At 39.7% G+C, this 144179-nt stretch overlaps 4 protein-coding genes and 1 pseudogene across 8 annotated transcripts; 4 read left to right on the top strand and 1 right to left on the bottom strand.

Annotated features, from left to right (window-relative positions):
- Window positions 1–7762: 7762 nt before the first annotated feature.
- LOC148864851 (Aldolase-type TIM barrel family protein) lies at window positions 7763–24021 on the top strand. Of its 2 annotated transcripts, none has more exons than XM_088976241.1 (9): window positions 7763–8229; window positions 9274–9420; window positions 9511–9576; window positions 10013–10121; window positions 12754–12830; window positions 21564–21641; window positions 22552–22629; window positions 23567–23626; window positions 23706–24021. In XM_088976241.1, the coding sequence occupies exons 1-9, from the start codon at window positions 7972–7974 to the stop codon at window positions 23838–23840; spliced, it is 1008 nt and encodes a 335-aa protein (XP_088832367.1). In that variant the 5' UTR covers window positions 7763–7971; the 3' UTR covers window positions 23841–24021. The 2 variants fall into 2 exon arrangements, with proteins under 2 accessions (XP_088832367.1, XP_088832368.1); XM_088976242.1 differs by having other exon boundaries at window positions 7966–8229; window positions 12754–12834; window positions 21595–21641.
- A 19726-nt stretch (window positions 24022–43747) lies between these two features.
- MEF20 (mitochondrial editing factor 20) lies at window positions 43748–47496 on the top strand. 3 transcript variants are annotated; one of them, XM_088977524.1, is made up of 3 exons: window positions 43748–43948; window positions 44060–44163; window positions 45902–47496. In XM_088977524.1, the coding sequence occupies exon 3, from the start codon at window positions 45966–45968 to the stop codon at window positions 47397–47399; it is 1434 nt and encodes a 477-aa protein (XP_088833650.1). In that variant the 5' UTR covers window positions 43748–43948; window positions 44060–44163; window positions 45902–45965; the 3' UTR covers window positions 47400–47496. The 3 variants fall into 3 exon arrangements, with proteins under 3 accessions (XP_088833650.1, XP_088833652.1, XP_088833651.1); XM_088977526.1 differs by lacking the exons at window positions 43748–43948; window positions 44060–44163 and adding an exon at window positions 45248–45371; XM_088977525.1 differs by lacking the exons at window positions 43748–43948; window positions 44060–44163 and adding an exon at window positions 45262–45456.
- Window positions 47497–52388: 4892 nt separating this feature from the next.
- LOC148864849 (vacuolar ATPase subunit F family protein) lies at window positions 52389–72560 on the top strand. Its single transcript, XM_088977527.1, has 5 exons — window positions 52389–52698; window positions 54296–54378; window positions 56072–56153; window positions 60255–60337; window positions 72210–72560. Exons 2-5 carry the CDS (start codon window positions 54316–54318, stop codon window positions 72372–72374), a joined length of 393 nt encoding a protein of 130 aa, XP_088833653.1. The 5' UTR covers window positions 52389–52698; window positions 54296–54315; the 3' UTR covers window positions 72375–72560.
- Window positions 72561–88657: 16097 nt separating this feature from the next.
- On the top strand, window positions 88658–103441 carry LOC148864848 (light-inducible protein CPRF2-like). 2 transcript variants are annotated; one of them, XM_088980450.1, is made up of 6 exons: window positions 88658–89249; window positions 91224–91314; window positions 96926–97133; window positions 97751–97826; window positions 97904–98029; window positions 102741–103441. In XM_088980450.1, exons 1-6 carry the CDS (start codon window positions 88851–88853, stop codon window positions 103188–103190), a joined length of 1350 nt encoding a protein of 449 aa, XP_088836576.1. In that variant the 5' UTR covers window positions 88658–88850; the 3' UTR covers window positions 103191–103441. The 2 variants fall into 2 exon arrangements, with proteins under 2 accessions (XP_088836576.1, XP_088836575.1); XM_088980449.1 differs by having other exon boundaries at window positions 88659–89249; window positions 91224–91320.
- A 23960-nt stretch (window positions 103442–127401) lies between these two features.
- Window positions 127402–128900, bottom strand: LOC148864847 (CBL-interacting serine/threonine-protein kinase 4 pseudogene; annotated as a pseudogene).
- Window positions 128901–144179: the final 15279 nt, after the last annotated feature.

The following is a 144179-nucleotide window of genomic DNA, read 5'->3' as shown; positions in this document are numbered from 1 at the left end:
CTTGAATGGTCCATACTCTGTAGGTAGAGAGTTCAACATGAAGGCCACTAGGAAGGGTTTAGTAACAGTGACACCTAGACCATTTAGTTTGTCACTTATGTCCTTCATCTCTAATATGTGCTCTTTCATTGTCGTGGAGTTTGAGAGCTTCATATTAACCATTTTTTAAGAAGGCTTTATGACACCATTTTCTCTGAGGCCTCAAACTATTCTTCTACTTTAGCTAGGTATTTTGTTACTGCCTCTTTGTTGGGGATTGCACCTCTAATATTTTTGTTGATTTTGAATTTCATTATCATTTTGCATACCCTATTTGAGTTTTCCTAGTTTTTGAGAAATTCCTTCTCTTCTTTGGTGCTCTCATCTATAATGACTGCCTTTTCTTTGACTTGTAAGGCTAGGTCTAGGTTTACGCAGTTTAAGGCAATAAGAAGACTTTCATTCCACTCTTGAAAATTGTCTCCTTCCAATAGAGGTATAGAACTAAAGTCCAGGAAGTTAAAATTAGCTGCCACAAGGAATAAATAAATTATTAGATTAATTGTGAAATGCAATCAAGTCTACCTTTAGGCATTCAAACTACTTGTGTTTGCTCTAAGACAAAACCGATCATTTACTTGGTCCTCTACCCTAGAATGTATCTGGTCTATTATTTTGGATGAGATATAATGTTTCAAGTTAAAAGTTGAATAAAGCTCTTGCCTTATGACTTCAAAAAAAAAAAAAAAAACTATTTGCATTTGCAACAAACCGCTAGATGTGAAACTAGGTGTGAGTCAATTTGAGTATGAAGGTCCCATACCTTTGGGTATTAGGGATTTCTCCATTCCCTAAATAACTCTCATCTCTTTCCCTCCACCTAATTGTCAATGTCAATGTCCATTCTCCTGTGGGCCCTCATGGTCATCATTTTGTCAACTGACGCAATCTTTGCAGAAAATGTGGTTGCCTACTAGGATTTACACTTAGGTTGCTTTGGCCATGCCTATGTTTAAATTTAAACTAGCAAAGACCCGTGTGATGCACTGTAAGATAAAGAAGACTAAATGAAAGAAAGAGAAAAAGGTCATAGTATTACACGCAAACATCTACATATAAATAATCACTCAAAGCTAAAACTCTTCATTAAATTAACATTTCCTTAATAGAATCAATTTTTAAACCTTCTTTAAATTCAATGAAATAATGTTAAAATGATAATTTTATTCTATCTCAACCTAACAATCCTGTCAATTTGGGTGAGGAAGATTGCAATTAATGTAAATGAAATTGTAGTTTTAAAAGCTGGTTTAAACAATTAAAATGAGTGTTTTCCATGTAAGTAAAAGTCACATATGTAAATCTTTGATTCTCACTTCTATCCTCATTTTCTAACATATATTCTATTATAACATGTATTTACAAGTTTGTTAATATAAATAACCTCAAATATAATCCTTGTCCTTTTAAAAATGGAAAAGATATAAAACTTTTATTTTTAAACCAAAAAACAAAATTCATTATCCACTCAAAGCAAGATCAACTTGTAAAGCTTGTACAATGAAAAGAGGTGCACAAGACCAAGTGTAGTGGTGAGACAAAGAAAGAGCATGCCTAGCTAAGATAAGTGCAGCTCTATTGCAAGAATGTTGTACAAACTTAAGCGAGCAGGGGGAATAAAATCAAATAACACCTTACAATTGGCTACCAAGGTTTGTTCTTGACAAGGAGGAGAGGAATTCTCTCCCAACAGGTAGGGGTGTAAACGGATCGAATTCGAATCAGATTAGACAATATCCACATTTGAATCCGATATCTAAATTCGATTCGATATCTGACGGATATTGAAAATCAACATCTGAATTCGAATCTGATTAAATATTTGAATGTTTGATTCGATTCAAATTTGATTAATTAATTATTTTAGATAATTAATAAATATTTTATTGATACAAAGTATATAAATATATAAATTATTTATATAACTTAGTTATTATATATAAATTATATAAAATATTTTATATAGTATATATAAGAATTAAATAATCAGTCAAATTCAGATATTTATCGAATCAAATCAGGTCATATCCGAATTTCAGTCCAATTAACTATTCGATATGATTAGGATATCTGAATTCAACTAATTAAATATTCAAATTATTCGAATTCAATTAGATTATGTCGAATATCGAATTTGAAATTGGATTTTCGAATACCATTTACACCCCTACCAACAGGGTGTGGATGATAGTGAGCACATCCCAATCAGAGCAAGCGATCATTTATTAATGGAATTGTACTATGCCACTATTAACTAAAAATGTTGTGGCTATCTCTTCAATAAAACTTGCTTAACTTGCATACATGCTTAATAGAAAGAAAAGTTAAAGTATGCTTTTCCTCCATCTCCACCCTATCAAAATACAAAGCAATGGGACTTCTTTTTTTGTCCTAACTTTCCATTTCCCCCACAATAAAAATAAAAAAAAGAGAACCTTAATAAAAACCATTTGGTTGAGCTTTAAAAAGAAGTTCCCTAATGAAGATTAATTAGAAATACAAGGTTAATAGACAAATAGTGGAAATGGAAAATGCTAAGCAACTTTACAAATTGAATGCAGGGTATACTAACATCTTTAAAAGAAAAGTAAAACAATAATACCACCTTCACTCACATAATTTTAACTTTGAAATCTCGTGCTAGGATTGGTGTTTCACCTATGTTTGCCTCAACCTCTATCCAATATGAGTAGTTTCACCAAGAGTTTGAGACCTGTAAAAGTATTAGAAGAATGATGAATGTTGGAGACCAAAAATGGGGCATGAAAAATTTTGGTGAGATGACCATGGAGCAACTTTAAGAATCATTTTGATAATGAAGAAAAAGGTAAGTAGAATATAGGAATCAATACAATTTACCATGGAAGATTATCTTGTGCAAAAGGAAAGTGCAAAAAAAAAGTATTGTAGCAATAAGTGATCCATAGGAATATTACTATTTATTTTGATATGTAAATATAAATGAAGGAATGAAGACAAAAAACCTTAAATTACATTGGGAGAAACTATAGATTCAAACAAAAAAAAAAACCAATATACATCAGCCAAAACTGCAAAAATTATGGCTCTCTACCTATAGATACAACAAAGTCGATCTCCCTAAACATTTGAAGACAACTTAGGAATATTGTATAGGTACATGATTCCGAAACTATATAGCTGAAACAATGCTTTTTGAATTTAAGTTTATATGTTTTGGAAGTTCTACCATAAAGGAACTAATAAGTTCATATGTTTTGGAAGTTTCGAAACCAAGATTTAGTTTCTTTGTTTTTATAGAAAGGGCACCATGAAAAATGAAATAATAATATAGCATGCATGCATAAATCATTTCAAATAATGCCTACAACACCATTTTAAATACAAAATGGCTAAGGAAATGGACTTACCATCATCACTTCGCGTAATCTCCATTGTTCATGGTGATTAGAGAGAGCTCAGAAATAATAGGGTTGATGAAAGAGGTCAAAGGGAAATAAGGTCTAAAAATATTAAATCTTGGGTTAGTTAGAGTAATTGAACATACATTACTTTCTAGGGAGTGTGTGCAAGAGAGAAAATGTGTTTTTAGGAAAGAAAGGTTTGAATAGATTAAATCTTAGGTTAATTATAGCAATTGAACATACGTTAATTTTCAAGGAATGTGTGTAAGAAAGAGAATGTGTATTTAGGAAAGATCTTATGAGATTTGAAGAGGTTGAATGGGGAGAGAGAGAGATGATCAAAGCCAATTAAACATTTATTGTAGATAATAATAAACATTTAAATTAAAACCATAGAGGGGCCACAGAGGATGGAAGAGGAAATTTATTGACAAAAATGATCATTTGGGTATTTTCAAAATAGAAAACTCATTCGTGTAAGGATTGAGGAAAGCAATATGGTGAGAGGACCCTTGCCTCCTCTCTTTCTTCTTTATTATATAGACTAGTGAATGACCACGTACTTAGTACAAGGAATTAGCAATGTTAACTTTATATTATGGAATTAATACTATTAAATTTATATTTATTAATAATTTAAATAATTATTAAAATTAAAAAAAAATATATTTATTTCAAAAAATAACTTTTCAATAATTATTAGAATATGAATAATTTTATTTTATTATGATACATAGAGACTTATTATGGGCTTTAGCAACAACTTCTCATAAAATGTCACATGTCTAGGTTTTCAGAAAAATGAGAAGGGCATGTGTTTGAATGGTTGGGAGCTGTAGCCTTGTAGTGGGATGTGGATTTTAGCAGGAATTTATCAAAAATTGCCATGTGTCTACCTTTCTAGGAAATAAGAATGCCACTTGTCGTGGTAGTGGGTCGTGGGATTTAACAACAACTTCTCAAAAATTGCCATATGTCTAAATTTGAAAATGCCACAATAGTAGAGACTGTAGCCTGAAAGCCTTCATTTAATATATATATATATATATATATAAACTCATATAAAATCAATTAAGTGGATTGCCTAAACATCTTTGATTCACGTAAGGCCGCCATACGTGAGCATGCAAATAGTCCTAAAATTTCTATTATTATTTTATGAAGCACAAAATTTATCTCAAAAAATAATAATAGAACACTTAAGGCATCTCAAAAAAATATCAACAATAGTACTATGCATTCTCAACATGGTCTGTTACGTCATTGATACCTTTAAAATTTCGACATCTACAATTTAAAATAAAGTAATCAAAGAATTACATCAACAAGTAACGATACAAGGAAATGGCTTTCTCACATTAACAAATTTAAATCAAGCCATGTCTTTGGAATGAACACCACCAAAACCCATTAACTAAAATTTATAATTAAATTAAATGATACACTCAATCATTAATAAAATCATCAAGATTTTTTTTAGCTCATCGTTGGCCTTCTAATCAATCCAACCATGGTATGCAGCGTCCCGCTCTTATACCACTATTGGTTTACTGAATGTCAACAAAATAGAATAATAAAACAAATAAACTAAATGATATTTGTAGAGTCCATTGCCATGAATGTCCCTTCTTCTTCTTCTTATTGTTTTTTATTTTAAGCCAAGTAGAATGTTCCCAAAGTTAGGTTGATCACTTATTCAGTTTAATTTTTTGTTTGTATTTGTATTGTATTTTTCTCTTTATGGATTTTCGAACATGGGCCGATGGTTTGCAATATTTGACAAAAGTTTTTTGTACTTCTCAATGGTGCTTTTCACATACTCTAGTACTAGGCTAGAGAGACTAGAGTTAATTCTCCTTTTGTCAATAATGGTTCGATAGGTAAGAATAGAACGAATGGGAGTTGCTTTCTTTTAGAATATAGCTTAAAGGAGGGACCCTATCCACCTATTTAGTAAGTATTTCTCTCTATTAAGGAACTCCTAATATAACAGCCTATAAGAATCAACCACCTCCCTTATCAATTCAATTATTCTCCACTTATCCTTATCTACCTAAATTCAATTTTAAATTAAAAAATAGGATAAAAATAAGTGAATGAGAGATTTTAGGGCCTTATGGTTGCGTTTGGAATCAGTGTAAATCAAGAACAATATAAAAGTTTACAATAGTTTGGTTTTGTTGGCATTTAGAAGGAGTGTAAATGAATATCGATCTAAGACTCCACTCCAGTTTAGATTTGTTGACGTTTGGGTGAAGTGGATCGATGTAAAACCTCATCAAGAAAAAAGTTTTACATCGATAATCAATGTAGTATATCATGTAAAACTTTAAGCTTTTTTATCACAGTTTTTAAAATGAAACGGTCACCTATTATATGGTTCAATGTAAAATATCATCAGTGTACCTTTACATTGATGATGTTTTACACCAGATCCAAACGAAGCCTATGATTTTCACTTAATCAAAATGAGATTTTTCTTTATTTTTATGTAGAGAACCACTATGACCCAATGTTTAAAGTATCGAAAACGTAAGGTGTATTGGAAAGATAATTTTAAGAGACGTATCAGGATACGCTTTGGATACGTATACGAATGAAAAATCAAGATACGCATAAATATACTAAAATACTCAAATAAATCCTAAAAAAATATTAATAATGATAGCTACAAGTTTTATATGGTTGTAAATAAGTTATTTAAAAGTAAAAAAAAAAACTATAATTTAATGGTCTATATAAAATTCGAGATATCAGCACACACTTGGTAACCATTAACAAATGATGGAATAATTAAAACGTGAAAAAACAAAAAATAACACTAAAATGTATACCGATATACATTAGTTTTAAAATAATGAATATGATTTATCTTAATATTTATTAATACATAAATTTTAATAATTAATTATAACATTTATTGATAAGCATATATTAAGAAAAGGAGAGAATTTACTTAACAATAAAAATTCATAAACCTATAGCAAGCAAATGGGCATGGCTTAGTGGTGAATTTCTAGTTGTTAAAGCTTAATGGCTAGGGTTCGAATCTTGATATTGTTAAATTTGTAGTTTTATACTAACAAAATAAATTTAACGAGAAAGAGGGTTATTAATTAATGAAATTAATGAGAGGGGAATTTCAATTAGGCGCTAAAATTGAAATTCAAATTTAAAATTATGCATTAATTATAGGAGTAATTAACTAATTAATGACAAAAATTGCACTTAAATATAAGAGTAAATGTAAATCTAATGAGAGATAATTCGGCCCTAAATATAATTTAATGAAATTAATGAGAGAAAAGGGTTTCGGAATAGTCCAATACATACAAAAAGGAATCGATTGATATGGTCCAACACTTGAACGATCCCTATGTAAATTACAATGGACCCATTTTATAACATTAAAGGCTTGTAATTGTTGTTCATTTTTTCTTATCTCTGCAATCATATAACTTTTTGTTTTTCTAAAGATGTCCCTCAAAAAAAAAAAAAAAACACTCTCATATATGGGGTCAAAATGAATATTTGATAATTTTTAGAATTCAGAACAATATTCTCTACATATAAAATTGAAAAAAAAATTCAGCAATACCAATATACCTCTTAACATAATTATTGCATTTTCAAATATCAAACTTCAGAACAAACAAATAGACCCTAAATATGAATGTCCCAACACCATGATTTTTATTTCAAAATGGACCAAACATGATTAACAATCGATTCAACAGAGCAGTGGGACTTCAAGATGAAGGCATTTCTCTCGGCCAGCAAGGACTGCAGCAAACGCATTGGCCGACAAAGACTACACCCTCTCCGTTCATCCGCCTCCAATTCCTCAACTCCAACGTTTAATTTACATCAATTTACCGAAGAGTGTTAAATGGGTCTGATTCCCGTTTTACACTCTCATAAATCCATCGGTGTGTTAAACTCCATCTAAATTTGTATTTACACGGCTTTCAAACGCAGTCTAGGGTCAAATCCAGGGGTTGCCGGCCGGAGAAAAAAAAAAAAAAACCCTTATATAATGACCATTTTATTCGTATAATATCGCAACTTTTTGTACGGATAAAATTTATCAATTTATACGATAAAAAATTGTTTACCCAAGTCTCAAGACGATAATGCTTAATATTTACGTAGAGAAATGAATCTCTCTCTCGGGAAATGGGAATCATTATTTTTCGTAATGACCATATTTTCTTTTCCGTCGTACCCACCAAACTCACCTACCCCGTTTACCGGAAAACGAACGCCCCTGGTCTGTCCACAGTTTGTTCGAAGGCGGGTTTCACGGTACTAAAAAGTAAAAACATCACAAATCGTCCGATGAAACAATCATAATCATAAAAAACTCAGACCCAATACCCGGTTCACAGGTTCGACTATCCGGGTTGAACTTGAAAATACTGGCTTAAAGCACCGTTACGTCTGTTAACAGATCACACGTGTCCAATAATGCACACGAGATGAGAGTACGTTGCAAGACCGATCCGAGGAGTTTCTATCCCTCTAAATCCCTCTAAATCCCGGTCTCAATATGCCAATCACATCAGATATCACGGACGAGCACGACAGACCTGCTGCTGCTGCTTCAGGGGGTGCGATGGCCGTCGCTCTGAAATCAAGTTGCCTTCTACAACCCAAGAAATCCCTCAATCAGAGTCGTCATTTCCTCCTCTTTTCCACCAAGAAATCCATTGTTTCAGTGAAGTCTCGGTCACCTATGGCTTCTATGGTTGTGGCTCCAACTGTTGGGCTCTCTGAAACATTCACCAGACTCAAACAGAAAGGCAAAGTGAGCATATGGGTCTTTTAAACTTGGGAGTCTCTTTTCGTTGTTTATCTTTTACTGTTTTCCTTTGTATGTGTAAGCAGTTTTCTAAAATCTCCGTTCTTCAGTGTTTTTCTTTTTCATATATTCACTTTCGGTCTCAATGTTCACAACTTGACATTCAACATTGTTGTGGATACTCGTAATTCAGATGGTCTGTGCCTGCATTTTTCTGCGATGATAAACTTTACTTGGGTTTAATAGTTTGTTCGTCATCGTCCTGTAACGGAAAAGCATGTTTTAGAATTGATGGGGAAATTTTAAATTCGTTATCCAATTGTCATTCTGTAGTTTGGACTTCAACTTGCTACAATGTAGAAAAAGTTTACATATATCACCCCGTTGGTCTGTCAATCATTTGATTTGAGTACTAATTAGGGAGTTATGCTACCTGTTCTACATGCAACTCTGTAGTCCATTTCAATGTTATAGGGCTATGGGGAAGTTTCTTTGTCGTTGTTCATGTTCTTTTAAGGTTGTAGTGGAGACAATGCCCCATTTGTTGAGAAAACAGGGAATAATAATACATGAAAAATCGTTACCTCTTGTAATACACAGATCAAACCAGTTAAGTGTCCATAGCCCCACCGAAAAGAATAGCTCATTTTTAAGGTCTATATATCCAAAGGTACAGCTGTAACACGAAAATGTTATGTTTCTTAATTTGAATGTCTTAATTGCCCAAAGTCCCATATACCTGGTAGATTAATCTCCTTTCTGAAACCTCCAAATTTATAAGTTCTTATGGGTATGAGGTACCATGTTATTGCTACTTGGATGCTGCAATAAAGTTCAATTTTTTTTTTTTATCCCAGTTCTTGTTTTATATAATTTGTTGCCACCCAATATACATGCTGATATAAGTGATCTAATTCTGAATGAAGATCATTTTTAATTATATCAAATCCCATTGCTATTATATTGTATATGCAATCTGCAATTATCTTTGTAAAGAACTGCTTGTTTCTTAATATCACTCTATCTGATGAGCATGCCTTTGATGCAAAGGTTGCATTTATCCCATACATCACAGCTGGTGATCCTGATCTGTCGACTACAGCAGAAGCATTAAAGGTGCTTGATTCTTGTGGATCAGACATAATTGAATTGGGTGTTCCATACTCTGATCCTTTGGCAGATGGTCCAGTTATCCAGGTACCACTAAGTATTAATTTCTTTCCTGTTCTTCCATTTCTCTTTCTTGGTAATTTTTCTTAAGCTATTGATTTTCTATCAATATTTCAGGCTGCTGCTACACGTGCTTTAGCCAGAGGGACCAACTTTGATGCAATTGTTTCCATGTTAAAAGAGGTAGGATCTCAGATGCTTCATTAAACATGGAATATGTGTTTGCAGACGTTTGGACAAGCTCACTCACACACACAAACTCTCGTTTTAAAAACAGCTAGCTAAAAGGATATGTGTTTACCTCAACATTAAGGTTGCTTTTGGATAAGCTTTTGGATTTGTGCTTTTAAACCGCAAGGCTTCATGCTTTGGGGCTAAAAAGTGATTTGGAATTAGATTATAATAGTTTTAAAAGCAATCCTTAGCAAACACTCAAAACGACTTTTTGGCGCAATTTTGTTTTCCATGGTCTAAAGCTAAAAAGTGAGAATTTGTCCAAATGGAGCCTATGGATTTCATAATAATTTCTGTTATACCTGTGCATGAAATTTGTTTGTTTCTGTACTAGAGTAATTTGCTATAAACTTTTAATATCAGGTTTTCCACATTTGCTAAGCAGGTGGTCCCACAACTATCTTGTCCAATTGCATTATTTTCATATTACAATCCAATTCTTAAGCGCGGCATTGAGAAGTTCATGTCTACTGTAAAGGACGCTGGTGTACATGGTAATGTATCTCTCTGTCTGAAATAATCTTGCTTTGCTAATGTCTGAGGGGAAAAACTAACGAGGCCAGGTTTATCCAATGACCATACCATACCTGGATAGGGAATTAATGTAGGTCTTACTAATGAACACTGCTTGCTTAGTTTAATGGAGAGTTCAATCCTTTGGCAGCCTTTTGTTGCATCAATTTGTGAAAAAAAAGCTATATTTCTACTAGGTTCTGTTATAATTTAGGGAATCAGTCTCAAAGTGAACCCTATTGAAAAAATTGATATGACTAACTGGTTTAAGTGACTTTGGGGTATTCTTTTAACTTGCTCCATTATAAAGCAGGGTTTAAATTCATAAAAAAATTAGAAAAATCTCCTTAAATCCATCTTTCTAGAAAGGTCAAAGTCTTGTTTAGTTTGTCTCTATTCTATTTGGAGTTTCTTCCTTATTATTATTTCTATTTTGCCAGTCTTTGCTTCTTGCAGAAATAATCTTCTCATTAACCATTATTGTTGAGAAAGATCATTAAGTGTTTACCAAATTTGGAATGGAAAAAAGATTAGCTATGTGTTTGGTATAGCTTTTGTTTATTAAATAAACTTTTGTACTTGATTTGTCTTCAAAACCGAGAAAAAGTGGTTGATAAATGTTTTTCTGTGATTTATTGACAACTAGATGTGACATCAGTGGAACAGTAAATAAACGCTTAACCTTTGGGGGAGCATTAAAATGAAGCTTCCCCCAACGGTTGGCGTACATGAAAATCAAGACCAAGATTTATCAATACCTATGCGTATGAATTGGCATGATGGGACAAATGCTGATGTGGTGATGACATGACACCGTTTATCAAATAAACGGATGCCATACCAAACACCGCCTGGATATGCCTCTTACACCAATAAGAATCCAATGAGGGGAACATAGTGTACACTGACACATAAAAAACAGAATGCCCAACGGCACAACAAGGTTGTCTACAAGAATAACTTTTGAACTTAGGAGTCTGCTCTAGCTAAATGAGCTATTCCTTATGGAAAGTAGAAATCTTCTTTCTCTTATGAAGTGCTGAAGGGCCCAGGACCATCTGAACCGGAAAGCATTCATCCCACTACCAAGTATGAATTGCCTTTGACCACTAGCTAACTCATTCCTAGGAAGTAACCAAGTCTCAGTCCTTGCAATAAGCAAAGTATCTTGGCTTTAGGCCTCTAAGTGTGAACTTTTAAAATTAAAATTTTAGTTGAATTCAGAAATCACAAACTTCAGCTGCTTGCTTCAAAGGATGTTACTGAGAAAAATATGGAATACAATCCCCCTTTTTGATTATTGAAAATATATGTTATCTTATCTCAAAAAAAGTTTGTTTACTATGGATATTCTAGAACAAGGAACTAATCTTTTGTAGAGATTATTTATGTTTTTGCAAGAAGAGAAGTTTATAATCCTGTTGGTAATAGTTCTGGCACATAGTTTTCAAGGCACCAAGGCGAGGCTAGGTGACAGGGGGGTGCCTTGTTGCCTAGTCGCCTAGGCGATGGATTTTTTTAAGTGAAAAATACATATCCTAGGAAGTTCCCTAGGTTCCATAACCATGTTTCCTTAATAAGTATCCATAATTTTCATAAGAAAATTATAAAATTCATGTTTATGTCTAAAAAATCAACATATTTATGAGAAGAAAAAGAATAAAGAAAAGAGAATTCAAAAAATATGGGGACTGAACCCCTATTTTTGTTATATGAAAAGAAGAAAAGAAAAGGGTGGAAGAAGAAGAAGAAGAAGAAGAAGAAGATGTGGAGGAAGAAATGTGTTGTTTAGACAAAACTTTAAGTTTTTCCCTTACTTATTGGTTCAAATTCTGAAGTCTTTGAGGGTTCAATACATCAGTTAGCAATGTTTGTGTTGATTAAACTCTAATAAATAAGAAAATAATAAAAAGAAATTAGTTTATAAACACAAAAAATGAATATTTTTGTTTAATAATGTCTATTTTATAATTTCTCAAAAAAGTAACAATGTAAAAGTATTTTATATGACACTATACAAAACTGCTAGGCGACTGGGTGAGGCGAGCCTCCAAGGGCGCCTTGTTGCCTTGACAACTATGTTCTGGCATGTTGAAATGCAAGTGGAAGTGAACAAATGGGTCTATGCATTTCTCTGTCATTCCATGCAACAACCATAGAGTTTTAGTTCAATAGCCTTTTTCTATGTTGCAAGAATTGTTGTTCCTTTATATTCTAAAGAAAATATAAGAAACTAAAAACAAGAATTTTTGTTCCTTTATATTCTGAAGAAAATATAAGAAACTAAAAACAAGAATTTTTGTTCCTTTATATTCTGAAGAAAATATAAGAAACAAAAAGGTTTTTATTCATATGGAAGAAGTGCAATATAGAGGATATGGCATTGATGTGGACAAGGATCATTATGCACATGACTAATTTTGGGATTCTCCTAAAAGATGGATGCTTTTGGACCTTATATATGTTGTAAACTCTTTTCATCCTTAAACACAATAAATCCCAGAAAGTCCGAAAGCATCCAGAAACATACTTACCGGTTTCCCAAACTTCTTTCTTTGTTTCTATTATTCACTTATTGTGTTCTGTATAATTTTTTATTCAACTTTCTTTCAGGGCTCGTGGTCCCAGATGTGCCTCTGGAGGAGACTGGAATATTGAGAAAGGAAGCTTTTAAGAACAAAATTGAATTAGTAGGTTGCTGAATTGTTCTTCTTTTTTTTTTTTTTCAATTTTCCAATTTTCAATTCTTTATCTTTTGGCTTGCTCAGGTTGTATGCACATGCTTACAATTGTAGAATAAATATTTAAAATTATTTAGTATGACAGAAACTGCTATTTTACTTAAAAGGCCTGACATTTGTGACTAAAGTGAAGAAAGTTAATAAGCCATTCTATGAGTTGTTAGAAATGTGTATGCTGAGATGGATAAGTGGAAACACTAGAAAAGATAAGATAGGAAATGAAGTCATTTAAAGGAACTTAGGAGTAGCTCCAATAGGTGTGACAAAATAAGAGAAAGTAGATTTAGGTGGTTTGATCACATGCATAGAAGACTATCAATAGCACTTGTAAGAAGAGATGATTTGTTGTAAGTTAAAGGGGCTAGAAGGGATAGGGGTGGACCAAAAAGGACATGGATAGAACTAGTATGAAATGATTTAAGCGTAATTTAACAATGGATATGGCATTAAGCAGAACATAATGGTGAAGCAGGACTCATGTAACCAACCGCACATGGTTGGGATAAGGCTTGGATGATGATGATACATTCAATGAATTAAGTAGTCGTACAAGACTACAGATTTGAACAGTAAATAAAAGAAAATTAGAAGAGAAGAGAAGAGAAAAGAAGAGAGATGGAGAAGAGAAACTCGTGGAAGGGTTTTAGGAGAAGAGAGTGGTTGGTTGTGTTAAAACAGCCGCCCTACCCTTTGAATTTATATACATAGTTTCCTAATTGTAAAAGAACTTTAATGCTTACATGGCTAGATAAGATAATTAAAAATTAATCCTAGATAAGATAGAATAGGATTAAAACTAATCCTACTAGGAAAGCTAATCCTAATCAATGACTTAATTAAATCTAAGTATAACTCAGGCTGTCACACGAGTACACTAATGTGGGGTCCACACTTTCCTACACTCCCCCTCAAGTTGAGAGTAGATGTTTGTCATTTCAACGTGTATAGTCTTCTTCTAACTTCTTTCTTGAAACAGCCTTGGTGAGAAGGTGTGCAAGTTGCATGTCAGAGGTGATGTAGAGGAGGCATACTTCTTGAGATGTAACTCTTTCTCTAATAAAATGCCGGTCCACTTCAATATGCTTAGTTTTGTCATGCTGTACTAGATTATGGGCTATATTAATGGCAACCTAGTTATCACAGTACAACATTAGGGGTTTCTCTTAAGCAATACCCAATTCCTCAAGTAATGATCTTAACCATAGAATCTCAGCCAAACCATTTGCCATGGACCTATATTCAGCTTCAGCATTGGAACGAGAGACAACACTTTGTTTCTTACTCTTCCAGGAGACCAGATTACCCCCTACAAAGGCACAATATCCAGAGGTAGATCTTCGATCATCAATACACCAGCCCAATCAGCATCTGTGTAGACTTCTATCTTCATGTGGTTATTTTTCTTGAACAAAATGCCTCTGCCTAGGGACCCCTTCAAATATGCTAATATCCTCTCAACTGTAAGGAGATGAGTAGTTCTGGGAGAGTGCATATAGTGACTTACTACATTGACTGCATAACTGATGTCAGGTCGTGTGAGGCTAAGATAGAGAAGTTTTCCAACTAACTGTTGGAACATAACTTTATCTTCAAGAGGCTCTCCACTCTTTGCACTAATCCTGTGGTTCTGTTCAATAGGTGTGTCCACAGGATTAACTTCCAGTTTTCCTGTTTCTTCTAGCAGATCAAGGACATATTTTCGTTGAGAGACAAAAATCTCATGCTTGGATCTAGCTACCTCAATGCCCAAGAAGTATCGTAGTTCCCCCAGATCTTTCACCTCAAACTCTTGATGAAAAAGTTGCTTAAGAGACTCAATTTCACCAGTATCACTCCCTGTTATTACAACATCGTCCACATACACAGTAAATAGAGTTACAGAAGAATCCACTCTCTTAATAAACAAGGTGTGGTCTAACTGGGCCTACACATATCTGAACCTATCAAGGGCTAGTTTGAATTTGTCAAACCAAGCTTTGGGGGACTGTTTTAGTCCATATAAAGCTTTGTTCAACCGAAAAACCTTTTTTTCTGTCTTTGTACCATAAAATCCAGGAGGCAACTGCATGTAAACTTCTTCCTACAAGTCTCCATTGAGAAAGACGTTTTTAACATCCATCTGATACAACAACCAAGAGTAACTAGTTGCAAGAGATAATAGGACTTTGATATTAGTCATCTTTGCTACTAGTGCAAAAGTTTATAAGTAGTCAATACCATATGTCTGAATAAATCCTTTTGCAATTAACCGGGCCTTATACCGTACAATAGAACCATTAGCATTATGTTTCACAGTGAATACCCATCTACATCCAACCAGTTTCTTACCTTTAGGCTGATCAACTATCTCCCAAGTATTGTTTCTAATGAGGGCATCCATCTCTGCTTTTATTGCATCTTTCCATTCTGGTACTTCCAATGCTTCCTGTATTGTTCTAGGAATGGGAATATCAACAATGGATGCGAGAAAAGACTTACAGGAGGGAGACAAATGATCATAGGATAAGAACTGAGAAATGCTGTGAGTTGTGGATGTGGTACAATGACGCTTGACCTTACGAACTGCTATGGGAAAATCAAGATCATCTAATGAAGGTGAAGGCTCCATGGTGGGATGTCTCTCATCTGTAGTATCTGTGGTACCTGGATCTGGATTTGCAAAAGGAACTGGGGCTATTGTGGTATTGGGATCTAGATCTACAGAGGAGACTGTGACTAGCCTACACTGTTGATGCCCGAAATAAACCTGTCTCCGTCGTTTGTGATAGACTCTCACATCCCTGCACCTTTGACAACCTTCCCCATTACACCCTTCTTCACTTAATGGGATTGGTAAAGGAACTTCTAATGAGTTGCTTCTAGCCTCACTATTCTCCTCCTGAGGAGAAACCCTTGGATAATAGGGTTTATCCTCAAAGAAAGTGGCATCCATTGAAACAAATCTTTTTCCAGAAGTGGGTTCATAACAACAATATCCCTTTTGAGTTTGGGCATAACCAAGGAAAATACATTTGGAGGCCTTAGGATCAAATTTGGAACAATGGGGACCAAGGATTTGAGTGAAGCAAGTGCACCCAAAGGTTTTGAGTGGAATGATAAACAATTCTTTATCAGGGTATAAAAGGGTAAATGGAGGTTTCATATCAAGAACCCGTGAGGGAATCTGATTGATGAGATAAACTGCTGTAAGAAGAACATCCCCCCAAAAACGTATAGGCACATTTGAGGTAAACATAATGCCTTTGGCTACCTCTAATATGTGTCTATTCTTTCTTTTAGCAACCTCATTCTGTTGTGGTGTTTGTGGGTAGGTACTCTGATAGATAGTCCCATGTTCAAGCATGTAGGAGGCTAATGGGTTTGCAAAATATTCTTTTGCATTATCGGATTTAAAAATTTTAATTTTAACCCCAAATTGGGTTAAAATCATTTGATGAAAAATCCGGGTTAATGCAGGAACCTCATCTCGAGAACGCATGAGATAAACCCAAGAAAACCGAGTACAATCATCAACAAATAATAGGAAATATCTGTACCCTCCCATGGTTGAGGTACGATAGGATCCCCAAACATCAGTATGCACAATTTCAAAAGGAATATTGGTTCTGCTATTACTTAATAAATAAGTTTTCCTGTAATGTTTTGCAAGTTCACAACTTTCACACTTCAAACTAGACATCTGAATAGATTCAAATAAACTAGGAAACAAATTCTTCAAGGCTTGAAAGGATAAATGACTCAGCCTATTATGCCAAAGCATCACCTGATCAACAGACTAAGAAACAAAGGATTTCTTAGTTTCACTATCTTCCTGATGAGCACTTCCTCCAAGTAGGTAGATTCCATTTGTCTCACGGCCAGTCCCAATCACCTTTATTGTCTCCAGATCTTGAAAAACACATCGATCCAGAAAAAAAGTTACTGAACAATTCTGTTTTTCTGTAATGCTACTAACTGAAAGCAAGTTAATATTAAGCTTAGAACATGCAAGACGGAGGATAGGGAAATGGCATCAGTCCTTTGCCAGAAATAGGAACAAGGGATCCATCAGCAATTGACACTTTGTCTTTACCAGAAGATAAATGATAGGTAGAGAAAAGTGATGGCAAGCCATTCATATGATCAGATGCTCCTGAATCTATTATCCAAGAATTTTCTGTATTACCTAGAGCTGAAGCACGATAAGTTGAGGCCCGAGTACTTGATTGAGCAAAGGATGAGGTTGAAGGAGCTTATGGTGGCTGAGGAGATGAGACTGAGTTACTAACTTCACTTTCCAATTGTGTCAAAGCAGCTCAGACAACAGCTAGGGTGTCTAGTGCCTCTTGAGGCTGTTGAGGCTGCACTATCAGTGTTAACAGCCATATTGGCATTCCCCTTTCTGTTTTTGAGTTTTGCTGGAACCAAATGTGGATATAACTTCCAACAAGTGTCTTTAGTGTGTTTAGGTTTTTTGCAATGTTCGCACACTAGGTCTTTCTTAGCCTCTTTCTTCATATCCTTTTTCCTTATCTCCCCTAGACTTGGGTTTAACTGCTGCCAGGGCAGATTCGAAAGGCTGCTGCTGCAACATAACCTCTCTCCTAGTCTCCTCACTATGCACTAGGGAATAGGCTTGAGATAGAGTCACACCCTCTCTTGTTAACAGCTGTTGTCTTATAATATCATACTCAGAATTTAGACCAGCTAGGAACTCAAATACTCTGTTAGTTTTAACTTGTCTTCTGTAAGTCTATGCATCTCTCTGACTTTCCATTCTATTGTCTCAAAATGGTCAATTAAATGTCACTGAGATTTTAGGGTTGAAAAATAAACGGAGACCTGTTTCTCTCCTTGTTTGAGATTTCTAACTTCCAATTTCAGCTCATAAGCCCTAGCAACATTAAGGGGCTGAGAGTAGGTTTCTTTCACAACATCTCATATTTCTTTAGCTGTTTTTGTCCATAAGTAATTTCGGCTGATGTGTGGCTGCATGGACTTGTACTGCCATGTCATCACCAAATAATTTTCCTGAATCCACCTAGCATAAGTGGGATCCTCCTTAGTTGGTTCCTTCACATCCTCAACAAGTAGTTCAGTTTTCCTCTCCCCCAATGGCCATCGTGGATGATTGGGACCACTCTAAGTAGTTTGAACCATCAATCCACCTAGCATAAGTGGGATCCTCCTTAGTTGGTTCCTTCGCATCCTCAACAAGTTGTTCAGTTTTCCTCTCCCCCAGTGGCCATCATGGATGATTGGGACCACTCTAAGTAGTTTGAACCATCAAACTTTACAGTTGTAATATGGAAATAGTAGTAAAAAAAAATCTGTGACAGTCGGCCTATTGAGACTGATAGGTAAGAAATAACAGTTCTGTTGTAACAGTCCTGCTGAAACAGCTCTTCCAGCCCTGAAACTTGAAGGTTTTCTCTTAAACCCTAACAAGAACTACAGAAATCTTCTGGAGTTTTTTTCATACCTCTTATCAAGGTATTCTTACTTCCGATCTTAAGAAAGATTGAAAAACTTACCAGAAAATTCTGAAACACTCTGATCTTGAACCAGAAATCTTCTGAAATTCTGACTGCAACCTCTAGTACTGATCGAACAGAAATCCTTTGAAATTCTGATTGCCACCTCTAGTACTGATCTAGGGTTGATCTTGATCCTTTTCTCTTCCTCTGATTCTTCCTGGTTATCAGGGATACAATGCAATCTTTGGACTGTTGCTGTAGATAACCTCGAAGAATCAGCCGAAGAGAGCTTTCTCTATTCTTCCAGCCCTAGGGAACTCTCATGTGATCGGCTGGATCAAACTCACATGAGACTCGCTAATCCAAACTCTGATACCAAGTAGTCGTACAAGACTACAGATTTGAACAGTAAATAAAAGAAAATTAGAAGAGAAGAGAAGAAGAGAGATGGAGAAGAGAAACTTGTGGAAGGGTTTTAGGAGAAGAGAGTGGTTGGTTGTGTTAAAACAGCCGCCCCACCCTTTGAAATTATATACATAGTTTCCTAATTGTAAAAGAACTTTAATGCTTACATGGCAAGATGAAATAATTAAAAACTAATCCTAGATAAGATAGAATAGGATTAAAACTAATCCTACTAGGAAAGCTGATCCTAATCAATGGCTTAATTAAATCTAAATACAACTCAGGCTGTCACACGAGTACACTAATGTGGGGCCCACACTTTCCTATAAATTATTAATACTATTCTGTATTTTTTTATTGTTTTTTGGCCTATTTGTATTTTACTTTGAAGTTTAAGCATGTCATGTACATATACCATCATATGCACTGATGCCCAGAACTTTGGCAGATGATACTTTAATTAACTTTAAAACTATTAAAAGCTATATGTTATGATAAGTATGTGCTGGTAAAGTGTAGCATATTATGCATATGTTTCTGTTATTCTTTCTCTTGTAGGAAAATATCACATGGTATAATGGTGGGTGGTGGTTTCTAATTCCCTGTGAATCTAAGATAATGTATCCTGAAACATGTTAAGAATCAATATTTGTAAAATCTACATACTGTGTGCTCGTGTGCTTTTGGCAAAGCTTAGATGCACATATGGTTCTTCTTTCCCATCAGATGTTTCAAAGAGGTTAGAAAAGAGAATAGAAAAACTTTAGGAGCTGCAATAGATAATAGGAAGGGGCTGTGGTTACAGGAAATCTAGAATCACATACCGTATGTGAAGAGAAGCCATTACTGTATACTAGCAAGCAAAAGCATACAACTAATCTGGGGCACATGAAAAATGCCTAAGGTGCAATTGTGTATCTGTATGAAATGCTAGCCCAAATTTATTTTTCAATCCCACGCAAGGTACCTGAAAAAATAGAAGATATATTAGCTACCTTACAAAATTCCAACTGGCCTTAGAGCTTATTCATTTGAGAATCCTCCACCTGAAATGGGACATAGACATCTGTAGATATTTTGCTCAAACTTAACTCTTCCAGCTCATATCCATGTCAAATCATTACCAAAAACTGTTTCCATAACAATGGATTTATCGTTTTTGTGTAAAAGTGGATATAGAATACCAAAGGGAGTGTTTCATGTTCAAAGGTTTATTGCATTAAAGAAATAAAAAGTGAGCATAGAATACCAAATCGATAGAAAGTGAGCTTCTATTTGTACAAAGGACCTTTTACATCAATACAGCTATACTTTACCTTTGCTCCAAAAAAAAAAAAGGCCAACCCATCCGTACTCCAAGGTTTTATTGCTTTAAAGAAAATTCTTTGTACAATTTTGAAATGTCAGCCGTACGTCAAAGGTTTAAGAATAAGGAAAGACTTCAATTATCATAAGCTGTTGGTACTTGGTAGGGGGGGGGCTCAAAAGTCATAGTGGGGTGGCTTAAAAACAATAGTGTGGGCAATGGCTATACAGACATATCTTTGAGAGACATCAGGCATCTAGCTAGAGAGGTTTCAAGTAGATTCATGAGGGGTCAAAGATAATGTAATTGTAATGGCAGATTTACTAGCTAAGATAATAAAAACAATATAAAGGTAAAGGGGCAATGGGTCAGGTAAGCAAGGCTACCCTAAAACAGTGGGATGCTTGGATACTCCTTGTACATATCAAATATTCTTTTCTGAAAATTCCAGTTACTTATTAAAAGGTCCCAATTATCAGTATATTAAATAAAAAAATAGTTGTGAAATTATGATATTACAAATTACTTGCAGCATTTATCGATCAAGCCTATGGCTATTTATGACGTACCATGAGTTTTCTTGTTTCATGCAAGTTTACCACTCTCCCAAAGGAACTAAAAATAAACAATGAGTGGAGAAAAATATTTTCTTAGCATTTCATTATTTTTATTAATTTGGGCTATTGGCAAATGTGCAAATGCAGGCTTGTGTCTGAAAGTGGCCTCTTGATGCTAAAATTCCAGAGTTTTGGTCCATATCAAGTTCACCCTTTCCACAATCTTGGATAGTTGGACCAATGTTTTTAAAATCTTACAATTATTGTGAAGCCCAAGGGTCTTGATTTGAATCTTGGGATTCTATTCCTCAATATTACAATGTATCTGATTTACGATTAGAATCAATCTAATAATGATCTAGTTTTGTACTTTTCATTTCTTTGTTTATTTGTATGCTTTTTGGGCCCTTACTAGGAGGAGATGTACTTGGGTTATTTAAAGTTTATTCAAAAGCTTTTTTTAGGTTTATTTTTCATCATAGTAGGTTAAAAATCCCTTATGTGTGGGTTAGTTAACTTCGTAGTCAAACTTGATTAAACAATCTTACATAGTGTTCAAGTGGTAGAATTCATGACAATTACTTGAATAGTGGATCTGGATTGAAAATGCTGCAACTTTTTTTTTTTTGTATATTTAAACTTCTAGTGTATAAATACTTTTAATTTTTTGATAATTTTTAAAAAGGTCAAAGTCTGATTTATGATATGATATGATTGGTGAGCTTTATTGTAAATTTTGTTTAACACAATAATTTGCTGATATATGGTGTTGGCATTTTATGTTTATTTATGAGATAATATATAATGGTGATACCTGATCCTGGAAATAGGAACTAAACTATTTGGTGCTATCCTAGAAGTTCTATATTAAACATAGTTATATCTGACAATAGCTTTTGTTGCTTTGTTTAATTAATCTTTATGCAATTATCTTACACTACTTTATTGTGCATTTGAGATACTTCTCACAACACCTACTACTCCAACAGATCGGATGAAAGCCATTGTTGAAGCTTCAGAAGGATTTGTTTACCTTGTAAGATATTCTGCAGTAAATATGCTTTCCATGTCTTTTCTTTGAGTTTAGAAGGATAGTTCTGAATCTTCAGCATTTATTTTGAGTATTAACAGTAGAAATTATTTCATTATGTATGAAAGAATGGTAATGAGGCTAGCACCTGCTCCCTTCCCGATCATACATTCCCTTTTACAAAGTACCTCAAAACATTTATCTTTTGTTCACCCCTTGTCTGGCCATGTTGTCTGCCAATACATTTGCATATCTATATGTCCATGTAAAGCTTGCATTCAATTTTGACGATAAAATTTTCAGCTCCTATAAATCATTCTGGTCCTCATTTGTTATCTTTCAGCCATCTTATCACCACCTTCAAGTACCCTTTCGCAACAAGTTTCCTTGGTTTTAGGTCCCTTGCAAATCTTAGGCTATGCAATGCTGCCTTCAGTTCAGCCTTGATATAGTTTCCTTCCCCTATAGAGCCTAAAAACATAGCTAGAGTAATCCCCTTGTGGTACCTAAAGACTTCCCCAATACCTGATTTGCCAGGGTTTTCCAAAACGCACCACCAGAATTTAATTTTACTTCTTCATTTGGTGGAGCCCAATGTGATAAGACCACATCCCTATGGGTATTAGTAGCTGCTATCACGCTTCAGCCCTAAGCAAGTCTTCAACAGGAAATGCTTAAAAAGTTTTTAAGGTTTTGATCCAATGGGCAGTTTTTATATGTATGCTCTCCTTGATTGATTCTAGAGTCCTTGTCCTGTGTTTCAAGACTTAAAAATATTTATTGTTATTATTTGTTCTTATTGGCTTATTATCACATGTATTCTTACAAAGTAGATTAACAATCTATTCATAAATTTGTATGGCATTGAAATCGCCACAGTCTTAACATTATTTAAATGTTTTAACGAGGTGAACAGGTGAGCACAGTTGGAGTTACAGGAGCTCGTTCATCTGTAAGCTCACGGGTTCAGTCTCTTCTACAAGAAATTAAAGAGGTTTGTTGGTTTAATATGTATTTCACACTAAATATAGAAAATTGTTTTTTTCTAGATTAAAAGGACATAAAGTTTCAACCATTCCTTGCGAGCAAATCTATGAAGCAGAGGCTGCTCTCTATTGTGAACTTTTTGGACAACTCTTGTAAGATACAAAGAGAGTTTCTAAAGTGCAAGATTCAGAAGAATCGGAATGTTGTACCTACTAGAATAGTCAATTATGCACTGTAGCTAGTAAATTCATATTTGGTCCACACTTCGGAATTGATTGCAATTTTTTTATGAATAACTGCATATTTCATTAATGGAGAAAATGTAAACAGTGATTACAATAGAAGAGTACAATCATAAGAGATAAGCCTTCTTATTTCTCCCCAAAAGTATCTTCCTTTTTCTTACAACTGTGTCCAAAATAGATGCTCTCTCCCCACCCCTTGTTTGGCCGAAGCATCTGCCAGGGATTTAGCATTTCATTTGACTCGTTGTATCCTCACTTCCATGTCTTTTGTCAGCCATCTGAATTTCTTCCTCTCATTGTTGTAATTCCACATCTTTGCCTCTTCACTTTGTAACTAGCCCACTACTATTTTCGAGTCTCCTTTAGTTTTCTAAACTTCAAGATTCTTTCCCTTGACTTCCTTTCATCATTGCCATAACTTAATTGATTGCTAAAATTCCTGGGGCATGTTTATATAAACGATATGGTACCGAATCTTATTTTTTGCTTGATTTTGGAAAATTAATAAAATTATGGACATGGGCAGTTAAACCACAATTTACGTCCATCAAATTATTATTTGAATCCCATAATTTGTACCATAGGGCTATAACCAGTCAGGAACAGTGGCCATCAATTGGAAGATGCTATGCAGCTGATTAGTGGATGATGTGAAGTCCAATTCTTTGTCAATGCCTAACACTTTCCTCACACATACAGGCAACAGATAAACCAGTGGCAGTTGGGTTTGGCATATCAAAACCAGAACATGTAAAACAGGTAAGCCAAGTAGCCATGGATATTTATGCTTCCAATTTTCAAACCCCAAAACTTGATCTTAAACTCTTGTTGGTTACAGATATCAGGATGGGGAGCTGACGGTGTTATAGTTGGTAGTGCCATGGTGAAAGTCTTGGGTGATGCAAAATCTCCAGAGGAAGGATTGAAGGATCTAGAAATCTTCACCAAGTCCTTAACAGCTGCAATACTTTGAACAGTTTTGCAATTTAGCAGCTTATTACTTTTTATTTTATATATACATGGCAAGCAAATAAGATCAAGAGTATGGAGTTTATCATATTTCCAGTTTCAGCATTATGTCTATTTTTTCTAGCATTTGAGTCTCTGGTAAGAAATTCATCAACTTTCAATTGAGCTTCTCCTGAGTTTCTCAAGTACCCTCCATTTCTTTCCTTGTCTCCTATCCCCATGACCTCATCATGTCTAGCAGCTTCCTCATGCATCTTTGGACGGCATTACTTGGGTCCATGGGTCAGACATGTCTAAAACAAAACCAAATCCCACGATGTGCACTTTGAATAAACCTCTCCGTATGATGTTATTGGACCTCAGAAAATCAGGAGGCATCCCATTACTAGATAGTATTCCTCTTTTAGACATCCAATTTGACCCGGAAGATCGACCTTACAAATGTGATGCATAGTCTGGTTGGCATATATTCATGCATTCGTGGCCCACATACGATTGATGTATGTGAGGTCTATCATGCAACCATGTCAGAACTAGGGACTGGGAGTTGTGCCTTGGTCTAGGGGTGTCAATGGACCGGTTTTGAGTTGGATTCTGTCCAAATCGAAATCCATTTGGACAGATTGGACGGACCAATAAGACATTGAATTAGGCCGGATTGGACGGACCAATATGACATTGGATTGGACATGGTCCATCCATAATGAATTTATATTGGATTGGGCCAATATCTGGTCCATTGATAAAAGATAAGAACATAGGTGTCAATGGACCAGGTTTGAGTTGAAGCCAATCCAAGTTAACAGGAATTTGAACAGATTGGACAGTCTCTGGACTGGTCCAAAATGGTCCAAAATATTCATTGGACTGGATTGGACCAGGTCCATTTGTAATGGACTCACATTGGACTGGACCGGATTGGACCAAATCCAGTCCAATTGAAACCCCTACCTTGGTCTGTTTTTTCTCTATTTAGGCATGGATTCATGTATCAGTAACTAGAGCGGCAAGACTATCTCATGGACCAAATGTGAATGCTTTTCTGCAGGTTCTTAGAACAAAATTCCTGGATTGATGTGCTCCATGATAATGCATGCAAGAGACATCATCTAAAATAACTGATATGGAGTTCTAACCAATGTTTTTGATCTGCTGTTGAATTGGCCGGTCGAACCATTCGAACCGTCACCTAGTCAGGATTCTGGGTCTAGTTCAGTCAAGACTCGTCAGATGGTAAAAAAACCATTGACTTTGTCAAGAACCATTCGACCCGTGTCGTGGATTGCACATTCAATGCATGCAAAACCTTTGGAGGCCAATGACTACACTCTGATGTCTGGTTGGGGTGGTTTTTTTTTTTTTTTTTTGATAACTTTTTGAGATCTATGTGTCTCAAGGAGCTGTAGGCGCCTTGCCCCACTATTTTTGTGAAAAAATCCCCTTTTTTGGCCTCAAATTGTAATTTTTAATATTTTGAATAAATTAAAAAAATTGAATTAAAAACATATATCAAATATAAAATAATACATACAATATATCTAAAATATATTTATACATTATTTATTACTAAAATATATATTCACACACACACACACACGTACATGCTTTTTCTCGATCACAAGCGATTCGGCCTCCAAGTCGGTTTTTAAAACATTGGTTCTAACCATATTTGATATTGATGAATCATGGTTTTCCCGATCACAATTTTCTTTAGTGGCATCTAAGAAACCAATGATGTGCAACTTCTAATATTCTATTCCTCGACTATATTTCCAATCTAACCAGAGAACCATCTATTGCCTTGGGTATGCCCACTTTTCCCAAATTCCAACCTTGCCGATCCCACCGTGGCTCCGGTCAGGAATTATTGGTTCCTATGATACTATGTGTTCGACCAATTGTATTTTAAACTTAGGGCCATTTGGTTTGCAAGAATAGGGTTCTAGAATAATTGGGTTGGTTTCAACTGTTTGGTCCGACTGGAATTCCTCCATTTGAGGGTATGGCCATTCTCCCCTCTTCTGAAAATGAAATTTCATTCTAGTTTATTCTAATTTTCATTCGGATTTCTATCTGAGCCAAATAGGCTATGAGAATAGACCATTTCAGTTCTAATTCCAAAGGATTTTGATTGTGATTTTGATTACGAACCAAATGGACCTTTAAGTTTCAGTGTTTAAGGTTAGGACTTTTAAGGGTTTGGAGTTTAGGTTTTATGGTTTAAGATTGTAAAAACCAAGTGGCCGGCTCGGTATTAGACCACCTGCTTAAAAGCTTTTAAGGCTTATTTTAGATCAATTGTGCAAATGCGGACAGGCATTGCTGCAGCTCACAATATCATTCTTGATCGTCTTCTTCCCCTTAGTGATGAGTTGTGACTATTAGGCTGTGTTTGGAGACAATGCAAATGGAGTGCAAATCCTGGTTCAGGGTAAATTTGCACTCTGGTTTACTTTTGCCTATGTTTGGCAACATTACATTTATGCATTGACAAATGACAAACCAATGCATATTTACATTGATAATAAGATGTAAAAGCACATCAATAAAAAAAGAAGTAAATTTGCATTCAAGTGGGTTTTTGATTAAAAATAAATAAAAAAAGCATATGTTTTATTAGAATTCATGTTTGCATCCATTACAGTTAAAAGTCTATATGGTAAAAAGATAAATTTGTCAGTGCAAAACTAACCTAATTTTATAATTTATATGAACCGTTTTACACTCTACATATTTACATTCACACTTATTTGCATTATTTCCAAATGCAACCTTAACTGTAATACTGGTTTCAATTTTCAAGCAAACATCTGTTTGTCGACCGAAAGAGATTGAAGAGATCTGGGCGTGGGAGGTCATATAAACGTAGTCATGTACATTGAGTGCATATTAGGAGTATATTCGACTTACAGCAAAGTTATGATGATGCTTCCGAGTTCGAATTTGATGGTGTTCAGGCATTGATGATCAATTCCCAGGCAGACAAAAAGACTTGTGAAGATGCTATAATGGCTTTTTAGGCTAGAATTTTGTCTACGTGTTTTTGTTCCTATATCCTATCATAATCTTCTCCTAATCACCATCCATGTCCATGTTAACTTCGACAAGTTCTGAAGGCTCAACTTGGGAAGAATATAAATACAAATACAAAGTTTAGAAATACTGTATACATATTTATATTTGCAGTTACGTTGATAGAAGAAACAAATTAACAATCAACACAAACAATGTGTTAACTGTTGAGCCAACTCTTCTCCACTTTTTTCCTTGTCTAACAATTAAATCCAAGGTTCTTCTCAACAGTACCTAATGTTATTGGTCTCAGCTATTTGGGGTATTGGGAGCTGGGAGGTATAAACTGGAGGGGCTGCTCTCTTATTCAGACCTGATTCTCAAGCTTGGCCGGCTTGAGATTTTACCATTACATCACATACCCATGCACATTATTATACATTTAAAACCATCATAGTTTATCTTCAGAACTGAACATGCATTCAACAAAATGCTTGATTATTGACCACAGTTATGCCCTCAGCAGCTCAACCATGTACAATGTTACATATCTAAAGATATAAAAGTATGTGTAAATCTCTAGAAAATCTATACTATACTATTATGAAAAAGTATCAATGAAGGTATAGAATTTTTTTTGAAACAAATGCCCATATTTGTGTATTTAGTCTATCTCTAATTATGAGGGTCGAAAATGTAATTTTAATTAATTCTTTTCATCCCATTTAATCTTTTCTCATTAAGTCTTATATTTAAGGTATTAACTTCCATTCACTCTTATTAAATCTTACACATAATTTATTTTTTTTTACTAACAAATGCTACTAACTATATCTATGTCCAATAATTTTAACAATATAAACCCATATATTTTAAATCTTACTCAAAAACAAAACCATTCTTTATCCAAGTGATGACTAAGCAATTCAATCATCTGAATCAAATTGGTCAACCCATGAAGTCATAGTTAGATAATAAAATTTTTAAATAGAAATAAATATAGACAATTACAAAAATGTAGAAAGATTAGACACATTTATGATATTTTACTAATTAAATTAAAAAATAAGTGTAATAAATAAGATTATTTTTATTGATGATGAAACTAAAATACATAATCTAAAACTAACCAAAAATGAAATTATTTTCCTGTTTGACAAAGATCAATAATTCAACTTTTGGGTCAAATGTGCAAACATTTAATGTCATAATTAAATAATAAAAATTAATAAAATATAAAAACACAAAAATGAAAAAAATACATAAATTTTACAAAAAACATTTGGGTACATTTATAATATCATATATTTATCATATTAAACAAAAAATAACTGTACATAACAGAATTATTTTTACACACAAGAATAAAAAAATATAGAAAAATTTGAACACATCTATAATTCTATATTTACACTACTATTAAAAATATGAATAAGATTGTGAAACTTTCTTTTAACTAAAATACCCATTTTTTATTTAATCTCTATTTAATTTTGAGGTTTAAAATGCAATTAGCGGGGACCTGTGTGATGCATGGGTTTTTTTAATCAAGAATGAAACAATAAAGACTTATAAACAAATTAAAAACAAATTAAGAATAAAAAATGGTTCAATCAATTTGACAAAAAACTAAAATAAACCTAAATAACAATGGCCAAATCAAAGTAAATTGCATAGTTTATGGAAACAATCATAAACAATATAGTTCATGGAAAAGAAAGTTAATGTAGTTCATCAATGTTCACGAAGGAATCATATAATATTCTTAAAAATAAATATAGCAACAAAAGCTAAAATGACTAGAACAAGATTATTTTAATTAATGATCTATTTTTATTATTATTTGTTATTATAGTTATTACTATTATTCTTACTTTTAATGCTATTAAAGCTCATTTTTTGGATTTCCTCTTTTGTTAGCTCTTTAGAAGAACTCCCTCTATGAAAGGATTTGTATTTCCGCTCCTCGTCTTGTGGGTTATACTCTTTGGCATTTGAACCAGTTCATACCCTGAAGCAAATTCCGGTTTGTATGTTGCATATCAGCTGTTTAATTTATTTGTCTTTAAGGTTGGTTACTAGTCATTTAGTCAAGTTTGGTGTTTTGTTTGGGAGTTATAAATTTTCAAAGAAGTGATATAGAAGCTCTACAACTTCTCTAATCAATTTATGATTATCAATATCAGCATGTGATACTGGATCTCAAGGTGATTGTTTGGTGTTCGAGACAATGTCTCAATGGTGCCAAATTTCTAAATGGTTCTGCATTGTTACGATTGATACTAATTTAATCTTGTTTGTGGCTTGGTTTGATATTGGGAATATTTTGATGAATGAGGGGTCTATTATCATTGGTCAATATCTTAGGTGACATGGTATTTTGATTCATCTTTATCTAGTTGCTTTTTTTGTTGGCCAACTCCGATTCGTTATGGTTTATGGAGTTCACCATAGTTGGCTTTTTGCTAGCCAACTTTGTTTAATTGAGTGATTGTGTTTAGCATTTTGATGGCTAATTTTGATTTTTTGGCATGATATGCGTTGGCTTTCCATTGGCCAACTTTAGTTCGGTGATTATTAAATAATGACTTGACTATACTTTGGATTTTCAAAATGAGTTCATTCAGTTTTCTAGAATCCAAATTTGGTTTATAAGAGGCCCCTTCAACATCTCAAGTTTCATGGTTGCTATTTCAATAGTATACCGATTTTCATGGAAGTCTCTTCAACATCCTTGTAAAGTCAACTTGATTTTCCCACATTGAGTTTGACGGAGGGTGTAGAGAGATATATTGTATTTGGGTTTTCTTTCAGGGAGGGTGTTAGAGCTTACATGGGTATATTTATAATGTTGATAAAATTTGGGGACATGTATGTACTTATGGGAAGAAGAGGGGCTTGTATGAAATTTTGATATAATTTTGTCTTCTGTTTATTTAAGCCATTAGTTGTGTGAAATTAGGGCTGAGTGAGAGTGGACATTTTGTTGTGAGTCTAAACTAGAGGATGTTGGGTCTACATCACTTGAAAATCATTAAATTTGGATTCACCAATTTCATTCCACTCCCATGACCATTCTTTTTTTTTTTTAATTTTTTGATTATTTTACATAATTTTCAAAATATCTTTCGCTTTATTTTTTACTAGCAAAGTGGCAATAGATCACATTGCAGCTCCAATCTTTCTTTTTCCCTAAAGTTGGTTTATAAATGCTTGTCTTGAAGGTGCTATAGCTAGCTGGTTATAGCCGAGACCTAGGGTCGAGTACTGCCTTCATTCAGGATTGAGTAATATTTGCCATTTGTATTATGTGCAAAAGAAACGTTTTTAGTTAATAAGATTATTGTGGAACCTATGCTGCCTCTTGTTTTTTTATTTTTATTTTTATTTTTTTGGGTAATAGGCTACACAATAGGGGTAGCCCTCTCCTAAGCCCCTAGACCCCATTCTAGGTGAAGGCAGCTTTCGATCCCAAGTCTTTACTACAACCAACCAAAAACTTCACTAGAAGGCTAGTTGGCACCTCTTAGAAAAATTAAAACTAGGGAATTTTGTGCTCTTTTACGAGTTGAAATTCAAAGACTTTTAGTTGGATGGGTCAATGAAATTAGTTGAAATCTTCAACTTATTCTAACAAAAAGAACAATTAAAAAACCATCTAAGGAGTAAAGAAAAAGCATGAAGGGAAAGAAAAAACAAAACAGGAAAATACAATCACATACATGAATGACATGAGGCCAAATGGAGTTGGCTTATTCTAAATTCTTTGCAGCTCAACCATTGTTATCTAAGCCTTATGGGTTCGATTACATTGACCTTGCCTCGTACAAACCCAAGGTGATGGCTCAAGTTTTCCAACCTAAACTTAGCCTGAGTGATGCCCAACACATCTTGGGTAGGTGCTTGTGCACGCTTAATTTGAGATGGAGTGGGTGATTGGGTTTGAAATTCTTATTTATGTTTTCTACTTTTATCTTTCATTTGGATTTATAATCCAATTTATCTATGCTATATAAAACGAATACTTGCCTTGTTTTTGGAACTAGTCATAAAAGTTAAATTTGATTATATAGTATTAACTTATATATTGACCCTTTACTTGCACATGAAAATGTAACCATTCACTTTTCCAATGTTTCCATACAATAACAAAAAAGGGAGGTAACTGCGGGTTTTTTCAATACTATAGGGGAGGTTTTTATATAGAGATGTGATGGAGCGCGATCCGGCTGGTCTTAGCTATCCGCTGCCTTGCTTTCGAACGGGGTAGCAGGGAACCTGAAACGGAAGAGATGGGAAAGCTCCGGGGGGAACCCGGTGTAGAGACTCCGAAGCTCAAGTTAGAATCCTTCAAAAGCAAGGTAATACCAGATAGCGCAAAGTTTGCATACCTCCGTTGTCGGGGGGCAGGGGGCTCTTATAGTCACTTCGTGTACTCGTCCCGAGGCCCTTGTCAGATCGGGTATGATTACCATTGTGCTTGTCAACTCGGCCGTCGTCCTTTCTGCTGAGACAGAACCGTCACTGCCTAACCGTCTAACTGGAGATGGCGGCGCCAGTGGCGGTGGCAGGTGGCCGTTTAGAGTGCTGCTGCCAAACGTCAGATCCCAAGTCAGTCAGGCGTGACGCCCTCGGGCACGGACTTCCCTAGTGTCAGGCATGGTACGACTTGTTTGACTTTGGTGCCCAGAAGATGATGGTGGCGCCAGTGGCGGTGGCAAGTGGCCGTTTAGAGTGCTGCTGCCAAACGTCAGATCCCAAGTCAGTCAGGCGTGGCGCCCTCGGGCACGGACTTCCCTAGTGTCAGACATGGTACGACTTGTTTGGCTTTGGTGCCCAGAAGATGATGCGAAGTGCTGAGCGAGGCGGTCTTGAGCTCGGAGGTATCTCGAACTGTTACAAGGTGGGTCAGTTCAGCGAAGTGTATCCCGAGTTGTTACAAAGTCAGTTCGGCGAAGTGTATCCCGAGCTGTTACAAGGTGGCAGTTCGACGAAGTCCATCCCGAGCTGTTATAAGGTGGCATTTCGGCGAAGTCCATCCCGAGCTGTTACAAGGTGGGTCAGTTCAGCGAAGTGTATCCCGAGCTGTTACAAAGTCAGTTTGGCGAAGTGTATCCCGAGCTATTACAAGGTGGCAGTTCGGCGAAGTCCATCCCGAGCTGTTATAAGGTGGCAGTTCGGCGAAGTCCATCCCGAGCTGTTACAAGGTGGGTCAGTTCGGCGAAGTGTGTCCCCTTGTTCCCGCCTAGGCTTGGCCCCTTTTGCCGAGCTGCCGTTTCTGCCATGTGTCACATAATGAAGAGGTCGGGCCAAATCTTCCTTCATCAATTGCCCCCCACTCCTTGCGCCGAGGGTCTTGCCATGGTGCGGGGAGTTTTCGCGAGGTAGCTGGTTGATTTGTCCCGTCCTTCAAACCTTCACTGTACGAGACGCTTTTGCTAGGGTTCTTTCGGTTTCCGAGAAGGCTGGAAACGTGCTTACTCAAGAACGCTGGTGGTTGTGACCGCGCGTTTTAAATTTCAAACCAACTCGCGCCGCTGGGACATGACAGCTGGTCATTTCAAAAAGGCACGCCACTGCTGTACGTGCGCGGTTGACTGTTAGGGAGACGTGCGGCGCATCAGTTTCGAAAAGACGCATGTCGAAGCGACGTCGGTTCCAAAAAGACGTGCTGACGTTTCGCTTTTCTCGGAAAGACATGCGCCCGTCACATCTCGACCTTAAGGGTTGTGCGGTTGGTAAGAACGTGGGCCGTCGGATCGTCTTCGGTCTGCACGGTCGATTCTTGGTTACTGTAGATATAAATAGTGGGGAACCCCGGTTGTTGTCACTCCTGCAGTTTGTCTATTGAGTTCGCGTCCAACCCTTCAGCTCGCGTCCAAGTCTTTTCCAGCTCGCGTCAAGGCTGGTTATACAGTTCACGGTTCTTTGGTATTTCTTCAAACCTTCCGGTGAGTACTTTCTTGAATTCGTCTTTTCCCCAATGTCTAGCTTTGATAGCTCAGACGACTTTTCGAGTAGGGCCGATGTAGGTTCCACCAACCGAGCCGTGTCCCCAGACTGCCTCAGTGATCCTGAGGTGGAGTTTGAGGACTACGAACCAGCAGGTCGAGTCGCTTCGGGCAGTTTGGCGTCTACCTCCCGCCGAGGTCGGATGCTAGACCGGTTTGGCCCTTCGACCATGACGCCTGAGGGGCTTCAATCCATACTTCTGTCTTACAATCTTCCTGGGGAGTACACATATTTTATTCTTTCGGGTAGCTTTCCTTGGGAACACGGTCCCGACGAGATCATGATTTTTCGAGAGCAGCTTGCTGCAGGGTTGCGACTTCCTTTCCATCCCCTTCTCGTCGAAGTCATAAACCACTTTGGTGTCACCATTGGCCAGCTTCATCCGAACTCTATTCAGAACCTGGTGGGGACAATTTCCCTTTTTTGCGAGCAGAACTTTTCCTTAGACTTAGAGATATTCTCCTCTATCTTGATGCTCAAGAGACAGGCGGGTTCTCTTCCGGGGGGGAGACAGGCGTATTACCTTTCTCCTCGCCAGGGTTTCAAGCTTCTGCACGAGCTTCCTAATAAGGTCCCGGCTTGGAAGCGGGACTACTTCGGCGTGCGATTTCAGACCGGGTGGGGTGAGGCCGCTCCCGGTTTGGGTGTAACTCTTGATAAAGAGACGGTGAAGGGTCTCCGGCAATGGGCACGGCAAGGCTTAAAGTGCCACCACTACTTAACGGAGGCCAAGCTTTTTGCAGCCGGCCTGAGTTCGGGTAGGTTTCTGGCTATGCGGCTTTTTTTTTTTTTATGTCGAACTCATTTCTGTAGGTGTGATGGATGCAGAGAGAACTCGCGGGGAGCGTTTGTTCCAAGATATGAAGAGGAGGAAGCGGGTCGCCAAGCGAACTCGTAACGAGCTACCCCTGGATGAGGAGCCCCAAGCCCCAGACCATACGCCAGAGGATCTGCCTAGGGAGCCCGAAGTGACTCCACCGGTGCACGAGATTGCCGGGGCGCCTTACGCTGAAACCACTCATACGGGCGCTCCTGCGTACTCAAGTGCTTCTGCTCACTCCGGGTCTGCTCATACGCGGGCTGGGTCCTCAGGCTCGAGAGCTCAAGGGGAGTTTAGGAGCGTGTTGACGCCGAACTACGCTCTTCAGAAGAGTAGGGACACTACTTTCCTCGAGGAGGTCGCAGCGTGGACCGATCTTCCCTTGAATCAGGTCGCTTGCCGCGCCGTAACACATGCCATGGTGGTAAGTTAGATTCTGTCTTCCTTTTTTATTCTGTTGCTTCTGCTGTCATTTTGCTCACTTGTTTCTTTTGGTAGGTGAATTCTTCGATTCATGCCTTGGCGGCCCAAGTGGAGAGGAGCTCGCGACAGGCGCGAGCTGCTGAGGCTGCCGCTCATGCTGCTGAAGAAGCCTTCCGTGCTGCAGAGGCAAATGCCCGGGCTGCTGAGGCGACTGCTTATGCTGCCAAAAAGGCTGCTCGCATCGCGATGGCCAGACAGGCGAGGTCTCAGCGTGACGCCGAGGCCATGGGGGTAGTTGTCAAGCATATGGCGGACTTGAAGTTGGATTTGCAGCATCAAAGTCGAGTATCTTCAAGAGGACATTAGGGAGAGAACACAGATTTTTTCCCAAGGCATTGAAGATGCCAAGAAGAAGGCAGTTGAAGACTACATTGCCTCCCCGCGTTTTGACGATCTGATGGTGGACTCTTACAGGAGGGGGTTCAAGTTGAGACGGTGGATGATCCGGAATACATACCCCGACCTCGATGTAAGTGCCATAACCACTTCGCGTATAACTCAGAAGATGGCCAATGCTGCCGATGGCGAGCCGGACTCTGAAGGAGAGGCAGGGCCTTCGGGTGTTGTTGAAGTGCCTTCCGATGGCGAAGAAGTGGCTCCAGGCATGTAAATTTTTTTGCCAGTGTACTGTTTCTTGCAATGGAGTGTCTTTTTCCCCTTGCTCATCTTCCCTGAGCTGTTTCTTTGTCGGGTTTTTAAATTTCCGTGGTCTTTTATGCCGCGAACTGATTTTTTGCCGAGCTGATAATGCGTTGAAGTTCCTCGGCTTGCCTTGTGGCGCATGGCCTGATTTCGTCCACTTCGCTAGGTGGTTTATAGGTAGTATCGCCTCAAGTTCACGATGTTCCACGTTCGGGGTACTCGTTTGCCTTCCAAGGTTTCGAGTTTGTATGCGCCCTCGAGCGCTATTTTTACTTTATAGGGCCCTTCCCAATTAGGTCCAAGCTTGCCGACGCCGGGTTCGGGCACCATAATCTTACGGAGGACCAGGTCGCCGACTCGGAAGCTTCGTTGCTTTACTCTGCTATTGTAGTAGCGAGCTACCTGCTGCTGGTATGCCGCTGTTCAGATGTGCGCGAGGTCCCTTACCTCGTCCAGTAGGTCGAGGTTGGTGCGTAACTCGTCTCCGTTCGTCCAATCGTCGTATGTTTCTAATCGCAACGTTGGTATTTCGATTTCCGCCGGGATCACCGCTTCAATGCCGTAGGTGAGGTTGAAGGGGGTTTCTCCCGTGGCTGCTTTTTCGGTCGTTCGGTGAGCCCATAAGACACTTGGTAGCTCTTCGGCCCACAATCCCTTAGCTCGATCCAGACGTGCTTTCAGTCCGCGCAGGATGGCTCTGTTCATCACTTCCGTCTGACCGTTTGCCTTTGGGTGCGCGACTGACGTGAAATTTTGCCGAATCCCCATGTTCTGGCACCACTCTTGGAACTTGATATCCTCGAACTGTTTGCCGTTGTCGGAGATTAGAACCCGAGGTAATTCGAACCGACATACTATATTCTTCCAAAAGAAGTTCTGTATGTTTCGAGTCGTAACAGTTGCCAGAGGTTCGGCTTCTATCCACTTCGTAAAGTAATCTAATGTAACAACTAAGAATTTTCTTCCGCCTGTTGCTGGTGAGAATGGCCCTAGGAGGTCGATGCCCCATTGTGCAAAGGGCCACGGGCTGGCGAGGTATTTGAGGTCGGAGGCAGGTTGATGGTGGATGTTAGCGTGCTTCTGACACTTGTTGCATTTTCTGACGAGCTCGACAGCTTCTGCCTTCATCATTGGCCAGTAGTATCCTTGTCGAAGTGCCTTTTGGGCGAGTGCTCTGCCCCTCAAGTGTCCGCCGCACAGGCCTTCATGAGTGTCACGGAGTAAAAACTCGGCTTCGGTAGGTCGTAGGCACCGCAAATAGGGGAGCGTGTACGACCGTCAGTATAACCGTTCGTCTATTATGACGTATTTGGCCGCCTGGCGCTGCACCCTCTTGGCCGCATTGCGTTCTGCAGGGAGGGTTCCGTCTATCAGGAAGCTCGCGAGTGGATCGATCCAGCTCGGCTCTGCTTCTAAGACAGGAGCGACCTCCTCTGTCCCCCCGAGAATACTAGGCCGAGGTAAGTCCTCTATGTTCTCAGTTCTCATATTGTTGTGACTCGTGCTGGCTAACCGAGACAGGGCGTCGGCCTCAGTGTTTTTGGACCTCGGGATTTTTCTAATGATGTGTGACCGGAAGTTGAGCAGGACTTCTTTTACTTTGGCCAAATATGCGATCATGGAGTGATCGCGTGCTTCGTATTCGCCGGTAACTTGGTTTACCACGAGCTGAGAATCGCTGTAGATGACCAAGTGTTTTGCCTTAACCTTTCGCGCTAGGTCCAGCCCGGCGATCAGTGCTTCGTACTCTGCCTCGTTGTTGGATGCCGCGAACTCAAAGCGTAGTGCGTATTCTACTTTTGTGTCGCTCGGGCCGCACAAGACTATTCCAGCTCCGCTGCCTTGCCGGTTCGAGGAACCATCCACGTGAAGGATCCAAGGCTCCTCATCCCAATTTGCTCTTCGCCTGACCAGGAGAGATGCCACACTGGGTGCTACTTCACGGGGTTCGGACTCTATGGGCTCAGGAGCTCCGGGTTCGCCGCAACTGGGGACCTCGGGCTCGACCTGTGGGGTTTCGTGGCTGAAAGTGCACTCGGCGATAAAATCTGCCAAAGCTTCTCGGTTTGTACTGGAGGTCGTACTCGCTGAGTTCGATGGCCCATTTCGTCAATCGACCGGAGACTTCGGGTTTGAGTAAAACTTGTCTAAGAGGTTTGTCAGTTAGGACGATGACGGTGTGAGCCTGGAAGTACGGGCGGAGTTTACGAGCTGCTATTACTAGGGCATATGCTAGTTTTTCTATCTCTGGGTACCTTGCCTCTGCTCCTTGCAAAATTTTACTAACATAATATATGGGTCGTTGGACCCGGTCTGTTTCCTTTATTAGTACCGAACTGACCGCCTCGTCGCTCGCCGAGAGGTACAGTTGTAAGACCTCGCCCACCTCGGGCCGGGCTAAGGTTGGCACACTAGCGAGGTAACCTTTTAGTTCGTCGAACGCGAACTAGCAGTCCTGGGTCCACTCGAACCCTTTGCCTTTGACTGCCTTGAAGAAGGGTAGGCAGCGGTCTGCTGACTTAGACAAGAAGCGGCTTAGAGCGGCTATGCGGCCATTTAGCCTCTGAACCTCTTTTACTTTCCGAGGTGGTTTCATATCTAGAATGGCTTTTATTTTGTCCGGGTTGGCCTCAATACCGCGCCGATTGACAATGTAGCCTAGGAACTTGCCCGAGGTGACGCCGAAGACACACATGTTGGGATTCAACTTCATGCTAAACTGACGCAGAATTTGGAAAACAAAATCTAAGTTTTGTATTAACTCTTGTGAAAACTGAGTCTTGACGACCATGTCGTCTACATAGCACTCTATCTTCGTACCAATCAGGGGCCGAAATAGCTTATTTACAAGTCTTTGGAAAGTTGCCCTGGCATTTTTTAGTCCGAAGGGCATGACTTTGTAGCAATACAGGCTGAACTCGGTTATGAAGCTGGTTTTTTCCTCATCGGATGGGTCCATCCTAACTTGGTTGTAGCCCGAGTAGGCGTCCAGGAAGCTTAGCAACTCGTTTCTCGAGGTCGCGTCCACTAGGCGATCAATTCTGGGGAGGGGGAAGCAATCTTTCGGGCAAGCTCGGTTCAGGTCGGTATAGTCGACGCACATGCGCCACTTGCCGCTTGCCTTTTTTACCAACATTGGGTTGGCCACCCAGCTCGGGTAGTGGACTTCCCTTATGAAGTTTGCTGCGAGGAGCTTCTCGACCTCCTCGTCAACCGCTCTCCAGCATTCTGGGGCTAAGTTGCGTTTCTTCTGTCTAACGGGTCTGACTACAGGGTCAGTATTAAGTTTGTGAGTTATCAGTCCGGGGCTAATGCCGGGCATGTCGGCCGCGGACCAGGCAAAAATATCTAAATTTTGAAGTAGAAAACTCACCAGTTCGGCTCGTAGAGGGTCTTCGATGGAAGCTCCGATGCTTAGTGTGCGAGCTGGGTCCATAGCTGAAATCGGGATTGCGACTGTTTCCTCTGTGGGCGAAGCTCGCTCCTCACCTTGCTCCACCGGCCGCTCCAGTTCGAGGTCGTCGGCCGCCTTGGTTTTTCCCTTTAGGGCGGAAACATAGCACTTGCGGGACTCGAGCTGGTCGCCCCGCGCTACCCCTATACCGAAGTCCGTAGGGAACTTCATGGCCAAATAGTAGGTGGAGACCGCCGCCCGTAGGACATGCGTGATCGGCCGCCCTATTATGGCATTGTATGGGGAGGGGGTCGCGACTACCAGGAAATCATGGTTGAGTCTGACCGCACAAGGCCATGTGCCGACTTCCACAGGGACAGTTACTTTTCCGAGGGGCCTAACTTCCTCTCCGCTGAAACCTACCAGGGGAGTGCTCGCGGGCTTCAGCTCGCTCCTCTTTAACTGCAGCTGGTCAAATGCCGATTTGAAGAGAATGTCCGCTGAGCTGCCCGAATCTACGAGTACGCGCCTGACCTCGAAGTCGCTGATCCTTAGCTTAATGACAAGCGCGTCATCATGGGGGTAGTGGACTCCTCGCGCGTCATCCTCCATGAAAAAGATTGGTTCTTCGGTCTTTGGTCTCTTTGGGGGGTTCCTTTCTTCGAGGGCCGCTTCGCGAACTGAAGTCCGGGCTGCTGCCGAGGTACACCCCGCTACCACCGAACTTCCCACTATTACATGGATGGTTCCCCGAACTGGCCTCTCTTCCGGAGGCTGCTTCTGCAATGGTTCGGCAGGTCTGTTGCTAGACTCGGGGGCATCCTTTTTGTTCTCCCCTTGCCGACCTGCTTTATTGTTGTTGTTGTGCTGTACAAAGTTTCTCAAGTATCCGCGACGGATGAGTCCCTCTATCTCGTCCCGGAGGTTATTACACTGTTCGGTGCTATGACCATGGTCTCTATGGAAACTACAATACAAATTCTTGTTTCTATCATTCGGATCTCCCTTTAGGCGAGGTGGCCACTTAACGTACGGAGCGTCTTTGATCGTCATTAAGATCTCTGTCCGCCTCGTGTTTAACGGCGTGTAGTCCGTCCGAACTGCTAGGGGGGCCCGGAAGGACTGGTTCGGCTTCGGCTCCAGGGTCGGGTTTTTTCTATTCACCGGGTTGGAGAGCTCGCCTTCTCTCTTTCTTTTCTCGTTCCCGCCTTCGGTTCGTTGGTTGATTTCTTCCTCTGTCCTCATGAACTTATCCGCGAGTTTGAGGAATTCGGCCACGGTCGCGGGCTGGTTGGCCACCATGTGCCATTTAAACTCTTTGTGCGTCACCCCTCTTTTGGCCGCCGCGAGCTGCACTGCGGGGTCCAACCGCGGTATTTGCAAGCATGCTTCGTTGAACCGCTTGATGTAGCCCCGAATAGATTCTCCTTCTCTTTGGACCACTCCGAAGATGCTTTCCTCTGTTCTGGGGCACCGTCGGTTGGTGACGAAGTGTGTGGTGAAGACTTGCACGAACTAGGCCCAACACTTTATCGACCCGGGGGCCAGGTTCCTGTACCAAGTGCGGGCTACCCCTCTGAGGGTGGTGGTAAAGGCCACGCACATGCACGATTCGCTAGCCCTGGCGAGGTGCATTTGCGACTGAAAGGCGTCAACGTGGCCGTTGGGGTCGAAGGACCCGTCGTACTTGTCCAAAGGTGGGAGCTTGAAGTCTCTGGGTAAGGGGACCGCCAGGAGTTCCGATGCGAGGGGCAGCCCCTACCTCGTCCGAGCTCGTGGCTTTGCCTCTGAATTCTGACAAGGCGCGGGTGGCGGTTTGGTGACTTCGCCAGCGCCTTCGCCGTTGAGCGGGCCTTGTGCTGGCGCTGCTGGCCTCCGTGTTACTGAGCTCGATGGGCCCGGAGTGCTGGTAGTCTGCCGCCAGGGCGCTAAATCGATTTTCGGTGAGCGGGAGCTCGGGCTTGGAGCGCCGGGGTGCCGACCTCGCGGGCGAGGTTCCCTACCCACCTGCGGGTTGCGAGGCGGGGATGACATTTTTCTCTCTTCGGCCTGGGGACGAGGCCTGGCTGTTGGGGTGGTTCTGGGGCCGGGAGGCCTTCGCCTGGCGGGGGCGCCCATCCTGGGGGGAGGCCTTGACCGGCCTCGGAGCGGGGTGGCGAGGTGGAAGTAGTGGTTGGTTCAGTGGCAGTTGGGGGAACTGCTGTTGATAGTGATACTGGGAGATGTTGTGCAGCACTTGGTGCTGGTGAAGCTGGTGTTGTTGGAACTGTTGCATTTGGGCTTGCATTGCCCGCATGCACTGCATCAGGTCCTCCAATCGGTCTTGGCTAGCTGCCAGGGGGACGGCAGTTGGTTCAGTGAAGGTTGTCTCAATGGGGAGAGGAAAGGGGACGTTTGTGGTAGGAGGGTTTACGGGTGCCACTGCTTGTGGCGTGTTCAAGATGGGGATCCCATCCGCCGAAAGGGGGATGGTGAACTGTCCAACGCACACTATGGGGACCTGAAGTTGCTCCCCGGTGGCGTTTGTCTCCGTGCCACGTCCGGTTTTGCTGGAGGAGGCCATGAGTGTTGGGTTTTTTGAAGAAAAAAGGGGGTATCGAAGTTTGGAGGGAGGCTTTTTGAAGCGTTTTCCCACAGACGACGCCAATTGATGGAGCGTGATCCGGGTGGTCTTAGCTGTCCGCTGCCTTGCTTCCGAACGGGGTAGCAGGGAACCTGAAACGGAAGAGATGGGAAAGCTCCAGGGGGAACCCGGTGTAGAGACTCCGAAGCTCAAGTTAGAATCCTTCAAAAGCAAGGTAATACCAGATAGCGCAAAGTTTGCATACCTCCGTTGTCGGCGGGCAGGGGGCTCTTATAGTCACTTCGTGTGGTCTTAGCTGTCCGCTGCCTTGCTTCCGAACGGGGTAGCAGGGAACCTGAAACGGAAGAGATGGGAAAGCTCCAGGGGGAACCCGGTGTAGAGACTCCGAAGCTCAAGTTAGAATCCTTCAAAAGCAAGGTAATACCAGATAGCGCAAAGTTTGCATACCTCCGTTGTCGGGGGGCAGGGGGCTCTTATAGTCACTTCGTGTACTCGTCCCGAGGCCCTTGTCAGATCGGGTATGATTACCCTTGTGCTTGTCAACTCGGCCGTCGTCCTTTCTGCTGAGACAGAACCGTCACTGCCTAATCGTCTAACTGGAGATGGCGGCGTCAGTGGCGGTGGCAGGTGGCCGTTTAGAGTGCTGCTGCCAAACGTCAGATCCCAAGTCAGTCAGGCGTGGCGCCCTCGGGCACGGACTTCCCTAGTGTCAGACATGGTACGACTTGTTTGGCTTTGGTGCCCAGAAGATGATGCGAAGTGCTGAGCGAGGCGGTCTTGAGCTCGGAGGTATCCCGAACTGTTACAAGGTGGGTCAGTTCGGCGAAGTGTATCCCGAGTTGTTACAAAGTCAGTTCGGCGAAGTGTATCCCGAGCTGTTACAAGGTGGCAGTTCGGCGAAGTCCATCCCGAGCTGTTATAAGGTGGCAGTTCGGCGAAGTCCATCCCGAGCTGTTACAAGGTAGGTCAGTTCGGCGAAGTGTGTCCCCTTGTTCCCGCCTAGGCTTGACCCCTTTTGCCGAGCTGTCGTTTCTGCCACGTGTCACATAATGAAGAGGTCGGGCCAAATCTTCCTTCATCAAGATGGATTTTGCAATTTGCAAACAATAGTAGGGAATTAGGGATGTTTTTTAGATTTGCTAAAACTTAGGGGGAGGGTAAGGGACTTGGGCTGCATTTGGCATTCCTTATTTTAAGGCAGCAAAAAGGAGATAAGTCCTGAATGCAAAATGCCAAATGCAGCCTTATCACGCAAAGGACCTTGCAAGAACGATTAATGCACATCTCACGAGATGCCTAAAAGGAGTAAAGCGATCAAGCTTTTCTGCCCATCACTGTCTAAGTATATATTTGGTTCCGTTTATGTTTATTGAGTAAATATTTATTGACGGTACCACATAGGTGCCTCATCAGCAAATGCCTCATTAATTGCATTTGTGTGTATCAAAGTTTGCAAAAGCAAATCTCTCCCATTTCAGGAAGCTCCACTTCATTTTGGAGCTTCTTGAAACGGGCAGGTGTTTATTGGTATTTTTCTGATGTGGTGCCTAATGGCACCTATGTGTCATAAACATCCTCATTAAATGTGCTCTTCAGTTTTGCAGTCACACAAGTACAAAATGTTTATTGAACAAACGTAAACGGAACCAAACACCCTGTAAGCTGGTGTCATTCGTGGTGTTGGAAGAACAGGCTCAACTTGGGTTCCATTGCTGGGGCACTTGGGCTTGACTTGGCGACATTGAAGCTGAATGGGCACTTCATCAGCAGAGGGATCAATCTTATAGCTTCTTCCACACTTGGAAATCCCTCCTTTCCCTCTTCTCCGCTCAAGGTTTGTCCACTGGAGCTAATGACGCCGACGCCCTCATCCTCGATGGGAAGCTCTGCAAGGTCAGAACCAAGAGTAAGTTTTTCTTTTTTAAACCAAGCAAGATTATAACAAGTAGGCTCTAATGGTCTTGAAAGCTGTATTGGATTCTTAAATAGCTTTTCAATGGTGTTTATTTTTCTTATCAGCAGCTTTAATGGTGTTTTGGGTTATTGTTGAAGAAAATATCCTGGCTAAGATTGGGGATTTAGTTTTGTGCAGATTATTAGCATATTCGTTAAGGTTTTGTTATAGGATGCCAGATAGTTATGGTGTAATTCAATGTTTGGCTTTCGTCCTTTGTTATGTCCGGTTGTGAGGTTATTCTTTAAGGTTATGTTTGGTTTGAGGGGAAAGTAGAGAAACTTATACAATTTTTGTAAAGATTTCCCTATGTTTCTCTACTTTTTTCCTTCAAACCAAACACAGCCTAAGGTTTTGTGTTTAATTCTTACGTATTTCTCTATTTCCTAAATTTTATTTTGCAATGGATGTTTCCAGGATTGTAGACGGTAGTACTTTATAGATAGTTGTCGCCATTGTTGGTTTTGAATCGGGTAGTATTGTGCAACAATTCTTCCTAATTGAAATCCGTATAAACTATCAAAGTTTCTTTCAATTTCATTGAATATTAGGAATTCCGTGTAACAATGCTTATCTAATTGCATTTTAAAAAACAGAGTGCATGTTTGGTTTCGTGGGAGTTTTTTGGAAAAACGCTATCACATCTGCGTCAGATAGGCGTGGGTGTTTATTGAGCCTTGAACCAATGTCTCGTTCACCAGTTTATTGAAAAAACTGAAATGTTTTAATTTTTTAGTCTGAAGCCATTGGGGGAAACAACAAATTATCACCAGTTTATTGAAAAAACTGAAATGTTTTGATTTTTTTGCCTGGAGCCATTGGAGGAAACAACAAATTATCGCTTCCCCTAACAGCCTGGCGTTTCCCGAAACATGTGGCTGATTTGGCATCGACATGGATGCCAATGTGGCGGCCTGAGGTGGTTGATCCGATGCATTGCGAACCATGAAACTCGGTAGAATACTTGTACCTTTTTTTCTAGACATCCTAACGTGTCTAAAGAGAACCCTATGCCATCGTTTCGTCTGAAGAGAAAACTATCGCCGCTATCTACTCTGACTTCGAATCTCATGCCCATGAAAACTCTCCCACCTCTACCCACAACACACTACCCCCCACGTTAATTTAGAGCATCTCCTCTTGCATAATACTATGCAGAGGATGAGATGTTCTCAATGTATAGTTGCAATAAACGTGGGCAAAGTTTTTGGGTAAGAAATCCTGATTCATCTTACCATTATTGACCCTGAGACCCTCTACTCTTTTCCGTTTTTTTCTAGTAAGTTAGTTCATATTTAACATTTTTTTTAATTCTTTTGTAGATCTATTACTTATTCCTACAAGTCTCCCCTATTCACAAACCATTTGCAGTCTTCTTCCCGCCGTCGATCCTGAGATCTACCAGTTCTCCCGTTCGTTGGCGCCGGTAAGACCATCGTTGACCCTAAGACCCTCTACTCTTTTCGTTTTCTTCTGATTGATTTTTTTTTTTTTCAGACCTATTACTTCTTCCCGCAAATCTCCCCCGTTCACTGACCATTTGCTCTCTACTTCCCATCGTTGACCCCGAGTTGGAAAATGCCTTTATGAGACATCTCATGGCCATTTCTTAAAATGCCCATCCAAACCTTTTTGCAGATCTATATGGCCATTTCTTAAAACGTCCATCCAAACAACAAAAGATGAGGAAACGCTTGTCTTTGCTGAGTTGGAAAGTGCCGTTTGTTTCTTGAAACGCCCGCAAAAAGCCTAACCAAACAATAATAACAGAAAACATTTAAAATAGTGTTTATCTGCAGATAAACATTTATCTGATAAATGCTACTTAAGAAACGCCCATTGTACCAAATATAAGCATTTATCTGATAAATGTTTAATTAAACATTAGTCTTTTCACAATGAGAGCTTTGACAATAGAATTCGGGTGTCAGAGTCTAATAGTCCGGTCTCGTTCTCTTATGGATGTTGTTGTCATATTTAAAATTGAAAATTAAGACTGACTATCATAGCAGGTCCTCTTCAAACACAAAAAGATGTCAAAAGCCGCGAGTGTCATATTAAGCATGGTTTTTAAAACCGATTTACACATCGAACCGGTCAGGGGTTTGGTTATTGGGTCGAATGGTCCGATCGTTCGAATTGAATGTTCAGTCCATTCTGATAAAAAAAATAAAAAAATAAAAAATGGTCAAAACCGTTAAAACGGTTAATCACCTGGTTCAGCGGCTTGCTTACCAAAATCAGCGATTTTTGAAGAAAATCTAGTTTTGGGGGGAAAATGGAACCAATCGCCTGACTGATTTCTGGTTTTTTGGTCCAACCATCTAGTCCGGTCTGATTTTGAAAACCATGAACTTAAGGATGGTTACTTCGATGGTCAAGTTAACTAATGTGTGCCTTAAAAGAATGCCACTAAGTATAGATAGATAGATAAATATATAGAGAGAGAGATGGGTGCAACGCATCTTCTAATATCAGCCCCAAGCCAGGATAAGACTCCCTTTCCATTGTTTCTTAATCAATGCTTAGATCTCCTCTTTTTTTTTTTTTGTAAACTGAATGCCTTTGCGGTCTTTTACTCTATAGTAGGGTGTAAGTCGGATTGGAATGAGTCAACAATTTATACTGCTTCAGGTTCGGGCTTCCAGTTGGGTGCATTGAAACTTTGACAAAATGTTAATTAACTCTAATCCGCAAAAATTGCAACCCTTGTCTATAGGTATTAATATTATTACTGATAAAAAAACTTTATAGGTAATATTCCAAAATGAGCTTAGGTAGTAGTTTTTTTTTTTTTTTTTTGATAAAGAGGCTTTGTAGTAGATTGGTTAAAGGAAATATCAAAACTGTATTTTTCATATATTCATCATGTATTTATTATTTTGTTTTATCCATAAATGTGATGTATTTACAACTCATTGTACTAATGTTTGGATTCTAGTTGATAAGTAATTAATTTGATATAGGACAAACTACCTTATTGTTGACTCAAGTATGCTCTTAAACCTTGTCTATTATTCCAATGTTATACTCTTTAGGCATTAGAATTAAAAAAGATAAACTGCCTTACTTTTGACTCAAGAATGCTCTTGAGCCTTATCTATTCTTCCAATGTTATATTTGGCCTTCAGAAATATTAAACTCATGTTGTGTTTGGATTACAGAGGAAATAGAAAAGTTGTGGATTTCATGCTTCCTTTTCCGTCAGAGTAGAATGCTGCCTCAAGAATGCCCTCTCTCCATATGCTGTTGCTTCCAAGACTAAGATGCCTCTCGCTCTTACAGCGAGGATGGATGGGTATAGATCAACTTGAACAGATTCACGCCCAGCTAATTACTGGTGGTCTTAATTGCCGGACAGCTCCTTTTGTAATGGGGAAATTGGTAGAACGTTATTGTGCGATATCGACCCCGGACGGCCTTGACCATGCCCGTCTCATCTTAAACCACACAGAGGAACCAAATGTCTTCATATTGAATGTTGTGATCCGTTGCATGCCTCCTGAGAAAGCAATTGTTCTCTTTGCTGATGCAACTACAAATAAAGACTTAGTATTCGACAGTTTCACCTATGTATATGCACTTGGAGCATGTGCCCGCTCATCGTCTTCTGCATTGCTTGAAGGAAAGCAGATACATGCTTGGATTGTCAAGGGTGGATTCACATCAGATCTCATCGTACAAACAACTGGCATACATTTTTATGCAAGAAATGGGGATATTAGCTCAGCACGGCAAATGTTCGATGAGATGCCTCTGAGAAGCAGTGCTTCTTGGAATGCCATGATAATGGGATATTGTTGGCAAAGAACAAAATCTAAAGACCATGCAAAGGAGGCACTGGTATTATTCTGCAACCTGCTCTTGGATGGTTGTATGGTAAAACCAACAGAAACAACCATCGTCGGTGTGCTCTTGGCATGCTCTCATCTGGGTGTTCTAGAGTTGGGGAGCTGTGTTCATGGGTATATCCAAAAGACAATTTACGTGCCGGAGGATGATGTCTTCATTGGGACAGGGATGATCGACATGTACTCCAAATGTGGGTGCCTGACTAGTGCAGTGAGCGTGTTCAAGAGCATGAGTGAGAAGAATGTATTAACCTGGACAGCAATGATGGCTGGGCTAGCCATGCATGGACGAGGAAAAGAAGCCCTGGAGCTATTGGGCGCAATGGAGGTTCAGGGCACAAGACCCAATGCAGTCACCTTCACATGTCTACTGTTTGCATGCTGTCACGCAGGCCTTGTTGAAGAAGGGCTCCGCCTCTTCCATACCATGAGCAGAGATTTCGGCATTACACCCCAGATTCAACACTATAGTTGTGTTGTAGACCTCCTCGGCCGTGCTGGTCGCCTGCAAGAAGCTTATGAGTTTATAATCCAAATGCCAGTGAAACCTGATGCTATCTTGTGGAGGAGTCTGCTAGCAGCATGCCGGGTTCATGGCAATGTCGCAATGGGTGAAAAGGTTGGGAAGTTGTTGCTGCAGTTGCAGCCAGGATCATTAAACAAATCGTTTTCTGCATGTGAAGACTACATAGCTTTGTCAAACATTTATGCATTAGCAGAAAGATGGGGAGATGTGGAGATGGTGAGAGACGTGATGAAAGTTAAGGGAATAAAAACTAAACCTTCATGGGCTGTTGTCCATAGTTTGTAACTTAGAATACTTTGTGCGACTCAGTGACTACTGTGAAAGTTTAAACTCCTTTACAAAAAGAAAAAGAGAGTAACCTTTAATGCCATCATTTGAAAGCAAAGCCCCCTTGCGTATAGTGCATGCATTGACATCCAACTACACATTGAGAACATACATGTACATGAGATATTCCTCATGTGCAGTAGGTATTGGGAAATGGGGTCATCGTAACTTTGGAGGAGAAGCTTTGAGGCGCGTCTGAAGACACTGTCTTTAGAACGTTATTTACCCTCACAGGCAAATCCGTTCCTAGGATACAATACATGTACATGAGATATTCCTCATGTACAGTAGGTATTGGGAAATGGGGTCACCGTAACTTTGGAGGAGAAGCTTTGAGGCGCGTCTGAAGACACTGTCTTTAGAACGTTATTTACCCTCACTCAGTTTCACTGAGTTTGCTATTGGGTTACAGGCAAATCCGTTCCTAGGATACAATAGAGCCTTTGGCGAGAATCTGCAACCAGCAAAGTTGAAGAATCTCCGAAGAAACCTTCTATGAGACTATAGTAGGCCGGATTGAGAGAGAGAGAGAGAGAGAGAAAGTGGATTTCGAAAAATGTGTGTTTTTGAAGTCTGATTCATGCTTCTTAAATAGTTTATGAAGAGGTATGAAGAAAATGTAGGTGTTGGTTCAAAGAAGGCACCTTGAACAATCACAATTGTGACTGTTTAAAAAGTAGTTAACTTTGAATTGTACCTCTTGATCACACCCGATCGAATCGTGATCGTTGATCTCATCAACAGTGATCAACAGTCAGCATCACATCAAAACTAAAGCCATGCAAGCAAAGTGCGCCTTTAAAGCGCCTCATTGTGCCACACACACATGCACACATGCATGCGTGCACGTTGCATGATATCAAACTCCCATACTCTCCTCTACTATTTATAAGGAGTATAAATCAACTCCTATTAAAATACTGAAAACAAAGCTTATAATTTTCCAATGTGGGACAAGTTCAAAACTGGGTTTTTTAAGAGAAAAACTAATTTTCCAAACAAGTGTGTAGGTGCAATTTCTCATGTAATTGACCAATCAAACACATTGGATTTAATCTCTTATGAGATTAAAATTCAACAGTTGGATTCCATATTCTCAGAGTTTTTGCTTTCAATAGATCCTAGCTCAACTTTTATGTCCCCTGAATTATGGTCGTTTAGGATGAATTTGAAGTCCTCACAAAACCATCTTTACATCGTCTCACAGCCTTTTGCAGCAGGTTTTTATTCATAGGGAGATATTCCCAATGTACAGAAAAGGGGTTGTGAGGACTGAATTCGAATAAGATCATATGTTCAGTGTTGTACTCTCGTGGTGTCCTCCCAACTGACATCTATTCTGTTACACATGACTTATTTTCTCCATATACATAAAAATAACATTTTCAACATCACAGTTTCTCACTTTCTTTCTACCCCACTCATGCCCTCTTCAACATCCCACAACACATCCCTGCCATGTATTGGGAACATCTCCCAACGATAATATTAGGAATGATGATGTCATCATCAGGAAATATTCCCAATACATGGTGGAGATGTGGTGTGGGACGTTGTAAGGGGCTGATTTGGCTACTACCTCTTTACCTCTTTTGTTCAGAAATTGGATTCAGTAAGTGCGAAGCTAATTTGAACAGCTTTTATAGCCTTGAGAATATCTACCCATGAAATAAAGCACATAAGTACAAAGAGATTCCAAAGGTAAGGCTGTTCACAGGTCTTGCATTGCTTGAAGTCAATCTCATTTAATCATGGCACCTGACAGAACCTCCTGTGCCAACCATCGTTCCAATAATGTATTTTTTAGCCTTTCAAGTATGGCCGTATGGGACATCCTTCAAAACATTTACCATCTAATAGGTTGAGGAATATGCATGCGCCTTGGGATATTAGCAAGAATGACATGAGTTATGTAGTGATTGTGGGGATCTTATGTATCACATATAAATTAAAAAAAAAAAGACCTTTTGAAAAGTCCATTTTATGTTTTTATGACATCTTATATATAGGGTATATGGGGTGTCAATGATATTTGAAAATCCGATTTTGAATTCGAGTTTTAATATATAATCAAATAGATTCAAATATGACTTAATTCTATTTGATAAATATCTAAATTGGACCAGTTAATGTAATATATAAAATATTTAAATATTGTATAATATATATATATATATAATATGTAAAATATATAAATAATTTATATACTCTATAAAATAAAATATTTATTTTATATTTATTAATTACCTAAAATGATTAATTGGTCAAATTCGAACCAAATTGAATATTCAAATATTTAATCAAATACAAATATAAACATTGATTTTCAATATTGGTAAGATATCAAATTGAATTCAGCTATATGCATGAGAGTGCAAAGAGGCTGGGTGTAATTAAATTCTGATTTACTTTTATTTTGTGAGAAACAAAATAGAGGTGAAGTAGGAGGAAGGTGGTACAATTTTGTGGAAAAGGATTTGCTGCCCAAAATGCATGGCATGATGCCCCATCATTGTGTCGTCCCTTGTTAAATTGCTTTTCTTTATTAAAAGTTAAAATCTTAATAATGGGGGATTTGTATAAAATTTAGGGTATATTACTAAGATCCCCTTGTACTATGGGGTCAGTGACAATTGGCCCTTGAATTTTCATTTGCGACAAATATCCCTTGAATTTTCACTTTGCCATAAATAACTTCTTCATCAAATCAGATTACGGGTGCAAATGGATCAGATCTTGATCCGATTCTATTTGGTCGAATTTGGATAACTCTTGTTTGGATCTTCAGGTCGGATTCAGCTCACCCCTATCCGATCTAAGAAAATTTGATTTGATATATATTGTATATTTATAAATATAAATATAAATATATATAATACATATATGTTATTTATAAATATATTTTTATAAATTTGTTATATTATTTATTTACTATAAAAATATGTATATATATGATGAAAACAATTAAAAAATACTTATATTTTTTATTTTTACTATATTTAAATTAGTATATTTTAATTTTCTTTTAATAATTTATTAATTTTTAAAGAAAACAAGTCGGATCAGATCATATCCAAAGATCCAACTTACCAATAGGGTTCGAATTCAAATTGATTCCTATCAGATCCGGTCGGATCATTGGATCGGATCGGATCCAACATGAAGAGTGCCGGTTTGCATCCCTTAGTCAAATGACATAATGCATTAATTTACCAAAACATCCATCTGAATTTTCCTTATTTTCTATTCCTTATACCTTTTTCTCTAAAATCCTAATAGACCCAAAAATACCTCCATTTTTTTTCTAAATGAAACAAGTTAAAATAGCAATAATCATTTCACTAAAATAGAAAGCAAGTTTCTTTAAATTCTTCTTTCATTTCAATTGCATGAATGTCTCTCTTCTTCTTAAAATATAAAAGTTATCCACTCATTTCTCCAACAAATCAAGAAAAACCAAACGGGACCTTAAATTTATATCTATTAGAAATAAACCTTTACAATTTCATTTGAATATTGAATTTACCTAGAAATCTAAAAGGGTCTATTATAGCAACCAAGAGGACTTCAATATTATATTTAGAAAACTAATAGAATCATAATCGTTCAAATAAATAAGAAGATGGTAGTTTGGGGATTTAAAAAGTTTTAACAGCTGATTGTGAATCTTTTTTCGAAGTTAACTAGCAGAACTCTAACATAAGGGATATTTGTTGTAAAGTGAAAGTTTAGGGGGTCTTTGTCACAAACGAAAGTTTAGGGGTGTAAGTGTCACTAACACCATAGTACCGATGGCCTTTGTAATTTACCCACAAATTTATTTGGATTCACTTGTAAAAAAAACAAAAAAAAAAAAAGACTTGGATTTCTATTAGATGAAATACTATGTCTATACCCCCGATGCATTGTTTTGATTAGGGGTGTTCATTATATGGTCCAATTGCTAAATCTCATTAAACCATACTGAAATCGGTGGTTTGATTTGGTTTAAGAATTTTTTCAGATCATATTTTTACTCTATTATTTACTAGGGGAGCTCACGGTTTGGTTAATCGAACTGCATGCTTATTTTGGGAACTGAACTGGTGTCATCGGTTTCTGAAAACTAGTAACTGAAATCGAATCAACGCCGATTGATTAATTGGTTGACTGGTTCAATTAACCATTGGTTCGGTTTGTTATTTTTTTGGTTTTTTATATTTACAACATATATTATAAAAAATATATAAAGATATAATAAAAAATCAGAAATATATAAAAATATTATATCTTAAATAATAAATAATATTATATATATATATATGTATACCGATCGGTTTGGTTAACCACCAGCTTTCTATATTGGTTATCTGAAACCAAACTGATACCTTTGGTTTTTTAAAAATACTAAACCAGTTAACCAGATTTTTTATTTGATTTTAGTTGGTTTTCTGGTTCGGTTTGTATTTTTGATTTTCTTGCTCACTCCTATCATTTACCCTAATAGGATTTGAAACTAATCAACCATTACATACCTAATGAAACAAAACAATTGAACAAATAGAACCTTCAGCAAAAAAAAAAAAGTAAAATAAAATCCGACTAATTTGTCTATTAACTCTTTTAGACAATGTTTTAAAAAATGACTTGTAACTAGAACCTCGTTCTAGCCACCGGTTTATGGGTTGATGGTTTAACTGTCTGATTTGAATGGACGATTCCTTTTGACAAAAAAATTAAAAAATAATCAAAATAAAAAATGACCAAAAAATATTGAATGAGTCAACAATTCAACCACTCGGGTTAATGGATCATTAATCAATTTAACAGTCTTTGGCCAAGGACCGGGCTTGGGGTAAAATGGAACTGATTGCTTGGGCGGTTTCCAAGCCAAACGGTCCGACCGTCAGGGTCATTGGCGGTTAGAAAACATTGCTTTTAGATTCCCAAATTGTAATTAGAAACCCCGGCTCTCATTTTTGTACTGAAAACGGTTTGATCTAATCTGAAAATTTCTCATACACTCGTACCATAACTTTTGGGGTTGATCTGATACTTTCTCGAAACCAAACTGAACCAGACCGTGAACACCTTCCGATCCGAGTCACCCACAATAAGTCATTTCAGCCGTTATCAGACTGCCCGTTTTGCTTATTAACCGAGGGAGAGAAAGAACTAAGAAAAAGGACATCGATCTCTCTGTCCTCTCCTCTCACATACGTGATACGACGCTCGATCCAAGGGAGAAGAAACAGAAGGGAAAACAAAAGAGGCAGAGGTTCGTTGTTTCGCTTCCGCGAATTTTCTTTCATCTTGTTTTTTTTTTTTTTTTTCTTTTTCTTTTTTTTTTTCAGAAATTGTGGGATAAAGACGTAAAACTAATCTGTACAAAGAACCGATATTTGGGATTCTGCTGCAGAAATCAATCGATCGATTCGTGCACTGCTAAATTGGTGGAATTCAATTTTTATGTTTTTCAGTTTTACTTCCTAAATTGTTGATTTCAGCAGGCTTTCTTTGTTACTGTAAATCTGTAATCTGTTTCTTTTTGCGGCGTAACTGTCTGTTGTTTTGGTTTAATTGCTTTGTTTCAGCTGGTTTTCCTCACTTTCACTGCCGCAAAGGTTTAATCATATTGTAGCAATATATGTTTCTCTCTGAAACTTCTGTATAACCGTATGAACTACGTTAAATTGTTTCGGGGGTAATGGTGATCCCAGTACAACCTGTGAGAAGGATTTGGGCCAATGACTTCCAAGTCTTTTTTCAAATTTATAAGAATTCGAATTGGAATTGTTTGATTGTAGGAGAATTTTTTCCCGGTAATCGATTATAGAAGTTTGAAGTTTATGGCTAACTAGTTAAGAAAAAGAAGGGTATTGAAAAAGATTTTAGGCGTCTATCTTATGTAATGGAGCTTAATAAGTCTATCCGACTCAGGTTCCTTTTTCTATGGATTTTTTTTTTTCTAATTGCTTTGTTTCAGATTGTTTTCCTCACTTTCACTGTCACAAAGGTTTAATCATGTTGTAGCAATACGGGTTTGTCTTTGAATCTTCTGTACGATTTAGAATAACCGCATTAACTGCATTAAATTGTTTTTGAGGGGGGGGGGGGTAATGGTGATCCCAGTGTAACCTTGGGAAGAACTTGTTCTCATAACTTTGATGATTGCCAACTAGTTAAGAAAAAGAACGATACAGAAAAAAGTTTTTGGTTCCTATCTTATGCAATGGATTGTGCCGAAGTTTATCCAACTCTGGTTACTTATTTAGTGGATTTTTTTTTTTATATCATTGAAAAAGGACCACATAACTTAGCTGCCTGTCAGAGATTCGGCAAACAAGCCTCACTTTATATATGTGGGAAGAGGGGGAGAATTTAACTAGTGACTTGTTATTGGAAGGAATTTTCCTCAACCTGCAACATAATAGGTAGCGACATCTTAATAGTTTGCATGGGTTGCTAATGGGGCTTAAAGGATGGCATTAAGTGTTATGATCTTCAATTATTGATCCTTATTCCAATATACCATACGATCTGGAGTAGGGAATTTCATAAAGAAATACAACATGGCTTTCATGAAAATGTCTGGGAAAGACTGATTGGTTTTGTTCTCAGATCTATCAGATGGCATATCAATCATTGACATGGCATTTTTTTTTCAGACATTAGGATTTAACTTTCTACCTATCAGATCAAATAGATGGCATCATGAAGATACTTGAAGTATTCAGAACTGGTTCATTAGTGTTTTTCTGCAACGTTTTCATTTTAAGTTTTTCTTATTCTGAGATGCTAGTGAAGTTTTATATGGTAATAGGATCCATGGACATTTTAATTATTGATACTGTAACCACTTGCCCCTTATGCAGTTGTCTGTATTCAACTTTAGATGGCAAATAGAAGTCAGATTCCCACTTGCAACTCAGCACTAATTGCCATGATTGCTGATGAGGTATGAATGTCATAGTTACTTTATATGCTTTAATTCTCTAATTATCTGTTAGAAAGCAGTTTGTACTCACTACTCAGTATCTTTTTATTTTGAAAACTTGAAACCTTTGCTTGCTTTTCCATGTCTTCTTTTATTGGTAATTTGATCTCTAACAGCAGTGATGATACGGGATGATATGATCCTTATTCCTTACTCCATGATTATGGTAAGGAAGTTAAGTAGCACCCTGAATTCTCAATGTTTAAGAAGTTAGAATTTAGGAATTATGTGATGGTACCAGGGTATGGGCTTATTTATTTATTTATTTTTCTGGGGCTCATCAACAGTCATTTCATTAATTTATCATAGGAACCCCACACTTCAGAAAAATGAATTGAGGGAGCAAGTACAACGGAAGAGGCTGACATGTCCAGAAACTACATAAGAGCCCCTTGTCCTTGTTATCTATGCCATTGTTATTGTATCAGCAATGTTGTTGACTGATCTAGGTATCTAGCTGAACAAGCAGTTCAAATTGCAAGTCCATGTCTTTGCCTCTCTTAATAAGTATCTAATGGTTTATGGGCAGCCAGTCACCAATTCGCAATCTCCCTTTGCAATCAATCCATTCTTATCCAAGGCTGCAAGGCATATACTAACTTTAAGTATTGAACAAGAACAAGTTCTTCCCTAGCTGTTATTTTCCCCTGCTGTCCTTGAAAACTTGTGATCCCTAAAAATTCCACTTACACCTGGCTGACCTGGATTTTCAGGACAGCTGCTCTCAATGTTGAGCTTTATTTTTACCAGCCTCCACTGCAGTCCATTTTACAACTGCCTTCCACTAATGGGTATGGGATTCTATTTCCTTTTTTCACCAATTTTCTTTTTTCTGTTGGTTTAATGAGTATAGTTATTTTGTTAATTAGGAGAATAAGGAATATATACAAAGAGAAGAAAAAGAATGGTCATTGGCAAAAGAGAGTTGGTCAAAATAACCACATTGCCCAGACTATGAAGATTTAGCAAGAGAATCTTGTAAGAGAATGGAAAACACATTGTAGAGCCCTAACCTTCATATTGACAATACTAATGTTGATGGGGAAAAACTTTCGAAAATAGAAGAGCAGACATAACAAGAACCCAAATGAAACTCTGCTTGGGTAACTTTTTCGGTCTTCACCTTTATCTAAACTGTTGGCAATGTCATTGGTACCCTTCATGTCTACATGACTGGAATGTTCAATGAAGAAGCCATGGAGCAGACTTCTAATGAAGTTAGACAAATGTCATATCCCACTAGTCATTTTTTACAATCTTCTGATGACTGGGTTATGAGTCTTATGACCATCTAGTCTGATTGTTTATTTGGTTAGTAAGTCTCCTTTGTTGGGACCATTAAATGGTAAGTTATATCTCTTGCATATAATGTCATGTATGCTGAAATGTTATAGTTGACTCTTCTTGGGTTCTTAATTTGTGCTTAGATTTCCTTTTTAGCTAAGTAAACTGAATGCCTTTGCTTTGCAGGTTTTAACTCTATGGGTATTATTCCATAATGGGCTTTGGTAGACTAGTTAAGGCATTATCAGACTGTATTTTTCATATATTCATCATGTATTTCTGTCTTATCCATATATGGAAGCAGTGATGTATTTACAACTCATTGTACTAAACTCTGGATTATACCTGACAAATAATTAATCTGATATAGGACACAGTAACTGGATTCTTGCTGGCTGGTGTGGGAAATGTTGACTTGCGGAGAAAGACAAACTACCTCATTGTTGACTCAAGTATGCTATTAAACCTTTTCTATCTTTCCAATGCTATACATTGTTTAACCATCTGAGTTAAAAAGACGAACTGCCTTATTGTTGAATCAAGAATGCTCTTTGAGCCTTATATATTCTTCAAATGTTATACCCTATTTGGCCATTAGAATTCCTAAACTCATATGCTGTGTTTGGATTACAGAGGAAGTGGAAAGGTGGGATAGAAAAGGATCCCTGGATGTACTAGAAGAACACAAGAACTTGTGGATTTTATGCAGCCTTTTCTGTTGGAAAAGAATGACTGCGAGGCCTAGTTCTTCCATTATCTACCAAATCATGGAATTCTTGCTGCTTTTCCACTTCCATTTAAATTGAAACACAGCCTAATTAGTAATTAGTAACTGTTATCTATCAATGTAACTCTAGATAAACTTTCTGTCCATTTCACAAACTTTACTTTTTTAAATACTTCAATCATCTTTGTGAACCATTTATGCGGTTGAATTTATTGATGAACAGCTTAGAAACCCTGAAGACATATCTTAATAGGTTAGATGAAGCAAAATATTTTAAAAAGATTCAAAAAAGAGCCATCAAACTTCCAAGCAAGTTTATAGAAAAGAAAGGAGAAAAGTGGGGTAACATAAGAAAGAGATGAAAAAAGAAGCTTTTTTGGAGCATGTTTGATCTCCATCTCAAATTTGTTTAGGGAGAAGCTAAAAGTAAAAGAAAGAAATTTCTTGAATTTTGTTTTACGTAGGTTTTCTATCTTATTCTTATTCTTTTCTTTTGTTTCCTTAAATATTTTTACTTAGCATTTCTAACTTGGCTTCGAAATGAATGGCACATTGTGTGCAAACCATTGACTGGACCGGACCAAGTGTCATGCCAGGGGGTAAGGTTGGTTGAGTCTTTTGATCATGTAATCAGATGGGCCCTGATAGTGGGTTGACATTAAATAATACAGTTAACAAAATCAAGTAAGAAACACGTTTGGATTTATTTATTTCTGGATCTATGAAAAATAGCTTAGGAATTTTCATGAAGGGAGAATTAAATAGCTAACCTTATTTTCATGAAAAGAGAATTAAATAGGTAACTTATTGGAAAAAAAAGGTAGCCTTATTATTCTAGCAAAGAACTATGTCTGATGGCTGTTGCCAATAAATGATAATTCATATGTCTTCAAGCCCAACTATTTTGCACCAGCTAATTGATGTAAAGTTAGGATGATTTCTTCATTTACCTATTTATTCTCACCCATTAGATTCTTTACACAGAAGTTAGGTCTGCTAAATTCATCCCGATACTTCCTACCATTGGTATTTCCGTATTGCTTTTAGAATTTTAATTATTTCATGGCTACTTTTCACTCATCTAAATTGTTGATTTAACACTTAATAACAGGAACTCAACTGCTTTGGTGAAAACGTTCTCCTTCCTTTTGTCCCTGCTTTCCAGTGTGTACATTTCAACTAAGAAGAAAAAAATTATAAAACATCCACCTCTACTTGGCGTGTTTCAATTTAATGTTTCTTCTTTTTATTGTCTTGATAAAGATAGTTCTGTTTTTCTATAAAAACTATTAACCTTAGAATTAGTGGGCAGGCACTTATCATCAGGATTCAAATTTGTTTTCTGCATTAGCTTGAATGTCCTTTACTGCAGAACATTATGTTTCAAGCACTAAAGCCACTATTTCCTTTAGGTGTTAAAAAATATTATTAGGGGCAGTTAAAAAAATATGTCAAGTCTGTTCCCAACTCCTCATGCACATCAGGGGAAAAAGATCAACATAATACCTGCAAGGGTCACCCTGCAGAAATCAGAAGCCCAGGCTGCTTAGACCTAAGGCACATTATGATGTAACTTAATGGTTCCATGCATTTATATCTGTTTTATGTCTCTATTTTGATTGGATTTAGCTACTTTTATAAAGAATGAAAAGAACCATCTTTATATGCCTCAGAGATGGTGTTAATGATATAAAACTAAAAGAAAGTATGAAGGCTGCAAATTTGCAGCACAGTATATGATTTGATACAAGTACGCAACTCAATGAACTTGCTTGGATGAGCAGTTCATGTAAGTATTCCCTGGTATGGAGGCTTGTCGCATCCAAGCATCATTGCTGAAATTTGAAACCTTGTACTTTCTTTTGATAGGTAACCATAAAAATTTATTATAACCGGTAATTATATACAAGATTTACAAACAACCCTTGAGGAATGAGGCATTTCTCCTCCTCTTTAGTTTAATTTCTTTTTACAACTGAGCCCAAAATGATTGATCCTTTACTTTCCCATGCTTGACTTATGCATCAGGGATAACATTAGCCGACCTTTGGACCCATTTGATTTTCACTTAACAGTTCCTAGTCAGCCACTTAGTCTTCTTGAGTACATGCCTATTGGACCACAAGGCTTTCTCACTATTCCGCAGCCAGCCAATTACAACCTGTGAATCCCTTTCAATAACTAGCTCTCTTAACTTCATCTCACTCACACCATACTCCTTGTAATACAGCAGCCATTCTGTGTTTGGATTTGCAAAAGCTTGAGTTGCGTATCTCATCGGAAATGGCTGGTGGGGATTGAGGTGTTTTCTTCTGTGTTTTTTGGCAGGGGTTGGAAGGGTGGTGGATCTGCAGTTTCCTGTTTTTCTTTTCTCATGTTTGGTAGGAGGGGTATTCGTGATATTTGTTGGGGCTTTTGCAGATGTGGATTTGGATTTCTTAGGGTCTATTGGTTTGTTTGTTGGGCTGATTTTCTGTTTAAAGGGGTTAATTTTGTTTTAGGTGGGTTTGTTCTTGCTGGGTGATTTCTTATCACCCTGTTGTATCCTCTCTTTCTGCTCTTAGGGAGTAATACAGCAGCCATTCTTTCTGCTCTTAGGGAGTCGTCAATTCCAATGGGGCCTGAGAATATAGCCATTACGTGTTCCTTCTAATCTCTAAATACTCCTTCCACTCTTGAATCTTGATGGCACCGGGCTTCCTAGTCTGCATTTGTCAAAATTAATTTTTATGAATCCCTCCTCTGGTGGTGTCAATTCCTTTTGAACTATGGGCTTATTAAAGGAATATCCAACCACTATTCTCCAATTACTTATTATGTCTTTTGTTAAAAAGAGTGAGAAAACCTACAAAGATTCGACCCAATGAACCACCCTAACTGTTATACTAGTATGCATCAACATAATTCTTCTGATGCAGAACCACCACCTGTTACAAGAAAGTAGAAGAAAGAAGACAAGAAGAGAAGGAAGAGAGGAAGTTCGAAAGATGAAAGTTTTCTATTTCTCAAAAACATAATGTCATACAGCCCTAACATAATGTGTATTTATGAGAAACCTAGAACTGAAAATTACAATTAAGTCCCTACCAAATATGAAAGTTTCACTTAAAACCCCACCAAAATAAGTACGAACTACAATTAATCAAAGTAACTCTAAGCTAATGCCGTCTATGCCTAAAATAAGTACGAATTCTATGTGGTGCTTCTGTCTCAAAATGATCTCCATCACCTTCTCTTCTTTGGCCAAGAGAAACTTGTTGGAGCAAATAAACTATCCATATTAGAAGAAAGTGTCCACCTGCACCCAAACAAAGAAAAGAACCATTTCCAAATAAAAGTAGCAAATGGAAGGAGATTAGTAAATGACAGAAAATTTTACATCCAGCTTTGTAGAGAATACACAAATTTGGGGAAACACCAGTGACCTTTTTTGAAGGGTACCCAAAGTACTAATCCTCTCATGATTAACCGAACAGAAAACTGTTAATTTAGGTGGGATAGGCTTACACCAAATCTCTTTGGAACCTTGTATTGTTTTTAATATCTTAGACTTTTGTAGAGTTGAACCCCTTCTATATTCAGGGGGTGCTCTGGTTTGCACTTGATTTGTGGTTTTTAGCTTGCACATACATCTTCCTCTTTTTTCATGGTAACTTCATGGTTTTCAATGAAAAAGTTTTCATAAATAAGATTTGTTATGTTTGGATCCGAAATCAAGTTACACTATTTCTTATTATTGGGCATAACCCCTTTTTGTGTATTTTGAGAGTTAAATCTGTCAATTTCTTATTCTATAACTGATCATGTAGCTTCATTCATGCTTTAGAAACAACTGTAAAAGCGATTGAAGATGCATTCAAAGAGTTCACTACAAAGGAGGATATAGCTATTGTGTTGATTAGCCAATATGTAAGTTGTTTCTGATGTCTTGATATCCTATATCATTAACTGTGCTTTTTAATGTTGACTTTTGCTTTCTGGAAATGTCTTATAACTATTCTGTTTTAATTATTTGGATCTTAAGGCCAAAATTATTATTCTTTTAAGTTATTTTTGTAGACTTCCATTTCTTTGTGTGATTGGTTATAAAAACTTAAAATGAGGGAGTTAAATCATTCCACATTGAGATAACATGGATTCGATGTCTTTGCAATGTGAAATCCATTAACAACTTTCCCTCCTATTAGTTTATTGTTCTTACTTCATCTGTGTGGGTAAGTAGAAGGGGTTCTGCATCGTTTGGTTAGCTAAAAAGTATCATTTTACTAGTGATGCTTGGCAATGAACAACACAACCATTGAAGTTATGTAACCAAGATGATGGTGCATGCATGGGTGAGTAGGATGTCTAGGAAGGATAATATCAAATGGTGGTGATTCCAGTTGGTGTAACCTATGTAAGATACAGCAGTCATCACTGAGGCTACTAATAATTAATCTTTTCTGACTGTAGTGATGACCTGGTGGCAACAGGCAATTTTATCAACTAAGAAACAAAAATTGAACCACATGACATTTTTTTCTTGTCTTCATGTTATTGACTGTTCTTAGGTGTTGTTACTTCCAATGATCTTTTTGAGAAAATGGTAACTCTATGTGTATTATGCCAGCTAATGATCCTGTGCTTAGCATGGGGAAGTATTCCACTTTGCTATGAAGAAAGTCTAATAAAAATAGATTTTAAAAATAGTACTGTTTTATGTGGCAAAGCAAAATTAGCTTGATATGAATTGCAAAAGTGGTCATTCTGGATATTCCTAGTATTACTAATGTTATGAAGCCTCCTTTCCATGTGACTTTCCAATTCCTTCTTGTGACTGATGATGCTTTTAATCTTAAAGGACCTGTTCTAGATATCTTTCAATTTAGGGGCCTCGAGGGTAGGATATATCTCTTCAGACCAACAGTTCTGCTATATCTATTGAACAACAATTGTTCTAGCTTTCTTTCATTTTTGGGGCCTCAAGGGTGGGATATATCACTTTGGACCAACAGTTCTTCTATCTCTATTGAACAACAATTGAGAAGATTTAAAAGTACAATACTATGGTTCTGCTATATGTTCCTGCTGCATTTTTTCTTGCACATTTTTTGATCTGTCAGCAGAAAACATTTTATTGATCATGAATTAAAGAATGGTGAATAACGTACAGTAATGTATGCAGCCCCCCTCATATCGCTTAACATCTGTTACCAACTGTACATGCTGTTTTGACTTCCTAATAACAAGTTCCCTCCTTGGGAAGCCACCTTCCCGATAAAAGTTACTTCTGTTTACTCCTTGTCTTTCCAATCAGTCATACTGTTGTCTGATATCTGTCTCCGTACAAAAGTCACTTTTAGTTCTTTGATCATTCTTTTCACTTTCCTTATTGCATGCCTATGAATCCAAGGACCTCCACCATTGTTTTTGACCATTCCATTGCAACCCTGTAGTTTCCTTGAGATTTTCCAAATCTCAGACCATGCGCACAGCCATTGTTCTGCACCAATAGGATCTCCATATCCAATGGAGACGGAGAACAAGGTGGAAAAATGACCATTGTGATCTATATAAATGTTGCCAACTATGGAATTTCTTGGATCACCTAAGCTGCAGGGCTCTGCTAGGGAAGTGGATTTAAAAGTATAAGACTGATCAGGGTTCTCTTTGGACTTCAGTGGTTCATAGAATATATGGAAGAAACTGTCTTGAAAGGGGCAGCCCTCAATCTCTACCGAGCTACTCTCTTGCAAACCTTGGGTTTGGAAAGGTATTCTTCTTACCCAAAGTGCCTTCAAGGCCCTTCATTAGAGTTAGACTGGGTAATGACAATCAAATCAGATTTTGGACTGATCTATGGTGGGGTAATAAACCCCTATCAGAATCCTTCCCTTCTTAATTCTTACTTGTCAGAGATAAACAAGCCCTTGTCTCTCAACCATACTTAGGGCTAACCATAACCTCTCTTACAACTTCAATTTCTGTAGATCCTTAAGAGATACTGAAATCTTGGACATCTCTTGCCTTCTCTCCTCAATTTCCAAAGCCTTTTTTTGTCTCCTTCCTCAAGACAAGATAATTTGGTCCCTCACCCGAACATGCCAGTTCTCCTCCCTCTCTTATTTCCATAATCTTATAGCTGACCCCTCTCCCCCTGCTTTCCCGGACATAAGGATTTGGCTGTCTTTTTTTGGAAGGTAAATAAAAGTTTTATTAAAACAAAAAGAGGATACAAGGAAAGGTGATAAGCAATCACCTGAGGAGAAAGAAACAAAACAAGAAAATACCAAACAAAATGAAACAAACACCCATCCAGCCCAACCTACCCACACATGGCCAACCCCTTAAAACTAAAACCCTTACAACCTACACTACACATAGAAGATACAAAAAAGATCGAAGAAACCCCCATCTTCATATCACAAAAAATCAACGCCCTTACAAGCCCCAATCACCCACACCCAACACCCGGCTTAAGACCAATACAAAAACCCCACCCCTAATTGACTCTGACTCAATCAGTTTTCTCATTTGAACTTTGGATGCAAACTTCATGTTGTCTTCTGATTACATTTTTATGTTTTCTTACTACCTTGTTAGGCCCAATGCCAAATGGAGCACCTTTTAGCCTTGCAAATACATGACTTCGAAAGTGTTCCTATCTACTGTCAACTGGCTCTTCCATCCAATCTGTATGACAGAAAACATTGAACACTGCATCTTCTTCTAGGAGCACCATCGCTCTCTTCCCCTCCCTCCTTCAACGTCCAGTGGCCAGCATTCCTCCATGGCTCCATTCTTCAAAAAAGAATTTTTTTGCTTCCACTTCTACTGGTCGTCTCCAGGCCCCAACCACCCTGAGTCCTTTTTCGCCCGTAATCTTGTGCATCTTCATCCTTCGTTGTCCGTCCCTTTCTGGCTTTCATCCTGTAACCTCTTTCAAGAACTTTTCTGCAATCTCCATAACAACCTTGCAAGTATCCTCAGCCTTTGGCTGTCTTCTGTTCCCCCTAGAATTGTCTTCTTTATTTGGGAGGCAGCTTGTTGCAAATTGAACACTTGTGATGTCTTGCAAAAGAAGTTTTAGGGAAAGCGGTGCATCTCTCCCCATGTTTATGTCTTATGCTTTGTGGATAGGGAATTGATAGGATACCTCTTAATCAACTGCTGCTTTGCAAGAAACCTGTGGCAATTTTTTCTGGATTCAACTTATGAGGGCAGCTATAGTTGGACTCCCCCAAATATAATTTGTGACTTCATTGCTCAATGGCACAACTCTAGACTGGGAAAAAGAGGAAAATATTTTGGAAAGCTGTCATTCACACTGTGATGTGTAGAATTTGGGAAGAAAGAAAGAAGATTATTTGAAGACAGATGTTCCCCTTTGGAAAGTGTAAGAGAGAAGATCTTGACTTTAATTTTCTCCTGAATGCTGTCCAATAAGCTGTTCTCAGTCTTTAACAGAGGTGACTTACAAAGGAATTGGCAGGAGGTTCTCTTCAAATCCCTGGTTCCTTCCCCTGCAGTAGCTACCCTCCCTCCTAGGAGGGAGTATGACTTCTTGCAGTTTGATGGTAGCTTTAGAAGATCTCTTGTCCCCCTCCCTCCCCAGCAGCAGGAATTGGTGTCATCATCTGGAACTTAAATGGAAATTTGTGGGTTTGTAGTGGCCCAGTAACAGCTGCAGATGCTTCTGAAGCAGAGACCCACTCCCTTCTGGAGGGCTTAAGGACTGTTAATAGATTACACTTTAGCTTCTTAGCTGTTGACAGTGATTCTGGAAACACCATCAAGTGGGCTAAAGGCACGAAAGAAGGATCGTGGAGGATTGCTCACCTTTTGTCAGAGGTTCATGAACCATCATCCTCTCTGAATTGTTATTTCAGATGGATCCCCCATGAGCTTAATCATGCAGCAAATGGTTTAGCAAAGTTAGGTTTGGAAAGAAATATTTTGTGTACTTCTGATTCAATGCTTAATTTATTGTTTCAGGCCTTCTTTTTGTCTTTGAGGCCTTTCATACATCTCTTATTTACATCCTTCCCTTTTTTGAATACAATTACCTTTCTCAAAAAAGAACTTGATATAATTAGTAGCTAGGGGAAGCCAAGGACCATAACTATTTAACATTAGGGATGAGGAATCTACATTCTGCCAATTTCAAATAATGTCATTAATAGAGAAATGATGACATACGTTTAGTTGGGATAACTGGATAAGGCTTAGACGACGACGATGATAAATAGAGAAATGCTGAAACACATTAGAGTTATCACCAATAAGGCTTCTGTTGTCTAGTGTTTACCTTTAAAAGTTCTAGCATTCCTTTCTTCCTATACTTCCGATTATTATGCCTCCATGGTGTCATTCCCTTGTTATGCGGGAAGAAGAAAACTTTGTTAAACAAACTTTTCACGTCCATTGGAGGATTCCACTTGTAACCAGATAGGGAAAAGAATAAAATGCAAATTTTTGCCACAAAAGACAGGAGATTAGTAATTTTAAGTGGATTTGTAGCTTGCGTTACAAACTACAAAGAAAACATATGTACGGTATATGCACAGAAAAGTTTTTCTTTCCTATTCTCGTAAGTATTTATTTTCTTGTGAATTATCTCCCAACAGAAAGCCCTCAACTTTGGCAGAACTGGTCCACCCTATATTGCTTTCATAGGAAAAGGTGACAAATTAGGAATGAAGGATAATGTTTTAAAGAATGAGGAAAAAGTGAATAAGCCCAGGGAAGAAGAAACCCAAATCCTACAGTCCTAACACGGATTTAAACAGACAGCCTTCAAAGATTTCACAAATGAAAGAGCCTCAGGAAATTTATTTCCCTTCAATCCTCTCTTAATACCCAACTCCCAATCTAGCCTGTTTTCAATATGTTTCTGTATAATAATATGTCATATAAAGTATGAACCTGGTCCTTTATAGGTTCATCCTCCACCAAAGGTCTCCCAAAATATTATTTTGGTGCCAGAAGTTGCATCATATCTTATGTTCTGAATGAATTGAGGAAGCAATTTTGTGATAGCATTACAAGAAGTTAAAGAAGCTCTAACATTCAAACTGGCATCTCACCCATTTGGCGATAATTCATAGATGCTTTTGATAACAAAATACCATAGTTTGTCAGAATCCAGGGGTAATTTCCACAACCATTTACCCAACATTGAGGAATTTTTAAGTGGTGATCTTCGTAGAATTAGCCTTCCTTGTTACTTTTCCATGCAGTTAATTAATTAAATGGTCTTTCCGAGTTTCACCTGGTTCCCACACAAAAATCCCCTGTGAACCTTGCGAGTCTTCTAGCAAAGAGGGTATGGATTTTGAAAAAGAGAAAGGTAATAGATAGGTAATTTTGCAACTGTTGGTCTTATCAATGTGACTCTTCCCTCCAAGGGAACACAAATTTTCTTCAGGTTGCAAGTCTTTTGGAATCCAAGTACCAAATTTTTGTCTTCCCTGCCTTTTTTTTGGCCTAGATATTTCTTACCACTTTATAAGGGTGGGCTGGGAATTAGAAGGGTGATGAACTTCAATTGAGTGATGCTGTTCTCCTCTAGTACAACTGGAGTGATGCTGTTCTGATCATGAACTAGCTTCTACGGAAGCTTGGCTCCTGAAATATGATGTTCAGAGGTGGTTCGGGATTTCTAGGTAAAAAGGGAGATAGATGGGGGGTGGAGAATTCACATAGGCTGAACAAAAGAGGGTTAGGTTTGAGAAGAAACTTTTTAAAAAGGTAGTAGGTGAGGGGTTTGGCCTAGATTTGGAGAGACGATCTTACGTAGGGAGGGAGATTGGAAATTTCCGGAAATTGAAGAAAGGGGAGTGGAAGCCAAAAGAAAATTCCCTAAAGGGTTGTTTAGTGGGTTGCTTCGAGAGGAAGGTGGTGGTGGGAGAAATCGAAACCTGGGCGACAAGAAGTTGGGGGGAGGTAGTAGGGGTGAGGATCAAAAAATTAATAGATGACTGCTACTTTTTTATCTTCTCGTCAAGGGAGGAGGCGAAATGGGTGTTGTATAATGGACCTTGAAGGCTAGGACAAAATTGGTTGGCAATTGATTGGTGGATAGATTCAATAGGTTGTGTGCTCATGGAGAAGAACGAAGAGATACTCCAACCAAAGGAGACGGATTAATTTGTTTGGATTGCCGTTGCTGCTCTGGTGTCCAAACATAATAGAGGGGATAGGGAATATCTATGGGGTCTTCCTAGGGATAGACGACTCGGCGGAAGAGTTGAAAACCTATGAATGGGTACGCATCTAGGTTAGAACGGGGGAAGAGGTGCCAGAAAAGATAAAAATTGCTATAGGTGAATCCACTTTTTGGATTTGGATTTGGCAAGAGAGAAGACTTGTGGTGGATAAAAAGGAGTGGACAGAGAGGGAAGTATTTCCGCGGGGGGGGGGGGGTGAAAGCTTTCGGAGAAGCCAGAGAAGATCTAGAGCTGGAGGTGAGCAGAACAATAGCTCTAGAAGAGGAGGTGAAGGAAAGTGGAGGTCTAGGGTGATTATCAGAGGAGAGGAAGACTGAGGGAAGGGAGAGAGGCATTTTGAGATCCGTATCTGATACGGGGTCGGAGGCTACGAGGTCAACCAAGGGGGGTGGCTTGAGAAGTCAGCAACCCTTTCCCCATCGTGCAACAGAGCCGATCATCAACGGTCAGTTGGGAAAGGACGTTCAAATTTTAAACAAAAACCCAAGAGGAGTGGGCTTTTCTAAAGAGGTCGTAAAAGAAACCATTTTCGAATGCTTAAGGGAAGTGGATTGGATGCCAACTAGGTAAGAGTGACTGAGGGGGGAACCATTGAAATTAGTGGTTCCAGAAAGTAGGGTGATCATTGGTGGTGGATTAAGTGAAAGAGAACCGAGGGTGGATAGCAGGGAGGAGTACTCTACCCCAAGTGGTTCAAGCAACCCGAAAAAAACCTGGACCCAACCAACCTCGTCTCAAACCCAAAGTGGTATTCGGGAGAGGGAGCGTATTTGGCTACCGAGACCGAATTGGTTACCCTTGACAGGCCAGATCTTCTCTGTAGAAAGGGATGAATTTGCTCAGTTGCAGCAATGTGCAGAGCCAAGCTTCTCAAGAAACCCGCAAAGGCCTCCCTTCCGGTAAATGACGCCTCCAAGGGTCTCTCCTACCTCAATCTTAATGGGTGAGACTGTTCAGTCGGTTGTTGCGACGATGGAGATGATACTAGAAGAGTCAACACCAATAGAGAGGGTGGATTTCTTTTCAGTTCGAGAGGGTGGACAAAAAAGGGGAAAGGAGGTGTTTTTGGAGGGGGAGAGGGGTGAGAAAAATGGGGGAAGGAAGAAGGTTGACTCTACTTTGGCTTGGGTGACATCAAATTTATTGGGGTTGGGGAAGTTTCTAGGGGTATTGATAGAGGGCCTAGAGGAGGAGATAGTTAGCTACTTAGAGCGGATAGAGAAGAGGTTGTCGGCAGAAAAAGAAAAGCTGAACGTTAAAAAAGGGGGAAGTTCTATCAATAAAAACAAGGAAATGCTGAGACTTTCTTGGGGTTTGAATGAAGGTGGGGAAAGGGGAGGGTCAGGCAAGGGGAGGGGGGGAAAAAGAGTAGAGAAAAGTGGAAGGTCAAGGCAAGGAAGGGGGGGTTCTTATCTTTTTTTATGAAATTAAAAATTTTGTCTTGGAATGTGAGGAGTTTAGGGTCGGGGAGAAGAAGGATGGTGGTGTGTGACTTGTTGAAGAGATGGAGGTCAGAGGTGGTTTTCTTTCAAGAATCCAAATTGGAAGTTGTGCAAGCTGAAACAATCAGGAGTATCTGGGGGCAAGGAGAAGTTATATGGATCAACATGCCGTCTAGAGGAAGTGTAGGTGGCCTAATTACCATGTGGGATATAGATCGAAATGCAAGTTGATTGACTCCCATGTTGGTGATTTCTCTATCTCAGTCGAGTTAGAGTGGGAGCAAGGAGTGAGGGGTTTATTTACTAATGTTTAGGGTCCAGCTTTAAATAAAGAAAGGGAAAGGCTTTGGGAGGACTTATCAGAAGCAAGAGGGTCTTCCACAATTCCTTGGGTCGTAGGGGGAGACTTCAATGTTACTAGATTTTTGGAAGACAGAAATGGAGCTAGAGACACGAGGTGATTTGCAAACTTTGTGAATCAATTTGAACCGATAGAACTTCCTCTATCAGGGGCTCAATTTATGTGGACAAACAACCAAGATAATCCTGTCCTAGTAAAGCTTGATAGATTTTTGGTTTCATTGGGGTGGGAAGACCTATTTCAAAACCTGAAACAGTTGGCTTTTGCCAAGGCCAATTTTAGACCACTCCCCTCTTCAACTAGTTTGTGGTGGGCAAGCCTGAAGGAAGTCCATCTTTAAATCGGAGCATGACTGGTTTGAAGAAGAAGACTTTGTACCTTTTCTTAAAGAATATTTGGACTGAAACTCTGGTGGTTGGAACAATCTCTTATATCTTAGCAAAGAAATTGGGTGCAATCAAGGAGTCTTTGAAATCTTGGAAGGCAGAAAATTGGAATTAGTCAGAAAAGGAAAAGAGGAAGTGTCTTGAGGAAATCAAAGAGACAGATACAGCAGAGGAAAGAGGTCCCATTTCAGAGGAAGAAAAGAAATGAAGGATGTCAGCGAAAGTGCAAAACTGCTCCTAGATAGCCAGTAAGGATGACCTGAAATGGAGGCAAAGGGCAAAGGTGAAATGGCTCAAGGCTGGGGACAGAAATTCTAGATTTTTTCATAAAATGGTAAAGGCTAGAAATAGAGTAAATAGTATAGAAAAGTTGGAGCTTGAGGGGAAGGCTGGGGAATCTTGGCAAGACAAGAAAAGAATGGTTTCAAATTTCTTCTCGAATCTCTTTAAGGAAGATTGGAAAAAAAGACCTCTGCCAGTGGGAGTTAATTTCAAAAGAATTTCTGGGGAGCAACAAAGATGCTTGGAAGCCCCTTTTTCTGAACAGGAAGTTTGGCAGGATAAAGAATCTTGATTCAAAAAAATCCACGGGTCCGGATGGGCTTACCAATTTATTTTACAAAAGCTGTTGGGAAGTGGTTAAGTCAGATGTGATGCAGGTTTTCCAGGAGTTCCATAGGAACGCCTCATTCGAAAGGAGCTTAAATGCCACATTCATCTCTTTGATCCTGAAAGTTGAAGGTGCTACGAACTTGAAGGATTTCAGACCTATTAGCCTCCTGAAAAGCTTCTATAAAATTCTGGCTAAGGTTTTAGCAGAGAGGTTGAAAAAGGTACTGCCTAATGTGATCTCTCAAAATCAGTTTGCATTTGTCCCCGGTTGCCAAATGTTGGTCAATGTCTTGGTAGCAAATGAATTAATTGATTCAAGATTAAGGGAGGGCAATCTGGGCCTGATCTGTAAACTTGATCTTGAGAAGGCTTATGACAATGCCAATTGGAGATGTTTGGACTTCGTATTGGATAAAATGAATTTTGGGCAGAAATGGAGGAATTGGATAAAAGTCTGCATCACCTCTCCCAAATTTTCAGTCATCCTAAATGGCCAATCGGTGTGCTTTTTCAAAAACTCTAAGGGGCTTAGACAGGGAGACCCTCTCCCCTCTATTGTTCATTTGTGTGATGGAAGGGTTTTGAGGTGGTTCCAGGAGGGGAGAATGTTCAAGTGCCGCAATTTGCAGACAACACTTTATGCTTTATGGAAGATAAGGAAGACCATCTAGATTTAATTAGTGGGAGTTCTCTGTTGGTTTGAATTAGTGACAGAGCTGAAAGTTAATTGGAGCAAGAGCTGTTTGGTCCCAGTGGGAAAAGTGGAAAATGCAGAGGATTTGGCAGAGAGATTAGCTTGTCAGGTGGGGTTCCTTCCAACAAAGTATTTGGGACTCCCTCTAGGAGCAAAATGCACTTCAGTAATGATCTGGGAATCAGTCTTATAGTGGTTGGAAAAGAAATTGGCAGCTTGGAAGGCTAAATGCTTGTCCTTGGGAGCAGAATTACCCTTTTAAAAAGCTCCCTATCCAATCTGCCTGCATTCTATCTCTCCTTATTTCCAATTCCAAGTGGCCCAAAGAATTGAGAGGCTGCAAAGGGACCTTCTATGGAAAGGTTGGGAGGACAGGAAGAAAATCTACTTGGTGAAAGGAGGATTGGGCATTAGGCGAATGAGGATCTTCAATAAGGCTCTTCTTGGGAAGTGGATCTGGAGGTTCGGGTTGGAAAGAAACAACTGGTGGAGGAAGTTAATGGTAACTAAATACAACACAGATAGAGGAGACTGGATTAGCACTTCTCTCCCCTCCTTAGGCTGCGCTGTATGCAGGAAAATAATGGATATTCTCCCCATTTCCAGCAGAGGTTTAAGCCCCATTCTTGGGAAGGGTGACAGGCTGTCCTTTTGGAAAGATCCTTGGTGTGGAAACACTCCTTTATTGGAGTTATTCCCACAATTATTTCAGTTATCTGATCACCAAGATGCAGTGATTGCTGAATGTTTTGAGGTGATTGGGAATTCAGTAGCTTGGTGTCCTTTCAGAAGAAATTTTCAGGATTGAGAAATCGCAGACCTGGCTGATCTACTTGAACTACTCTCCCTTCAACCCCTGAATCTGCTCAAAGAAGACGGTCCTGGACTTGGAGCACAGATGGTCTCTTCTCAGTCAAGTCATTTGCCACTCACCTGATGGCAAGTTTTTCAGAAGATGTCGCCCTCAAAAATCAATGCTCTAGTGTGGGCCGCAGCTCTAGACAGGTGTTTAACTAAAACCCACCTATTTAAGAGAGGGGTCCAGCTTCAGGATCAGAGCTGCGTGCTGTGTGGTCAAGAAATGGAAGATAACAGTCATCTGTTTCTGCACTGCTCTATCTCTGCTAGAATTTGGAATCATTTTCTCTCTTCAGTGGATCTTGCTTGGACTATGCCAGCTTCAGTGAAGGAGAAGCTGTGGAGCTGGGGGTTACAAGTACTGTCAAAACTTGCTTCAGCTGTGTGGATGTCCATTCCGGCTGCAGTCATCAGCACCATTTGGGCATATTTTGTATCAATAAAACTTACCTTTTCTCAAAAAAAAAAAGACTGGACTCCAAAAGGATTTGGGATTTGCCCTTAATAGTAGATAGGACCTCAGTAAAATGCACAATCTTTTCTTAATAATTTAAAGCAACCCAAAATCTCAACATATCTCCTTGCAATGTAGCCATCAAAATTAATGCCCACAATACTATTCCCAGGATTAGTTTTTAAATTTGAATATTTGATATACATTCATTCTTCTCTGGGAAAAGAAGTTGACAACTGTGCACCTTCTACCTCCACATGGAACTGCTCTTCATGTTTTTGCCCATTGCAGAAAATTCCCCTCTTTGTCTCCTGTAGGAGACTGGGTCTTGTCTCAGTTCCAGTGTGACAGAGCATATTCGTGGACCAGCTACTGATCATCCCCTTCCATAGAGATTGAGGGTGTTATAAACATAGCAGTATTCTCAAAGACAATAAGCAACTTTTATGCTTATTTTTGCATTTAATGTTGGTTACTTAAGCACAATTGTCATACCCCACAAAATGCTTTCTGAATCAACTATAGTGCGCTATTAAGGTGAATAAGGCTAGATTATTAGATGTTGTTTTCTGAATTAGAAAATGTCTATTAATTTTTTCTTTCGGTCTTCAGATGTGAATTTATTTAGCTTTGTCCCTCTTATCTCCATAAGGGAGGCTCTTGATATTTGATGATTTCTGAGGCCTGGTTGTTCTCTTTTCCATGATTTTGTTAAAATTGAGAAAGCTACTTATATAAAAAATGGTTTTTTTTTTCTCTTTTTCAGGTTGCAAACATGATAAGGTTCGTAGTGGATAACTACAACAAACCAGTTCCAGCAATTCTAGAAATTCCTTCCAAGGACCATCCATATGATCCGGCACAGGATTCAGTTCTTTCGCGAGTGAAGCATCTCTTCTCTACTGAATCAGTAGCATCAGGAAGGCGTTAAATACATATATATGCTTCATACGTACAGACCATTATATTGTTCTCCAACTTTTATGCCCATTACTTGCTTGGACTATGTAGTATTTAATCTCTTTTTATTTTCTTTTGCCAATTATAAATGCAAGTTGGATGCCAGTTTTTTTATGATAAATTGAATAAATTATGTTAAAAATACTGTTTAAGTTTAGCCTTGGTTTGGAATCAATGATTTTTCCTTGTTTACTTTGCAAGCATTTAATAGTTATCACTCATCAATTTGTGATGGGTATCACCTAATAGGTCTCTAACCAGAAGCTAAAAACAGAATGAATACAACAATGAGTCAAGGATCAAAATATCGAATGAACAACTTTTTTCTAAGTAGTTCATAGGCAAACTTACCAATGAATTAATTTTACCTTGAAATTTTGTTTCTACTATCTGAGAAAGCTCTTTCAACTTTCAAGGAAATCCTTTTAATCTCTTACAATGTCACCATTTTAGAAGCTCTTTTGCAACTCTCTACCTACTCCATGTCAGCCTTATTTGTCTGGATCTTTCAGTCTGTGTTCTGTCACCAACCCTACTTTCTTCAAAACCCAAGCAAGTATTCTCACCTATCTAGATCTGATTACCGTTTTTTATCTGAGTATTGTTTATTATTTCAATCTGCAATTTTCTTTTATTGTTCTTTCGCTCCGTTTCGATACCTGTTTTTTGGCTTCTATCTATTTCGATATCTATTTTATTGTTCTTTCTCTATCTTTTTAGTGCAGGGTATGTTTTAAAAATTCAAGGCCCCATCTGGTTCGCTGGAATAGGGATCTGGAATCGGATCGGAATGACTATTACGATTCCAACTGTTTTGGTTGGGTGGAATTGGAATCCCATTCTGATTTCTGCTGGAATGTTATTCTCCCATTTGAGGGAATGGCCATTTCTTGCCCTTCCCTCCCTTGGGAATGAAATCTTATGCCTGCTGATTTCAAATCTCATTCCCATTTCTTTTGAACCAAACTGACTATGGGAATAGACCATTCCCATTCTGATTTTGAAGGATTTTGATTCCGGTTCTGATTTTAATTCCGACTGTGGACCAAGTAGACCCTAAAAGAAGATGAAAGATAAAATAATCACAAGGTACCTTTTAAGTCTTAAAAACTCAATGTACATTTAAGTCAATTTAATAAAATACCTAAAACCAGTTGTATCTCAGACCGAATGATATGAAGATTCTTTAAACCTTGGATAGAGATCTCTTATCATTAGATAATCAATGATTCACCAAAAAAAAAAAGTTCATTCATGAGATGGTTGGGAATTTGGAATAAATTTAGCAAAAGCTTCATTCTTTAGATGATCGGAATCAATTGAGCTGGTAGACTTTCGATATAGAGATATCCAAGATGTTGAACTAGGGTTGGATGATTCGTTCGTATCTTTTTGTGCACGCGCCACTTTTATTCGAAGGCGGAATTCTGGGACTCTGTTTGTTTGCAGTGCGAATCTGAACTAGATAAAAATTTTGCACCCCCTTAAGCTTGGCATTTATTTGTTTATGATCTTGATTTGTACTTGTATTTATTGCAAAGTTTAACACTTTAATCTCATTTGCATTCATTGACAAAGAAAAAAATTGCATTTATTTGCACCGTCTTCCTCCTACCTTAATTCTTTCTCATATAATGAGGACCACATTATTTTGCCTCTACCTTTCTCCTCCCTTAATTCTCTCTCATATAACATGGAGACCACATTATTTTGCCTGGTACCTATCTCCTCCCAACAAATAATCTTTCTCTTGCCTCTCTTTGATTTTTTTTTTTGATAAAACTGTTTTTTTGGGCAGAATTCAAGAGAAAATTCCTGATCAGTACCTTGTACTTTGGGGGTCTAGTGCCACTTTTGTCTCTGAATTTTAAAACGTGATAATTCAGTACCCGAGCTTTCAAAACATGCCAATCCAGTGCCCACTGTTAATTAGCCTGTTAAATAGCCGTTAAGTGGCATTTGAAAAGACACAAATGCCCTTTAAGTGTCATCTAATTTTCTTTATCAACCATCCAACCATCGAAAAAAAATGAACAGTCCCAAATCCTTGCCTCTTCTATTCAAGAAAGTTGGGGGTGGTTGGATGGTTGATAAAGAAAATTAGATGACACTTAAAGGGCATTTATGTCTTTTCAAATGCCACTTAATGGCTGGTTAACAGATTGGTTAACGAAAGACACTGGATTGACACGTTTTGAAAGTTTGAGTACTGAATTGTCACATTTTAAAGTTCAAGGACCAAAGTGGCAGTAGGCCCAAAGTATAGGGTACTAATCAAGAATTTTCCTAGAATTCAATCCCAAGTCTTCCCTCAAGCAAGGCCTTACCAACCAACTGATTGTCACCTTGCTGCCTCCCTTCCCTTTGATTTCACATAATGTAGAGATCACATCATTTTACTTCTTATTTAATTAGACAAAGTCAATATGAAGCCTGGAGTAAATCAGATTTTGTACTCGTCCTATTTTTACTCCTCGTTAATGGTATTTAGGCTGCATTTGGTTGCGATGTAGACGCAAATATGTACTCTGTAGTCTACATAATTATTTTCTTTTCAGTTCATGAATGCAAACATGGTTTACATTTTTAAACTGTTTTTGTATTCATCTTGTTTGTTCGAAATCGGTACAAATCATTAATGCTCCAATTCCTTAAAATTTGGTCAAAAAGCAAAATTATGAAAATCACAAAATTGTATCCAAAATATAGGTATAGTAATACTCTCTCTTAAGAGTATAAAAATGTCAGAAAATACATTTTTCAGCTCTTAATCATTACTTTTTTACATGTCAAACAAACGCTCGCAAATGCGAACCGGGGTACATAAATACCCCTGTCCAGCATTTGTTTTGCAAACAAATGGAGCCTTGGTTCCATTGTTGTTTGTGAAAAAATGACACCAGCTTTGTGCCACAGGCTTTTTCCCCAATGGAGCATGGAATGTTGTTTGATTAAATTGTTTATCAAATAAATAATTTTCTCTGGTTGTTTGTGAGCTACCTATCGAAAGAAAACTATTTATCAACATTTTTTCTTATTTTCAAGAGAAATGTCATACAAAACGTTTATTAAATAAATGGAAACGAAACTATGCAGCCCATGTCCAAATGAATCTCACACTGTAGCCATGCTGAGCCTGAGTAACAACTTGGCGTTGATTGCTTTCTTTTCTTACATGCTGATTCTATGATGTATTTAGGCCCCTTTCACTTTTTGGTAAGAAAACAATGATTGTTTTAGCCATGAAAATCCATTATTTAAAGTGGCATTTTTGTCCCATCCAAGTATTAGCAATTTTCCCCTAGGTGGGAAAGTTATTTACCCACTTGGGAGATCAGTATGATACCGAGGAAATTAAATTTTCCCTGGTCCCCACAAATTTGAGAATGGGTTTCTTTTGGGGTGTTTTGTAATGTGGATGAAAAATTTGTGGGTGTGGACTGGTCCATACCACACTCTGTAACAAGGACCAATCTAAACCACACTACTGTTTAAAGTTGTTTTGAACTATGGACCAAATTATGTAGATAGAAACTATCTACACCCACAAGGGCATTTTGCATGTGTAATGTGGACTACTCTGCACCACACCTATTGATTCTATACATCTCTTGTACAACTTGCGAGATAATTTTACACAATTGATCATATTGGATCAGATAGGGGTGATCCGAATCAGATCCAATCCAATCCAAAAATACGATAGATGGTTATCCAAATATGACAAAAATAGGATTGGATTTCGGATCGGATCATGCTCTAATTCATTTGCACCCATACGATCATGAATGAAAAAGAACCATAATTTAAGCCAAAAATAATTTGAAATAATAATATAAAATAATAATGGATAAAATAAAACACCAATATGTAATTACTAATAAATATATATGTCATTATAATATTATCTTTGGTAATAAATCATTTAAAAAATAATTTCTATATAAATTATAATATATTAAAAGATTAAATAAAATAAGAATAGTTAGACCAATGAAACATAGGTGTATTACATCGAATCTTTCCCACAAAATGTCCATACCACAATGTGGCCCATCCACAAGAAAATATTGTGGACAATAAATTGGGGTGTGACCCATCCTTGTCCATGTTATTTTGTGGATGGGGACCATCCGCACCCATCAGAACACCACATTCTACTGTGGACAGGACCAAAACAATTCCGTCCACGATATTTTCATACTACCAAATGCCACCTTAGTCAAAGGTCTCATTGACCAACTTCCCCCCCCCCCTCTCAAAATAATGCCCCTTAATAATATCTCTCATTACGTCTCTTTTAAATGAAATATATAAAATATAAAAAAAATAAAAAAGTAGGAAGAAAATACAAATTGAATATTGATAAAAAAACCATTACACACCTAATGCCATGTTTGGGAGTGCTTAAAAATAAGTGCTTATTTGGACCATTAAGCACTTATTGGTATTTGGGAAATAAACCCAAAATAAGTGCTTATTTTTTAAATAATGGCTTAATTTTTAAGCCCAAATTTCGAGCTTTATTTTAAGTGCTGATACAATAAGCACTTATTCAATTTTTTTTTTCTTCCAAAATTATTCCTAGTTGAATTTTAAAATACCACTAATAAAATTATCCGTAGTTGAATTTTATAAAAGTACTTTTATGAAAGCTTTTTTATGAAAGTACTTTTATAAAAGCACTTTTAGAAAAGCAATTTTATAAAAGTACTTTAAAGAAAGCACTTTTAAGAAAGTATTTTTATGAAAGCATTTTTACAAAAGCACTTTTATAAAACGCATTCATAAAAGCACTTTTATAAAATTGCATTCACAAGTGCTTTCATAAAAGTGCTTTTGTAAAAGTACTTTCATAATAGTACTTTTATAAAAGTGTTTTAATAAAAATACTTTTCATAAAAATACTTTCATAAAAGTACTTTTATAAAAGTACTTTTATATAAATAATTTATTAAAAGTGCTTTCAAAAGGTATATTTTGGAAATTTGAAAGAAAATAAAAAACAAAATAGTCACAAGTGCTTATTAGAGAAAAAAAAACTATCAAATGGCCAATATAAAATAAGTGCTTACTTTAAAATATAAGCATTTGAAAAAGTTGGATGTCAAATACAAATAAGTGCTTATTCGAATAAACAATTGTTTTTAAGCACTTATTTTTAACTTAAACACTCCCAAAATGGCCTAAAAAACTCCCAAGTTATTCTCTTTGGGAAATGTTTTGCCTTAGAGACAAAAAAGTCAATTTATCCCCATCATCAAGGTTTGAAAATGGATTTGATTGTCTCACTTTTAAGGTTTTATTTATATGTTTTTTATTAATTTTTTCCGTGAGAAAACAAATGTTTTGTATTTTATACAAGTAGGAATTTCCTTTCTGGTCACAGAAGTTCAAAATTCCTATATCAATAATGTAATTCTACTTGTACCCTTCCAGCTAATCCTTTGGATTTCAAGCCTTTATAGTTTCTACCCTTTCGCTTCCGATCCTAAATGAGCTTGCTGTTTTTGTTAACTTTTCTTTTGTCATTTTAATGTTCACACATGCATATACTGGGCGTCAACTAGGGTTGTTAATCAAACCATTGAATCAATCAATTTGATTCAAGGTGGTTGGTTTTTTACTATTTTTTATTGACTTCAATTAAACCATTGTTATAATCTTATAGGTTGGTCATGTATAATTGAACAAAATCGATCCAATTCGATCATAGATATATATTAATATTAAATTTTTTAAAGTTCTTTTTTTAATATGATAAAGTGGGAAAATTCTCATATTTCTTAATTTAAAATATTTTTATTTAATTTTTAATAATACCATTCTAATTTTTAAAATTTAAATATTTTAAATTAATCAATCAAATCAATAAATCTAAATTGGCTAATTTCCACTAATGATCAATCGATTTCAGATGACCAATTCCCCAACCCAATCAAACAGTTCAGTTGGACAAACAACTTAAAACCAAACGAAACTGACCCTTTGAACACCCCTAGCGTCAGCTGGGACACAAAATGATGTGGGTTGATATAAAAGCTGAGATCTGACCCTGTTCCATGCCCGAATTTTAAGTTTGGATTGTTACAAGATTCACATTATCGAACCATCCCAACCCGGATCTCACCACGGGCATCCTAACAAAATGTGGAGCAAGAATGATTGACAAACACAACTTCCTTTTGGTGGGATTGTGTGGAAACTGGCAAGGGTACCACTTCCCTTTCAGCCCCAAATTATTATTTTCCCTTAAAATCGTTGAATTGATCAGCAATACATTGACCTGGTGGTTGAATCATTGATTCATTTGATTTAAATAATGGTTTTCAAATTAAAATTTTTAATCATTAGTTAATCCTATTAGACCTAAGGTTCTAAATATCATACATCTGATTAGTGGTGTATCAGCCTGTATTGATATTTAGAAACTTGTTTGGTTCAGTGGGATTGGTTTAAGGTCCATCTATCTTCTAAACTAGGTCAGACTCCAAAACACCCATAATAGAGGTGTATTAGAGGGGGTGGGGTTTGCTGATACGATACATATCGGCCAATACACCCTAATATGATGTGATTTTTTATCCTTGTTCGGACCAAAGCGGTTCTGGTTCCAAGTTGTTTTTCAAAGCATTGATTTTGGATTTGGTCCCCAGCCCCAAACAAAGAACGCCCAAGGCAAAAAGAATAAAAAGAACAATAGAACCCTTGAATCAGAAATGGGTGCTCTCTACGTACAGGAAATGTGTGCTCTCTACATGCAGGAAATGGAATTCACTCGTACGAATAGATCCCACGTGAGAGCAACCCAGATCCGTAGTAAGGGCAGTATTTCCCTTTAATTACTATCATTACCGATTATAAATAATTACTGTTATTATAAATAACAGTAATTACTGATTATTACAGCAATTAACTACTGTAATTTAATAATTACTGATTATTACAGTAATTTAATAAATATATAATTAGTTATTATAAATAATAATTACTATTATTATAAATATTGTTAATAACTAGATACTCACTTTAAATTAAAATTATAAAACTATTAATAAATTTAGTAACCCGGTTTTAATAATTACTGATTACTACAATAAATTAATAAATATATAATTAGTGATTATAATTATAAGTTATTGTTATTACAAATGTTGTTAATAAACAGATATTTACTTTAATTTTACTTTAAATTAAAATTATAAATACTGTTATTAATAAATACTTTTAGTAAATTTAGTAATTATTGTTATACTAGAAATAACTAAAAATGGTATTAAAAGTATTGTTTTTGATTATTTAATAAAATATTATAATTACTGACTATTACTAATAAATAATGTTAATTTAATTTAATTTTGGTAATTATTAATTTAATGAATATTGGTAATAAATCCTATTCATAAATTTAACAATTAATGTTATATTAAAAATAACTAAACAATATTATTAAAACTATCATTAATGATTATTTAATAAAATATTATAATTACTTACTATTGTTGATAAATGTTGTTAATAACATTCTAACAAGCAACGGTTCGAACGGATGGCTCGTTCTGGCAACAAAAATTATAAGCAAAAAATTACGAACTCGTTCTGACCACTGGCTTTTGGGTCGATGGTTCGATCATCCAATTTGAACAGACGGTCCGTTCTGACAACAAAAATTATAGGTAAAAAATTGAGTGTGTGAGGTCCATTAAGTAGTATCATACATGTTATGTCATTCGAGCGTGTAACTCATACGACCCAAAAATGGAACCGTTCTGGCCGCTGATTTTTGGGTCAACAGTTCACTTGTTCTGTTCGAACGAATGGCCTATTCTGACAACAAAAATTACAAGCAAAAAATTACAGAACTGTTCTAGCCACTAGTTTTCAGGTCAATGGTTCGATCATCCAGTTCAAACGGGCAACTTATTCTGACAATAAAAATTACATGCAAAAATTTGAGTGTGAGGTCCATTAGGCAGTATCATACATGTTATGTCATTAGAGTGTGTGACTCATATGACTCGAAAATGGAACCATTCTAGCCACTAGATTTTGGGTCGATGGCTTGACTATTCAGTTCGAACGGATGACCCGTTCTAACTACAAAAATTAAAAAACTAAAAAATTATCAAAAACCATTGAACGGGTCAATGGGTTGACGATTCGACCACTCAGGCCAATGGGTCATTGACTGATTCAATGGTTTTTGGCTAGGGACCGGGATTGGGGTAAAACGGAACTGGTTGCCTAGACGGTTCCCAATTAAAAAATAAAAAATGGACGATCCATTCTGACAACACAAATTGCAGGCAAAAAATTGAGTGTGTGAGGTCCATTAATGAGTACCAAACATGTTATGTCATTCGAGCGTGTGACTCATACGACCTGAAAATGGAACCGTTTTGGCCTCACTTTTGGGGTTAACAGTTCAACTGCTCGGTTCGAACAGATGGCCCGTTCTGACAATAAAAATTTTAAAAATAAAAAAAATCAAAAATCATTGAATGGGTCAATGGTTCAACCGCCTAGGTAAATGGGTCATTGACCGATTCAATGATTTTTGGCCAAGGACCGAGATTAGGATAAAACGGAACCAGTTGCTTGGATGGTTCCCAATTAAATAAAAAAAATGGTCAAAAACCATCGAACAAGTCAGCGGGTTGACAATTCGACTGCTTGGGTCAATGAGTCGTTGACCGATTCAATGGATTTTGGCCAAGGATCAGGATTGGGGTAAAATGGAACCGGTTTCCTGAACGGCTCTTAGGCTGAAATGTCCATCCGTTCGAGTCAATGGCAGTTCGAAAACCATGGTTTTTATGTTTTCGGATTTTCACTATTCAAAGGTTTCTTCTATTGTGGGCTTTATTCGAGCTTGTGTGGTAGATTTTTTTTTCATTTTCTAGTTTTTTTTTTTTGGTGTCCGGTCTTCTTCTTCAAGATCCTCCAAAACGGTTTAGGGTCTACCACCATTTTATTTCTTCCCTTTTGTTTTTTCTTTGGGTTTTCTTGTGATTTTTTTTTTTTTTGTATTTTCTTATAAGATGATCTGCTTTGCCTCTTTCTTTGATTACATGTATGTTTAGCTCCATCTCAAAGCAGAACTTTGGACTCGATTTTCTGGTTTATTTCCTTGATTTTTCCAAATTTGTGGATTTAACGCCAAATTTTTTATGTGTTTAAGGTCACTTTGGATTTATCTTTCAAGGTTTTGGAATCCTTTGCAATGTCCACTCTTCCCATGACTATGACTACAAAATTATTTCGCCTAATTATTGACACCTAGGAAAAACAACCCGAAAACAAAACCATTCTGACCACCGGTTTTTAGGTCTACGGTTCGATCATTCGGTTCGAATGGATGGCCCATTCTGACAACCAAAATTAAAAAATAAAAAATGGCCAAAAACTATTGATTGGGTAGATGGTTAAACTGCCTGGGTCAATGGGTCGTTGATTGATTCAATGACTTTTTGCCAGAGACCAGGTTTGTGGTAAAACAAAGCCGGTTGCCTGGATGGCTCTCGAGTCGAAGAGTCCTCCCATCTAGGTTAACTGGGAGTTCTTGGTGTGAAACAAAGGACAACTATGAAGTAGAACTTAGAACTATCACTATATGATTGCGTTCTTTTATATGAGATGCTCTACTTAAGCAATATTTAAAAAAACAAGCCCATGATGATCCATTTTAAGTCTTTATATGAGTTTCAAGACTTGAGTACTTATAATTGCAAGTTTCTTATTAAGAAATCATTGTCTTTTTTAATGTAGCAAATAGCAATGTTACAATTCTATTCCAGCCTCTGCGAAGCAGGGTGCCTTCGCTAGTATATCTATTAATACGAAAGGGGTGGTCTTCCCTTTCGCCAAATGGCAGTCTTATATTTTACATTGTTTATTCTATAGGTTTAAACCACCATGTGAAAAAACTTTTTTTTTTTTTTTATAAATGAGTGAAAAACCTAGTCCATCTATATTTTCCCTTTCATATAGTACTCATCCCTCCCATCTTCCAATGCTACATTCAATAATAATAAGTAAAGAAGTAAAGATAATAAATAAAGCTTTCCTCAACCGTATGCACTAGAAAATTCAAAAAATTTGGTCTTTTTGTTTTGGCGGGAAATTCAAAAAATGTCAATGAGTTGTTGACTGTTTCAATGGTTTTTGGCCAGGGACTGGGATTGGGGTAAAACGGAACCGGTTGCCTAGATGTCGTGGACAATTCCCAATTAAAAAATAAAAAATGTCAATTCGACAACCCAGTTCGAAAGGACGGTCCGTTCCGATAACAAAAATTACAAGCAAAAAATTGAGTGTGTGAAAATCATTAAGTAGTATCATACGTGTTATGTCATTCAGGCATGTGACTCATACGACTCGAGAACGGAACCGTTTTGGCCATCGGTTTTCGGGTCGACGATTCGATCATTCGGTTTGAATGGACAACTCGTTCTGACAACAAAAATTAAAAAAAAAATAAAAAATGACCAAAAACCATTGAATGGGTCAACGGGTCAACGGTTTGACCATCCGAGTCAATGGCTCGTTGACCGATTCAACGGTTTTTTGCCAGGGATTGGGATTAGGATAAAATAGAACCAGTTGCTTGGACGGTTCCTAATTAAAAAATAAAAAAAATGGCCAAAAACCATTGAACCAGTCAATAGTTCGACCACCCAGGTTAATGTGGCATTGACCAATTCAAGGGTTTTTGGCCAGAGACCGGAATTGAGGTAAAACAGAACCGGTTGCCTGGATGGTTCTCAGACCGAAATGTCTGTCCGTTCGGGTCAACGGTGGTTCAAAAACCATGCTTTTTATGCTTTTGGATTTTCTCTATTCAAAGGTTTCTTCTACTATGGGCTTTATTCAAATGTGTGCACTATGTTCCTTTGTTTTCATTTTTTGCTTTTTTTTTGTGTTTGGTCTTCTTCTTCAAGATCCTCTAAAACGGTCTAGGGTTTACCACCATTTTATTTCTTCGCTTTTGTTTTTTCTTTGGGTTTTTTTTGTAGAATGTTTTTTTTTTAATTTTCTTACAAGACGATTTGCTTTGTCACTTTCTTTGATTGCATGTATGTTTAGCTCCGTCTCAAAGCGGAACTTTGGATTTGATTTTCTGATTTTTTTCCTTGGTTTTTCTAGTTTGGTGGATTTACCGCCATTTTTTTTTTGTGTTTATGGTCACTTTGAATTTATCTTTTCAAGGTTTTGGAATCCCTTGCAATGTCCACCCTTCCCATGACTATAACTACAAAATTATTCGTCTAATTATTGACATCTAGAAAAAAATGATCCAAAAATGAAATTGTTTTGGCCATCGTTTTCCAGGCCAATGGTTCGACCGTCTAGTTCGATCAGATGGCCCATTCTGACAACAAAAATTAAAAAAAATGGCCAAAAACCATTGAATGGGTTGACGAGTCGACCACCCAGATTAATGGGCCATTGACTAATTCAACAATTTTTTGTCAGGGACTGGGTTTAGGGTAAAATGAAACTGGTTGCCTGGATGGTTCTTAGCCGAACAATTCTATCGTTTGGGTCAACTAGGAGTTCTCGATGTGAAACAAATGACAACTATGAAGTAGAACTCAGAACTATCACAGTATATTCATGTTCTTTTATATGAGATGCTTTGCTTAAGCAATATTTAAAAAATGAGCACATGATGATATCTTTTTAAGTCATTTGAGTTTCAAAACTTGGGTACTTATAATTGCAAGTTTCTTATTAAGAAACCATTATCTTTTTTAATGTAGCAAATAGTAATGTTACAATTGGCCCCTCCACTTTTATATATATTAAAAGGAAAGGGGTGGTCTCCCCTTTCGCCACGTGTTACCTTGTGTATAGTTGACTATTTTGGTGTTTTTGGTGTTTAATCGGCCAATTTTTAAGAAATCAACAAATTGATCAAAAAATGATTATTAAAATCAGCCTTAAATATAACCTTTTAGGTAAATTATGATTATTTATCAAAAAATTATAGAACCTTTCAGCCCACCATTTTTTGGGTTGATGGTTCGACTGTCCAATTTGAATGGAGGACCCGTTTTAACAACAAAAATTACAAGCAAAAAATTGAGTGTGTGAGGTCCATTAAGCAGCATCATATGGGTTATTTCATTCAAGCGTGTGACTCATATGACCCGAAAATGGAATTGTTCTAGCCAATGATTTTTAGATGGACAGTTCAATCGCCTAGTTTCAATGGACGACTCGTTTTGACAACAAAAATTAAAAAAATAAAAAAAGCGGCCAAAAACCATTGAACGGGTCAACGGTTCGACCGCTTGAGTCAATGAGTCGTTGACCGATTCAACGGTTTTTGGCCAGGAGAGATTGGGGTAAAATGGAACCGGTTGCTTAGATGGTTCCCAATTAAAAAATAAAAATAAAATAGTGGTTTGATTGTTCGATTCGAACGCATGACCCATTTTGACAACAAGAATTACTAGCAAAAAATTGAGTGTGTGAGGTCTATTAAGCAGTATCATACGTGTTATGTCATTCAAGTGTGTGACTTATACGACCCGAAAACAGAACCGTTATGGCCACCAATTTTTTAGTCGACGATTCGATTGTCTGGTTTGAACAAACGGCCTGTTCTGACAACAAAAATTAAAAAATATAAAAAAATGGCCAAAAACCATTGAATGGGTCAACAATTCGACCGCCTAGGTTATTGGGTCGTTAACCAATTCAACGGTTTTTGGCCAGGGACTAGGATTGGAATAAAACGACACCAATTGCTTGAATGGCTCCCAATTAAAAAAATTAAAAAAACGGCCACAAACCATTAAACGAGTCAATGGTTTGACCACCCGATTCAATGGGTCATTGACCGATTCAATGGTTTTTGGCCAGGGACTTGGGTTGGGGTAAAATGGAACCGGTTGCCTATACGGTTCCTAGGCCGAAATGTTCGCCCATACGGGTCAACGACAGTTCAAAAACCATGATTTTTTATGTTTTTCGGATTTTCACTATTCAAAGGTTTCTTCTGTCATGAGCTTTATTCGAGCGTGTGCAGTATATTCCTTTTTTTTTTCATTTACTGCTTTTGTTTTTGTTTTTTTTTTTTATGTTTAGTCTTCTTCAAGATCCTCCAAAACGGTTTTTAGGGTTTATCACCATTTTATTTCTTCCCTTTTGTTTTTTCTTTGGGTTTTCTTGTGCAACTTTTTTTTTTCTTAAGAGATGATTTGCTTTGTTTCTTTCTTTGATTGCATGTATGTTTAGCTCCATATCAAAGCAGAACTTTGGACTCAATTTTTTGATTTTTTTCCTTGATTTTTCCAATTTGGTGGATTTATCGCCAATTTTCTAGTTCTACAAAAAAATGACCCGAAAATAGAACCATTCTGGCCATTGGTTTCCAAGTCGACGGTTTGATTGTCCAATTCGAACAGATGGCCCGTTCTAACAACAAAAATTAAAAATAAAAAATGGCCAAAAACGTTGAACAAGTCAACATTTCACCTGCCCAACAATGGGTCATTGACTGATTCAACGATTTTTTGCCAGGGACCAGGTTTGGGGTAAAACAGAACCAGTTGCCTGGACGGTTCCCAGGCCGAACGGTCCTACTGTCCAAGTCAATTGAGAGTTCTCAATGTGAAACAAAGGACAATTATGAAGTAGAACTCAAAACTATCATTGTATGACCGTGTTCTTTTATATGAGATGCTTTGCTGAAGCAATATTTAAAAAACGAGCACATGATGATCTTTTATAAGTCTTTATATGAATTTCAAGATTTTAGTGCTTATTATTGTAAGTTTCTTATTAAGAAACCATTTTCTTAATGTAGCAAATAGTAATTACTATTTCAATCCAGCCCTGCTGGGGGTGCTCATGGTTTGGTTAACTGAACCGTGGAGTATTTTTTTTCAAACCGAACCAACTTGATCAGTTTTTTAAATATCCAAACCAAAATCGAACCAATGCAACCAATTAACCGTGTTTCGGTTTTTTGGTTTTTTTATGCACTTAGATGAAAGAAAGAGAAAAGATAGATACAGAGATGGCGTTGGTGCTTGCGACCGGCGTTGCCGCTTGGTGCTAGTGGTTGGCGTGGGACGCACAACGGAGATGACAGGCGAGACTCTGCTATCATGAAATTCACTATTGCATTCTTTGGTATAAGATACCCATCTATGGTGACATCCTCTGTCACTACGTGCGACAGCAGGAAGTGTCCTAGTGGGTGTCTTCTCAGACCCTCCAACACCACCGCCTTAAGATATAGCAAAGCAGATCTTCTTCTTTGATTTCTTCTCCGAACCCCACTACCCCTTCAATCTCCGACAACAGCTTTGCTTGGACGTGTGAATGCTTCACCAGGTTTTCCATGATCCACTATAACACGATGAATGTTGTGTCAGCGCTGCCGTTGAGAAACTCCCCGCACAGAGAGACTATTTCCTTCTCCATGAGCATTCGTCCTCCATCAGGTAGTTGGAGATTGAGTAACGTAACCACGTAGTAGACGACTGTCTCGCCCTTCCGCCAAGGAGAGAGGTTTAGGTTTCGAACTTCGAAGAGACAAACAGAAAGGCTGAAAGGTTTAGATTTTTGAAGAGACTATTAGAGAGACTAACAATGTTCGACTTTCAATTGAAATAAAATATAATATATATAATATTATATAAATATATTACTGTATATATCAATTATTCTGGTTAATCGAAACTGAACCAAAACTGTCAGTTTTTTAAGAATATCGAACCAAAACCAAATTGATCGGTTCGATTAACCTTTTCGATTTTTTTCTCACCCCTAGCCCCTGCGAAGTAGGGCCCCTTTGCTAGTTACTTTTTAGTCCCCGTTCATTTTTTTGTTTTTTCCTGAAAAATACTTATCCGAATAAGTGCATTTATCCATGTTCTTTTATTTCTTATGTAAATAATGCAATGACCATTTTAACCATTAAAATTTCTTATTAAAAATGACATTTTTGTCTCATTCAAGTAGGAAAGTTACTTACCCACTTTGAAATCAGGAAAATAAAATTTCCCTGATTTTTACATAAATCTGAAAAAGAATATGAGATTCTTGATCAATAAAAACCAAAATCACATTGACCAATTTACTCCTCTCAAAATCTGAAAAAAAAAATGCCCCCTTAATAAAAACAAGAATTCAATAGTGAGTCTGAACCCTCGACAGGCTTGAATTAAATGGGGATCCTCCAACTGGATGAGCCATGTTCCAACAGGTTTCCATCCATTCATCCATCTTCAAACGGGTCCCACTGATGCATGATCCAAATAACTTTTGAACCATCCGATCTATTCACTTCTTTTGATCGTCCCATCACATGTTTTTGTTTGAAAATTCACAATCTCTCTCGTCTTGTGTTTAAACTCAAGTCCCAACAGGCCAACACTTTACTCGTCTTCTCCAACTTTTCTCACTTTTTTTCGGGGGTTCCTCAAAAAGCCCTCTTTAAGCACTCGCTTCTTCCATGGTCCATGGGCCCTACCTTTATAAAGGATTTTCCCAAAAGCCCATTTATTCTGTTCAATTCTGGACCATCATGTTTGCATGATGGGAAGTTGGGAATTCCTCGCCACTTCGCCAGTCGCCAACTCGCCATTCGTCAACATGAGATGGCGACCGCAGGTGAGTCAGCATTTCAGCTCTGGATCGCACCTGCAGTGGACCTACTAAAATTCCCGCAAAAATAGCAATAAATACTAATTTTGCCATTTGGATATAATAAAGAAGATAATGTTTAGAAAAGAAAAACAAATAAATTCTTTGCTGGCTGCTTTTTCTAGCTTTAGTTTAGAAATTAGCACTTTAGATTTTTTGCCACGTCGGATATTCTTCGCCCTTTATATATAGAAGCTCATTAGTTATAGAATCTTTTGAATACGCGGCAGTCATCTAGATATTGAAAACCCAACATTAACTGTGGGTTCCATCTAAGAACTCAAAACCAACCTTTGGATTTCAGGTGTTGGTATCCAACGGTTAAGATTCGATCGCGTGAAAGCTGATGACACGTGACGTCCCGTATGAGAAAAATGGTGGGCTGGGTGCTGCTGCTGAGAGACCGGATCTGCTCTTAATATCTGGCGCCTCACAAGCGCCTCACATACATCCTATCATACATTAGGAACATCTCCAGTTCTTATTTATTATTATTCACGCGAGATGCTTCTAATGCACGGTAGATGTGCATGTGAGAGCGCTGACGTGGATGTGCGGAGCATATAGTTGACAACTTGGGCCCCGAGTGAGATGAGATTAGAGAAAAAGTCGTCTCCTACTTTTCTCTAGTTCTGATACGGCCCCGAGCGAGAACAAAAAACGACACCCCAGAGAATCAAGACAGAACTCACAGAAGATCGAAGGAGCGAGCGATCGAAGCAACAGAGGAGAATTGAAGAGAGAATTTGAGGGGAGAGAGAGAGAGAGAGAGAGAGAGAGAGAGATGGATAGGGTGTTCTCGGTGGGCGATATTTCCGACCAATTTTGGCCGCCGCCGCCGCCTGCTCATTCATCGACGGCGCAACAAGGGGAGGATTTCAAGATGAACCGGAGCTCATCCGAGTGGGCTTTTCAGAGGTTTCTTCAGGAGGCTTCTTCGGTCGCCGCAACTTCTCCGCCTTCTGCTACTGCAGCTTCGTCGGTTCCTCCGCCTTTCTCTTCTGCCAAAACTTCAGAGAGACCTGCTGTTGAAGGTGATGATGAAGTGGTTGAGATCGAGAAGTCTCAACCTCCCCCGACGCTTTCCGATCCCTCTCCCAGTGTACCGATTGATTCCGAGGAGTACCAGGCATATCTTAAGAGCCGTCTTAATCTTGCCTGCGCTGCTGTGGCCTTGTCTCGGGTATCTTTTTCCCTTTGAATTTATGTGGCACTACAATATTTTGGATCATTTGGTATATTTGTGATTGTTGTGGGATTTGGATTTTTTGTTATCTTCAATGATAATTGCAGATTTGTTCCATTTTCTATGTTATTTTTTCAATTGATTGGATCATTTCTTTTGTGTTTGAAATTTATTTATGATCCATGTTGGTATATTATGTATGGCTTTGCTGGATGTAATGCGATTGCTTTCTAAGTTTTGCAATTACGTGCTTCTCTTCTTAATTTTGTTTTCTTTTCAATTCTTTAGTTATTTATTTTTTACCAATTGCAGAACTTTTCTATCCTGCAATTTAGGAGCTTATTTTTGGAATTGGAAAAATTGAATCTTGTTTGCTTGGATTGTAGATGATTTTGACTTCATCAGAAGACAGTCTCTTGTTGCGTATTGTGACATTTAGTTTTAATACATGCATTTACTTCATGTATTTTTTGTTAGTAGATATTTGTAAATCTTACTGAATTCATGGTGATTCACTTGTGTATTTAGGTACTACTTTTTGAATTAAAGTCTTGTTTCTGTTGGGGAGTGGAGCCCTCATTTTGTATTTCAAGGAGACAACTTGTTTTATCTATTCTATTACTGGCAAAGATAGGCTTTGTTCTCAAAAATATTGATTGGCTTGAGAGGAAAGTGTCAAGATAACTGAGTTGTAAAATGCTTGCCTATTGTTATCTATATCTCCATTACTCACCATGGTTAGCAAACTCATTATCACTTTATGAGATGTGAGTTGTTTGGTTCAGGTAGTAGCTCATCAGGAACAATGCATGTATCTAAATTCTAATGTGATCTACATTTAGAATGTTGAATCCAGAGAAGGAATCAATTTTAATTGCAAAATTTTAGCTTCTTTCATCAATTTTTTATGTACTATTGTTTTTGTACTGTAGTTTACTTAATTTTAGTTAAATTTATTGTAACCTGGCTGCTTGAGTCTTTTCTTTGACTGTGTGATGTTAAATTCATTTGCCTGTTTTTGTTGTTTTTACCTGGTAATTGATTCCTTGGGTAGGAATCTTATTTCATCCAAAGGATGCATGCCTTTATATTTGATTTTGTTGTACTTTTTTTTATCAGAAACACAGAAAAAATTTCATTTATTAGAAAAATCATGTTACAACAAGAAGTTGTGAAAAGAAAAAACCAGCTTTAGAAGCTTACCCAAACCAATATTACATTTGAGCCCAAAACATATGTGTTCTATGTACCCCTTGCTTGGTTAAGCTGTCTGCCAAACTGTTGGCAGTTCTCCTCACCCATCTCACTAGGATTGACATGTCCTTTGATAGCCATTCAAATCTCCCGAATTCATTCCTCAAATGCCATGTCACCCCCTCCCCCATATGCAGCCATTTTACCACAATTTTCGAGTCTCCTTCAATAATCAGTATACTAATACCCAGTTCTTTTGCCTTCTCAACCCCATATACTGCAACCAAAACTCTGGCAGTCTGGCCTTGCCACATCACCTTGCCCCACAGGACTGGAGTATGAAGCAAGTATGTTCCCATCTTCATCCCTTACTTTCTTTTATTTTAATGAATTTCATTGACTATGTGATCTTAAATTACATTTTTTGATAGTCAATGAAATTCATTAAGATAAAAGAAAGCACAAGAAAGGTGATAAGAAATCACCCTAGATGAGAAAACGTGAACAGACTACAAGACATCCCTACCACCATTCAGCCAAATAAAAAACCTTTACAAGCAACCCTGATGTTTACATTCAAACCCACACCAAAATAAAGAGATCCCGTCTTTCACAATTTAGCAACAGAACAGATCAATAACCTCACCCCACCACCCAAACAGCAGCTCTATACTTATTACCACACGAATGCTCCTTTTTTTTTTTGATAAATAAATGCTCCTTATTTTGCTATATATACTTTTGAATGACTTGCATACTTATGGCCTATGTCAACAGGCATCTTCTGCAAAACCTCAAGACTGTGCTCTTTTAGCAGAGGGTGCATCACAGGCTTCAGATGCTTCACAATTGGGATCTCAAGCCCCTGGTGTAGGTCTGCATCTCCATGTGCTTAATTTTCAGAGTGCTGGCATGTTAACCTTTTTTGTTCTTAAATGTATTGATTTCTTAATTACAACATACATGCTAATATGATTCTCTTAGTCATTCTGATTTCTGATACATGTCCAAGTTACTGCTCCACCAAACTATGATACCCGGACACCTATACATGCTTAGTATACTTTTATTTGGACATGAAATGTACCTGATACAACACTGAAGACTGCCTGGACACCTTCAAATATATACTCAATAGCATTGACACTTCAAAAATATAAGAATTGATATTTTTAACAAATCTTACTATAAAATATCTGTACTAATTAAAAGTTTAATTATTTTTTTATAAATAAAAAGTTTAATTAAATTTTGCAAGGCATAAATATTGAGAAATGACACTCAGCTTCTAAAACTAGATATAAAAGCATGATATACACATATCATATGGGATACCTTTACCTGTATCTGTGACAGGGATTTTAGGAAATGATAACAATCTTTTCTTTCTCATTAATTTTTGCTCTCTCCCCATCAACATTGTCTCATTGGCTAACTCGAAAGAGCAGTGGGAAGAAATCAAATGTAATCTGTAATATACTGGTGAGGAGAGGTAAGAAAGGTTACCTCTCCTCTGTTGTGTAATTTTCATCTAAATTAATGAAATTCTGTTATTGATAAAAAATATGATGGAAGATATGGTCTTTGTTGGAGTGGAATGGTGAAACAGGATCTCTTTGTTGCATTGAGTTGACAAGTGGCACTGTGCATATTTTGAAGTATCAATAAACTTCTCTAAAATACTGAAAAAGGAAAAAAAGCTTTATGAGAAGATATATACCTTTAGGTAAACCACCCTTTGTTTTTCATGTCTAAACTCTAAAATCAATTTCTCTTTTGCAATCTTCGACCTCTCCAGAGTGCCTTGACTTCCCAGTACAGCGTAATGATGGTGGTGATTTTTGGTTCTTCTGCCATCGAATTTTGAATGTTCTCACTCTGCTCAAAGTTTACTCTTTACCTTTTCCTTGAGAAAGAGACAATTTCACATTAGTTGAGATGGAAGATTTACAAAATCAGGGTTGACATGGTAATTCATGCTGAAATTAGTGGCAGTAGAGGAGGTAGATCATGCTGGAGGCTTCATTTCTGTTCTTTATATCCTTCCCCTTTGAAATGTCATTTTCCTCCAAAACCTCCTCTTGAGGAGCTGGCAGAAAATTATTTTTCCAAACCCCATGTTGCAACTAAATGATTATGGAACTAGTTGCTGTTTGTAATTGGGTCCCAAGATTTGCAAATAGTTTGGCAGACAATTTGGCCAAACAAAGGGTAAATAGGAAACATTTTTTTAGGGGGGGGGGGGTAAAAGCATTTTGATAATACAGCTAGTCTAGAATGGTGCATACGGAACAGATTTGTATATATCTATTCTTTTATCCATCTCAATAAAATCCTTAGTTACTAATACAAAATTATATTTTATTCCTGATTCAGTGAATGTGGCATTGGCTGTGGAGGAGATGTTATTGGAATTTGGAAGGAGTTTTCTTTGAAGCCACTGTACACATCTGGATGGGATAATATTGGGGGTTATGCAAGCTTGAATATTCACCATATTGGAATGTTCTGTCAGCCTTATGGTCTTCAACCTAATCATTGTGGTTAGTAATACAATGAAGATAAGGGGATGGGTGTTAGCTTATAGGGCATTATCAGGTTAGCAACTTCTATAGGATGGGTGTTAGTTTGGCAACAGGATCTCCTGCAAGCAAAAAACTGTGCACAGACTCTGAAAGCATGGGTATCTAACCATACATTTTTTTTTTTTATAAATGAATGATAATTTATTCATAATAATCAGAATGAAAGTACAAAACAGCCTGCCCAAGGAGAGGCATGAGCTGGTACCTCTCCTCAACAACAACAATGTACTACATCAGACTAGGAAATGAGAGCTTACAGAGCTGCCCAGAATAAATATTTCCTTGAAGCCCCTTGCTTAGCTAACTTATCCACTATGGTATTAGCTGTTCCACCCACCCACTGATAATTAACAGTCATGTTCCTTGAAAACCAATTAGCTTTTCTCATAATATCCCTGTAAGCACCAAATAACTGAAGCTGGATTTTTTAACCAACCCACAACAACTTTGGGGTCTCCTTCAATAAGCAAATTCTGAACTCGTAACTGGTCTGCAATCTGAATACCTTGTACCTCCACTAGAAGCTCAGCTCTAATAGAGTCTCCTGTACCCACGGGGCCTGAGAATAAAGCTAATATATTACTATCTTTATCTCTCAGCACCCCTCCTATCCCTGATGGACCTGGATTTCCTTGGCTACTACCATCAAAATTCAGCTTTGTTCAACCTTCAGAAGGAGGCACCCACACAGCTGGTACCCTGTTCTTCTTGTTACTGCTACTAGCCACAGCTATCCAGTTCCTCCAAATGTCATCAAAGGAATATATTTTAAAGGAATCCAATGATCTCAGCCAATGGATTGCTCTGGTCAAAATGCAATCCTTTACATTCTGAAAATTTCTCTCCTCTTGGAAAATCTTCACATTTCTTTCTTCCCAAATTGTCCACAAAGCAGCAGCTCTAATGCACCTCCACATTGTTTTACCATTTTTTGTGGGCCACACAAAGAAGGAAGGGTCAAAGAACTGATCTACGGCTGTGGTCAAATTCCATCTGCATCCAAACAAGGCAAAGATCCAACCCCAAATAGCATCAGAAAAAGAACAGGTTAAAAGTGAGAGCAATCCTCACCATTAGCCCTGCAAAGTACACACCAATTAGGAGAGAGACACATAGAAGGCCTTCTCTTCTGCAATAAGTTTGAAGTGTTGATTTTCCTATAGAACACCTCCCAGCAGAAAATAATTTTAGGAGGTATAGGTTTAGATCAAATCTCCTTAGCCGGGAAACCCAATTGTCTCGAGGGAGAGCAAAGGGACTTAAAGAAGGAGGCACACGTGAAATAACCTTTTGGACTAGGGGACCAAAGTCTCACATCAGATCTGAGAGGGTCCAGAAAAACACGTTCAAGTAGTGACAAAAGGTCTGAAACACAAGAGAGTTCATGATCCCTCAAGCCCCTACGAAACCCAAAGTCCCAATTCAGAGAGGATGGAGAAACAGATGTTGGAAGAAAGTGAGAGATTGCTTTATCCTTGTAGCAAGAAAGGGAATAGAGATAAGGGAGACTGCCCTATTAGACCTAATACTTTTAAGGGCTGCCCACTGGCTAAAATCTATGGAACTGTTTTCAGACTTTCCTATGGATGACCTGTTAAGAAATTGGAAAGATATAGCAACCTCTACTCTGCGTAAGAGGACTCTTAGTCCCTCGTGGTCCCCTCCTGCCTCTGGATTTATAAAATTGAATTTTGATGGCAGTAGTTTAAGGAATCCAGGGCCCTCTGGGATTGGGGTAGTATTCAGGAGGAAGGGTAGCAACCTCTACTCTGTGTAAGAGGACTCTTAGTCCCTCGTGGTCCCCTCCTCCCTTTGGATTTATAAAATTGAATTTTGATGGCAGTAGTTTAAGGAATCCAGGGCCCTCTAGGATTGGGGGAGTATTCAGGAATGAGGAAGGGATTGTTATTGTTTTGTTCTTAGGCCCTATTGGAGAAGGAGACTCACTTAGGGCTAAGATCCTTGCAGCTTTGGAAGGAATTCAAAGAGCAAGGGAACTAAATATCAGTCGTTTGATCTTGGAAGGTGATTAGTTGGTTGAAGAAAGAGGATAGTAGTTTGTGAAGCTATAACAATGAAAAGAAAAAATTCTTATGGCTGTGTAGGGACATTGAGATACAATACAGCTGGGTAAGAGGACCGCTAATTCATTTGCAGATGGGTTGGCCAAGCAAGGGATGAATAGGGAGTCTATCTTTTGGGCTAATTTTTAATTTCCTTTCATTGTATTTTGTTGATGGGGAGCTAAGACATTTTATCTCTGCCTTATTGTATCTAAAGCTTCATAAATCTTCACTTAATTAATAAAGTTTCTGTTATTGATAAACAAAAAGGAAAAAAAAAAAGAAAGGGAATAGAGAGAAGGGAAACTGTCCTTATGTCTTCCCAAAACAAAACAGAAGTACCAGAGTTGACATCATACCTGATACAGTTGAGGAAAATAGGGAGAATACTCTGAATTTCTTTCCAAGGAGTTGCCAACGTGGCTCAACACGATACACTAGCATCCCATACATTTCCCGAGCTTCCATGTATACTATCTATCACCTCATACCATGTCTCTCCTGTTCTAAGGGCCATCTCCACAACCATTTTCCTAGGAGTGCTTTATTCTTCAAAACTAAATTCCCCAGACCCAACCCACCCTCCTCTTTCCTCCTATACACTATTCCCCAATTTATTAAGTTATCATTTTTTCCTCCCCTGGCTCCCAAAGAAAATTCTCATTAATTTCTCCAACTTCTTGGCCTCCCTAACAGGAATCCTGAACACAGAGAAGTAATAAATCGGCAGATTTGCTAAGGAAGCTTTAAATAATGTTACTCTACCCCCTAAGGAAATATAGTTCCTTTTCCGTGAGGCTAACATTTTCTCAAACTTTTCCAGAACCGGGGCCCAAAAGGTGCTCTCCTTAGGGTTGGCTCCTAGAGGTAAACCTAGATACTGTAAGGGCCAAGAGGAAATGGGACAACCTAGACACATTGGGGAGATATTCCCAATGTGTCTAGGTTGAGCTATCAGATCATTGGAGACCACTCTCTATGAATTTAACATACATGTATGGGAGATATTTCCAATGTGCAGCTGGATGCTGTGTGCAAAGAGTTTTTACTTGCAGGAGATCCAGGCTTGTTAGCTTGTAGGGCATTGTGGTTAGTAACACAATGCAATTAAAGGGAAGGGTGTAGCTTATAGTGCACTTCACTACTTATGGGGGTCATGTTAACAACTTCTATGGGATTTGAATTGAGAGGCTTGTCATTAAGGGGTATTTCCAGATCATGATTGACTGAATGAGTAACAGACTGAGTGGTCCTTGAGGGTTGAGCTATCAGATTAGGCAATGTCATAGTTCCAAACTAAACTGCTCATTCATTTTGATTTGGAGGTACTGGAATTTCACCACTTAAGGGGATCATATTAACAACCCCTATGGGAATTGAGAGCTTAATCATTGAGGGGTATTCTCAGATCATGATTGACTGGATGAGGAACAGGCTGAGTGGTCCTTGGATGTTGAGCCACCGGATTAGAAAGGCATGGTCAGAGTTCCTAACTTAACTATTCATTCAGGTGGATTTAGAGGTACATCAATTTATTATCTGGCTAATTGTCTATAAAAGTGTTTTTTCTGGAACTTAAAAGTATGCAAACAAATCTGCACTGGCTTTGGTTTTCCTTTTTTTTTTTTCTCTTTTAAAGGTCACAGATGCTCTATCCTGAAGTTGGGAATCAAATAGATGTTTCTATGTCTTAGCCATGGTTTGTGCAATGGACTGCCATTTCCATTTTTCATGTTAAAAAAAACCAGCCCCTCGATAAATAGCAGGTCTTAATGCGTGAAAATAACAAGTACGCATCAGCTGAAAGGTTCCTCTGTTTTTGCCCATGCAGGACCTGGATATGGATTGCCCAAGGCTCAAGATAAGGCTGGTGGACCGGCTGGAATTTCAGTCTCACCTGCTATGCAAAAAAAATCGAGCGCTCAGACTATGCCAACAACAAGTGGGTCATCAAGAGAGCAGTCAGATGATGATGAGATTGAAGGGGAAACAGAAATAACTGAGAATATGGATCCTGCTGATGTGAAGCGTGTAAGGAGGTAAGCCGTAAGCATGAGTTTTTCCATTTTTGTTTCTGTGTCTTCTTGTGATGTAGGAGGTTGGTGCATGGAGCTACAGGAAGGTTCTATTCACTTAACTCTGGATTTTGAGTGCTTATATCATTTGGTATACATCATCTAAAATAACATAATGCTCCCAATGTTGTCTCATATTTGTCTTATGTGTATCATCAGAATACAAATACTTGAAATGGCGTTATGGTTCATTTGGTATACATCATTTAAAATAACATGATGCTCCCAATGTTGTCTCATATTTGTCTTATGTGTATCATCAGAATACAAATACTTGAAATGGTGTTATGGTTTATCTATGATCTATCATTTTTTGTTTCTGCAATAACAGAAAAGATGGATCTCTCCTGTTAGCTAGGAAAAATGTTATGTGAATGAAAAGACTAATCTATTCATGTTTCTGAAGTAGAGTGTGTGATAAAAGTTGTTTTCATGCTTTGATATGTCAGTTGTCTTTCAGAAATTAATCATGACATCACTACATGTATGAGCTCATTAATATGAATAAACGTATTTACACGTTAGAATATTTTTTATTGCATTCCCCTTGCCTTTGCATTGATCCACATAATACGACTCAGGATGCTATCAAATAGAGAGTCAGCTAGACGCTCCAGAAGAAGAAAACAAGCACATATGAATGAGCTTGAGACTCAGGTTTGGCCTCTATCTTGCCTATATATTCCTTCGTGTATCATTGATGGTTAATATTATTTGCTCTCATGGTACTATAGGTTTCACAATTGAGAGTTGAGAATTCTTCATTATTGAAGCGTCTCACAGACATAAGTCAGAAGTACAATGAAGCTGCTGTTGACAATAGAGTTCTTAAGGCAGATGTTGAAACACTGCGGGCAAAGGTAAGTCATTGAGACTTTCTGATTATTTCCAATAGATTTGCACAAAGTTCAATGGTTTTATAAAGAGTGTGTTGTTAAGCATTTTTTTTATCAAATTGTGTTGTTAAGCATTTTTTTGATAATTAGAGAATGTGTTATAGCAAAATAGAGAGTTTTGTTAAAATAGATTAGTGGGCTAATGGGACAACTACATTGACATGCACAGATATATAGAAAAGTAATAGAGATTTCCATGGTTTAGTTAAGAGTTTTGGTTTGCACAGCCTATATATGTTTGGTCTTCAGTTACCTTGTTTAATTGGTTGTGTACCTTGTCTTTGTTGAAGTGGCTTGCCTAATATATAGAAAAGTAATAGAGATTTCCATGGTTTAGTTAAGATTTTTGGTTTGCACAGCCTATATATGTTTGGTCTTCAGTTACCTTGTTTAATTGGTTGTGTACCTTGTCTTTGTTGAAGTGGCTTGCCTAAATAATGTATTTTCATATGTGGGAAGGGCAAACAGTGTTTCTTTTGAGGCAGTTGGGATCTGCTCCTCACAGATCGCATCTCACACCGACCTCACAGCCACATTGCACCCTATATTGGGAACATCTCCCCATGAATAATAAATACAAGTAAGGGAGATGTTCATAATATGCGGCCAGGACATGCTGTGAGGTCGGTGTGAAGCACGCTGTGTGAGGAGCAGATCCAGACTCCTTTTGAGGATGACTTAATTTGTTAAATGTCACTGGAATGTGAATCTATGTTTAATAATTTATAGCATACTGACATTCGGTGATTTAGATGCTCTATTTGTAAGGTTTGTGGTGCCAGCTTTAACATTGGACCAACTTATGTCCAAATAAGCTATACTTTCTTGCCCGCTACAAACATTTAGAGTGTAAGTGAGAAGTTTTTTAGGCATTTATTGGTGAACATGATCATTCTGGATTTAAGAAAATTCTTCTCCTTACTTTTCTTGGATCTTGTTGGCATGTAGTGAAGGGATGAGAGATCCATTATATGGATGGCCAAACCCTGCAGGTAGGGCAAATTTTCAAAAAAATTCTCTCTCCCATCTGGGAATCACATTCCTTGTTTTAGAAAATCTGCATTTTCAAGTATCAATCTTGAACCTAAACCGAATCAGATCTGAAACCAAAAGGTAGGAGAGGGATATACCTGATACAGAGTAGCAGTAACTCCCAATGAAGGTGTTCATGCCCAAAGAAATCTTCAAAGATTGCTCCCACTGAAAATGACACAGTGTAGGGTGGAGCAGAATCAACAGTGTTCTTCCCAAGAACCGAACCCTTCAGTAAGAATTCGATGGAGGCTGTGAGCACGACTTCAGATCAACCTTTCTCCAAAGACCGATATCAAGAACTATTTTTGATCGCTCCTACATGAATGGAGATCGAACTGGCAATGGTAGCAGCAGCAGGAGGACGCAGGGAGAAAATGGCGTAGTCACACTGTTGTTGTCTTCTCTCTATGACCTAGGATCTGATGATTTGATGTGATGTCTCTGGAGGTTCGCCCTCCTCCTTTTATAGCCTTAAAAGAGAGCTCCTAATCTCATTAGGAGTTTCCTAATCCAAATCTGTATTTGGATCAGGAGTTCTCTTTAAGATATAAGGATAAGCCCTTATCTTATCTATAGATTAGACCAGCCCTCCTAATCTCATTAGGAGCTTTCCAGATCCAAATCTCTATTTGGATCTAGACTCTCTGAGTGGATGGGGATAACTCCCTATCCTATCTGCTTATCCAAATCCCAGATCCGCCCTTCTCTTTAACTAATCAAATTAGACCAGTTCGAAATGGGCTTTAGGCCCAATAAGTCTATGTGCTCATTAACCTTCCAAACTGCTGCTCAGTTGGGCTTCTTTGTATGGCGTGGGACCCAAACATTGATCTACACATCAGCCACATAGGTTCAGCCTAGCCTCTGTTACAAGGCTTGGCCGAATTCACTGTTATGGGCAGTGAACCCCTGAGCCCATCACCATAGGCTCTTAATGGGCCCAGCACTTACACTAAGTGGTCTCTGGGCCAAGACACCTTATAAAAACCCAAGGACTGTGGGCAGATGCAAGATTAGCCCATCAGGTATTACCCTCAATGGTCTTACACTTAACCCCTCAGCCCATAATGATCAAACACTGCCCGACAAGAGAGGGCCTCTCTTTCAATTGCAAGGAACAGTATTGCACTCTCTACTCACATGGATCCCGGGAATTAAAACTTTTTTGCAAGCATTTTGAAACCGTATATATATATATATATATATATATATATATATATATATATATTGCAAAACAAATTTCAATGATTGAAATCGGCTGCCGGCAGACTTGGTTTCCATCAAAGAGAGTGCATCTCCGATCATTACCTTTGTCCAACAAAGGGGCTGATCCTGTCACTATGATCACCCACTCAGATGAATTCTCAGACTGTCCCAACATACCCAGGTTTTGACCCCTTCTAAGGATTTCACTGATTGACATATCAAAAATAGCCCAATCCGACACCTAGTGCAGTATCATAATCGAGTCTAGGGGTCAGGTGTAACTTTTCAGTTTTGCCCATCAATCTCCAAGGTCCAGGGCAATATTGGAAATCTGGTCCGGTTCAAGGTTTCAAGTAAACCTACACTGCATGTACCTTGGGTCTCACCCTAGTAGCTGAGACAGGCTACCCCAACCAACTTGGCGGCACATCAATGTCAGCCTTGGCAGGATAAATCTCCCCAGACTTATTCAACGGCTGTGAACATTCTAAACTAACACGAATCTCATATGTGTCCAGTTTAAGGGTATTACACAGAAACACACTACAATAACATGAATCAAATATGTACTTTATTCATTTACATTAAATGTCATAAGGTGCATCATTTCGATTGGAGCCAAGGGCATACACTGTCTAACGTGTAGAATGTAAGTTTACTCCAATTTGCCTATATGCTTGTCCTACACTGCGAGATAGGCAATAGACATGGTGTACTTGCAGATGAATTGCATCTACTATTTGTGGGTTTTTGACATAAGGATATCCTTTTTTTTTTGTAATTAGGAAATTCATTAAAAAGAAAAGTTGATAATTACATCACTGAAGAGTTCAAATTCACCCAATCAGCTAGCCATAAAGGCATAGACTCAAAGAGAAGTCCTGAATCCTTAAGCCCATATGCACTAGCAAGTGAGGCAATATATTACCCTCCCTTTTAACAAAAAGAAAAAGATAAGTCAAGACCAGCTGAAGTAGCTAGGATATCTTTACACAAAAAGAATGCATCTCTAGCTGATGCAGCCTCTGTCAACCAAAGCTTTAATCAGAGAGAGATTATCACTTTCCAGAATAAGAGTTCCATTGAAAAGATCCTTTGCTAGTTGGATGCATTTGCAAGTTGGATATCCTTATTGGAGAACAACAAAATCAAACAATCATGTGGCATTTTTTGTTGATTTTGTCTTGTAGTTACCTTATTTCTTGACAATTGATGAGAATATGTTGCAGTGCCAGGTTTCAAACAATCATGTGGCCTTATTTTGTACAACCATATTTGCTCTGTTAAGAAGTGTTTGAGGGGCTGTTTGATAATGGCTGAAGTGGGCTGAACCGAATGACTTACTGCTTCGCCTTTTGGTGAATATAAAATGTTTAAATAGTAAACTATTCTAGATGCTGTAATCGACCCAAATCTGTTTCAGCTATTAAGGAGCTCACAACCTTCTTAAGAACTTATTCACAAAAAGGCAAAGAATAAGTAGCGGCATGGCCCACTTTTGTGGGTAACCCGCATTTTAGCAGGCCATACCATGCTGACATGCAGGCCTGGGCGGGCCATGCCTGCCTGACCAGGAACCCCTCTAAAGGTAAGCTCAACACGGCCCGTGCCATGAGTCCAAGTGGGCCTGTGCTGTGTTGGGCCGGGCCAGGCCGCAGGTGGCATGATTTTTAAATAAAAACTTGAAAACAATTAATGAAAAAGCAAAAAGATAAATTTACAAGATAAACAAGAAATTGAAAAAATTACAATAAAATTGGATTGTAATAAAATAGCATAATAAAATTGAAAATAAAAATTTATACACACACACACACATATATATATATATATGTATATATATTAATATAATATTATATATATGGGCTGTGCTGTGCGGTGCCAGGCCGTGGGCCTCAAAATCCAAGCCTGGCACGATACCATAGTTTGGGCTGGGCTGGGCACAACCCGCTTGCTACAGTGGTCCACTTTACAGCTCTAAGAATAAGTAATAGGGTTGAGCCAATTCAGCTGTTATCAACTGGTCTCTAGGATGACTCAATTTATTGTTACATAAATAATTCAAAAGGTTGTGGTTGATTTCTTAAAAATAGTCAAATGCTACATAGAATTGAATGGTGGGGTGTCTTTCAAAAACCAACCAATTATAGTGAAAGTGATCACTGTAATTTAGTTTTTTTATCAATTTTTTAATGGAAAAGAAGTGTGTATATGAAAGAGGCGTACACAGAATTATACCTGTATTACAAGTGCTCATTGAACTTGCACCCAGAATTATACCCGCATTGCAAGTGATCACTGTATTTGTTATAATGCAATCCTACTCTGGTATTGATAGTTCTGCTTGAATGATTCCTAAGATAATTCCTTTAAGATCATTGCCTTATATTGAGGGAAAAATTTTGGGCTCATGTTCGTGTGATTAAATTTCCAGGTAAAGATGGCCGAAGATACAGTAAAGAGAGTAACAGGATTTAATCCATTTCTCCAGGCCATGTCTGCTGACGTAGGCAACATTGCCATGGCATTTTCTGGCAGCCCATCTGATGCATCTCCAGATGCTGCTGTCCCTGTGCAAGATGACCCTAACCAGCACTTCTATCAACCTTCTCCTGGTGCTCCTACTGGCACTCCACATGATCAGAGATTGAACAATGGCTTGCCTGATGTTCCTCCTGTTGCCCCAGGTGATGATGTGCAGAATGTCAACGGTGGCACAAAGATGGTCCGGACATCTTCCATGCAGCGGGTGGCCAGCTTAGAACATCTGCAGAAAAGGATCCGTGGGAGTACTAGTCCTTATGGACCTGTTCAGTGGGATGGGGGTTGGGACCTGGAAAACCAACATGCAGTGGAAAGCAGTAACAAACAGAATCAAATTTGATGCTTTTGCAGCTTAGAAGACATGTTGCAGTATTATTGGCAACATGCATTCAAGAATTTCCATTGTTTCTGTTGAGTTGCAATTTCATGCTGCATTTCTTACCCTCCTATATAATGTCTGTGGGATCTTTTATTTAATGCACCAGACGGTGGTGGTGTTTACAATTAACAGTGTTCTAAGGCCCAATTCCACTTTTTTGAATGTGGGTAACTTGACATTGCACCATCTTAATGAGATTGTTTATTTTTGCATATGTACTTGTTTGATTATGGTTACAAATTGGATTCTGATCTGATTCAAATTCGAATCCGATCTGATTAAGCTGGATCTGGACGTCCCATCGGAATAAGCTTGAAGCTCAGCCCTCAAGAAAGTACTTTGAAACTCATTTTTGTCATTCTCCCTTATGGCTTTACCTCCATTGCCGATTCACCATAACAATAGAGATGCTATTTCTCAGAAGTCTCTTAGAAGAGATGTTTTTGACAAATCTGAGAGCTGCCATTTCACTTGCAATATCACTGGTCTACCCTCTGATCTACTTCAGTCGCCACCGCAGGTGAGGTACACCTAGGTTCAGGTTGGACTGTTGGCATTGTTGCACTAGGGTTTTCTATTTCTTTTAGTATTAATGTATAAACGAAGTGTAAATGATTAATAATTTGCATTTTCTCTCTGGTATTTGCAGATGTTCTTTGGTCAATGTTCAACAGTCCAAGTGCTCACAGTTCACTAGTCTAACGTCCAGCCGTCCAGGTATAATGGAATCGAATTCGTCAATCACCTTTTTCTCGGAAAAAAACTGTCGGATCTGAATTGAATCTGGATATCAAGTTTTTCATATCGAATCAAATTTAGATGCACCCTTATCCAAATTCCATTCGATTTGCAACCTATGTTTGATGTGGAGATGGTACGTTCTTGTGTAGATTAAATAATTCAATGATCTGGTTGTTTTATGGTTCATAGTGTATGTTTGCAAATACATCAAAAGTCGGCTAAAACCAAGTTGTGTTTGACATGTGATTGTTAAAAGGAGACAATAAAATTTGGATATACCTTAAATCTCAATCTATGTTGCACGGCTAAGCAGACAAGTTGCATCTTTTGGGCCATGGGCGTGATTGTTGAGAATACTGGAAATGTGGGACCAAGGTTTTTAAAATCGACTTGGAAAACGAACCAGTCAGGGGTCTGGTTTGCGGGTTGAACGGTTCGACTGTTTGAACTGAATGGATGTTCTGTTCTGACAAAAAAAATTTAAGAAAATAAAAACTGGCTAAATCATTGAATGGATCGAATGGCTTGACCGCTCAAATCAACGGTTTGTTGACCAAATTAACGGTTTTGGGGGAAATAATGATTCTAGGGTAAAACGGAATTGGTCACCTGACCAGTTCTTGGTTTTTCCGGTCTAATCGTCTGGTCCAGTCTAATTTTGAAAACCATGTGCGGGACTGTGCAGCTATTACAATAGAAGCCAGGTTAGGAAATTCATGCCGGAAAATAACATTGTTGCAGTGCTTTCACAGTTGGTACGAGCAAATAGACCTTGTGAAAATGTGGTACAGTGAGCTAGTGGCATTTAAGATTTAACTGGTCAACGGTGAGCTAATGGCATTTAAGATTTAATTGGTCAACTTCGTGCCAATCCAGGATCCAATCAAATAAGGATCGCAAACTCCACTTTTCAGTTCGAAAGTGCACGGGAGATCCAAATCAGACAACCTTGGCGATTGGACAGGAGAAAAACAAGTGATTACAAGATTCGGCATTTTCTTTACAAAAAGAACACCAGGGCTCAATTGCAGTTGGAATTGGAATTGAAATCATTTGAAATTAAAATCAGAATAATTTATTTTTATAATCTATTTGGTTCAGAGAAGAATTAGAATGAGAATTGAAATCAGCTGAAATGAGATTTCATTTCCAAGAGGGGGAGGAAATGACCATTCCCTCAAATGGGGGAATGTCATTCCACCATTCCACCCAACCAAACAGTTGAAATCGAAATGGCCATGTTCACCCAGTCACACATTGAGAACATCTCTTGGGTGCTATATCACCGATATTCCCAATATGCGGTTGGATAAATGTGGCCAGCAATGTGTTGTGGTCTGCAGAACCGGATTCAAGTACAAAACTCGCCAAAGGAAGATCAGCACCCAATGAAGAAGGGAATGTCTTTGAAGCTTGCCATCAAAATAGCTATGTCATTTGAGCAGGAGGATGCCGGACTTTCAAGATCACAAAGAAATCTGTTACCATATTTATAGGTGATAGTCACCATGTAGAGTGAGAGTCCAAGTAAAGCTGATCAGTGATTGCCAAAAATCTCCTCTAAATTGATCAATTCTCCATAAGGTTGGGGTTTAGTCAAAATTTCAATGAGCCCAACCCGAAGCAGTGTAAATTATTAACTTGGGCCAACCCGAGTTGCACCCTTAATTCTCCAAGAAAACCCGCCTGTATCGATAAGGTCCCTCGCAAGAAGCATGGAATGCCTAGAATCCAAGGGTCGTTGAAAACCTAAATGCTAACTCCATCACCAACCAAGGTTCAAAGTACCGTTACATATCGGCCGATACGTATCATTCCGGGACCCTTCCGATATGCCCCTACAGTGGATGTATCGGGAGTCTGACCGGTTCAGGGGATGGAGGGGTCCTAGACCGGATCCCCTGAACCAGTTTTGTAAAAAATAAAATAAAAAAAAACAAGTAAAAAAACAAGTAAACTCCCCCCTATCGGCATATCAAACTTATCAATATTTTGAACCTTGTCACCAACCACCCATCACAAACCTTGTCTGAAGATATTTCTACAGTTAAGGATACTTCTCCACAATCTTGAACTGTTTGCAATAGGCTTGCTTCATTGATATTTCCTCTTCAAGACCCTCACCCGAAGTGCATTAGGTTCGAAAAGTGATGTAACCGTTTTCGGCCACATACCAATGTTTTGTGATGTAAAATTTTTTGGCTAAGTACCTCGTCATTTGACCCGGTGGTGGCGTGCCTTAGTGATGAGCTACTTGGTGGTGAACTACCTACTGGTGAACTACTTGGGGGCGAACTGCCTAGTGGCGAGCTCCCTGGTGGCGAACTGCTTGGTGGCGAACTGCCTGGTGGCAAACTGTCTGGTGGCTTAGAGAATGGTAGAGCTCCCTGGTGCGGCGCAATCCGACTGCCCTTAGCATGAGGTGGTCTTCTTTCCTTTGTAGGCAGTGGGAGCTGAGGTACCTGCGAGAACTCCATCTTTTCCTCCTCTTTGTAGGTGGCAGGAGCTGAGGGACTTGCGAGAACTGAATCAGAGGTCACGAGGGTATTTTCCCGGCGGGGGCTCTCCGATGCTTAAGTTAGCACTCTTATTGTAGAGAGCTTTGAAGATAATATGAGAGAGCTAGATAGCAGGGGTTACTTCCCTTTTTTCATCCTCCTCCCCTTTGGGGGGTGAGGTCTTTATATACCGGAGACCTCGCAGGTTAGGTGGGTGAAAAGCCTCCAAACGGTAAGACTCGTCACATCATGTCAGAACCGGGGTACGGTGGTGAACTCCTCGAGGTCGTCAGGCTAGCGCTTGTGTCAGGCGGCCAGGTCGGCGCCTGGGCCGGGTTGTCACGGGGGCGCCTGCGTCAGTCGACGGGTCGATATCTGGGCCAGGTCGTCAGGTTGGCGCCTGTGTCAGTCGGCGGGTCAGTGTCTAGGCCAGGTCGTCAGACAAGAGATCTTTCTACGATACGCCAAACTACTCATGTACCTAACTTCTCTACAAGTGGCGAGCTGCCTATAGCGAGCTATTTGGGGGTGAACTGCCTAGGGGCGATCTCCCTGTGGCGAGCTGCCTATGGCGAGCTGCCTGTGGTGAGCTCTGCCGAACTGTTTGTGGCGAGCTCTACCATGCTGCCTGGCTCTTTGGCGAGCTCCCTGGTGAGCTACCAAGCTCGGGGGGGATGTAACCCGCCGAGTTTGTCGGTGGGCGTCTTATGGGCGGCTTGGCCGGATCATGTGCTAGGCTGGTCCAGGTCAGCCAAGTCGCGTAGGCCGTGCGCCAGGTCACGCCAGGTTGCGCAGGCCGCGCACAGTTCGCGCAGGCGCGTGGCCTGGTCGCGCCAGGCCGACCAGACTGGTGCCCGGGTGGGTCATCAACTTCGTAAGTTTGTTGGTTGGGTGTTTACCTAGTTGTCACGAGGTGCCACATGTCACAATTTCACTAGAGGGCCAAATCTGCCCTCATCAATAGCCCCACACTCCTGAGCTGATAGTAACTCAGCGAAGGGAGTAGATTTCTTTTGGTCCGTAAGTCGATGAGCTAGTAAGTGTTCATTCAATTACTAGTGTGGCCCCAACTTCTCTACAAGTGGCGAGTTGCCTATAGCGAGCTATCTGGGGGCGAACTCCCTGTGGTGAGCAGCCTATGGCAAGCTGCTTGTGGCGAGCTCTGCCGAACTGTTTGTGGCGAGCTCTGCCAAGCTGCCTGGCTCTTTGGCGAGCTCCCTGGTGAGCTACCAAGCTCGGGGGGGATGTAAGCTGCCGAGTTTGTCGGTGGACGTCTTATGGGCGGCTTGGCCGAATCATGTGCTAGGCTGGTCCAGGTCGGCCAAGTCGCACAAGCCGCGCGCCAGGTCGCATAGGCCGTGTGCCAGGCCGCATGCAGTTCGCACAGGCCACGTGCCAGGCCGCACGTAGTTCGTGCGGGCTGCGTGCCAGGCCGCACGCAGTTCGTGCGGGCCGCGCGTCAGGCCGTACGCAGGTCACGCCAGGCCGGCCAGACTGGTGTCCGGGGGGGTCACCAACTTCGTAAGTTTGTTGGCTGGGTGTTTACCTAGTTGTCACGAGGTGCCATGTGTCACAATTTCACTAGAGGGCCAAATCTACCCTCATCAATAGCCCCTAACTCCCGAGCTGATGGTAACTCAGCGAAGGGAGTAGATTTCTTTTGGCCCGTAAGTCGATGAGCTAGTAAGTGCTGATCCAATTACTAGTGTGGCCTATAGGGTTTGGGAGCGACTCGTAGTCTACTCTTCTTTGACTTTTGCCCGTGCCGGAGAGGCAACCGGGTCTTAAGTAGTAATGTGGCCCGTAGGCTTTGGGAGTGACCAGTGGTCTACTCTTTTCTAACTTTGCCCGTGCCGGAGAGGCGACCGGGTCTTAAGTAGTAATGTGGCCCGTAGGCTTTGGGAGTGACCAGTGGTCTATTCTTTTCTAACTTTGCCCGTGCTGGAGAGGCAACCGGGTCTTAAGTAGTAATGTGGCCCGTAGGCTTTGGAGTGACTAGTGGTCTACTCTTTTCTAACTTTGCTCGTGCCGGAGAGGCGACCGGGTCTTAAGTAGTAATGTGGCCCGTAGGCTTTGGAGTGACTAGTGGTCTACTATTTTCTAACTTTGCCCGTGCCGGAGAGGGGACCGGGTCTTAAGTAGTAATGTGGCCCGTAGGCTTTGGAGTGACTAGTGGTCTACTCTTTTCTAACTTTGCCCGTGCTAGAGAGGCGACCGGGTCTTAAGTAGTAATGTGGCATGTAGGATTTGGGAGTGACCAGTGGTCTACTCTTTTCTAACTTTGCCCGTGCCGAAGAGGCGACTGGGTCGTAAGTAGTAATGTGGCCTGTAGGCTTGGCCTGCATCAGCTTCGTAATGCCAGTCACCTACTCCTACAAGAAGCTACTAGGAGCTCGACATTCGGGGGCAGCACTACTAACTTTAGGTTGCCAGCTCACACGGGAGCCTTGGAAGGCTCGACCGGTAAGGGTGCCTATGTAGTCAGTTGGCCGCCAACTCCTGCGGAAGCCACGAAGAGCTCATCTTTGTAGGGGGGACCTTGCGGAGAGGACTGATGTGGCATTATCTGAATTGAAAGTAAGGTTGGTAGAGCTACTTAGTCCGTTAGCTCCCTGCATAGTCTTTGAGTTCATAAAAAAATGTAAACTATAAAGCAATAGCTAAAAAGTGAGGACTTAGCTTTGGTAAGATGAGAACCTAGCTTTTGTAGGATGAGAACTTAGCTTTTTGTAGCGTTTTCTCACAGATGACGCCAATTGATGTAATTGTTTTTGGCCACGTACCAATGTTTTGTGATGTAAATTTTTTTGGCTAAGTACCTCGTCATTTGACCCAGTGGTGGCATGCCTTAGTGATGAGCTACTTGGTGATGAACTACCTATTGGCGAACTGCTTGGTGGAGAACTGCCTGGTGGAAAACTGCCCGGTGGTGAACTGTCTGGTGGCGAACTGCCTGGTGGCGAGCTCCCTGGTGGTGAACTACCTGGTGGCAAACTGCTTGGTGGCGAACTGCCTGGTGGCAAACTGCCTGGTGGCTTAGAGAATGGTGGAGCTCCCTGGTGCGGCGCAATCCGACTGCCCTCAGCATGAGGTGGTCTTCTTTCCTTTGTAGGCAGTGGGAGCTGAGGTACCTGCAAGAACTCCATCTTTTCCTCCTCTTTGTAGGTGGCGGGAGCTGAGGGACTTGCGAGAACTGAATCAAAGGTCCCGGGGGTATTTTCCCGGCGGGGGCTCTCCGATGCTTAAGTTAGCACTCTTATTGTAGAGAGCTTTGAAGATAATATGAGAGAGCTAGAGAGCAGGGGTTACTTCCCTTTTTTCATCCTCCTCCCCTTTGGGGGGTGAGGTCTTTATATATCGGAGTCCTCGCGGGTTAGGTGGGTGAAAAGCCTCCAAACGGTACTCATCACATCTTGTCAAAATCGGGGTACGGTGGTGAACTCCTCGAGGTCGTCAGGCTGGCGCTTGTGTCAGGCGGCCAAGTCAGCGCCTGGGCCGGGTTGTCAGGGGGCGCCTGCGTCAATCGGTGGGTCGGTGTCTAGGCCAGGTCGTCAGGTTGGCGTCTGTGTTAGTCGGCGGGTCAGTGTCTAGGCCAGGTCGTCATGCAGGAGATCTTTCTACGATACGCCAAACTACTCATGTACCGAACTTCTCTACAAGTGGCGAGCTGCCTATACCGAGCTATCTGGGGGCGAACTGCCTGGAGGCAAACTCCCTGTGGCAAGCTCTGCCAAACTGTTTGTGGCGAGCTCTGTCGAGCTGCCTAGCTCTTTGGCGAGCTCCCTGGTGAGCTACCGAGCTCGGGGGGCGGGGGTGTAAGCCGCCGAGTTTGTCGGTGGGCGTCTTATGGGCGGCTTGGCCGGATCATGTGCTAGGTTGGTCTAGGTCGGCCAGATCGCGCAAGCCGCGCGCCAGGTCTCGCAGGCCGCGTGGGCTGCGCGTCAGGCCATGCGCAGGTCATGCCAGGCCGGCTAGACTGGTGCCCGGGTGGGTCACCAACTTCGTAAGTTTGTTGGTTGGGTGTTTACCTATTGTCACGAGGTGCCATGTGTCACAATTTCACTGGAGGGCCAAATCTACCCTCATCAAAAAGCAAACACGAAAGCAGTTTGAATATGAGTGACTTATTTATTTTTTGAGCTTTATGAATACCAAGTCCACCTGCAATACCTAGTTTAGTGAAATCATCCCAAGTTTAGACAAAAATGTGCCTCCTACCTTTCTCACGAAATCTCCACCAGAAGTTGTGAGTCAACCTATTCATGTCCTCGCAAGTGTGAAACCATATAATACATTGGATTTAATTAAGATAGTGCGGCCGGCATGAGAGAGAATCCAGCTTCTAAGGTTTTAACTATAATTGCATCTTCTCAAGATATATATATATATATATATATATATATATATATATATATATATATATATATATATAGTAGTCATTACCTTTTTCTCTTCATCATGCATTTTTTCTTTGATTTTGAGTCTGAAAAGACAACTCATTACAGAAGTTACAATGAATAACTTCCCCAAACTTAACACTGTTTTGGCCTATCTCTATAGATTAACGGAGGGGATCCGATATAATAGACACAAAAATGAACACTTGATAAGTATTTTGAAAAGTATTAAAAGTGGGTTTTAATCTTTTTCAAAAGTATTTTAAGGGACAAGTGTACAAAAATTTCAAGTGCTAATTAAACATGCTTACAACATTGTGCCTATCAGATCCGAACTGCACAGAATCATGGGGATGGGGAGAATATTTTATATGGGCCTAGTAGGTTGTTGTAACAGCTGAGCCCTACATTTCTCACCCCTTCTTCCTCTCTTGGACATGAATGAAATAGTTTGAACCCTAATTTATCCTTTTCTTCCTCTAGAGCGGTGAGTGATCTCACTATTGCTTGAGGGTGACTACGAGCCTCTTCCCGCCAGTAGGAGGAGGTTGATACCACATTCGCCTTTGCAGCCAAACTCAAATTTAAGCACCTCTTATAGCTCTTAACATTATTTATTGCAAAACTCCCCAGAGGGTTAGCTCAATGCTATGATTGGATCCATCCTAAAAGATTCAGAATTCTTCTCTGAGCAAATTTCAACACTATAATCTTTCTTAGGGTAAGGACAGAGGGACTAATAAATAGATAGAAGAAGTATAGAGAGGTCTAATGCAGATTTTTGATTTCCACTGCAAAGTTTTAGACATTCGGAAGGTCAAAAACCCATACTCTATGCATTCATATCTGTTTGTAAATTGACATCAATTCCAAGCTGACACCTACCCCAAATGTACTTTGAGCCTACACATTCTGACCCTGGGCTGAACCGTCACTAGATTCTACAATACCAATTATATCTATTATAGAACTGTTTTTCTGTGTGAAATACTAGAGAAGATTGAAAATATTGCATTAATTAATTGAATTTGAGTTACAAATATATAGAATGAGAAAGGAAAAATAACTCAAAATTCTAGCTAATGTTATTCTAATCCAATCCCAAACACATAGGAATTTTAGATCTGCGCACATGTATTTTTGACAAAATTGCTGTGATGTGATGACGATATTGTCCACCTGTCTCTACGGGTTGATTATGAAAACTGTTAATGGGCCAACATGGGCTGGCCAAAACATGCCAACAAACCTCAACGAGTAAACAAAAATGCTACCATGGGCTGGCATTTTGAACTGATCCAAAACAAATTCCTTGATAGGCTAAACTAAAGATGAGCCACTCCTTGGTAAGCAAATGAGCTTTAAAGAGGCGAGAAGGAAAATGTAATGGGCCTCCATGGAGAAGAGTAGTAGGGCTAAGCTGAATGAATTGAATTGGTGTGACCAATCTAAACCCGGTTGAGTGGTCTAAACCAACCAATTCAAACTTAAGACCATTTTGAACTGGTTCACTAGATTTAAACAGTATGCACCAGCAGCGCTCGAGACTCGAGAGATGCAGCTGATTTTGTTGGAGATCGAATGGTGCTTGGAAAGTAGAGGAGATCTAGTAAGTTGTCCATTGTCTTCTATGCTGCCAGTGGTTGGGAGCAAGACAAAAGCGCCATCGAGAGAAGATGAATCCTTTAAATCAAAACTAGATTTTGATGGAAAGGGTGGAGCGGTGGAACCCTATGTTTGTGGTTGAGGGTAGAGATGGTCTAAAGTCTGAAGTCTGTTGATTTCTAAACCGAATAATGATGGTGCGATTTGCTGAATTTCTTCCCGTGTACTAATTGGTGTTAACAGAGGATGAAGTTGAAAAAGGGCAGCAGTGTAGTGAGGGGGAGATATGGCAATGAAGAGGGGAAATCTCGTCAACTAATGGTAGAGAAGGCACTGATGGGGCTGTACCCCAACCCATCTTGCTCACCACGTGGACGCTGACGTGGTTGAAAACCAAGTTACATCCTTGAGTTCACATCTCCGCCCCACAAGAGGCTGCTCCACAGCACATCCCCCCCGTGTAATGGGAACATCTACATCCTTGGAGGAGTCAACGACACAGAATGTTACAAGTCGGAGGCCACAGTTGCGTAGTTTAGTGGGGACCCCAGATCATGTGGTAGACAATGATCCACCCACGCCGAGGAGTGTGAGAACTGCGCAAGAACCTTGAACAGTAGCCACCTGGGCCAATACCACATCTCCCTAAAAGCGAAGAGCACAACAACACTCCTAGGGGTGTATTCAAAGGTATGACTCATGAGGTATTCCTCTCTTCCAAACTTTCTAAGACTTCTAGCTCTCTTTCCCTCTCGCCCTCTATTGCTCTTCAGCATAGCTTAGCTAAGACCAACTCGTCTCAAGCACCTTGGCCTAGCCGATCCGATCTTCTCAGCTCTTACTGATTTGAGTGTCGGAATGCCTCTCCCCAAGGAACTTCACTTAGTGTCTATCACCTCGTCTGATTCAGTAGGACTTATCTACTACTCGTCTACATTAGTTCAGACAGCATCGGGCATAGTCATCCAAACCCAACTTGGCATCCAAAAGTGTGTGCATTGAAATACAACTTGATTGAGATATCAAGGATAATTGGCAAGTTAATAACATCGAAGTTTGCTTGAACAACCAAATATGGAGACGAAAAGAAGATATGAAGAGGAAGATGAGATAAGCAATGAAGCCACCACACTAGGAGTTAGAAGAAACTTTTGTCTAATATTTTCAAATCCAAATAATAGATTTTTGACTTTTAAGATATTAGACTTAGGTTTATCAAAGGGAAATGTGTGGTTTACTCCCACTCAGAATTTTTTATTGCTTTTCTATATGTATTGTCCCAAACTCCCGACTATGGTACACTATCCCCCTTAATTGTAATGAATTCTCCTCTTGTCCCTATTTCCAATTATACAAATTCATAAAGATTTATGAGATGGACTGAGCAATAAAACCTCTTTACCAAACACTAATCTCGTGGATGGAAAGCATTTTGATCTTTGTTTGAAAAGGACCTAAAAAATGGAACCTAGATCGGTTGGGGACAAAGATAGAAAAAGGAATTGAATTTTATTTTAATGTCCAATCCATTAATACCTTTTTATTATCATTAGTAAATGTGTACATACTTTGCATGTGGTAATTCAGGAAAATGATAATTTTAATGTGCTTATCTAAACCTTTTATAAAAAAAATATATAGTTAAGTAATCAAAGCATGGTGTGCTTGTAGATTTAAATTATGTATTTTTATTTCTATTGTTAATAAAAATGCTATTTATTTATGAAGTCTATCTTTGTTTAATATGATAATTGCTTTTGACCGTTTTTTGTATTTATCAATTTTTAGAGTTTTTATTACATAAGTATGACATCATTGGTATCCAAGTAGTTGAATCATTAGGGGTGCAAGTTGTAGGGGTGAAAAATGGATTAGATCATGATCCGATTTGAATTCGGATCTAATACTGATTGAAAAACATATTGGATCTGTTAAAAATGGGATCGAGTATATATATATTATTGATTTTGTTTTAAAATATATGTATATATAATAAAAATGGTTAAAAAATGTTCTCTTTGCATAGGTTGTTTTATTTCTTTTTTTTTCTTTTAATAATTTATTAAACCTGACAGACTTATGGGTAATCAAATCCAATCAAATCAGATTTGGATATCCAATATCCTTAATGAAGATTTGAATTCAAATTAATCTTTGTGAGACCTATCAAATCATTGGATTGGATATAGGATTACATTATTGGATCAAATTCAGATATACCCCTATCTGAATTCGATCCAATCCAGTTGCATCCATAGCTAGTTGGGTGGGTTAGGCCTAATTTAAGCTTAACCTAAGCCTAACCCTGAGAATTGGGTCTAAGGTTCAATCCCAAGCCTAATCTGTCCAATCTAGGACTATCACACTAGAATTTGATGCACTTGGGTTGGGCTCAGGCTAAGGGTCGGGCTCATGTTATTAGATGGAAAATACTTCTCTTTACGAGTTAGTTTAACTTTCTATTATATTTTCATCATTAAGAAAAATAAGTTTATCTATTACACTTATTTTTTTGACATGATAAATACATATTTTTATTCAAAATTCCCATATTTTTATTTTATCTTTTTAAAATTTTTATTTTACCCATTTGACCTAAAAGGTTGAACCATTAATCAACCATTTGAATAGGAAAATGGTTTTGATTTTTGTTAGTTTTTAAAATTTGTATTCGTTTTGATCATTAATAAACAATTCTTCTCATTTATCATAGTTATTTTTTTATTATGATAAATATATAATATTAGAGATATGCTAAAAAATCACTTTTTTGTTTTTTTTTTATAATTTTATTTGTTTTTTAATTTTTATTTTTTAACTATGACACCATGGGCTGACCCATTTAATCTGATGATTTAACTACTTACCAGCCATCTGAATTGAGTGATGTTTTCATTTTCGTGTAAATTTTAAATACATATGTTTTGTATTGTTAAAATTATTGGATATTAATTTAATTAGTATAATTTATTAATGAGAAATCAAAACTCCTCACTTAAAGGATATGATCATAGAGAACAAGAGTTAACACCTTAAATACAAGACACGAAAAAATCCCTCACCATGAAGTCAAATTGCATTGGATTGGAACGACTTTTTAATAGTCCTTTTATTTCAATCAATAAAAGGGATGTCATGTTTCAGTGAAATTTTTCAAAAAATAAATGTTATAATGATACGCAACTTATCAAATTGAGATTTGGTTCCTTTAACCAAATCTTATCAAATGTTATAATTTTTTTTTTGTACATTTTATTCTCTTTTGAATGGGAGGGAATTGAAATTTACATTTACAATAATGTATGTGAGAGTGAGGATACGTTTCTTTTTTATTAGGTGAATTTTAATGGAAGGAAGGAAATGTTTATCCACACGCATGACTTTTACAATTCGACAATGACTATTACAATATTAATTGTCTTAATTATAGTGCTTTGTCAAAAATACACATGTTCCTAATAAATTCAATGATTAAGGGATAATTTATTTTCATTTAAAATTCCATAAAATCAGACCCTATTGGCACTTTTATATGCAACTACAAGGTTTGAGTACTTATTCATGTCAGCCACCTGTCAGAATTGATATGCAACTACAAAGTTTGTAGTGTAAGTTTGGCATTCAGAGATCCAATAATTTTGGGGGACTTTTCAATCATTTGATTTGCAAATTTAATCGCAAAATCAAAGTGATATGAAAGCATTTGGTGAAATTCATTTATCATTACTTCTCATTGAAAGCTCCATTTAACTTAGCTTGATGATAATGGGGCCATTTAGCAAATCTTTTTAGGAAGATTTTCTGATAGTTCTGTAAGTCAAAAAAATACATTAAGCATTTGCATTAAGATCTGAGCAACCTGAAGCCCATTTGGTTAAGGCATATCTTTCTATTTGGAACTTTCTAAAAATTGCCCGTTTTAGGCTTTTGGTGTCTTTTTCAACACATCGGATTTTGGCAACTAGATATATTGCGAACTAAACGGGAAAAGACCGAATCACGGTCTACTAAACTTATAAATAACTAACACACCGTGCAGAAACACACGTCAAACAGGGCCTATGTTAAGAGCTGTATAACCAATAATAATCCATTACCTTATAACTTGATAAATGCGTTAAGTGCTGTATAACCAATAATAACACTCCACATCATCCATCCACCCGATAACTGCGGGGACACAAACATTGTTAGTATTGCACAATAAAGTGGATTCAACTTGGTTTCTTTTTCCTTGTAATTGTTTCTACTAAGATCTACAAATACTATAATTATATTATATCCAATTAGACACAAACCATTTCATGAACTTACAACAGGATTTGCTACGGCCACAAGTTCAATGAGAAAAGCATTCATGGTTCAAACTTTTAAGGCATTGCAAATTGCAAGAGAGCACGTATGCTAAACAAGCAGCATTCAAATTAAAAGCCAGCAAATAACTACCTATAGCATCGGTTTGAATTTGGACTTTATATTTCAATTATCTTTTGTTAATGTGAAAATTGGAAAAGCCTCTAAACTGATTGATTGTAAAACTTGAAATTGCATGCAACCTGCAACCAAGGTTCAAAAGATTGCAACTTATCGGTGCATATGGTGCGATATCATTAATTAATTGTATTGATTTTTGAACCCACTAAGATGCCATTTAAAGATATCTAAGGGGTGTTTCAAGGTTTAATCATTAGAACGTCTCCTGTGTTACTTAGGGTTGTTCATAAGAAGGCTCAACTCGATCAAATCGAACAACTTGAGTCGGTCGGGTTTTCATCAGTACCGGTCGGTTTCGGGTTGTACAAATTCATAAATCGATGGTTCGGGTCGGTTTCGGTTTTTTTGTGTAAAAATCAAAACCGATCCAAACCGAACTGACTTAGTTCCTATTTAACTATTTAAATATATATTTTGATTTTAAATTAAATCGACCTAATCTATTTAAATATATATTTTGATTTTAATTTAAATATATTTTATATTTAAAACTATTAAATAAAGATATTTCAGTTTTACATAAAAACTGAAATATCTGACAACCCAAACTTGCACCACACAGGCACATGGGCCATGGGGGGCATGGATGAACTTAGAGCCGAAGCCGACCCAAACTGACCCAATCCAACTCAAACCGACCAGGTCGGTTTTGCTTAACACTGTGTCGGTTTCGGTTTCCATCTCAGGTAACCCGACCAGGTCGGGTCGGTTGTAAAAACCTTAGTAAACCGATCCAACCCGACTCGTGAACAACCCTAATGTTACCTAACCCTGAAAAATCATCTTAATAAAAAAAGTATTCTGAATTAGAAATGTGCCAAAAGCAATTTTTGCACTTCAATGAAGATAGAAATAATGGGATTGTTTACCAGTGAGAGAAATAGGGGAACAAGATTGGAAAAAGAACAAAGAAATTGATGGTGCATGACCTGGATGCTCGTAGCTGGAGAGTACTATCGACGTCACTTACTTAGTAGGACAATCAATATGCAAGACAAACAAATTAGAGAATCTAGGGTTGCTAACCCGGCGATGTCACTCTAATGCTTAAGTTAGTATTTGGATGTACAAGCTAGATATTGAATGTTAGAGAGTTAGAGAGCAGATAGACATGTATACCTCAATTTTGGGTGGTTGAGGCCTATATATGGGTGGGTAACCGTAGGTCCTGCGAAACACTCCAGGGATCTTCGCTCTGAGCCATTGGGATTTGTTTCTGGAGGGTGGGGCCGCTAGCCAACGAGAGTTACTACTTTATTCTGATTTGGATGGGATAGAATTAATGCATACGGTTACACAATGTGCCCCCTAGAAGCTCGAAAGCAGTCATTAGTCTTCTAGATACCCGCCACGTATCACCCTGATGAGCTTGGTCTTCTAGGATACCTAGGCTTAGGTACTAATAGGTGAAGCAACTTGCCGAGGTGGCCGGGGTGTGACCCGACCTGTCGAGGTGATCAGGTACATGAAGTTAGTATGCCAGATAGCAGGGGATATTAAGTCATGTGTCCAGTCACCTGGTCGAATCCACATGTCCGCTGCTTTCTAGGTTGGGCCAAATCACCCCTCATCAATTGCCACCACTCCTTGTGCATGGGGTTCTGACCTGGTGTCCTTTTCCTATTCATTGGAGGACCTATATTAAGGACCCCACGGACAAGCTCATCATGGAGTAGCGAGAGGAGATATATTTCTTAGTCGATCTCCAATTGTATACAAAGGAATATTTGTTTGAAAAGATGCTTATGGAGGCCAGATTGAGTCCTCTGGGTAGGTTGGCGCCTTGGCGCATAAGCTTTCTCTTGCTTGCCTTTTTGATTACTTCGACTAATCCACTGTAATTTCTGCAGAAACTATGGCTAACATTCCTGGTGCTAAGCTTTTCGGGAATATGAAGAAGAGGAAGAAGAAGATGTCGTCAAGGAGTAGCACCCCTCTTTAGGCCGTTGGCACTCACACCATTGAACCCACAACTACTAGTGCTCAGGAACCTCCGGTCATCAACCTAGTCAAGGAAGACCATGAACAAACTCCACCTCCTCTACCCGAAGCAGTTTGGACTCCATTACACTAGTTCACCACTCCTAGGGTTAACTCCTCCAGCGAGGGCCCCGAGGTGGTCCCGAGCATCCTAAACATCAAAACCATCCTTTTGAAGAGCAAGGGTGCGGTCTTCCCCTCCAAGGTCTAGAAGTTTGCCAAGCTGCCTGTCGAGCAATTGCTGTCCCGGGGTGCGAGTACCTACATGGTGATACGTCTTCGGCCTAGATTCCTTTAACTGCTTTGGTTTCCAACACTTGGCCTAATTTTTCTTGTCTCGCAGATGAATTCCATACTACACTCCCTCACCCAACGATTCGAGCTGCGTTAGCAAGAAGCTCGATCTGCTAAGGCAAAGTCTGAGAAAGTAGGTGAAAGGGCTATCTCCGCCCAAGTCGAATTATCGAAGGCCAGTGGCCAAATCCATAAGCTCGAAAATGATGTGTGGGCTTAGAAGGACTTGCTTGAGCACATGATGAAGGAAGCCGACGAGTTGAAGAAGACCATGCAAGAGCACGAGGCCACCTTTGTGAGGAGATCGAGAAAGCCAGGAAGGCCATTGTTGCAGAGTACTAGAGCTCAAAGGAATTCCGCAAGCTAAAAATAAAAATTGGTACTGGGCTTATAGAAAGGGCTTCAAGCTATGCCGATGGATGACTGGGTGCGAGTTCCCCAAGCTTGACCTTCGCGCCATCACTACCATCGGAGTCACCAAGGCCATGGCTACGGAGGGCGAGCAGGACCCAAACTTGGAGGAAGTGAGTGATGATGAGCTCGATGAGGGGGAAGAGGGGAGGACAGCACCTGACGAGGTTGTAGGGACCAATGAGGTTGCTGCTACCAAGGACGCCATGGAGATCGAGCCACCCAGAACTTGCGAGCATGTCAAAGATTATCTCTTTTTGGAATGTACTTGTACCGAGCCACCGAGCTCGGCTTATTAGATTATCTCTCTCTCTCTCTCTCTTTTTGGAATGTATTGGGACCATCCCTCCTTTCTGAAGCAATGAAGTCGATATAAGCAGAGGTGCATGGATACTATAAGGCATATGCCCAACCGGCCTGCGCACTAATGAGGTTGATCACAAACTATTTTTTCATTTTCCCTATGCCAACGAGGTGACTAGGTCTTATAGCGCTTAGGTCTTTTCCCAGCTTGGCCTATTAGCCCTTAGGTTGTAGGAGCGACTCATAGTCTACTCTCTTGCGTATAAACTAACCAGCTCGGTGGTCTTCTTGACATAGCCCTTAGGCTCTTGGGAGTCACTCGCAGTCTTCTCTCCTAAGTATGTCCGATCTATTTGCTCATACATAGTATCTTCTTAAGTTGTCAACATTCCAAGCACGGGGTACTTGCTTCCCCTCCATTGTTTCAAGCTCATATGTGCTTTCACCAAAAACTCGCTTTACCCTATAAGGACCGTCCCAGTTCAGACCGAGCTTACCGACACCGGACTCAAGTACCACACCTTCCGAAGCACCAAGTCACCAACTCAAAATTGGCGTCTCTTGACCCAGGCATTGTAGTACCGAGCTACTCACTACTGATAGGTCGTAGTTCGAATATAGGTCAAGTTGCGTACCTCCTCAATTAAGTCAAGTTGGTTTGCAATTTGTCATTGTTGGCATCATTGTCATACGCCTCAAGCCGCAAGGTGGGTACTTCGATATCAGCTGGAATCACGGCCTCTACTCCATAAGTCAAATTGAATGGCATTTCTCGAATCACAGTTTTGATAGTTGTTCGGTAGGCCTAGAGAACGTTAGGCAGCTCATCCATCCACAACCCTTTAGCTCACACAAAGCAAGCTTTTAGTCCATGAAGAATTGCCCTGTTCATTACCTCGGCTTATTTGTTCGCTTGAAGGTGTGCAACCGAAGTGAAATTCTGTTGGATCCCCATCTTCACACACTAGTTCTAGAACTTAATAATATCTTTAAACTGTTTCCCATTGTCTGATATCAGCACCTTGGGTAGATCAAAGCAGCAAACTATGTTCTTCTAGAAGAAGTTTTATAAGTTCCGGGCTGTGATTATTACTAGCGATTTGGCTTCCACCCACTTCATGAAATAGTCCACTACCATGACTAAAAATATCCTCTGCCCATTTTCTGGTGGGAATGGTCCACGGATGTCTATCTCCCACTAAGCGAAGGGCCACGGGCAAGTCAAATATTTTAGGTCGGCAGCAGGTTGATCAAAGATGTTGGTGTGCATCTGGCATTTGTCGCATTTCTTGACGAGCTCAAGTGCATCCATTTTCATTGTAGGCCAATAATATCTTTGCCTTAGCACCTTTTAAGCGAGCGACCTAGCCCCGAGGTGTCCTCCACAAATGTCTTCTTGGATCTCGTGAAGTACCCAGTCTACTTTTGAAAGTTGTAAGTAACGTAGGTAAGGGAGCATAAAAGATCTTCTATACAATTGCCCGTCGATAATGACGCATTGAACTGACTATCTCTCTACACTCGGAATTGCATTACAGTCTGTTGGTAGGATCCGGTGGAGAAGATAATCGAAGAGCAAGTTAACCCAGTTCAGTTCCGCTAGGAACACATTAGCAACCTCTTTTGCCCCCCCACCCCCGAGAATGCTGGGCCGAGGAAGGTCTTCTATGTACACCGTTCTCATGGTGTTGTCACAAGTGTTTGATAGACGTGATAAGGCATCGACTTCAGTGTTCTTGGACCTAGGTATTTGTCAAAAAAACCAAGAGAGGAAGGCTGGCAGGATTTCCCTTACTTTAGTCAAATAAGCTACCATGGTAGGGTCCTGAGCTTCGTACTCACTATTTACTTGGTTCACAAAAAGCTAGGAGTCACTGCATACTATAAGGTGCTTCATGCCCTTCAACGTGGCCATGTAGCGCTTATGTGATTCAAGCCGGTCACCTCATACTACCCCTACTCCGCAGTCCATAGGAAACTTCATGGACAGATAATAAGTCGACACCACCGCACGGAGGGCGTGCAGGATGGGTCGTCCTTAAATCACATTGTAGGGGGATGGGGTTGCAACCACCAGGAATGTGTGCTCAAGGTGGATGGAATTGGGCCAAGCTCCTGCTGAAATTGGAATTGTGATTCTGCCGAGGGGCCTTACCACTTTGTCGTTGAGCCCGACTAAGGGCGTGTCTACTGGCTTCAAGTCCTTCCAACTTAACTACAGTTTGCCAAATGCTTATAGGAACAAAATATTTGTTGAACTCTTGGAGTCTACTAGTACCTGCTTTACCTTGATGTCATTGATTACGAGCTTGACGATGAGGGCATCATCGTGGGGATATTGTACTCCACGCGCATTATCCTCGGTAAAGTAGATAGGCTCTTCTATCAAGGTCGCTTGGGCGGATTCTCTGCTTCATATTCCAATTATCGGACCAAGGTCTTCCCTACCGCTATGCCATACCCCGCAATGATGGATCCGTTGGGATCATATTGATCACCCCGTGGATCAGCCTGTCTTCTAGCGATGGCTATTGTCATGGTGGTTGATCGTTTCTTCTACTTGACTCTGGGGCTTCTCTTCTCTGGCCGGCCTGCCAGTCCACCGTTTCCCTATCCTCATGATGGATGAATTTCTTCAAGTACCCACGATGAATTAATTCTTCGATCTCATCGCGGAGGTTCCAACCATTCTCAATGTTGTGCCTAATATTATGATGAAATTGGCAATAGCCATTCGGGTTCCTGATTGCTGGATCTCCCCGCATCCTAGGTGGCCACTTGATATAGCTAGAATCCTTGATATCCATTATCAACTGGAGGGGTCCTAGATTTCCATCCTGACCTAGAACCCCGAGGTGGTGATTTACTTCTCTTGTATGGAGACTTACTTCTTCTCAATGACTTACTCTTTTTTCGCTGGTGTTTGTTGCTACTTGTCCCTTCATCTTCTCTTTTCCTCTTCTCCTCCTACTGAATCTCTACCTTGGAGACTAGGGCCTCTTCCATCTTCATGAACTTTTCGATGTCAGAAAGGAACTTCTCGATCGTCTTCAATGGGTGTACTCTGAGGTGCCACGCGAACTCAACATGCTTCACTCCTTTTTGAGCTACGGTAAGGCGTACAGTAGGGTCGAGGTCGGGTATCTGTAAACACTCTTCATTGAAATGTGCGATGTAGCTTCTAATTGACTCATTATCCTTCTGCACCACATTTAGAAGGCTCAACATGGACTTCAAGCACTTCTTACTAGTGATGAAATGAGCAGTAAAAATGTCAGCAAACTAAACCAAGCTCTAGATCGAGCCTGGTGCTATGTTTCTGTACCACGACTTGGCTAACCCTTTGAAGGTGGTGGAAAAGGCTATGCACATACTCACCTCACCTGCCCCAACAAGGAGCATTTGAGACTAGAACGCACCGACGTGGTCGTTAGGATCAGACTTCCTATCATACATCTCCAGTGCGGATGTCTTGAAGTCTTTTGTCCTCGAGGCCACAAGGATCTTTGGTGCTAGGGGGAGGACCGACTCAATAGTATAGGAGTCGGCTATGCAGTTACTGAGCTCACTTCTTCCCTCACCCTGCTTGGTTCGGGAAGGATGTTAGTCTTCAGTAGACAGTTTTTTACTGTTGTCCGGTGGACTCTGTAGTGACGTTGCTTCTTCAGTGTTTCATCATTGGTGCTATTTACTTTAGTGTTGTCAGGCACCTCGACTCTAGTGCGCTCTCATTCTCGGATACTGTCACGAGGAGGAAGTTGGTTCCTATTGCTCATATCATCCCTACCACGGATAATATGTACCCCGGGCTGGTGGTTGATGTTCTAGAGGTCATGGTTCTCAGGCTGTGAGTGTTGTTGTTGATTGGTCTTGGTTCACGTACTATTCTCAAGTCGATTCCTTGAATTTTCCCCCTAAGATGGTGGGGGCGTGCGCTGACCCTCAACTCTATTTTGAGGTGGGGTTCGGACTCATGAAGGTGTTAGGACCCGAGATGCTTCTACACCCCAGGGAGGAGATCGGCGCACGCCTTGCGGGTGCTAACTCTGATTCTGGTTGGGTTGTGGTAGCGGAGGGAACTACTGTGGGTATTGTTGCTGGTATTGTTGGTATAGGTAGTTTTGTTGGAACTGATGATATTGATGCATCTGTTGCATCTGAAGCTGCATAACTCGGACGCTCTGGACCAGCTCATCAAACTAGTGAAGCCCGACCTCAAGAGGGACAATAGAGGGCTCTAGGACAGAGAAGGTAGTGCTCACTTGGGATAGTGGGGCATGCAGTGGTTGAGTAGTAAAAGTCTGACTCACCTGACCTCTTGAGATGGTCAGGGGGATAGTGATCTGGCCAATGGTTATTGAGGGGCCCTTAGAGTAAGTGGTGGTGTGGTCTTGCCCCCTAGTAACACTCATGTCAATGGCCTTGTTGGTATTGCTTGATGATGCCATCAAGTACAGTAGAAATTGAGAGTAAGTAGGGACTTAGCTTTTATGTAGCGATTCCCACAGACAGCGCCAAGTGATGGTGTATGACTTGGATGCTCCTAGTTGGAGAGTATTGTTGATGTCACTTACTTAGTAGGACGATCAATCTGCAAGACGAACAGATCAGAGAAACCGGGGTGACTAACCCAGTGAGGTCGCTCTAATGCTTAAGTCAATATACGGATGTACGAGCCAGGGAGCAAATAGACATGTGTACCTTGATTTCGGGTGGTTGAGGCCCATATATAGGTGGGTGACTATAGGTCCCGCGAAACGCTCCCGGGATCTTTGCTCTAAGCCATTGGGATCCGTTTCCAGAAGTCGGGGATTCCACTAACTAATGAGAGTTACTACTTTCTTTCGATTCGGATGGGATAGAATTAATGCCTACGGTTATGCGATGTGCCCCCGAGAGGCTCGAAGACAGTCATTAGCCTTCTAGATATTCACCACGTGTCACCCTAATAAGCTCGATCTTCTGGGATACCTGGGCTTAGGGACTAACTGAGGTGAAGCAACCTGTTAAGGTGGTCGGGTGTGACTAGACCGATCGAGGTGATTAAGTACGCAAAGTTAATATGCCAGATAGTTGAGAATACTAAGTCATGTGTCCAATCACCTGATTGGATTGAACCCACGTGTCCAATCACCTTATTAAACCCACATGTCTGTGCTTATTAGGTCATGCCAAATCACCCCTCATTAGAAACAAATAAGTGAAGGATCAAGTGATTGTATGTATCAAGAGAGAATAGGAGAAAATGCGACCCCAAAAAAATGTGATATGTGAAATAAAAACATTGACGTGATGATGGCTTGAACTTGTTGCAGCATTGCCGTGTGCATTCTATTGAAGGGCCTCGAGAAGTCCGGATCTCCAACAACCGTACTATTTACAAGACCCCGGGAGTATTCCCATGAATATCAATTACAAATACGGGAAATGTTTTTGATGTGTGGTTGTAGTGTCTTGTGGGTGAGTTTATGGCAACCACGTTGTTTGGAGCAAACTCCAATGAGGGTGTGTTCTTAAAATGGGATTACTGCAAATTTGGAGGACGGGTGTGGGTTCAACAGATTTAAGCTCAGTGTAGATAGGGTTCTTGTGGGTGTGTAGGAAATCGAAATGTTGTCGGGTGGGAGAGAGCAAGAAAAAGAGCGGATAAAACAGAACAAGAAAAATAGAGAGGTTGTATTCCAAAGAAAGACAAAATATCACATCAATTTATCAATTTTTTGTCAAAAGATTGGCGTGTTCGCATTTCACTGGGGTTTGCTCCAAATGGACTGATGCGGGGTGCACAAGTTGTGAGCTCAGTGTGCGTAGCGCTCTAGTGGGTATGTAGGAGATCCAAAGGCTGTCAAGGGGAGAGCAAGAAAAGAAAATAGATAAAATAAAAAAGAAGGAAAATAAATAGAGAGGTTGTTATCGCGTGTGAGGCACCTGTGAGGCGCAAGGTGTGAGGAGCAGATCCAACCTCGTTATCATGGGCCTTAATTGCCATTATAAAAGATGGAAGAGTGAGGGAGAGATGGAGTAGGTGAGAGCATACTTTTCAAGGCGTTGCCTAGGCATCCTTGTTGACTGTCTTGCCCAGATGCCTTGACTTCTAGCAACTAGGCACCCACCTAAGCAATAAGAATGACAAGGCAGACACCTTATTATAATATCCTTTATATTGTTGCATCTTATTGATATTGTGAATACATTTTATTATATATTATATATCATTTATATTTTGTTTTAATTTTTTATTGTTGAAAATTAAAATATCAAAAGGTTTTGAAAAGTGAAATAGAAATAAATAAATAAATAAATAAATAAGTAGTAAGAGTATATGGGGTAAAAGACTTAAACCTCCCTTTTAAGTTCAAGTTTCTCCTAAATAGTGATACCTCTCCAGTTTTCTTAATATAGACTAGGACTTCCCCTTTGAGGTGAGTCATTGGAGAAGCACCTCCCCTCTATCAGTATTACCCATCTGTAAATAACTGTTTGCATATGACATCGTGCCTAGTGAATTTTTTAGAAACCCCAATTTGCCCCTTCAAGCTATATTGGTTTTTCTCTTTGAGTTTCTCTTTTAGGGGGTGTTCATTTTTTGGATTTTGAGAGGGGAGAAAGTTGATCAATGGGAATCAAAATCCCATTGACCAGGAATATCATGTTCATTTTTCATATTTATTGGGGACCATGGAAAGTTTATTTTTCTAGGTATTCTTAGGTGGATAAATAACTTCCCACATAAGCAACACTGGAATGGGATAAAAATATTTCTTTTAATAATGAATTTTTATGGTTAAAATGATCTCCACATAAATAAAAGAACATGAATAAATAAACTTACCTGATTAAGTGTTTCCTATAAAAAATTTACCCAAATAATTACATTTACCTGAACGGAGCCTTATTTTCTTTCTAATATGCCTGTCAACTTCCATTAAATGGGGTTGTTTTTCCTTCTATGGGATTTCTTTTTCCTCTTCGGATCGGACTGACTGTTTTTGTGCTACTACCAATAGACCAATAAGACAGCAGATTGGGTGAAGGGTAAAAAAGTGTGGTTTTCCCAAGTGGCAGCAACTGCAAATGAATGATTAATTTGATCGAATACCAGTGGCTCTCTTTGAAATTTGAAGGGTGTTGAAAGATTGGAGGGGAGGTTTACGTTTACGTCCTCTCAAAACTTTGAGGGAAGGTGTAAGTATTTAACCTAACTTTGCCCTAAAATTTAATCACACTTGGATCTTAATTGGATTGGATAGGGTTTCAGTCTTTTCGACTTTGAATTTGAGACAGATTTTTGACATGAAGATCTCATGTTTTCCCCCATGAATTTTGATGAATTTTCATGGGTTAGGGTGGCGTTAAGTGCAGGAGATTCAGACTGGTTGATTGAAGGGTTGAAGTTCAACTTATCATGAATTAAGACAGAACCAATTCCGGTCCAAGATTTCAAACGACTGAGAAACGAAAAATCAAGCTCCTTGTTCATGAATTACAATTTAATTACAACACATAAGGCGGCATGCATATTTACAAGATCAAGAAGCCCTAATTCACCACCTTCCCATTTTCCCCAAGCCTTTGAGAAACAACCGAAACCCAAATAAAATCAAAATCCATCAGATAGGAAACAGAGACACCATCGTCGTCGTTGAGCCAGTCTGAAACTATGTCTTGAATCTCTGCTTTGATGTCTTTCCACTGTGCTTCCTCTCCTTCCCCACCAATCCCTTTCACTTCTACCAAAAACAGCGACTCTGCCACCTCCCACACTTCAACTAATATAACCAACCTTCCCTTTCCCAACCCCACAACTCCGACCGCCTTCCTTCTCTGAACAACGTACCCCAATTTCTTGCCAACTTCTGTCACTCTCCCTACAATCTTCTCTGCTGATGGTGCCATCGACGTGAATCTTGTCGTTCTCTTTGTTCCCGCTTCGAATAGACCAGATAAATCCAAACAGAGGAGAGTGAAATGATATCAAAAACATTCATCACCAATCCCTCTTTAGGCAACGCCGTGATAAGATCCAACTGAAAGGGATCGACGTACCCTTTTGATCGATTAGGCGATTTGTTGAACCAAGCAACTGACATGAGAGCTTCAATACTAATCCTGGTCTCTGGGTTCGAATCCAAAAGACGACTGATTACCCATCGAACCGGTTTGGAGAACCACGGAGGGAACTGAAACTCCCTACCTTGGGTCTTACGATACATCAAAGCCAGATTACCGTCGTCAAAAGGTAGGAACCCAGCAAGGAAGACGTAGAGAATTACACCACAAGACCAAGCGTCGGCCTTGGCTCCATCGTAGGCCTTACGCCCGATCACCTCCGGTGCAGTGTAGGCCGGCGTGCCGCAGGCCGTGCGAAGAAGCCCATCTTTCAGCTGCTCGGGGAGAGCCGAGAGGCCAAAGTCGGAGACCTTGAGATTGCCGTCGTGGTCTAGCAGGAGATTCTGAGGCTTGATGTCACGGTGGGCTATGCCATTGTTGTGGCAGAAGTGGAGCGCTGAGACGACCTGCTGGAAGTATCGGCAAGCCACTGGTTCTGTTAGGCGTCCTACTCGGAGGATCTTGGAAAGAAGTTCGCCTCCTCTAGCGAACTCCATGACTAGATAGATCTTAGACTTGGTTGCCATCACTTCATGAATTCGGACTATGTTTGGGTGGCGCAGGCGACGCATTGCCGAGATTTCCCGAATGATGTTGGGCTCCACTGTAGTGATGGTTGCTCTGGTTTTGTCCATAACCTTGATGGCTACGTCGGTATTGTCAGCCAGACGCCGAGCTTAGTGGACTTTAGCGAAGCTACCACGGCCAAGAAGGCGACCGAGCTTGTACTTGCCAAGCAGAACTTCTCCAGCGCCGGCAGCGGCGGTGGGCTCGACCGCCGGTCCCATGGCTCTGGGCATCAACGTGGCCAAGAACAAACCACCCAAGGGCCAAAACTGAACTTCACAAGTCTGTCCGTCTCTTGCCTTTATTAAGAGTCCGGATCTGCTACAGCGTGCACCTTGCTTTCGGGTCAACATGATCTATGGAACAATCCGAACCTAGTTACCTACGAACAGTTTCAAGTCGTCCTCGATCGCTTGGACCGCCTCACCCTACGAATTGAAGAAGTCTACCTTCGAGCAGGAGGTCCCTCTCAAGGCAACTGTCCCGGTGGGGTGTTAGAAAATCAGGGCCAACGCAAGAACATCGAGGTACCAGCCCTCATCCACGATAATCCGCTAGCAGAACCGTCAGAATCGGGCAATAATTGCCTCCCCGACTCACCTCGAAGGAATGTCTGTCCTCCTAGCCGAATGGAGAGTGTGCCCGCTCAATCTGAAGACAGTCATCAATTTTCGGACCAGCACTACCGCCGAAATAGGGAGGCCCCCCAGGACGATGGCGGGCAGTTTGGCCACCCAAGAGTTCACTCCCGAGGTGAGAGCCAATGCCACTCCACTCCACCTCCCATCTCAGAGCTCAAGGATGTTCTAAATGACCGTCGCGCCCACAGAAGAGCGTGCGACCTTGTCTTGGAAAATTCGGGAGTCCGAGCCGAAAACCATCGAGTCCACGAAGACAGGAGCAGGGCCCATGACCGTGCCAACCCAGGGATTGCAAAGTTGCAAGCCGAGACCAGGGGCCGCTTGCCACTGGTTCTCCAGCCTTCCTCTTCGATCAATCAGCTCATGGGAGCAATTTACAACTATGTTCCTCACCCGCTTCATCAACAGCTGATGATTCTAGAAGAGCGGTCTCTCTGATGTCGATCAAATAGGAGTCGGGTGAAAGCCTACGGTCTTACATTGACCACTTCAAGAAAGAAGAGCTCAAAGTGCGAGACCTCGACCCTATGGTCTCCATGCACATGGCCATCAACGGACTCCACCTGACTTGGCTCTCAAGTGCTCGATTGCCAAGACCCTACCGAAGACTAAACTCGAATTCCTCAAAAAGGCCCAAAAATACATTGCGGCCGAAGAGGCTTCAGTCGGGGACAACAAAGAAAGGGCAACCGAGCACCATGATGGGCTCCTAGAGAAGAAGAGAAAAGGTGGAGACCAGTGCCACCCTGGCAACAATGGCGGCAAGGGCAACAAGAAGCCCGCCAGCCTAGCCTATAGGGACTACATGCCACTCAACTCCATTCGCACCCAGATTCTAATGTAGATAAGGGAAGAAAAGTTCATTAAGTGGCCAAGGAAACTGAAGTGGAACCTCAAGAGGGGAAACCCTATGAAGTATTGCAAGTACCACAGCGGCACTAGGCATGACATCAAGGACTGTTATGACCTAAAGAATGAAATAAAGTCTCTCATTCACCGAGGACACCTCAAGCAGTTTTTCGGAGGAGAGGTCGGCGCCTCGTCATCCCTACAGAAGCACCAGCAAGTGGTAGGCGTCATTGACGTCATTGTTGGGGGCATGGTCTCGGGTGGAGCCTCAGCCTTGGTTCGAAAAGCCTACGCCAGGCAACTCAACGTCCAGGAGCATGCCCCGAAGAAGTAGAAATACCTGGACACTCTACGGAGGTCGACATGTCTACATGGCCTCGTCTTCACTAACGAGGACTTAGAGGGGGTTACTGTCCCCCACGACGATGCCCTCGTGGTCGCAACCATCATCTCCAATTTTATGGTGAAAAATATCTTGGTGTATAACAGTTTGTTAGCTGATTTCATTTTCTACGACACCTATGAGAGAGGGAAGCTTGCCCAAGAGAGACTCTAGCCAACTGACGCTCCCCTCGTCGGCTTCTCTGATAGCGTCACCAGGCCAGAAGGAAAGATTACCCTGCCCATCATGGTAGGGACAACGCCACACTAGGTGACTTGGATGGACGATTTCCTAATGGTGAGGATTGCCTCTCCCTACAACGCGATAATGGGAAGACCAACCCTTCATGCACTAGGGGCAGCCATGTCCTCTTATCACCTGGCCCTTAAGTTTCCCACTAAGCACGATGTCGGAGATGTTCGTGGGAACCAACAGATCACCTGCCAATGCTACGTGCCGGCATTAAAAGGAAAGAATAAGGAGGCCTTATCACTAGAAGGCCTCAACCCCCTGGAAGAACTAGCGAGCCGAGGCCAACCAGCCAAGGAGCTCATCTCGGTTCTGGTGGACAAGTCAACCCCGAAAAAGACATTCCGAGTCAAGTCCAACCTCCCCCCTGAACGCCTATCTGAACTAGTAAGTTTCCTCAAAACTAACACCAACATCTTTGCTTGGTCCACCGCCAATATGCCTGGAATTGACCCTTCGGTCATTACTCATAGACTAAGCGTGGACCCAAGCTCTAAGCCAGTTCGGCAAAAGAAGAGGAACTTTGCATCAGAATGATGGAAAGCTATAGGAGAGAAAGTTGATAATCTACCCGACGCCAGTTTCATTCGTAATGTACATTACCCCAACTGGCTGTCTAATGTGGTTTCGGTAAGGAAAGCTAATGGGAAATGGCGGATCTGTATTGATTTCATAGACCTTAACCGAGCATGCCCGAAGGACAGTTTTCCTTTTCCGATGATAGACCACCTTGTCGACGCCACTGCAGGGTATGAACTACTTAGCTTCATGGATTCCTTTTCCAGATACAACCAGATCCAGATGCACCCCGATGACAAGGAGAAAACATCTTTCATCATCGAGCAGGGCACACATTGCTACAAGGTAATGTCGATCGGCCTTAAGAATGCAGGGGTCACTTACCAGCGCCTTGTCAACAAGATTTTCAAGAATCAGATGGGGATGAACGTTGAAGCCTATGTAGGCGACATGGTGGTGAAGAGCATGAAGGCCGAAGCACACACCTCTAACTTGGTCGAAACGTTTGATACTCGGCGCAAATTCAACATGAAGCTCAATCGCTTCATGTCGAAGTTGGTAGACCGCTGCCTTCCCTTCTTCCGCACTATCAAGAAGCTAAAAGATTTCTAGTGAACGGAGGAGTGCCAGCGTGCCTTCAATGAGCTTAAGTTGTACCTCACCTCGCTCCCACTCCTCGCTCGGTCGGCGTCATGGGAAACCCTATATTTGTACCTATCAGCCAGAGACGAGCCCGTCAGCTCCGTCCTAGTGAAAGATGACAAAGTTCATAGACATGTATACTACGTCAGCAAAATCCTTAGCAACACTGAGACCTGGTACCCCGAAGTGGAAAAGCTAGCTTACGCCCTCGCCACCTTGGCCAAAAATCTCATGTTGTATTTTCAAGCCCACTCCATAATGGTCCTGACAAATCAGCCCTTTAGGGCCATCCTCGCCAAGCCAGAGATTTTGGGACACCTAATTAAGTGGGCAATAGAACTATCAGAGTTTGACATACAGTACCAACTGAGGCCCACATCAAAGTGCAAGCCTTGGCTAACTTCGTAGCAGAAAGCATTTTCAGTAGGCCCCTCAGCCGGCCTCACGAAGATGAGCCAGAAGAAGCACGACCGGCTGAGGAGGTCCCCCCTACGTGGAGACTTTTTGTTGATGGTTCATCCAACGCCAAAGGAAGTGGAGCGGGCCCCATTCTCCTCACCCCCAACAATGTCGTCATAGGGTATGCGTTGAGATTTGAGTTACCTGCATCCAACAATGAAGCCGAGTATGAAGCCCTCTTGGTAGGGTTGCAGCTCTCCCAAGACCTCAGCTCTAAGCATGTCAAAGTCCTCAGCAACTCACAGCTAGTGGTGAATCAAGTCAACGATGAGTACGAGGCCAGAGAACAAAGCAAGGCTAAGTACCTCACTAAAGTTCAAGAGTTAGCTTGCCACTTCCAATGCTTCTCTCTGTAGCAAGTCCCGCGAGTCAAGAACTCCAGAGCTGATGCCCTCTCCAAATTGGCGAGCACCTCAGATGCGGCCCTTAGCTGCTTTGTGCGCGTGGAAAGACTAGTTTGGCCCTCCATAGAGGACACCCAAATCCTACACGTGGAGGCCAAGCCGTCTTTGATGGATCCTATCATCAACTTCCTACTGACAGAAAGGCTACCCGATGACGAGAACGAAGCCCAAAACTCTGACAGTAGGTAGCACACTACACTTTGCTAGAAAGAAAGTTGTATAGGAGGTCCTTCAATTTCCTTACCTCTGATGCCTCTGTAGGGAGGAGGGCGAGCACATTCTCTGGGAAATTCATGAAGGCATCTCTAGCAATCACCTCGGCAGCCAGACCCTAGCCCAGAAAACATTAAGGCAGGGGTACTTCTAGTTGACACTTCACAAGGACGCGACCGAGCTGGTGCAGAAATGTGATCAATGTCAAAGACATGCCAACTTCTACCATCAACCAGCCACCACCCTCTTGGCCCTCAGCAGCCCCTGACCCTTCGCCAAGTGGGGGATGGACCTCCTCGGCCCCTTCCCTCATGCAACAGGAGGCAGGAAGTACCTTGTCATTGCTGTGGATTACTTCACTAAATGAGTGGAGGCTGAACCCCTAGCCACTATTACTGTGCGGTATACTTCGGCCCTATACCTTGGCCAGGGTTCCAGGTCTCTTTGGCCTCGCATGGGATAGCAAGTGACTTGAAAGCCAGGCGAGCCCCGCCTCGGCTCCCAATATCCTTTCGGAGGGGCAAGGACCTCTTGCATAAAAAAAAAAAAGACATCATACACAAAACACAGTGTACATAAAAAATGGATTCATTCACTTCATTCACTATTCAATTTTGATCTTGTACAAGCCCTTACAAAATTTTGTACTGTGTTTAAAAAAGAAAACAACAAAACAGATGGAAACTATTACAGTAACAGAATAAAATAAGTAGGGAAGTCTACGCCTGCACCTCATCACGGGTCGAAGGGGGCACGACATCTTCAAATGAGGCATCCTCGGCAAGAGCATCGAGGATCACTTGCAGTCCCTCAACATCAAAATCTAGAAGCACCAGTAGGAGTGCCTTCTTAGTATCTTCTATGCCGTCGAGGTAAAAGGACAAAGTGTACTCTCCAACACATCCAAGTAGTTGGAAGACTTCTTGTACGTCTCCACTACCTCAACTGCTACCTTCTTTGACTCCGGTGCCTTTGGCAGCTCTCTTCTCGGCCTTGGCAGCTCGTCTCTCCACTTCCATGACAATACTCTCCAGCCGCACCTGCTCCACTTGCTCTTTGGAGATCCCTTGTCGTGCCTCATGCAACTGAACTTCGAGGCGGTCCCGAAGCGATTGTTCGCCCAAAAGTGCCTTGCGGAACTTCCGTTGCTTCTCCTCGGCAATGGTGGTTACCTTCTGGAGCTTCTCCTCTGTGGCCTTCTTCTCCTTCTCGGCCTTGTCGGCATGACCCATTGACATCCTTGTTCAGTCCCTCAACTGATGAAGTGTAGACAAATTTGTCAAAAAATTGATCAACGAAAACAAAAAATAAAAAGAAGCATATATATGGTGAAATATTGAAGAACGTCTTACCTCAGCCAAGTGGTACAGGCCCTCGTCGTAAATAGAGTTGGGATCACTTTGCAGAAGGCGGTAGTGATCCCTCGACAGATGGATCCGCTGACCAACTCCTGGCTGACCCTCTCATCGTGGATGGAGTCCCCCTCTTGGAGCTGCCTCATCACGAGCCGGAGGGGGAACAACATCTTTAGCTGGGGGAGCCTCGGCAAGAGCGTCAGGGATCACTTAAATTCCCTCAACATCAAAATCCAACAGCACCAGTAGGAGTCCCTTCTTAGTATCTTCTATGTTGTTGAGGTAAGAGGACGAAACATACTCCACCAACGCATCCAGGTAGTCAGAAGACTTATTGTACGTCTCCACTGCCTTGTTTGACTCCTCTACTAAAGCTAGAGCTTCGGCAACTTTTGCCTCTACCCCGGCAGCTCTCTTTAGGGCTTCGGCAACTCTCTTCTCGGTCTCGATAGCTCATCTCTCCGCTTCTGTGACGATACTCTCTAGCCGCACCCGCTCCACATGCTCTTGGGAGAGCCCTTGCCATGCCACCGGCAGCTAAACTTCGAGGCGGTCCTGAAGCGATTCTTCATGGCCAACCTTGTTCAGTCCCCCAAGCCAATGAAGTGTAGACAAGCTTGTCACAAAACCAATCAGCGAAAACAAAAAATAAAAAGAAACATATATATGGTGAAATATTGAAGAACGTGTTACCTCGGCCAAGTGGTACAAGCCCTTGTCGTAAATAGACTTGGGGTCGCTTTGTAGAAGGCGTTAGCAATCCCTGGTAGAATGGATCTGCTAACCAGCTCTTGGTTGACCCTCTCGTCGTAGATGGAGTCCCCCTCTCAAATCTGCCATTGGGGGCGAAAAGTCTTGCCAGCCACTTTGGTCCTCTCGAAGGCGCCTTGTACTAAGGAAGAGGTTGACGAAGGCCCGGTGGGCGTTCCCCATGCGTGGACCTCTGCATCACCTCCTCAGCCTGCCTATCTATGTTGGCAAGCTTCCGCGGGGCCTCCTCCCTCGGTGTGTTAGTGGCGGGCCTCATCTTTCCCACCTCGGGCCCCTCTGTGGAGCTCTTTGGCACCTCTTCCCAGGTGGTGGGCTTCTTTGGCACTTCCCCCCCGGTGGTGGGCTTTCTCCGCACCTCTACCGTCCACTTAGATGCCACTACCGTCAGCTTCCCCTTGGAAGGTACTTGCGAATCCCCCTTTCCCGAGGCAGGGGACAGCTTCGTCGTCGGGCCTCTTCGGCATTTGTCCATCGGCCTTCTTCCCAGCTTGCTTTGCCTGGGCCTTCGCCAACAAGCGTTCTTTAACATCCATTGGAACTTCTATGAAATAGCAAAAGAAAGCAGCTAACACATTAAAAAGAAAAAGAAAAGAACGTGGAAGATACACTAACTATAGGACTCTCCTACTAAGGGAGGTTGGGCTAATCCCAGCAAAGACTAGGGGGACCTCCTCCTCCACCAATGGCTTCACTTGGAATGTCCCATTACAAGTAGATGAGTCACTACTGCAACCACTTCGTCTTGGAGCGGTGGGGTCATCTCTCGACAATGACGTGGGCCTCCCCCTAGTCAGACCAAAAGTGCCAGCCCTCAAGACAAGAGACGTAGAACAACTTGTCCTTCCACCTGTGAATGGAAGAGGGGTTGTGCACTGGTTTCTTCTCCTCGGGTGAAAGTAATACATGTCGGCCTCAGAAGCATGCTTTCTCGGCATGAACATGGCGTAGAATAGTCTCAACGTCAACTCTACACCCCTGAGCCAAGCCCACACAATCATCACCACAATGGTCCTGAGGGCATTAGGTACGAGCTGGCTGATAATGATGTTGTACCACTCCAGCAGCTAGGAGATCAAGGTTGGGAGGGGAAACCTAAGGCCAGATTCTAAAAAATGCTAGTAGATGTAGATTTCCCCCTCCTTAGGGATCCACAGCCTATCGCCCACGTCAGGGACCCTCAGGCTGTATGATCAAGGTATATGGAACCTCTTCGCCAAGGATTTGACCTAGCACACGTCCAAGGAGCTGTCAAACTTCGAACGTGGGACGCCAGCATCAACCACCCTTCGAGCAGCACTCCCCCCTATTGGTCCGGCAATGAGCTCTACAGCATCACCCTTGGCGATGCCGAGGTAGCACTTTCGTGGGGAGAGTCATTTCCCAAGTGATTGCCCTCGGCACCCCCCAAGGCTAACCTCTCCCTCAAAATGGCCACCTCCTGTCAATGGGGAACTACAGCTAAAGAACATAGAGAAGACAAGGGAGAGGGGGTTACAGGAGAGCTCCCTCCCGAGATGCTCGGGAGTTCATGGCACTCAGGACCAGAGTCTAAAAATGACATTTTGAGATTACCTAACTAGGATGGAATGTCCCGAAGAAAGATAAAAGCAAAAGAGTTTTGGAGACTTGTGAGTTGTTTTCACTCGATAGCAAGGGCATCTATGTCCAAATGGAGAAGAAAAGCACTGCCAAGGCTCCTATTTAAAGGAAAATGAATGGCCTGAATTTCTCTAAATCCGACGGCTGAAAACAATCCGCTCCCACCATCCAACTACAATAAGCCACCTAGCGCAGACCCTCGAAAGACGAAACGACGCCCAAAGCAACGGTTCAGATCGGCGCAAATTTAGCGGATGTGGGAGCCCCCTAGCATAGGTCCTCGAAAGACGAAACGATGCCTAAAGCAACGGTTCAGATCGACACAGATCCAACAGATGCGGGAGCCCCCCGCTCCTACGAACCAGTCTCACCACACCTCCTGGTGCAAGCCTTGGAAGGCGAAATGACGTCGGGTGAACCGCAAAGAGCGCCCGTGGCAACCCACTGAGTTCACCAAAAGTCCCGCTTGTCACGAACCACCGGACGGACCATTCAACCCAACAAATGCAAGGCTCCTGCGACGGCCGTCTCCTACACATTATCCCTACCAACGCGACCTACCCGTGTGAGATACGGGACACCCCCGCCAGGCCGAGTTATCCACATCGCTCGCGCTTCCGAACCAAAGAGTGACGACGCGAACAGCGAAGACCACGCCACTGTAGGACATCCCTCAGCTGACGATTCTATAGGCATAATGACCACTACTCCCAATGACCGAAGCCGAAGCCAAAGCCTCACTTCGATTACCACCTTCATTATGGGCAAAAGCCGAGGCCTCACCTCGGTCTTGGGAGTGGGGGGCAAGTGATGTGGCTTAGCTTGGCCCAGCCCACATAGGACTAGAAGGCCCAACCCACTAACGCCTGCTAACGTCAGCCATAGTAGGTGAGAGCCCTGCTGCCTTCGTACAGAGCCAATCACATAACTATCTGGCATACCATCGGGCAGATTATTGGATATACAATCATATTCATAGGAGGGGATCTTTCTTTACCCCTTTTGTGGGTTTTGTAGAGTTGATCGAGACACTTTTGGTAGGGAGACGCACTTGCTGATTTCATCTTTGTTGGAGACATCTAGCCAAACTTTTTTTGCGTTCCTTGAATTTGTGCCGTTTGCATAGGTTTCTCAAGTTGATTTTCTCCCGGTGCTAGTGATTACATGCTTTAATCTCAACAAGCTAGTAAGCTTTCATAGTTGTTTTTTTCTCCCTTTGTTGATGTTAATTTTACCTTGTAACCTAAGCATTTAATAAACTTTTGCTTTTGGGCGTCAAAAGAAATAATGGAGAAATGAGAATTGAAAACTATAAAAATAGGTCAAATAAGCTCGGATACTATGTCAAAGAACCGTTTAATCTTCTATTCACAAGAAACCCTACCCACACTATCTTCCCACACATCATCACTACAGCCACACATTGAGAACATCTCATATATTCTCATATATTTACATGTCATCATTTATGAGGAGATGTACCTAATGTACAACTATAGTGTCGTGTGCCAAGTTTAAAATGTCAATATCGATGAAAATGTCACTCATCCAAATTTAAGAAACATGTTGAAAATGTTGAAAATATTGTAAAAATTATAAACATGGTGGAAACATTGTAAAATATACAAAATATAGAATAATACTTTATGAAATGATAAACGAAGTATAGGTACAACTTTTTAAATTATTATCTTGTTCTACATCATCAAACAAAGCAAAGAAACTAAGATTATAGACATATGAATACATTCTGAAGCCTTAACATTGAGAGCTTCATGATAGAATGAGTTAAAGAAAATGTAAGTGGTTGTAATAGATCAACCAAATAATTTATTGCACAAACAAAATCTAATATTTAACTTAATGTTTGAAATGAATATTGACATATTTAACTTCACGTTTTAAATTATTATCTTGTTCTAAATCATCACGCAAAGCTAAGAAACTAAGATAATAGAGATATGAATACGTTCTGAAGCTGTAACATTCAAAGCTTTATAATAGAATGAGTCAAAGAAAATTTTAAACTCATAGAAAATGTGAATGGTTGTAATAGATCAACCAAACAATTTATAACATAAACAATAAACAAAAACTAATATTTAACTTCATGTTTGAAATGAATATTGAAGTAGCTCGAAGTGGTAATCTTGTAAGTTAGGTGGGCAATACCATTGATACTCAACATATCTACAATATTGTCACCAACTTATGTTATAATGCTATCTCTTATAGTGTTGATAGTGTTCATTGGGGAATGCATTGATTCCGGTAAAATATCATGTAGCTACCCATTAGGGCTGTTCACGGGTCGGGTTAGATCAGTTTATTAGTGTTTTTTCAATTGACCCGACCTGGTCAGGTTACCTATAGATCAAACCGAAACCGACCCTTTATTAAGTAAAATCAGTCTGGTTGGTTTGAGTTGGTTTGGGTTTCAACCAACTCCAAGCTTGCACAATGCACATGAAGTAAAGTGCTAATATTATATATAATATTTCATAATATATTTTCTGGAAATATATATTTAAAACCAAAACATATATACAAATATAATTTAAAACTAAAATATCTATATTTAACAGATATTTTTTCAGAATATATATTTTTTACATAACTCGGTTCGGTTTCAAACTGAATTATCGGTTTCTTCAGCTTTGCAACCCAAAATCGACTGATAGTGAAGAAAAACCGGCCAACTCGGATTGAGTTGGGCCGGGTTGGTCGGTTTGGATTTATTTGTGAACAGCCCTACTACCCATGAAAGTCAAATTGGAAATATGTCGTTGAAATTATTTCTCGTACTCTATGTAGTGTTGGTAATATACTAGTATTCATTAGAGAATATGCCAATTCCAGTAAAATTTCATATCGCTGCTCATAGAAATGAAAATATGTCATAAAAAAAATAGGAAAATTCAAGATATTTTAAACCATGCTCTTGTGGGTAAGAGATCTGGATTGGAGTGGAACAGATGGGTCCAATCCAAATCTGCCCAGTCTGCATTGGTGGCTGACATGGTCACACTTGGACTAACAGAGAAAAATTAACCTCAATGGTAGAACATAAACAACTGGTAGGAATTAAGACTGGTTTAGTAGTTGAATGAACTGGGCATCTTGTTTGTTTTAATAATCTGTTCACTATTTTAATAGACAGTTAATTTAATCTTGATAAAGATTTTGGTTTAATTGTCGTCTCCTGAACCATTTGTTCATTTTGTTGAGCTAGGTCATCCACTCTGGTGCTTAAAACACTAGGATGAAACTAGACCATTTATTAAAACTGTTAAAAATAAAGACATAAATAGCAGTCCTTAATTAACCATATAATTTAACTATAATTACTTAGAATTGAAAGTTAATTGTTACTTGATTTCAATTTGTCATTTGTTATCCTCGCTCAGTTTCGTATTGTACTTATATCATAGGGGGAATATTGGATATTAAATAAGGAGCTATGAAAGAAATAACAACTGGTAGGATTGATTATTGATGGATCAAACTGTTATGGTTGGATTCATTGGTCACCCTCTGAAAACTATTATATAATGATTAACATGATATGCATCAGAGAAATATGCAAATCAACCATGTAGTAATTGTATATTGGCTATTTTCTATGATGTATATCAATAATTTCATAGAATACGGCATTTGTCTTTTCACTAGTAAATTAAAATTTGATGGTTTATTCAATTGATGCACATCAAGGAAAATATCTCTCAGTGGGCCTTGGATGATTGCCGATAGAGTTTTAGATTTCTATATCCTTGTCATCATGCTTACTTGAAATACAATTAAGAATGGGTGATGGCAAACCTCAACCCAAAAACAAAACCTAACCATGGTAGGGGTTGGAAGTTACAACTTAAATATTGTTACATGGATAAGAAACAAGAGATCTCAAGGTTAACCTCTGGACTGAGAACCTATAGACAACTGAAAATGTCTTTGGAGTTGGCTCCTACTTGATCATAGGGTCTGAAGCTATTTCCGGAGGAAACATTCAGGAACTTATATAGTTATGGTAGATCTTATTTCATTTGAGAAATTTGGTAGAAGATCTTTTCTAGCTGAACTATAAATGTTGCACACCTCTGCTGGAGAGATGCTAGACAGAAATCAACTTAGTTGGGTGCTTTTGACCATATTAAATAAATGGACAATTTTTTTAAGAACAAAATCCTAATTTTAACCATTGATAAATGATTCAAATATTGTATGGTAAATTCACCCAAATGGGATTGATTCTTGGTATAAAAATATTTAATGTTGAGAAGAGAGAATGAGCAAACTGCACGAATATAATTTAATATTCTACTCAATAAGATCTTAAATATTACAAGCTGAATATTTAATATTGCACTAATTTGATTTTAATTAGTTGGACAGAGACGATTAGTGTTAAGGCACAAGCAACAATTATTAATGGCTTGTTCATTTAAAACTGATCCAACATTTGGACAGTTGAAGTGTCCATAAGGGGGGATCCACCCTGAATGGGGTAGGGATGGGGATGAGAAAATTTTTATCCTATTGGTCAGGATGAGAGATCACTCCCTGCTCCATGGGGTTTTTGATTCTTACCCCAAGGATTGTAAATTGTAATTATTTTATTTTTATTTATTTATTTTTAAAATGAAATAAGAATAAAAAATAAAGTAAATTTTACATTATAAGAAAATGGTGAGAAGTGGGGATCCCTGTGACTCCCTTTGCCCTGCCCCGTTGCCATTCCTAGTCACTTTTGCTTTGACCAAGTCATAGCTAAACAATGGTAGCCAAGACTACGACTGTAGTCATTTTGAAATGGGCTTTGCCCTGCCCAGCCCATGAGTTAAAAAGATGCAGGACAAAGTGGGCGCTTACAAATTTCCGATATGCTGATGATCTATCTAGTGGTCGAGATGGTTGCATACATGGACGCCCCTCAGTGGAACTGCATGCTCTCCGTGGTATGACTAGTGGGTCTCACATTCACCCACCTGTACCCCACCCCTTACTCCTCCATTCCAAAGAAGAAGAATCCCATGTTGGTCTGTTATGGATTTAGGTCTGATTATTTTGTTCTTTTTTTTTATAGGCTCAGTTTGGAAGGAGTACGAATGCAAATATGTCCAGTGTAAATACATACAAAATAGTACAAAACACAAGGTTTTGCACTCTACATATTTGTATTTATACTCCTTCCAACCTGAGTCATAAGAGTAATTGTTGCTAAGGCTCAATTTGGAAGGAGTACAAATACAAATATATGCAGCCTAAATACAGATAAAATATAAGGTTTCCCATTCTATATATTTATATTTATACTCCTTCCAAACTGAGTCATAAGAGTAATTGTTGCTGAATTAATATTCACGAATTCAGATGCAATCTTACGTTGTGGTATCTTCATTCAATGGAAAGTTCCTCACAGACAAGAAGATCATGTAGGGTCCTCAATGGTTAGAGGAGTCGACACCAAATCAGCCCCCACAAGATTGCCCCCCATAATGTCTCACATTACATCCTTACCGTATATTGAAAACATCTCTCGATTATGACATCTTCATTCCTGATATTATCATGAATATCATTGGAGATATTCCCAATACATAACGGAAATGTGCTTTCAAATGTTGTGGGGAGAAGTCTTGTGGTGGAGCTAATTTGAACTCCAGAGAATCTGTCCGCCGGGAGTGACTGCGAATGGTGGGGGGCAAAGGGTCGATAAGATGAATGATGATGGACTTTTCTCACTGGAGATACTAATCGACTTTTCTCACTGGAGATGCTATCTGTCATAGAAAGAGAACCCTTCCAAGTCAATACAACTGCTGACGGAGGGTTGTGACGTGCATGGGTGTCGACGAAGCGTACTCTGTCACTCATGTTCAAGTTGCTGCATGCAGAGTTCTTTGAGTGCTAAGACTTGTTCAAGGCATAGGAGAATTAAATCGATATATCTGCTGTGAAGCAATGTTGGGCTCTGATACATAAACTAAAGAATTCAGATAAGAGAGGAAAAGCTCGGTGGTTAATTTCACCGAGTAGAATTTTCATGTATTTATACTTCTGAGGTTTACAAGATAGCGATAGTTACAAATACAATGTTCTAGTGAATCACGCATTATAGATGGTGCCTCACCCAGTCACCACCAGGCACCAGTTCATTTTACACCAAACGCAGCATAGTTTGATAATTAAGAATGAGTTTTCTGGTTTTTCATTCATACTAGGAATGGCAACGGGGCAGGTTTGGGGCGGGGCATCCCTCCCGTTCTCATCTCGAAATCAAGATATTTTGTCCCGCCCCCGCCCTGTCCCTGGTGGCGGGGTATTCACTCCCCGTCGGGGACAGGTAATTTCCGAATTTTTCTCACTTCAAGGCAATTTTTTAAAATTCTTTATTTTGTGGACAATTTATACATATAATATAGAAATTTTGGAGTATCTTAGGAATTAAATTGTAGTACTTTGAGGGTACTTCAAAAATAGAATTATGGGATTTTAGGATTTTAAGAATTTAGGAAAAATTTAGAAATATTTTAAATATCAATATTAAACCTAAAAATATTTTACTAATTTTACCTTTGGGTTTGGGATGGATTCGAAAAATTATATACAAAACCCATCCCTGTCCTGTTCCCAATTCAGAAAAAATATATTTTCCTCATCCCCGCCCCATCCCCATTTAGGGTCAGGAAAACCTGCCCCGTTCAGAGCGGGGCAGGGCCCCGGTTTTACCGGGGAAATTGCCATCCCTAATCATGGTTAGGTATGTGTCTTTGATCTTCTACAAGGTTAGGTATACATAATATTTTTATGCCACCGCTCCTCAACATATTTAAAAAATCCATGTATTGTATAAAGTTAATTTTGGCATTTGAAAATGTCTAATGCATCTATCAGAATGAAGTAGTTAAATGACACTTCCTCTCGGTGTGGGTCTGGAATAGAGAAGAGACATGTTTGTTTGATGTACGTGCTGATGTTAAAAGAATTCCATGTTTTACAAAGGAGCAGATTACATTAAGTTTCCTAATAAAAATGGAAGATGAATTGGCTGTAGGTGAAAAAAATCTAAAAACCTTCCCTCAAGTTTCTAAGTAACTTTTCCTAAGACTCCGTTTGGTTTGTGGGATGGGGGTGAGAAAAAGGGCATATTCCAAAAATATTCACTTTCACTTGTTTGTTTTAAGGGGAATAGAGGGATGGGATGAGAAATTGAGAAATCACTCTTACATCCCCTTTCCGTTCGAATCCAAAACAGAGCAGGGGCGGCGGCACCCCCTCTTAGCTACTCCCTTCCTCCCTCTCTCTCTCCTCTCTTCTCCTCTTTCTTCTTTTTCTTTTGTGTTTTGTTTTTCACCCAAAAAAAAAGCACTATTCATCGTCTTCTCGACAACAAACACAAGAAACACTGTTCATCGTCTTCCTTGTTCTTCCCCTTTCCTTTACATCCTCACTTTCCACTGATGAA

This window comes from Nelumbo lutea, chromosome 3 (genome assembly GCF_056320005.1).
Source record: "Nelumbo lutea isolate HS-2025 chromosome 3, American lotus-T2T, whole genome shotgun sequence".
Lineage (NCBI taxonomy): Eukaryota > Viridiplantae > Streptophyta > Magnoliopsida > Proteales > Nelumbonaceae > Nelumbo > Nelumbo lutea.
The sequence above is the reverse complement of the archived record's forward strand: the minus strand, read 5'-3'. Positions and strand labels throughout refer to the sequence as shown.

What these genes read in the sequence shown, in the direction of transcription:
- LOC148864851 (XM_088976241.1), top strand. Translation starts at nt 7,972, where the DNA reads ATGCCAATCACATCAGATATCACGGACGAGCACGACAGACCTGCTGCT. An exon ending in TTCTACAAGAAATTAAAGAG is followed by an intron (nt 22,630 to 23,566) that starts GTTTGTTGGTTT and finishes TCACACATACAG; the next exon opens with GCAACAGATAAACCAGTGGC. An exon ending in AACCAGAACATGTAAAACAG is followed by an intron (nt 23,627 to 23,705) that starts GTAAGCCAAGTA and finishes TGTTGGTTACAG; the next exon opens with ATATCAGGATGGGGAGCTGA.
- MEF20 (XM_088977524.1), top strand. Translation starts at nt 45,966, where the DNA reads ATGCCCTCTCTCCATATGCTGTTGCTTCCAAGACTAAGATGCCTCTCG.
- LOC148864849 (XM_088977527.1), top strand. Translation starts at nt 54,316, where the DNA reads ATGGCAAATAGAAGTCAGATTCCCACTTGCAACTCAGCACTAATTGCC. An exon ending in CTACCTCATTGTTGACTCAA is followed by an intron (nt 56,154 to 60,254) that starts GTATGCTATTAA and finishes TTCATGCTTTAG; the next exon opens with AAACAACTGTAAAAGCGATT. An exon ending in TTGTGTTGATTAGCCAATAT is followed by an intron (nt 60,338 to 72,209) that starts GTAAGTTGTTTC and finishes TCTCTTTTTCAG; the next exon opens with GTTGCAAACATGATAAGGTT.
- LOC148864848 (XM_088980449.1), top strand. Translation starts at nt 88,851, where the DNA reads ATGGATAGGGTGTTCTCGGTGGGCGATATTTCCGACCAATTTTGGCCG. An exon ending in ATCTCAAGCCCCTGGTGTAG is followed by an intron (nt 91,321 to 96,925) that starts GTCTGCATCTCC and finishes TTGCCCATGCAG; the next exon opens with GACCTGGATATGGATTGCCC. An exon ending in TTGAAACACTGCGGGCAAAG is followed by an intron (nt 98,030 to 102,740) that starts GTAAGTCATTGA and finishes TTAAATTTCCAG; the next exon opens with GTAAAGATGGCCGAAGATAC.